This window comes from Podarcis erhardii (assembly GCF_964252035.2).
Source record: "Podarcis erhardii genome assembly, chromosome: W".
Lineage (NCBI taxonomy): Eukaryota > Metazoa > Chordata > Lepidosauria > Squamata > Lacertidae > Podarcis > Podarcis erhardii.
In genome coordinates, this window is record NC_138506.1 from 2,082,324 (window position 1) to 2,216,388 (window position 134,065).

The following is a 134,065-nucleotide window of genomic DNA, read 5'->3' on the forward strand; positions in this document are numbered from 1 at the left end:
TATATTACAATATTTATTCAAATAGTCCTTGAATTTCCTCCAGTCCTCTTGAAACTCCTCTTCTTTCTGGTCGCGGACTCTTCCAGTCAGGTCAGCTAGCTCCGAAAAGTCCATCATCTTCATCTGCCAACCTTCCACTGTTGGTAGTTCTTGTGTTTTCCAATTTTTAGCAAGTAATATTCGGGCGGCCGTTGTGGCATACAAAAATAATTTAACATCTTTCTTGGGCAATTCTAAACCTGTTATTCCAAGAAGAAAGGTCTCTGGTTTCTTAATAAATGTGTATTTCAACATTTTTTTCAGTTTGTTATAAATCTTCTCCCAGAAGTCCTTCATCTTGGGACAGGTCCACCACATATGGAAAAAAGTACCTTCTTTTTCTTTACATTTCCAACAAAGATTATCACTATTGTGATAAATCTTTGCTAGTTTTACAGGGGTCAAGTACCATCTATACATCATCTTCATAATGTTTTCCTTTAACTTCGTACATGCAGTGAACTTAACCCCTTTCCTCCATAGCCTCTCCCAGTCCTCCATCATTATATTATGTCCCACATCTCTTGCCCAATTAATCATAACCGATTTAACTTGTTCATCCTTAGTATGCCACTCCAACAACAAATTATACATTTTAGACATATTCTTATCATTAGTATCTAACAACTCCATTTCCAATTTGGTTTTTTCTGTTGCAAAACCATTTCTCTTATCCATCTTATATAATTTGTTAATTTGATAATATTGCAACCAATTCACTTTATCTTTAATTTGTTCAAATGGTTTTAATTTAGAACCTTCCTGATCCTCTAACAAATCTGAATACCTCAACCATTTGTTTTCCATATTTAACTTTTGGGGGGCCTGTGCTTCCATTGGTGAAATCCATTTTGGTGTTTTTCTTACTAAGAGATCTTTGTATCTAGTCCATACATTGTATAACGCCTTTCTAATTACATGATTCTTAAAACCACTGTGGGCCTTTATCTTGTCATACCATAAATATGCATGCCATCCAAATTGATTATCCAGTCCCTCCACATCATCATTCTCTAACTGAATCCAATCCTTGATCCAGCAGAAGGCAGCAGCTTCAAAGTATATCTTCAAATCTGGTAGGGAAAAGCCCCCTCTTTCTTTTATATCTGTAAGTAATTTATATTTAATTCTAGGTTTTTCCCCCTGCCAGATAAATTTAGACAATTCCTTCTGCCATTCTTTAAAACATTTAACATTATCAATGATTGGTAAAGCTTGAAATAGAAACAACATCTTCGGCAATACATTCATCTTAACCACCGATATTCGGCCCATCAATGAAAGTTTTAGGTTTGACCATATCTCAAGATCTCTCTTGATTTCATTCCATAATTTTTCATAGTTATCTTTATAAAGATTCAAATTCTTTACCGATAAGTTCACACCCAAATATTTAACTTTTTTCACAGAAACAAGGCCTGTCCTTTCAAAAAGGGTTTTTCTTTCCTCATTATCTAATTTTTTCCCCCAAAACTTTGGTTTTGCTCTTGTTTAATTTAAATCCTGCTACCTGCCCAAACTCTTGAATCAGCTCCAGTGCTTTTACTGCACTGGTTTCTGGATCTTGTAAACTTAAGACCAAGTCATCAGCAAAGGCTTTTAATTTATATTGCTTGGATCCTACTACAATGCCTTTAACCTCCTCCTCTTTCCTCAACATGTTTAGCAAAACCTCCAGAACAGAGATAAATAGCAGAGGGGAAAGCGGGCACCCTTGCCTGGTTCCTTTCTCAATTCTGATTTCCTCTGAGACCACATTATTAATTATGATTTTTACTTTTTGTTCAAAATAGATCACATTGATACCATTTAAAAATTCCTGGCCAACCTCGATTCTTTCTAGGTTTTTCATCATAAATAACCAAGAAACATTATCAAAGGCCTTTTCAGCATCAATAAACATTAACATTGCTTTACAATTTCTTTTCGCTTCCAACCTTTCTATTATATCAATTATATTTCTAATGTTATCTTTCATTTGTCTCCCAGGCAGAAATCCTGCCTGGTCCTTGTGTATATAATCTGATAGAACCTTTTTTATTCTATTGGCCAAAATATTCGCAAAGATTTTATAATCCGTATTAAGTAATGAGATTGGTCTATAATTTTTTACATCAGATCTATCTTGATCTGTTTTTCATGCCATTTAGTAGGAACCTTTTATCCTCGGGAATTTTCTGCATTTCATTTGCCTCAAGAAATTGCTCAATTTTATCCTTATCTTCTTTGCCTTTTTTATACAGCTGTTTAAAGTATTTCTGGAAACCTTTTCTTATATCTGCAGGGTTTTCCATAGATTTTCCATCAGATACAATATTTGTAATAGTACTTTGCTTCTGTCTCTTTTTAAATTGCCAAGCCAACAATTTCCCACATTTATTCGCAGATTCAAAATTTCTCTGTTTCATCATTTTAATTTTCCATTCTATTTCCTGTTTAATAATTTGAGAAAATTGAATCTGCAATGCTTTAATTTCTTTTGGAATCTGTTGACTCTTTGGCATTAATCTTAAACTCTTCTCTTTGTCCTTTATTTGAGACAGAATTTTCTCTTTTTTCTCATCCTGTATCTTTTTCTTTAGCGAGTTCTGTTGTATGAGGAAACCTCTCATTACTGCCCTACTTGCATCCCAAATGACTCTTCTTTCTACCTCTGTGTTCATATTTAGTTCAAAATAGTCTTTTAGAGTCTTTTGGGCCTTACTAATCATCTGTTCATTCCTCAACAACTCATCATTCATCCTCCATCTAAAGGAGCCCTGCAGGTATAATTTCATCTCCAAAACCACTGCATTATGATCTGAGCAAGTCTTAGGGCAAATTTCTGTTTTAGTAACCTTAGGAACCAAATCTCTGGATATCCATAAATAATTGATTCTCTAGAAAGATTGATTTGAATTTGAGAAAAAAGTATAGTCTCTCTCCATTGGATTTCGTAGCCTCCATACGTCCGACAAATTGTATTTATCAGTCATATCAAAGAAAATCTTTGGTAGTCTGCCGGAACTTGGATTTTTCTGTCCCTGTGTTTTATCCATTAATGTTGATGCTGCTCCATTCAGGTCTCCCATTAAAATCAATTTGTAATCCATATAATCCATAAGTTTTAAGTCCAGATTCTTAAAGAATTCCACTTTGCCATCATTTGGTGCATAAATTCCCAGCAAAAGAAATTTATCGCCTTGTGCCGTAATTTCAGCTGCAATGTACCTCCCTTCCTCATCTTTAAACAGCAATTTGGGGTTCCATTTTTCTTTAACATAAAAAACCACGCCTCTTTTTTTCACTTTGTCGGATGAAATAAATTCCTGCCCAAGTTTCTTATTTTGGAGAATTTTCCTGTGAAGTCTTATAACATGTCTTTCTTGTAAACAGATTATATCCAAATTCTGTCTTGCCAATACATGATAAACTTGATTCCTTTTAAAACGTGAATTTAGACCATTTACATTCCAGGAGTAAATTTTCAAAGACATCCTGATTTGTTAGGGGCCCACTGCCCCTGCCCCCAGTAAAGGAGAACTTTCCAGTCCAAGCTCTTTTGCGTTTTTCTCCAGAAATCTTTCTTTCTCTCCGACAGTTCTTATTCTTTGTTTCCTTCCTTGAAATTTAAAAGATAGTCCTTCCGGGAACTCCCACCTGAAGAAAATGTTCTTTCTTCTTAGGGCACTAGCCAAATCCGTATAATTATTTCTCAGGGCCAAAAAGTGTGTCGGAATGTCTTTAAACAGAATTCTTCCCTTCTCATCTATCTTTAAACTTTTTTTATAATGGTGGCCTAAAATAATATCTCTCTGCTCTTTAGTTTTAAAAAACACCATACAGTCATGTGTAATCTTAGTATCTGTTTTAGGTCCAAATCTGTAGGCCTTGTCAATCCAGGAATTTAATTCTTCTTTTGAGAGAACCCAGTACGTTGCAAATTCTTCAATTAACCAATCCTTCAAATTATCCTGCTCTTTCTGGGGTACGCCCCTCAATCTCAGATTACATTCCCTCTGTTTTAGTTGCAGAGACGCAATTGAAATTTGAGATTCTTGCTGAATTGTCTCTAAGTCAGGAATTCTCTCAGTTTCCAAATGCGCCAGTCCTGACTCATGTGCTGATACATCTGAGTTAACTTGCATCAAATCTTGTCTTAATTGAGCAAAGTCACTTTTTAATTCCTTTATAGACTTTTGATTTCCTCTTCTGTTTTAATTTCCTGAAGCAATTGCAACACAGACTCCTCAAAAGTTGGTGACTTAGAGTCCCTCCTTACTTTGGTTTTTGTTTTCTCTGTCTTTTCTCCTTTCTCTCCCCCATCCATAACTTGTAATTCTTTTGTTCAAGGTCAGTCTCAGACACAAGGGGGAGATAAGGAGGCAGACAGTTTCCCTTCTCAAGCCTCTCCACCAGTCTTAATATAAAAGTCAACAGTCTCTCTAACTTGTAATCCTTTTTTTTACTCCTTTCTTAATTCCCCAGAAGTTAATAACACAGTTACAATTTACAATTTATATCTGGAGGTAGGGGTACTGTTAAAAAAAAGAGAGAAAAGAAAAACCTTTGAGTTCGGGCAGCTGCAGTTACTCCCCCCCCCCCCAAAAAGGAAAACGAAAGTTGAAAGTGTCCTTTTTCTTTACGACGTCACAATGGAGTCTAGTCTCCCCGACTGAGTAGTCCGCTTCCACAAAGAAAATACCTTGTAAATCCAAACTGTCTGCAGGGATTATAAAAGTCAGAAAAGTATCTCCCCCCTTCCCCCTGCTAGAAGAGGGAATCCGAAAGTTAACTTGAAAGTCTTTAGAAAGTCGTATATTTTAGATCACGGCTTTGGCTAGTGTAGCTGTTTTCTCTCTTAATCAGAGGAAGGGACTGACCTCCGTTTTTAAGCCCCTATCCTTTCCAAATAGATGTCCAAATTTTTAATTTATTACTCACTCTTTTCCAATCAAAGTTGCTTGGAGAAATTGGCCGCTCACAATCGCTGGACTCAGAGCTTCATGCGATGAAGGAAGTGAGTCTATTCCCAAGTGCCTCCGTCTCCAACCCCACTCGCTCTTGGAGCCCTTATCAAGAGCTTACCGAGGAGTGGGGGAGTCGTTCCAGGCACCCGCAGGAACACCAAGTCCTCGGAATGCTCAATCCAAGGTTTTTTAAGGGGTACCGCGTGTTGGAAAAACAAGTCCCCTCCGGAGAGGCTGGCCCCTCTCCCTGCTTTCGGAGCTTGTTTACCGGTGATCTTCCTCTGGCTGACATCCCGGACAGACCAGGGAGAGCTTGATAGGCGACATTTCCCAGCGTGGAAAATGCTCACCCCCTCCCTCCTTGCATACCGGCAAGAGAAAGGAGATAGTCAGAAATCCTTTTACATCTTGTTTATTTCTGACTGATGTAACTCTACAAAAAACATGTCCGAACAGTTCAGTGTTCAGCAAGCAAGTGACTAAGACTTCCTTCACATACGCAACAGGAAGGTCTCATATTACACACTTCACAAAGCTTTGAGAAGCCTGTGAACTTCCGGGAAGATTCTTTCCCACAGCTAGTCACATCATGTGATGTTTTCACCAAGCTGCCAGTTTGCAGCTGCGTTGCTCTCATATCGTAACATACTCCCCCATATGAATCAATGTTAGCTGCGAACAAAGCTTGATCCAGAGAAGAAAACAAACAGTTGTTATACATGTAACAATCTCGTGTTGTTTCAGTACCACCCTTGGAACTACTCGCCACTGGTTTCACCAATGTAACTCTCTGGGTGTCTCTTTTCCAAGGAATGAGTGCATCTGCATTACCTTGGTTAGGGAATGTAGTGTTACGCTTAGCAACTCCCACTTGTGTCTCTGTCTCTGACTTAGACACAGCTTTTACTAGGCTTGAGTTGTCAACAATAGTAACACATGCAACAGCTGAATTAGCAAACTCTTGAGAATACCTCTTGGGTAGTATGCCCTTTGTGATTCTTTCAGACCTGCATATGAGGTGCTGATCCTCCTTGCTGACTGGTTCATCCTCAGGACCTTTTGGAGAACCAGTTCCAACAGTAAACAGTGGTTCAACCTTAACCTGTGAAGGTCTAGCCATTGTGCGTGAACCTCTCTCAATGACTGTGTCAACAGAACTTCCTGAGCTTTCTGTGTCACTCTCAGTACCAGAATAATCAGAATAATCAGAATCATCATCTGAATTGTCAGCAATGGGAAATGTTTGAAAAACCTCTGTCTCCTGTCTCGGAGTGCTCTCTAGAAACTTTGTGAGAATCACCTGACCAGATTTAGACAAAATTACTCTGTAGAGACCCTTTTCATAACCCACAAAAATGCCTCTGGCATTCTTTACCCCATCTGGAGTTTCTGTACGGATGTGAGATCCAAAAACCTTAAAATGATTTACAGAAGGTTTCCTGTGGAATAGCTTCTCAAAAGGAGAACTTTCCATACCTTTTGAAACCTTTCTCACCTAAGTGTAACAATAAGAAGATAAAGATTCAGCCCAATACTCATGTGGCAAATGTGAACTCAGCAATTGTGCATTCATGCCATTCTGCAACTCTTTGTTCACCTTTACACACACACTTTTGTTCCATGCAGCTTCTGAGACAGCAATTTTATGCTCTATCCCTTGTTTCTTGATGAAATCCTGAAAATCCGGTGAAAGAAAAATTGGCTTTTCATGTGTGAAAAGAAAATCAATATTAGCATCATGAATATTCTTAACCTTATCACAAAACTCTTTAAACCTTGCTAAGGTTTCTCTGGGTGATCCCAATATATATAGCCATACATATTGAGAATAGTGATCAACAAATACAAGGTAGTATTTTGCATTGCCTCTAGATGGTGCTAGAGGACCAATTACATCAGCATACACTTGCTGAAAAACACTGGTAATCTTAGGTGCCTTTTTATCCTTGGCTCCGTCCGATATACCTGCAAGAGAAAGCATTTTAGACTCACATGCAGTACAACTTTTGTAATCACTCTTATCAAAAGTTAACAGATACAGGTAGAGATCCAAGTTGACTTGCAACGGTTTTGTAAGTCCGATTAAGGCTGTTAATGATCATAAAGCAAAATATCTCTTCCTGAAGAGGGAAATTGTGTTGCGCCATCTGCTGGCGTAAATGTTTCACTCTGTCAAATGCACCATCACATCCCCATCAGGCGCCAGTCTCATGTTTGTGAGTTTTTCAAAATGCAACAGCGCAGTACCTGCAGCATCCCTTCGATGGATTCTTTGCAGCGTTTGCCAAATTTTGCGCGCGTGTTGCATATCTGCTATATGCACGAGCTGCTCATCTGAGACACACAGAATCATAACCGACGTGGTTTTCACATTCTGAGAATTCCAAGCTGGTGTGGGTGCAGCTGGGATTGGATTTTCAAACACTCCAAACACCCTCTGACTCTGAAGCATGGCTTTCATTTTCACAGACCATGAGGAATAATTGTCATTAGTCAGGGGAGGTGGATAAGGTAAACCTGCCCCTTTCTTGGCATCCATCTTGATTCCAAGCTTCAGCTTTCAGCTACAAGCTGGAAAATCCAAAAGTCTATGAGCTGTTTACAAGCTGGCAGCAAGCTCCGCTTGGAAAGTCCCGACTTTGGGTCCAAGATGGCCACGGCTTAGCAAGCAGGCTTCGGAGCTCCGCAGATAACAGTGTCAGCATCGCCCTTGAGCCAGTGTACCAACTGGACTCATGCACTACAGTCCCGACTGGGCTAGGCGAGCTGGGTAGCACTGCCAGAGACCTCCTTTCCCACAGGAACAGGTCACAGTGCTGTGGACTCACAGCTTGGAGCTGAGAGCACCGGATTCACTGTCTCAAAATACAGTCGTCGCGCAGCAGCGTTTTGCAGAGTCTTGCAGAGTATAAACCACTCGGAGAGCAGCTCTGTAAAATATCCTCCTTTATTCTATAACTACAGCTATGATACAAACTATATACAGAGCTAAATATTCTGAGCATAAATCAATGCTATACTCTGAGTGCCTGCAGCTGCTCCTAGCAGCAATCTTATCTATAAACACGATCCCTTGCACTCTCTCTCCGACACACTGACTGACTGACTCTCTCTCACACAGAGAGACTGACTCACTCACTTGACTAATTAAGTAGAGAGCAGTACATTGCTCCTCCTCTCTGTAGAGTCAGCAGAGACCTCAGGAGATTCTCAGGAGATTCTTGGGTATGGGAGGGGTGAAATCTCCTCAGGTAGAGATCCAAGTTGAGATCCAAGTTGACTTGCAACAGGTAGAGATCCAAGTTGACTTGCAACGGTTTTGTAAGTCCGATTAAGGCTGTTAATGATCATAAAGCAAAATATCTCTTCCTGAAGAGGGAAATTGTGTTGCGCCATCTGCTGGCGTAAATGTTTCATCTCTGTCAAATGCACCATCACATCCCCATCAGGCGCCAGTCTCATGTTTGTGAGTTTTTCAAAATGCAACAGCGCAGTACCTGCAGCATCCCTTCGATGGATTCTTTGCAGCGTTTGCCAAATTTTGCGCGCGTGTTGCATATCTGCTATATGCACGAGCTGCTCATCTGAGACACACAGAATCATAACCGACGTGGTTTTCACATTCTGAGAATTCCAAGCTGGTGTGGGTGCAGCTGGGATTGGATTTTCAAACACTCCAAACACCCTGGATCCAGCAATGGGGCAAGTTGATCCTGTACTCCTCAGAGAGGAAGGAATAACAAGTAGGGAGAGCACCCAATTAACTCTAATTGCAAGAACGGTTGAGCATATCTTCCAGCAAATTAGAGGTATTGCCTCTCAAATAACCCAATTATCCAAAGAGGTCCACAGTTTATCAGTTAATACCAAGCAGGCATCAACAGAACACCATAGTACGAAAGGAAATTGGCGACAACAAGAGCCGACCCCTAAGCTCAATATAGAACGTGCAGAGGCTCTTAAAACAAACTCTTCTTATTTAATCTTCCAACCAAAAAAGATCTGCATGACAATTTGTGGAAGGCCAGATCAAACTCCTAGCTGGAAAGGTGCCCAGCGTTCCAAACAACATTTATCAGACTTACTTGGCATTGGACTTACAGAGATCAACCTCGTTAGGACTGAACTCTTGAATACCACAAATCAAAGCCAAAAAATTATGTTAACTTTTTCCTCTACTAGACTGCCCTCACTGATTCACAAGCTGAAATTCAGATTGTCAAGCAGAGGAGTTTTTCCAACCCGGGTATTTTGCAATTCTATTGTTGCACCCTTATGTAAGATGAGGACTGGTGCTTCAGAGGGGCTCACAAAACCAAAGCCTGGATCCCCAATGGAAGTAATGACATCACAAAAAAACTTGACAGGTGGGGAGGAAACAGACATGCCTGAGTTGAATTCGCAGGGTCATGCCCAACATCAAAATAACCAGGTGAGCCAAAAGGAACAGCCGATTCCTCTAGACAATCATCTTCAGGAATCTGAGCACTCTGTAAATCCTTTGGAAGAGGATTTTCTCAAGTCCTTTAGGAATCTCCCTCAGGAAGAGCAACAAACAGTTATCAAGAGGCTTGATCTTATGAGCCAGACATTGAAAGAGATTAAAGAACCGGAGGCAGAGATTGATAATAGACCCAATGGCCACAACAGAATGGTAACTATAGAACCACCGAAGTATTGGACAAAGATGAGATATTTAGAAGAGGAGGAGTCAGGAAACACACCCAAGAAATCCCCATTGGCAAACAATTTGCAAAGAAAAGGCCCAGTGATTACAAATGTGAGCACTTTATGTACTACGACTGAAATAATCGAACATCTGGATTATTCCACTACCATTAGCAATACTCTGTTGCCTGAAAAACTGGTAAACTCTGAGAGTACATTGGCCAACAATTGACTAAGAGTAAATCACTGTAAAACAATTAAACTTCTCTCATGGAATGTAACAGGGTGGATGAACAAGATCCAAGACAGTGATTTCTGTTCTTATCTACAAACACATGATATCATCTTTCTTCAAGAAACCTGGGCAAAAGAGGGCACTATGGTTGAACTACAGGGTTTTACAAGTTACACTCAACCAGCTCTTAAAACTGTAAAGTATGGAAGGCCTAGTGGGGGGCTGGCAGTGCTGGTGTCAACCTCTCTTAATGTATCAATTCAGCAGTGTCCCTCGTTGACCACCCCTAATTTTTTAGTGTTGTCCCTTTCTGATAGTCTTCTGAGAAATACTTATTGCATCTGTGTGTACATACCTCCAGTAAAGTCTTGCGGGGAACTGAGATCATATTGGGATAAACTTGACCAACTACTCGAAAGTATAGACTCTCTGTCGCCTAACCCTCGGCTTGTCTTGGGAGGTGACTTCAATGCCCGGATCAGCCTTGTTTCCCCACAAAATACAATATTATTTGGTCTAAACTTGGAGGACGAACCTGAAATCTGTCAGAGGGCAGCAATGGACACCACCTCTAATCGCGCTGGGAAATATCTTTGTGAACTTATAATAAAGCATGACCTTTTGTTATGCAATGGGCACGGTCAAGGGGATCAAGAGGGTTATTTTACTTTTATCTCCCCCAGAGGATTTACTAGCACCATAGATTATATCCTAACATCTAATAATGTGCCAGTTAACCGAGATACCTTCAGGATAATTCCCAGAGTTCAAAGTGACCACTTTCCACTTGATAGGTGACATTTCCCAGCGTGGAAAATGCTCACCCCCTCCCTCCTTGCATACCAGCAAGAGAAAGGAGATAGTCAGAAATCCTTTTACATCTTGTTTATTTCTGACTGATGTAACTCTACAAAAAACATGTCCGAACAGTTCAGTGTTCAGCAAGCAAGTGACTAAGACTTCCTTCACATACGCAACAGGAAGGTCTCATATTACACACTTCACAAAGCTTTGAGAAGCCTGTGAACTTCCGGGAAGATTCTTTCCCACAGCTAGTCACATCATGTGATGTTTTCACCAAGCTGCCAGTTTGCAGCTGCGTCGCTCTAGCGGTTTCGCCGACCTTCAAAGCACTGGTGCTATTTCAGGCGAAAGAGCTCACCCTTCCAGCAGAACGGGCAGTCTGCTAGAGCCCTCCCCAATGTTACTCCGTCCCTCTGGATTTCACAACATGCGTCTTTGAAAAGAACATAAAACCCAGAATTCACCAAACAAGAGACAGACATCAGGTTGCTCTGCAGCGAGGGAATGCACCGTACATTGTCCAGCTGCGTGTGCAGACAGGGTACGAAGACAGATCCCTCCGATTTCACGTTGGACTTCCTCCCATCTGCCAACACAACCTGTTTTCATGGCGAAGAGGCCTTCTTGGCAAAAAACACCTTTGAAGCAATCAGGTGTCTGGAACTGCCTGAATTGATGACCCAAGTGATTTGCTGCTCATCTTCGGAACTCTCGTCCACTGCAGTCACGAGGTGCACCGTCTGCTTCCTCTTGCTTCTTTTGCTGCTGTTGACGGTGCAAATGACCTTCGGAAGCAGCCCCCTCCGGACAGGACTTCCACAGATGCTTAGTCAAACAGCACTTGTAACAAATCTGGTGGCCACCAACAAGAAACATCTGACCTTTGTAACTGCCAACAAGGGTTTTGCCACCAAGTGCTAAGTCATCTTTTGCAAAGGGATCCAATTCTTATTTCACTCATTATAATGCACATCAATCTCTGACTTTTGTCTTCTGGGTTTCTGGGGGTTTTCCTGTTGTTATTGTGTCTCTCACAGCTGCAATAAACCTACCATTAAAATGATGGGCTGGTCATTTCTTTGTCAGAGGGCAAATGGGCAAATTTAGCAGGGGATCAAATACTTCCCCCCCCCCTCACTGTATATGCTGCTATCAATTTTAGATCTTGCTGGCTATTAGACACTAGAAAACAACTAGATAGCGAGGAAAGCATATTGCAGAATTACAGCTGGATATGTGTTTCTCCTTCTGAGCTTTGAAGAACAGGGTCAGACCAAGTGACACAAAGGGTGGGTTCTTGTGGCCAAGCAGCTGCTTTGCTTCTCTCCCAAAGGTGAGGGAAGATGTGGAGCAAAGTAAGAGCAGCACCAGCTGCTTTCCAGGGGAAACCCTGCCAGGTGGGTGGGGTATACATTGTCATCATCACCGTCATATTATTCCCACTCCAACCAAGGGGAGGAAAGATTGCTGACTCAGAGCTGCTCTATTTTCAAGGTTGGGACACAACAGAACCATGACACAAATCCCAAAGTGACTCTCATCCCCAGTTGAAATGGGGCCTCTCACCCACAAAAGAAATAACCTTATGAAGTAAACTTCAAAATAGAATTGTATCCACTTTAATTCAAGTGGTGCCAGAACCCTGTTGCTACAAACCATGCAGGAACAGAAAAGATGGATCTAGGGGAGCAGTACCAGTGTGGTTGCACCGGACACGAGAGTTTCTAGCATGCTGCAGCAGGCACAACAACTATGACAGCCAATGGAAGGCAAGATGTGTGGGGCACCAGATTTTGACATCACGCAGGGTGCCACTGAAATTTGAGATGCCAAGGTCCACCACTGGGAACAGTCTTAGGGGCTCTGACTATCAACAAAGATGAGGTACCGTATTTTTCGCACCATAGGACGCACTTTCCCCCTTCTAAATAGCAAGGGAAAATGTGTGTGCGTCCTATGGAGCGAATGCAGGGGGGAGGCAGGCGGGAAAAGCCCCCAAGAGCTTCGTGCGCTCTTGCGGGCTTTTCCCCAGGAGGGAGAACGGACTGACTGGCCGCATCAGTCCCTTCTCCCTCCTTGGGGAAAAGCCCCCAAGTGCAGCCCCTTTAAAGAGCGTGCGGCTTCTGCGGGAGGTGGGGGAAGCTGCAGCAGATTCCCTCCTCCCGGGCTCCCTTTGAAGCGGCAATGTGGGAGGGGAGCAGCTTACACTCGTGTAAGCAGCTCCTCTCCCACTTTCCTGCTTCCAAGTGGAGGGAATCCACTGCAGTTGCGAGCAGAGGATCCATGGCTCCGCTTCCTTCCCTCGAAGCAGGGTGTGGGGGTGCAGGGGGGAAAGACGGCAGGAAATAGATGCCGGGCAGGAAGACACAACCACACTTTGACCACTGAAAGTCCACCCCAGCCTCCCCAGATTTCCACTGAGACGGCCAAGCTAATCTTGATGGCCATAAGTCTGGCTCAGCATTATTAACTGGACTTAGATAATCTATGGTTCCCCTTCCTACCCTCCTCTGAGGCTCGATTTAAAGCAGCAAAGCGGACAGGAGCCGCCCGCTTTGCTGCTTTAAATAGTTTAGTGCAACATTTTATTCAGAATATTTTTTTCCGTATTTTCCTCCTCTAAAAACTAGGTGCGCCCTATGGTCAGGTGCGCCCTATGGAGCGCAAAATACGGTACTACACAGTACTAAAGACTGCTCCACCATGGAACCACTACAGTATTTTCCATGCTACTGATCTGGGGCTACAGTCCCCATCATTCTCAGTCCTCAGCTTGCCAGAAGATCTCACACAGTACTTGTGAGCCTTTGTTTACATTGCTTGGCACAAAAACCACAAGAACATAAGAATCATAGAATCATAGAATCATAGAATCATACAGTTGGAAGAGACCACAAGGGCCATCGAGTCCAACCCCCTGCCAAGCAGGAAACACCATCAGAGCACTCCTAACATATGGTTGTCAAGCCTCTGCTTAAAGACCTCCAAAGAAGGAGACTCCACCACACTCCTTGGCAGCAAATTCCACTGTCGAACAGCTCTTACTGTCAGGAAGTTCTTCCTAATGTTTAGGTGGAATCTTCTTTCTTGTAGTTTGGAACCATTGCTCCGTGTCCGCTTCTCTGGAGCAGCAGAAAACAACCTTTCTCCCTCCTCTATGTGACATCCTTTTATATATTTGAACATGGCTATCATATCACCCCTTAACCTCCTCTTCTCCAGGCTAAACATGCCCAGCTCCCTTAGCCGTTCTTCATAAGGCATCGTTTCCAGGCCTTTGACCATTTTGGTTGCCCTCCTGTGGACACGTTCCAGTTTGCCTGTGTCCTTCTTGAACTGTGGTGCCCAGAACTGGACACAGTACTCCAGGTGGATTTTTCAGAAATCCATGCTGACTATTGGTGATCACAGTATTCCTTTCTAGGTGCTCATAGACTGTTTGCTTAATGATCTGCTCCAGAATCTTCCCTGGTATTGATGTCAGACTGACTGGGCGGTAATTATTTGGGTCCTCTCTTTTCCCCTTTTTGAAAATAGGGACAACATTTGCCCTCCTCCAGTCTGCCGGGACTTCGCCTGTTCTCCAGGAATTCTCAAAGGTGACTGCCAGTGGTTCTGAGATCACATCTGCCAGTTCTTTTAATACTCTTGGATGCAGTTCATCTGGCCCTGGAGACTTGAATACATCTAAACTAGCCAAGTATTCTTGTACTATCTCCTTAGTTATTCTGGGCTGTGTTTCCTCTGCTGAATCATTTGCTCCAAATTCTTCAGGTCAGACATTGTTTTCTTTATCGGAGAAGACTGAGGCAACGAAGGCATTGAGGAGTTCAGCCCTTTCTGTGTCCCCTGTTTGCATTTCACCATCTTCTCCTCTGAGTGACCCCACTGTTTCTTTGTTCTTCCTTTTGCTACGAACATACCCATAAAAGCCTTTTTTGTTGCTTTTAACCTCTCTAGCAAGCCTGAGTTCATTCTGTGCTTTAGCTTTTCTGACTTTGTGTCTACACGTGCTGGCTATTTGTTTGAATTCCTCTTTGGTGGTTTCCCCCCTTTTCCATTTTTTGTACACATCCTTTTTTAATCTTAACTCAGTTAAAAGTTAAAAGTTAAAAGTTCTTTAGATAGCCACCCCGGCTTCTTTAGGCACCTTCCATGTTTCCGTCTCATTGGTATTGCCTGAAGTTGTGCTTTTACTATCTCTCTCTTAACAAACTCCCAGCCATCATGAACTCCCTTTCCTTTTAATATTACTGTCCATGGGATCTCACCCAGCACTTCCCTAAGTTTTATGAAGTCGGCTTTCCTAAAGTCAAGAAATTGAGTCCTAGTATGCTTGGCTGCTCCTTTCCGCTGTATAGTAAACTTCAGAAGAGCATGATCACTCACGCCTAATGATCCTTCCACTTCTACCCCTTTAACCAGGTCATCAACACTGGTTAGGACCAGATCTAAAATGGCTGTTCCTCTTGTTGCTTCTCCCACTTTCTGGACAACGAAGTTGTCTGCAAGGCCAGTGAGGAATCTGTTTGACCTTATGCTCTTGGCTGAGTTTGACATCCAGCAAATATCCGGGTAATTGAAGTCCCCCATTACTACTATCTCCCTTCCTTTTGCATGCTTGGCCATCTGTTCCAGGAAGGCATCATCTATGTCCGCCGTTTGGCTTGGGGATCTATAGTAAACTCCCACAATGAGGTCCCTGTTATTCATGTCTCCCTTAATTTTGACCCAAATGCTCTCACTTTGGCTTTGAGGTTCTAAATCTTGGATCTCTTCACAGGTATACACATCCCTGACATATAACGCCACTCCTCCTCCTTTCTTGTCTGGTCTGTTTCTCTGAAATAGATTGTAACCCTCCATTATTACATTCCAGTCGTGGGACTTATCCCACCAGGTTTCAGTGATGCCTATTATGTCATATTTAGTTTGCTGTACCAAGAGCTCAAGCTCATCTTGTTTATTACCCATGCTTTGTGCATTAGTGTACCTTCAGGAGCACTGTCTTCCTCCCCCACATTAGTCAGTTTAAAGCCCTCCTGATGAGGTTTCTGAGATTTTTGGCAAAAACATTCCTCCCAACCGTTGTGAGGTGCAGCCCATCTCTTGCCAGAAGTCCATCTTCAAGAAACTGCAGTCCGTGATCTAAGAATCCAAACCGTTCCTGTTTACACCATTTGTGAAGCCAGCTGTTCACTTCCACTATTTTTCTCTCTCTCCCTGGGCCACGTCGTTCAACTGGGAGGACAGATGAGATGACAATTTGTGCATTTAATTGCTTCAATTTCCTGCCCAGAGCCTCATAGTCTCTTTTGATCTTCTGGAGGCTATTGCTTGCAGTGTCATTGGTTCCCACATGAACCAAGAGGAAGGGGTATTTGTCAGTGGGTTTTATGATTCCTTGCAGTCGTTCAGTTACATCTTGGATCTTAGCCCCGGGGAGACAGCACACTTCCCGAGACATCTTGTCAGGCCCACAGATCACTGCTTCTGTTCCCTAAGTAGGGAATCCCCTATCACCACTACACGGTTTGGTCGGGATTCTTCCATGATCTGTCCATTCCAAGGTCGCCTGCACATTCCCTGAGGACTGACTTTGCTGCTCATCTTCATATACCTGATCGACTGTAACGAGGGAGAGATCCTCAAATGGAGTCTGCTCTTTGTCTTCCATTCTAGGGGAGAGGACCTCAAAGCGATTGTGTATTTCTAAACAATCAGAGCGAACCCTGGGCCTCCTACTTCTTTGAGTCACGTTTCTCCATATATCTGGCTCCTGTGTTGGTGAACTAGCCTCCTTCTCAGGGGAGTCCCCTGTCTCCTCCTTGGTGGAGACGGTGTGCTCTGTTGCTTCCAAGAAGAGCTCCAGCTCTCTAATTCTTTGGAGCGTAGCCACACGTTCCTCCAGTTGCTGGACTTTGTCTTTTAAGAGGGCAATCAACATGCAATTGCTGCAGGTAAAGCTGCCTGCCACCTTTGGCAAGATGGCAAACATTGTGCAGGAACCGCAGGCGACTGCAGCTGTTCCCTCACTCTCCATCTTGAGAACGTGTCGTTGGGGCTGGCTACAGTGGTCCTCCATCATAAGAAGCGTGCAGACAGGACAAGTAACTCCCCCCCAAAAAACCCCTAGGTCTCCCCCAACAAACGTTTGAGACTAGCTCCCCTAAATCTAAAGATAGATCAAATTGCACGCGCCGTTAGGCGTGCGCCGCTGCCCTACAAGCTCTGATAAGCTCCTCCCACAGCTAATCACCTACCTCAACAGAAACCCTGCCCCCTCTGACCTTTGCACAGGGAGAGCAGCTAATCAGCCACAAGAAACACACACAGGAGAAAACCCTTTTTGCTCCTTCTTCAGCCGCTGCCCTACAAGCAAGAGCCTTGCTGGATCAGACCAGAGACCCATCTAGTCCAGCATCTTGTTCTCACAGTAGCCAGCTGAATGCCCCTGTGGAAAGAACACAACCAGGACCTAACAGCAAAAGCATTCTCTCCAATTTTGATTTCCAGCAACTGGTATTTGGAGGCATACTGTCTCCAAGAGTAAAGGTAGAACATAGTTCTATCCTCCACAGGGTTGTCTAATACACTTTAAAGTCATCCGGGTACTCACCTTGTCGCATAATTTTCACTCATGACTGTTTTTTAAGAGGTGTAGTACCATTGGTGACTTTTGCTCTCAGATGCTCCCCGTCAGATAAGGCACCTCCCACAAACTGCTGAATCATTTCGGAAATGCGGTTAAAAGGTCAAGAGCTACGTTGAAAAGCTCATTTGGCACAACAACATATTCTACATTGAGAACAATATTTTTGTGAGCCATTAACACCATTTTAAAACTCTGGTGAACCCTCAATCCTATTTTGGTACCTAATTGTGACTACAGAGCTAACCTGGGTCATTTTTGAAAAGCTAATTGCAGCTGCTCAACATGCTAACCCTTTCAAGATTTCTGCATGTCAGAGTTTCAGGTCTGATCGCCATGGCGTTTGGCTGTTTTCCCAGAGCACCGGACCCCAATCATGCATTTATTCAGGGATGATATGGGGGTAATTATCCCTGCCAACCCCCCCAGGGTTGTCCGATAACTGCCGCTCACTACAGAATGTGGGGGCAGAGACACTGGGTGCTGAGCATTGCACAAATTGGAAACTCTCCAGAGCCATTGCCATGAGCAGGAGGATCCCTGTTCTTTAAAAATATTTGAATTCAGACTCTGAAACAGGCATGTTCTGGAAAGAAGGAGACAAAAAGAAGACCTGCTAAATAATTCAGTCGCTGAGTGCCAAGGCTTTGATCGGAGAAGGACTTTTGTCGTTTATGTGAGGTGAGCGACTGTTTCTTTCCTATACTTGCTAATTCATGATTTGGCAAGCCTCACTTAGAAAGATCTAATTAATCAAACGGAATGCAGGAGGAACTGTGTAAAAATATGAGAATCTGATGCTTCATGGCGCAGTCCTCTGTGGAGGGCTCTAATTAGAACTGGCAAAAACAAGATTGATGTGCTTCCAGTTTGGGACAATAAAATGGCAAACTGTGACACAGTTGAAAAAGAAAGGAGCCTAAGGGGCGGAAGACCGCTGATAGATTACAATTGGGGTATATTTCACACAAAAACTGCATCTGCTTGTATGGATTTGTGTCGTATATGGATGAAGGTGAATCTATAAAGTGAAGGTGAATCTCTGGTCCTTGCGAGCTTTCCCTAGGGACAGCAAGCTTGGATTTTAGAGGAACCAAATAATTATTAACTCTGGAATATACTCGATGGCATTGCCTTCTACGGAAGATTCTTTTTTAAAAAAAAATAATATTTTATTAGGTTTAACAATAAAGAAATTATAAAACAACAAATAGAAGAAACACAAGAAAAATACAAAAACACAAAAATACAAAAGTACAAAAGTACAAAAATACAAACATTTAACATAGAAAAAAGAAGAAGAAAAAAAACAAATATCCCTCTTTATTTAATTTCTCATCTTTAGTTGACTTATTTTCCTGACTTCCTCGCGCCTCCCTTTTTTGTATTCCATTAAAAAATTGGTTCAGCAAATTCATATCCTGTTAATTTATCCTTAATTATTTTTCCTCACATGTTATAACTTCAAATTTTTATCTAATATCACTCCAATCTTACATTTTATCTTATTACTAGAACCCCTTCGTTTCATTTCAATGTCATCAACATTCAAAAATTTTACAATATTTCTGTAGGTAGATTTTAAATTTCTTCCAATCTTCTTCCACCAACTCTTCTCCCTGATCTCGGATTCTGCCCGTCATTTCCGCCATTTCCATGTAGTCCATTACTTGCATCTGCCATTCTTCCTGGGTGGGTAGGTCTTGTGTCTTCCAATGCTTTGCCATGAGTATTCTTGCTGCTGCTGTAGCGTACATAAAGAAAGTTCTGTCCTTCTTTGACACCAATTGGCCAACTATGCCCAGGAGAAAGGCCTCTGGTTTCTTCAGGAAAGTATATTTAAATACCGTTTTCATTTCATTATATATATTTTTTATTATTAAAATTTTTATTACATTTTCAATTTACAGAAAAAAGAAAAAAGAAAAAGAAAAAGCGATCCAACTTTCAAAATGCATTTTTACATTGTTAACTGGACTTCCCCACATCTCCCTCACCCTGCGTTACTTACAATAAACATGTCAGCAAATTATTACCTTATTTCGTGTCTTATTTGTATCTTTCAAAATATTTTACTTCTAGATTTAAAGTACCTTTTTTCAAATATTTATGCCTTAGAATAATACATAAAATAACTTTAAATTTCACCTTTTTCTTACTTATAACTTAATTTTCTATTTTCCCAATCTAGTTGCAGGAGCAAAAATTTCCAAATCATGCAGATTCTTAACATTCATACAACTTATAATGTTTTTGTAAATAGTCCTTAAATTTTTTCCAGTCTTCTTCCGTTGTCTCTTCTCCCAAATCTCGAATCCTGCCAGTCATTTCTGCCAATTCCATATAGTCCATCAACTGCGTCTGCCACTCTTCCAGCGTGGGGAGGTCTTGTGTCTTCCAAGCTTTTGCAATAAGTATTCTTGCTGCTGTAGTTGCATACATAAAAAATGTTCTGTCCTTCTTTAACACCTTTTGGTCCACTATGCCCAGGAGGAAGGCCTCTGGTTTCTTAGGAAAGGTGTACCTAAACACCTTTTTTAACTCATTGTAAATCATTTCCCAGAAGGCCTTCACTTTTGGACACGTCCACCAAAGGTGAAAGAATGTCCCCTCAGCCTCCTTACATTTACAACATTTATTATCAGATCGATGGTAAATTTTTGCTAGCTTGACTGGGGTCATGTACCACCTATATATCATTTTCACAATATTCTCTTTCAAGGCATTGCATGCCGTGAATCTCATTCCAGTGGTCCATAACCTTTCCCAGTCTTCAAACATAATGTTGTACCCAATATCCTGAGCCCATTTTATCATGGCTGATTTGACTATCTCATCCTGAGTGTTCCATTTAAGCAGCAAGTTATACATTCTCGAAAGTACCTTAGTCTTAGGTTCTAACAGTTCTGTCTCTAGTTTCGATTTTTCCACCTGGAATCCTGTTTTTTTGTCAGACTTAAAGACTTCTTGAATTTGAGCATAATGAAACCAATCTTGCACCCTATTCTTTAATTTTTCGAAGCTCTGCAGTCTCCAGTTGTCTCCTATTTTTTCTATCATTTCCCTTTTTCCCTTTTTCATTTCATTATAGATTGTCTCCCAGAAGGCCTTAATCCTTGGGCACGTCCACCAAAGGTGAAAGAATGTACCTTCAGTTTCTTTACATTTCCAACATTTATTATCGGGCAAATGATAGATTTTTGCAAGCTTGACTGGGGTCATGTACCACCTGTATATCATTTTCATAATATTCTCTCTTAAGGCATTACATGCCATGAATTTCATGCCAGTGGTCCACAACTGCTCCCAGTCAGCAAACATAATGTTATGTCCAATATCTTGCGCCCATTTTATCATAGCAGATTTTACTGTTTCATCCTCAGTGTTCCATTTCAACAGCAAGTTATACATTCTTGATAGTGTCTTAGCTTTGAGTTCTAAAAGTTCTATTTCTAATTTTGACTTTTCCACCTGGAAGCCAATTTTTTTATCCAAATTATAAGCCTCCCTTATTTGAAAATAATGAAGCCAGTCTCGCACCTTGTCTTTAAGTTACAGATAGGTAGCTGTGTTGTTCTGCCATAGTCAAAACAAAACAAATTCCTTCCAGTAGCACCTTAAAGACCAACTAAGTCAGTTCTTGGTATGAGCTTTTGTGTGCATGCACACTTCTTCAGATACACTGAAACAGAAGTTTCCAGACCCTTCTATATAGTGAGAAGGTGGGGAGGGGTATTACTCAGAAGGGTGGTGGGAATGGGTGATTGGCAGATAGCTGTGATGAGCTTTCACCTTTTCACCCCTTGCATTTTCCTGTAAGACCTATTGCAGTCGTTAAGAGTCGTCAACAGGCTCATCACAGCTATCTGCCAATCACCCATTCCCACCACCCTTCTGAGTAATACCCCTCCCCACCTTCTCACTATATAGAAGGGTCTGGAAACTTCTGTTTCAGTGTATCTGAAGAAGTGTGCATGCACACAAAAGCTCATACCAAGAACTGACTTAGTTGGTCTTCAAGGTGCTACTGGAAGGAATTTGTTTTGTTTTGACCTTGTCTTTAAGTTTCTCATAACTCTGCAATTTCAATTTATCACCCTCCTGTTCCAAGATTTCCCAATATTTTGGCCAATTGGCCTCCATGTTAAGTTTTTTCAAAGCCTTCGCTTCCATAGGTGATAACCACCTTGGGGTTTTATTTTCAAGTAAATCTTTGTATTTTATCCAGACATTAAACAGTGCTTTTCTGACAATATGGTTTTTGAAAGCCCTATGCACTTTAACCTTGCCGTACCACAAATATGCATGCCACCCAAAAGCATTATCATATCCTTCTAAGTCCAAGATGTCTGTGTTCTCAAGAAGCAGCCATTCTTTCAGCCAGCAAAATGCTGCTGATTCATAGTACAGTTTAAAGTCTGGCAGGGCAAATCCACCTGTATTCTTTTGTATCAGTAAGTATCTTAAATTTTATTCTGGGCTTCTTGCCCTGCCAGACGAATCTAGAAATATCTCTTTGCCACTTCTTGAAACAGTCCATCTTGTCTATAATTTGCAATGATTGAAATAAAAACAACATTCTTGGCAATACATTCATCTTAATAACAGCAATTCGGCCAAGCAAGGAAAGCTTCAGGTTTGACCATATTTCAAGATCTTTTTTCACTTCTGACCAGCATTTCTCATAGTTATCTTTAAACAAATTCACATTCTTAGCAGTCATGTTCACCCCCAGGTATTTTACTTTCTTTACTAAAGTTAAGCCTGTCTCCTTCTGAAACCTCTCTTTCTCAATTGGTGTTAAGTTTTTCTCCAAGACCTTAGTTTTTAACTTATTCAACTTAAAACCTGCCACCTGACCAAATTCCTGGATTAATTCCAAAACCCTTTTAGTACTAGGCTCTGGCTCCTGTAATGTCAAAACTAAGTCGTCTGCAAAAGCTTTAAGTTTGTACTGTTTAGCTCCGACCTGAATACCTTGAATCAGATGGTCCCTTCTTATCATATTTAACAGGACCTCCAGGACTGAAATAAACAGCAGAGGGGAGATTGGGCAGCCTTGTCGTGTCCCTTTCTCCATCCTAAATTCTTCTGTCACCACGTTATTAACTATCAATTTGGCCTTTTGTTCTGAGTAAATTGCACCTATACCATTTTCAAAACCTTGACCAACCCCCATCCCCTGAAGATTTTTCTTCATAAAGCTCCAGGAAATGTTGTCAAAGGCTTTCTCCGCGTCTACAAATATCAAAACTGCTTTTGTGTTGATATTCACTTGTAGTTTTTCTAAAATGTTAATTATATTCCTCGTGTTATCAGATAAATGTCTTCCCGGGAGAAAGCCAGCTTGGTCTTTATGTATCACTTCTGCTAATACTTTTTTCAGTCTTTTAGCCAAAATGTCTGCAAAAATTTTGTAATCCACATTAAGCAGGGATATGGGGCGGTAGTTCTTAAGTTGTCTTTTCAGACTCAGTTTTCGGTATAAGTATAATATAAGCTTCTTTCCACGACTCTGGCGCTTTTTCCCCCTCCAAAATTTCATTACAAACCTCCTTTAGTGGTTGAATTAGGTAATCTTTCAAAGATCTATAGTACTTGAAGGTTAAACCGTCCAGCCCTGGAGATTTACATAGTTGCATATTCTGAATGGCACCTTCCACCTCTTGTTCAGATATTTTATAGTTCAACAATAACTTATTTTCTTGAGAAATTTTTTGTAATCCATTAGTTTTCAAAAATTGATCTATTTCAGTTTCTTTCTGTGGCCCTTGTGTATACAATTTTTTGAAATATCTCTGGAAGCAATTTCTAATTTCCTGCGGATTCTGTATATTCTTTCCGTCCACTTCGAGGTTTGTTACGGTGTTTAACTTTTGTCTTTTCTTCAACTGCCACGCTAGCAGCTTCCCACATTTATTAGCCGAATCAAAAGTCTTTTGTCTCATCTGTTTAATTTTCCATTCTATGTCCTGATTTATCATTTTCATATATTGTACTTGATGTAACTTTATTTCTCTCAGAATCTCCTGCGACTTTGGTTTCGCTCTAAGTCTCTTCTCTCCTTCTCTTATTTTCTCCAAAATGTTTTCTTTTTTCTCGTTTTGGGTTCTCTTTTTTATTGCGTTCTGTTGAATCAGAAACCCTCTCATTACGGCTTTACTTGCGTCCCAGATTACTCTTTTTTCCACAGCAGTTTTCAAATTAATCTCAAAATAATCGTTCATTATTTTTTTGGCCCTTTTGGTAATTTCTGAATCTCTAAACAAGGTGTCATTCATCCTCCATCTGAAGGAACCAGTCGGTGTTAGTTTCATTTCCATTCTCACAGGGTTATGGTCGGAGCAGATTTTTGGGCAGATTTCCACTTTTCGAATCTTGGGAGCCATTCCGCTGGTTATCCAGATTTGGTCAATTCTTGTCCATGTCATTTTGGCTTCAGAATAGAAGGTCCCCTCTCTACCTAGGGGGTTTTTAGTTCTCCAAATATCAATTAAGTCCATATTGTCTGTCATTTCAAAAAATGTTTTTGGTAGTCTTCCATCTTTTGTGACTACTTGTCTTTCTGATTTGTCCATATTTGTCGACACCACTCCGTTCATATCTCCCATCAAAATGATATTACAGTCCATATAGTCCAACAGCGTCTCATGCAGTTTCTTGAAAAATTCCGATTTCCCTTCATTTGGTGCATATACTCCTACAATCAAAAGTTTCTCTCCTTGAAATTGAATTTCAATTGCCACAAATCTTCCTTGGTCATCTTTAAGCACAAATTTTGGTAATAAACTCTCTTTTGCATAAATCACAACTCCTCTCTTTTTAACTTTGTCTGATGAAATAAATTCTTGGCCTAATCTTTTGTTAATCAATACTTTCCTGTGTAGTCTAGTTACATGGGTTTCTTGTAGGCAGATCAAGTCCAATTGTTCCTTTTTCAACAGGTGAAAAACTTTTTTCCTCTTGTCCGGGGAATTGAGGCCATGAATGTTCCAACTTAATACCTGCAGAGACATGGTGTAGTTATTTTACTTTTCCTCCAACTGCTCCTTGTAATTGTTCTTGTTCTGTCAGTGGTGTCACTTCTGATTTATCCAATCCCAAGGGGGGCCTTGCTAGGTCTAGTATTCCTGGACCTGGTGCCTTCGGCTCTTCTTCCTCAGCTTCTTTTTGTAGATTTTCTTCGTGATCTCTCAGAAATCTCACTTTGTCCTCCTCTGATCTTATTTTAACTTTTTTCCCTTTGTAAGTAAACGAAAGGCCTTGAGGGAACTCCCACCTAAAGATAATTCTGTTTCTTCTTAACAGGGCCACTAGGTCTCTGTAGTTAGCCCTAAGGTCCAATAAATGTTTTGGGATGTCTTAAAAAATTTCTATTCTTGAGTCCTCTATTTCCAGTGATTTCTGATAATGGAGACTCAAAATTTTATCTCTCTCTTCTTTTGTTCGAAGAGTGATCAGGCAGTCTCTTGCCCTGTTCTTTCTTCCCCTTTTCCAAGTCTGAAGGCGCTCACTATTTTAAAGTCTTGTTCGTCTGGGTCAAAGCCCCAAAATTCTTCAAATTTCTGTGTAAGATAACCTCTCAGGTCACCCTTCTCAAGTTCTGGTACTGCCCTGATCCTCAGATTAGTCTGTTTATCCCGAAGTTCGATCATAGACAATTGCGATCTGTGGTCCTCTAGCTGTTTGTTTATTGGCGGTATCTTTTCCTCTACCGCCAATGCCTTCTCTTTCGCTTCTTCTGCTATTTTTTTATTTAATTTAGATTCTTGCAGCAACCTATCGATGACCTCTGTGTTAGAATTCACCTTCTGCCCCAAATTGTTAATGCTTGTAGTATTTAAATCAATTTTAGTTGATAATTTTTCCAGGGCTCCAAAAATTCTGTCTAATCCTGAAGATAATATCTCTTCAGATACTATTCCCTTTGGTCCAGTCTGTACTGGATCTTCCTTTTCTGGGGCAGAAGGGCCAGATGCTGATTGTCTACGTTGCTGCAGCCTAGTTTTGACCCTTGTTGATTTTTCCTGATGTTTTTCCTGAGGCTGAGACTGATCCATTGCCTTGTGTCTGAAAATCAAGGTCACTCTCACAGCTCAGACTTGTTTTTTATGGTGGGAAGATTCTCTGGCCAGCTGTAGTGGAAAATCCCCAATTGTAACACTTTCAAAGTTCCTCTAGGGGAGCACAGTAGCAACAGTATTTGTTTCAACAGTACTTGTTTCAACAGAGTATCTTTCACAACTTTTTAAGTCTTTCAATAATAGGCAACAGTTGCAAGTTTAAGGGAATCCTCCAAATCTTTCAATACACTAGCAGAGTATCTACATAAAGTTACAGTGTCCATAAACAGTGCGTCGTTTAGCTCAGCAGTTCTATTGTCCCTTGGCAGACCGATATCAAGGATTAAGCGGTGGTCTTTTTCTCCTCCTTTTTTTTTTCCTTGCAGGCAAAAGTATTTTTTCTTCCCTCCCTCCCCTCTCCTGCAACTCGGAGAGGGAGATCTTTTACTTGGCATTAAAATTTCACTCCTTTTAAGATGATTTTCCCAGTTCTTAGTTTAAAAAGTCTTTGCTTTTAGTCTATTTACAAAAAGCGGAAGGCGGACTTCCTGTTTACACCTTCCCGCTTCAGTGCCAAATTCAAGTTTGTTACGCCGATCAAAGGAATGATTCCTTTGAACTCCCCGATCTTTCAGATATCCTACTCACGGGTTGTTGTTTAAAAGCCGAAATTTCACAGGAAAAAGGACAGCGCTCTCCGGCATCAGCTGTGCAGCTTCGCTCCGCAGAAGTAGCGATTAACTCTTAGCACCGCGCCAGTCACCCGTCCCGCTCCCGAGCCCTTTGCAGGGTTCCCTTGCAAGTCGGGGAGGCGCAGAAGGTGCCCGCCGAGTCCCACGGTCACAGGCTTCACCCACCTGCGGTTTTTGAAGGGGTCCCCGCTTCGCTGCAGCGGCAGGACCCGATTTCTGCGGAGCTTCTCCCTCTAAGTCAGAGGGAATCCGCCATTGCCGATGGCGCCGCCTCCGGAAGCTCATCCCTTCTACAGAAGATTCTTATCTGGATCCGGGAAACATCTGCTCATTAAGAGACTTGAAAGACAACTTTGAATTTTATTAAAGGAAAGCTGGAAGACAGCCCAGAGTTTTAGAGATAAAAGCATGAAACGGTAACAAGAAGAATAAAATTCCTCTTGCAAGCCAACATATATATGGATTTGTTAAACACGATTGAAAGTCGCATACCAGTGATTGTGATGACGATAAAGGATTAAGATTGGAATTATGACCTTGGGAATAAACAACAGAGAAAAATGCAGGAACAAGAATAAAAGATTCTCTCCCTCCGGCCAGAACATGGGAAGTCCTTTTTAAATTATTTAATTTGGAATGTAGAATTGGCTTTATTATTTGTGCTATGATGTGGTATGATTTGACATGTTATTAATTGGAATGTTATTAATGGAAAATTAATAAAAATTGGGTTTTTTTAAAAAAAGAGCTGCAGGTTTTCTCCCTTCTGTCACCTGCCTTTTGGAAGTGGCACCTCTGATCCCACAGGACTGCTCCTCATTTCCAAAACCACCATCATTTGCTGAAACGCTGTGCCTCTGCTTTTCCAGTCAACATAACAGCTGCTGGAATTCCAGTGTCAATACGATATTGGCACAGAACTGGAAGCTTTTAATATTAACATGCCTGTTGTGAAAACTTTAGAAAAACCTGTGTTTTCATGAACAAATAGTGCTTAAGTGTTCAGCAGAAGTGAATGCACATTATATAAAGTTATTTCCTTCCTTAGATCTAGGAGTATAGGGCAGGTTGTGCTATCATTTTTATCAAGCAAAATGCCCCCAAAAGAGAGTCTGTTGAAGGCTTCAATTAATCTGCTTGTCTTTTCTTTTCTCTGCACAGCTACAGCTGTCGCTTATTTTACCGTCCAAAACAGTATACACTTCAACACATTATATTGTGGTAGAGAATACCACACTGTTATCACTGTGTTTATCAAGTGAGTTTTTTGTATATCTCATGTTCTTCACCAAACCCTCCACTCAACTTGATCATTTTCCATCTTGCTCATCCCCCTCTCTTGAGCAGGTTTCTGGCTATTTTGGCATTTCTCTTGGGCTCTGTTTTAGTTTTATTTATTCATTTTGTGAAATGCAGAAATATTACTTTTCACAGCCTTTACTTGCCAGTGTTTTTCAAAATCAAAAGACATGATTTCGTTCTTTCTTTCCAGATTAGTTCCTGTTCTGGTTTTGGTAACCCAAAGCTCAACTTTAACTTTGGAGCTCAGGATGAGGTTGCTTCTGTTCTGACCCAAATATGACATCAGCAAATACTTTTAATAAATCCATGCTGAATACTATTTGCTCTATCCAAATCCATAGCTGAAGGTGTGAGGAGAACCTGAGCTTACAGGGTTAAACAGCTCAGAGTGTACGCACTGCCCACTGTTGGGAGGAGGGAGACCCTGCGTCATTTCCGAGAGTCTCCAGTCTTTGTTCTTTCTCTCTACTTTCGCTTTTGAGGAGAGAGGACGTGTTTTCACGATGCTGTTCGCTGTGGACAATAATGGATAGTCTGCTGTAAATAAACTGCTTCTAGCTGCTAATATCCTGAGTGGACTTTATTTTAGCACACTGAAGAAAGCAAGGGACTTATGCAGCTTTCTCTTGCTGCTGCGTAAACTCTGCGTTTTTGCTCAGAGCCTTTGGAATGTGGCCTTTGAAGTCCAGCGTATCTGCACAGCCGAAGCGGGCTGGACGCCAGGATTTATCTGAGCAATAAATCATTTCTTAAGAGAAGGTTCCAGAGTTGGGTAGGATTGATATGTGGAAAGTAATTGTGACATAAGTTTTCCCCTCCTTGGCTTGGACATCATCAGCCTCCCTGTTGGAAAGGGACTACTGGAAACAGAAAAACTTGCAAGGTGGTGGTATTTAGGAGCTAGATAACCCTAAATATTGGTGGGGAGGAGGGGAGAACTCAACATGGGGATGCCATTTTGACATGCATAATATATAGTTCAGAACCTAAACACTATGATGAAAGGGTTCTTCTCTGATGCTCACATAGAAAATCCCCCATTTGCTTTTCAGTCTTTTAAATTATGGAGTATGTGTTTCTTACCATTGTCTTTTTTTGGTCACATTTACTTCCCTACACCCCCCTGACAGGTCACATTAGGAAAAGTGTTAAAAGTCATAGTGATAATGCGGAGCCTCTTCATTTACCGAACAATTGTCAAGGGGTATCATGAAAATGTATACACGGACGATGGCAAGGTAAGTGTCTCTTCCATATTTCCCTTTGCTATGGATGTTTATATGGAACTTGGTGCTCAGGCATTTACAGAAGAGCAAGTCTCTACAACTGATGCATCTCTGGTCCAAGAAGCTGTCCTAATGTTATTTATGTAAAGCATCCCACTTTTAATTTTAGATAACTTATCTACTGATTTACTATATCCTCAGCCCTTAGACCAGGTGTCAGGATCCTTGGCACCCCAGATGTTGCTGGATGGCAAGTATCACAATCCTTGGCCATTACCCATGCTTGCTAAAGCTGATGGGAGTTATTATTAAGCAGCTTCTGAATGGCCAAAGGTTCTCCACACTTGCCTTAGGCCCATGTTGCATCATTATTAGTATCTACTATTGCTGGGGCACATCAGTTGTCCAGGCTTTGGATCCCCCCCCCCCCGAGCCACCAGGAAATTGTACACAAATTTTCCATTCAAGAAGGAAAAACCTCTTTTTGGTGAGAAATCGGGGGCTTGTCCCAAGTTGGTTTAATCTGATGGCAGCCACAGCATTCTGAATGGCAGCTATTAAGGCAGTGCAACCTGCTTCCATGAGTGATCTGCTTCATTGGGGGGGGGGGGAATCACCTGGCTTGAACTCCTAATTTCTCTTGACTGCATGCACTCCATATGGCTTTCTGTGGCGCTTTAGAGGGTGTTAATGGGACCTGACAGCCTTCAAGTTGGTTTCTTTCTCTCTTCAGAGTGGAATGGGCTCTTGCTGTCAGAGAAGTTCCCTCACTGAAAAGGGTAGATCAAGCAGGTACAGAGGCAGAGGGAAGAGAATGCCTCAGAGAGGAGGGAGAAGCGGGGAGTAGCAGGAAATTGACCTCTGTACAGAGAGGCACAGCGAACTGGAATGCAACTGACAGGCTCCAGTGAAGACAAAACAGAAGGAGAGGGGGAGATAGGAGGGGTGGAATTGCCCAGAAGCAGGAGACCTTTGAAGCTAGCCGAGAAGGGGGGGCTGGAAGGAGGAAAAGGTGGGGGATTTCCTGCTGGGACAGGAAAGGGAGGAATCACCATGTTTCGGCAGCTGGATCATCATCAGAGGACTTACCAGAGCTCCTTGTAATGTAGTAATAAATCTGCAATAATTAACTGCCGGAGTTGTGTCGTGTGGGGGAGAGACACTTGCTGAGACACCCACCTAGGCTCACTTTTTTGCCAATAACAAGTACTAAGCACTCCTGAGGGACGCGGGTGGCACTGTGGTCTAAACCACAGAGCCTAGGGCTTGCACATCAGAAGGTTGGCGGTTCAAATCCCCGCGACGGGGTGAGCTCCCGTTGCTCGGTCCCTGCTCCTGCCAACCTAGCAGTTCGAAAGCACGTCAAAGTACAAGTAGATAAATAGATACCGCTCCGGCAGGAAGGTAAACGGCATTTCTGTGCGCTGCTCTGGTTCTCCAGAAGCAGCTTAGTCATGCTGGCCACATGACCCAGAAAAACTGTCTGCGGACAAATGCCGGCTCCCTCGGCCTATAGAGCGCGCATCCTGAAAGTCGTCCACGACTGGACCTAACGGTCAGGGGTCCCTTTACCTTTACCTTTACCTTTAGGCACTCTTGTCTCTCACATTCTTCCCCCGCCCCTCTGGATCTCTCTCTCTCCTTATTACAAAACCCATTAAAAACATAAGGTTCATAATAACCAGACAAGCACTTGCGCTTCAAGGCCCCTAAGCCCTTCCCCTGAAAATAACTTCACACTGACACGTAATTTTAGTTTAAGTCATTGGGCAAAATTTAGGCCACAACGTTATTGATTACAGCAAAGTGAGCGGTGTTGGCTTAGGCATTGGCAACAGACTATAACTGACTCCTGCCTCTCTGGCTTGAAGTCTGAAAGGGTAAACACCAAACGAGGGAACAACATCGATGAAGACCAACCAAAGCTCACTCCAGGGTTCCTGTGGTCCTGGCATGGCCCTAGCCCCTCAAGCGGACTGCAGACGAGATCCAGGACCCCCAGATTCCTTTACCGGAATACCCTTATGCATGGAGGGGCAGGTGATGGCTGCACCTCCCCTCCCACCCACTTCAATAAGCCAATGCCTAACTCCCACACGAGCCTAGCGCTCGCCGCCAACACCCTTACTTCGCAAACAGTCCTTCAAGCCATCTGGGACCTTGGCCAACCACACATTGTTACCTTTGTCAGATAAATGCACTCCATCTGCCCTAAACAGGGCTGCATTAGAGAAGGTAATACCAGGGTGGTATTACGAGTCTCAGATATGTTTAGAGACCCATGCACGCTCTATCAGCAGAGTGTGTAAATCTTCTCACAGCAGAAGAGGTGGACAGAGAAACGTGTAAGCATTATATTACAGCATTTTATTCAGCAGCAGGAACAAAGGAAAAAATATGTCTGCTTCCCTTTGTCTGCAGCAAAAAAAAGCAGTAACACAAAAGCTATATACAAAAGCTATATAGAAAGTGCTGGAAGTAAACAGGCATGTGACACACAAACATCATGCCTGTACCCTTTTAAGGTGGAATGGAACTACATCCTCCCCCTTTCCATGTAACCTGTCGTACTTGTGGTTCAACCCAATTGCAACCTCTATAATAATAATAATAATAATAATTTATTATTTGTACCCCGCCCATCTGGCTGGGTTTCCCCAGCCACTCTGGGCGGCTTCCAACAGAGATAAAAAATACACTAAAATATCACATATTAAAAACTTCCCTGAACAGGGCTGCCTTCAGATGTCTTCTGAATGTCAGGTAGTTGTCCATCGCCTTGACATCCGATGGGAGGGCATTCCACAGGGCGGGCGCCACCACCGAGAAGGCCCTCTGCCTGGTTCCCTGCAACTTGGCCTCTCGCAGTGAGGGAACCGCCAGAAGGCCCTCGGAGCTGGACCTCAGTGTCCGGGCAGAACGATGGGGGAGGAGACGCTCCTTCAGATATACTGGACCGAAGCCATTTAGGGCTTTAAAGGTCAGCACCAACACTTTGAATTGTGCTCGGAAACGTACTGGGAGCCAATGTAGGTCTTTCAAGACCGGTGTTATATGGTCTCGGCGGCCGCTCCCAGTCACCAGTCTAGCTGCCGCATTCTGTATTAGTTGTAGTTTCCGGGTCACCTTCAAAGGTAGCCCCACGTAGAGCGCATTGCAGTAGTCCAAGCGGGAGATAACCAGAGCATGTACCACTCTGGCGAGACAGTCCGCAGGCAGATAGGGTCTCAGCCTACGTACCAGATGGAGCTGGTAAACAGCTGCCCTGGATACAGATTTGACCTGTGCCTCCATGGACAGCTGTGAGTCCAAAATGACTCCCAGGCTGCGCACCTGGTCCTTCAGGGGCACAGTTACCGCATTCAGGACCAGGGAATCCTCCACACCTGCCCGCCTCCTGTCCCCCAAAAACAGTACTTCTGTCTTGTCAGGATTCAACCTCAATCTGTTAGCCGCCATCCATCCTCCAACCGCCTCCAGACACTCACACAGGACCTTTACTGCCTTCACTGGTTCTGATTTAAAAGAGAGGTAGAGCTGGGTATCATCTGCATACTGATGAACACCCAGCCCAAACCTCCTGATGATCGCTCCCAGCGGCTGCATGTAGATGTTGAAAAGCATGGGGGAGAGGACAGAACCCTGAGGCACCCCACAAGTGAGCGGCCAGGGGTCTGAACACTCATCCCCCACCACCACTTTCTGAACACGGCCCAGGAGGAAGGAGCGGAACCACTGTATGACAGTGCCCCCAGCTCCCAGCCCCTCAAGACGGTCCAGAAGGATGTCATGGTCGATGGTATCAAACGCCGCTGAGAGATCCAGCAGAACTAGGAAACAGCTCTCACCTTTGTCCCTAGCCCGCCGGAGATCATCAACCAGTGCGACCAAGGCAGTTTCAGTCCCATGATGAGGCCTGAATCCCGACTGGAAGGGATCCAAATGGTCTGCTTCTTCCAGGCGTGCCTGGAGTTGTTCAGCAACCACTCGCTCAATCACCTTGCCCAAGAATGGGAGGTTTGAGACTGGGCGATAATTGGCCATCGTGGCCGCATCTAAAGATGGTTTTTTAAGAAGCGGTTTAATAACCGCCTCTTTCAGCGGGTCTGGGAAGGCTCCCTCACGGAGGGAAGCATTCACCACCCCACGAAGCCCATCGCCCAGTCCTTCCCGGCTAGCTTTTATAAGCCAGGATGGGCAAGGATCCAGGAGACAGGTGGTTGGCTTCACTCGTCCAAGCAGCCTGTCCACATCCTCGGAGGTAACAGATTGAAATTGATCCCACACAACTTGACCAGACAGGACTCTAGCACTCTCCCGCCCCGGCCCTGCTCCCACGGTGGAGTCTACTTCTTCCCGAATCTGAGCGATTTTATCTGCAAAAAAATTTGCAAAATCATTGCAGGAGAACATGTGGCCCGTACTGGGCCCCGATGTTACAGGTGGTTCCGCTAAATTGCGAACCACCTGAAAGAGTCTCCTGCTGCTGTTTTCTGCAGATGCAATAGAGGCGGTGAAGAAAGTCTTCTTCGCCGTCGCTATCGCCACTTGGTAGGCTCGACGTTGAGCTCTAACCCGTGTCCGGTCAGATTCAGAATGAGTTATCCGCCACCGGCGCTCTAGCCGTCTCAACGATTGTTTCATTGCCCTCAGATCCGTGGAAAACCACGGGGCTCTCCGGGCTTCATGCAATCGGAGAGGGCGCTTCGGAGCCAAACAGTCAATAGCCCTGGTTAACTCCACATTCCAGCGGGCCACCAGGGAATCGGCTGAAAGGCCATCAACATGGGATAAAGCATCCCCAACCACTCTCTGGAAACCATTTGGATCCATTAAGTGGCGGGGGCGGACCATCCGAATCGGTCCCACCTCCCTGCAGAGGGGATGGGTCGCGGAGAAGTCCAGTTGCACCAGGAAGTGATCTGACCATGGCACTTCTTTCGTTTCGCTTTTGCTTAGTGTCAGATCACCAACATCCGTAGAGGTAAACACCAGGTCCAAGGCATGTCCGCGGCTATGGGTTGGGCCAGACTTATTCAGGGACAGCCCCATGGAGGCCATGCTTTCCACGAAGTCCCGAGCGGCCCCTTGTAAGGTCGTGTCGGCATGGATGTTAAAATCCCCTAGGACGACCAAACTAGGTGTCTCCAGGAGAACATCCGCCACGACCTGAAGCAGCTCGGGCAGGGAATCCTTGGTGCAGCGGGGAGGTCGGTACACCAAAAGGAATCCTGTACTGCCCCTATTGCCCAACTTCCAGAACATGCACTCAGAAAACTGGGTCTTCCCAATAGGACGCCTGGTGCAAACTAATGACTTCCTAAAAATCACTGCAACCCCCCCTCCCCGCCCACATGACCTGGGTTGCTGTGTGTAAGAGAAACCTGGTGGACAAGCAGCGGCAAGGACAGGCCCATCTGCTTCATCCAACCAAGTCTCTGTTACACATGCCAGGTCAAGTCCTCCATCCACGATCAAGTCATGGATGGCAGTGGTCTTATGAATCATTGACCTGGCATTGCACAGCAACACTTTCAGGTCATGTGGGTATCCCTTGCTGATTCTAGTATTCGTCCGGTCAGGACCAGACCCAGAGGCAGGGATAGTCCTCAGACAACGACTAAACCTGCCTCCTCTGAAATGACATGGTCTGGTCTTAGCGTAACTCCTCCTCCTACCCGTGATCACTGAGATCGGTTGTCCCAGTGCATTCCCCCCTGTGAAGCATATCCCAGCCATTTTATGGGCTGGGGCCCATTCCCCGGCAGCCCTGACCCCTCCCCTTAAGAACAAAATAACCCCTTTAAGAAACAAAACAAAACAAAAAAAAACCCCCCCACAAATAAGACAATATAAACAAAAAACAATAGAAATTACAAAAATTACAAAAACATAAAATCAAACAAATTCCCAGGCCCAATAAACATCCACCGCACCCCCCCCCCCACATACAAAAAATTCAAAATAAAAATTTTAAAACATTTTAAAAGCACTCTGCACCCCTCCGGCAGTAACAGCAACTGTTCCAGTGAGGCCAGTCAGGCCCTGCCCCAGGCCAGATGGTGAGTGGCAGGAAGGAGCAGGGCCCTCAGACACTCACATGCAGGAGAGTCCTCCCGGGCAGCAGAGTCCAGCAGTCCCTATGAGGCTTCAGGCCCCGCCCCAGGCCAGATGGTGAGTGGCAGGAAGGAGCAGGGCCCTCAGACACTCACATGCAGGAGAGTCCTCCTGGGCAGCAGAGTCCAGCAGTCCCTATGAGGCTTCAGGCCCCGCCCCAGGCCAGATGGTGAGTGGCAGGAAGGAGCAGGGCCCTCAGACACTCACATGCAGGAGAGTCCTCCTGGGCAGCAGAGTCCAGCAGTCCTTTATGAGGCTTCAGGCCCCGCCCCAGGCCAGATGGTGAGTGGCAGGAAGGAGCAGGGCCCTCAGACACTCACATGCAGGAGAGTCCTCCCGGGCAGCAGAGTCCAGCAGTCCCTATGAGGCCCCAGGCCCCGCCCCAGGCCAGATGGTGAGTGGCAGGAAGGAGCAGGGCCCTCAGACACTCACATGCAGGAGAGTCCTCCTGGGCAGCAGAGTCCAGCAGTCCCTATGAGGCTTCAGGCCCCGCCCCAGGCCAGATGGTGAGTGGCAGGAAGGAGCAGGGCCCTCAGACACTCACATGCAACCTCTGTACATAAACCTGAAGTTGTTCTCTGTTAACAACCTTAGACAACAGATCTGTAGGAATTTTGTTTCCTGGCATGTAGGACACCAGAATGAGTCCTTTCTGAATACACTCTCTTGCACGATGTAGCTTTATCTGCAAATATTTGGCTCTTTGCTTGCAACTCTCTGAGGCCAGCAAAGCCAAACAGGATCTGTTATCTTGATACACCTGTATAGGACATGTCACTTTGACTCTGATGTCCTGAAACAGTTGCATCAACCATTCACAACCCATGAGTGAAGATGACAGGGCATTGAGTTCTGCCTCACAGGAACTTAGGCTTACTGTCGTCTGCTTTTTGCACAGCCAGTCAAACAGACAGTGGTTGTACATGTAGCACACTCCAGAAGTGCTTGTACCATCCGTGGTGTCACTTCCCAAACTAGCATCTGCAAAGATTTCAAGACCTCCAGTCTTCTGACTGGTGAACCTCAGCCTGTAGTGCAAAGTCCCCTTCAAATAGCGGGCTATGCGCTTCAGAGCTTTCCAATCCTGAACAGTAGGATTATTGGCATGTCTGCTAAGCAGGTTAGTGCTTACAGCAATGTCAGGTCTTGAACATCTAGCAATAAAATTCAGCTTGCCTAGAATGCATCTGTACAGTGTGGTGTCAGAAAATGCTTCAGCAGTACTATCTACCTAGTAACCTGTTACCATCGGTGTGTCTACAGGATTTGCATCAACCAAATTCAGCCTGGTTAATACATCAGCAATTTTCTGTGTTTGGTGTACCAGAAAATTACCTTCCTGGTCTTTCTCTACAATGCAGAGAAAGATAGTTGGATACCTCACCAAGATCCGTCATGTCAAAGTGCTCCTTCAGTTGAGCTAGGGTGCTTTGGTACAAAGCCTGATTCTTCCAGAAAAGAAGAATATCATCAACAAAGCATAAACAATACAGTTTGCTTTGCCCCTCCTCTTTGACAAACACACATGGATCAGCTTTGCCTTGGTGAAAACCTAGAGAAAGCAATGTCTCAGTGAGTTTTGTGTCCCAACACCTGGCACTCTGCTTGAGACCCTATAGGGACTTCTGTAGTTTACAGACCATTTTCTTCTGTATCTGCATTCCATCAGGTGGAAGCATATATAGCTCCTCCCCCAAAACCCCGTACAAAAAAGCTGTGTTCACGTCGTGATGAGAAACGTGCAGTTTCTCTTCTTCAGCAATCTTGAGCATTAGTCTAATGCTCTCATATTTGACGGTGGGTGAGTAGGTCTCGTGGTAATCCTGTCCTGGTACCTGTGAAAAACCTCTGGCGACCAATCTGGTTTTGTGCCTGACAGCCTTGCTAGTCTGGTCTGTCTTGGCCTTGAAGACCCATTTGCTGCCAACCAGTCTCATTCCTGGGACTACTGGCACTAGCTCCCAGGTTTGGTTCCTATTAAAGGAATCAACTTCAGCCTTCATGGCATTAAGCCATGGTTCAGCATCTTTAGAGGTTAATTCTTGCACCTCTTGGAAGCTTGATGGTTCCCACACCTTCTCTGAGCTACTAAGAACAGCAGTTGCTATCTTAGCAAACTCATCAGCAAATCTCTTTGAAGGTTTGCCTTTTGTGGCCCTTTCAGATCTGCATGCTAGACACAAGTCTTCTGCACTCATCTCCTCCTTCTTAGGAGAAAAGAGGCCAATGGTGAACAGTGGTTCTTCCAGTTCAATGTCAGACGCATCAGATGGTGTGACTGAGGCCTTTGCGCTCTTGTAGTCTGCTGTGTCATCACTGTCACTGACAGCAGCACCAGCGCTGCTCACTGAGCTGGAATCCGAACTCTGATCATCATCCTCAGCTTCCTCTTCTCCCTCATCATCTTCATCCCCCTCTGAGTGACTCTGAAAAATTCCCACATTTCCCCCCCCCCCCATTTGGGATTGTACTCAACACTCTTTGTGACCCTAATGGTCTTAGAGTCAGTCATGAATACCCTGTATGCACCTTTTTCGTACCCCATGAACAAACCATGTGCCCCACGCTTCCCAAGTTTGCTGCTCTGTGGGGTGTGGACCCAAATGTCAAACGAAAGATTCTCATGTGCTTGACGTAAGGTTTCTTACCAAACATCTTCTCATAGGGAGTACAACCAATAGGTGATGACAGTCTCCTGTTATAGGAATAAAGGAAACACGATAAAGCTTCAGCCCAATATTTCTCAGGGAGATTGGCATCATGCAACAAGGTTTTTAGGCCTTGCAGCAAAGTCTGGCTTGCCCACTCGCAAAGTCCATTCTCCCATGGAGATCTGGGACTTGAGAGGTCGTGCTGGATTCCCTTCTCAGTCAGGAAAGCTTCAAACTGCTGAGAAGTGAATTCACCGCCTCAATCAGTAAATAAACAGCCAGTGCGTTTACTGTGAGCATTCTCCAACCAAGCACAGAATGCCTTGAACTTAGGAAACGCTTCTGACTTCTGCTGGAGCACAAACACATGAATGTACCTGGAAAAAGAATCAGTTAAAACCATGAAGTACATTGCTCCACCCAAAGAGGGTGCAAGTGGACCTACCAGGTCTGCATGGACTAGCTGATAGGGTTTGGAAGCCTGTCTGTCAGACACCTTGCCTTTTGGAGCAATCTTTACTTTGTTTTCAGCACAAGATATACATTTCATGTGAAACTTACAGGGTTTGATGGACATACCCTGAACCAACCCAGGCATCTTGGCCAGTGCCTGCCATGACATGTGACCAAATCTTTGGTGCGCCTCGTGAATACATCCTGCATGAAGAACTTTGTTAGTTCGTGCAACACAACAAGATTCAACATTAGACACATCAACACCATTGTCATCATAAGTTATCAAGAACAAGCCACCCTGTTATCCAATTCGATAAGACAACCAGAAAACATTGGCACCTGATACAAGACGTACCAGGCTGCCCTTTTATACCTCAGTAGAACCAGGAACTTTAAAGACATGCTTGTACACGCAGATATAACGGATAAGAACCAGCCACAAGATTGCAATATAAAATATAACATTTTTAATGCCAAGAGGCCATTGTGGAGGCAACATTTGGAGCAACTGCTGAGGAGGCAGCATATTGGGCCTCCAAGGAACCCTGGCACTGCAGCAGCAACAGAGGCAATGCATTCCTCAGAGGCTTGATTTGCCACTTCTGTGGATCCTGCTAACAGAGGCAGTTGCCTCACCTTGCTATATGAGTAGGCCAACCCTGCTCCTACCTCATGTGAGGCTGGATGCCTGAATAGGCCTTACGTTGCATGTGCACTGTGTTGGGATCGTCCTACTCTCGTGTAGGACCCTGGCAGAGACACATGCCCAACTGGCAAGTTCTCTCCCTCCTGGTCTGTCGTTTGGCAGCTTCAAAAGCTTTCTTCAGCCTGAACATCACAGTGATTGATACCAAAAGACATCAGCACACTTAGGAACCTGCAGAGTATTTGCAGTTTGCATAACGAAACTCAGTATCACAGCATTTTGGCTAATCTACTTTATTTACATATACACTTGGAGCATTCTACCTTAGCTCCTTCCTCTTTCTCATCAGACAGCAAAGAGAGAAAGAACAAAGGACAATAGTCCCACTTCACGGAACACAGTAACACAAAACATCCTGTCTCTGTCACTTCCCATACTGTGGAATGAAAACATACACCATCATGTGATAGACAACAATCCCATGACTGCAAACACGGAGCAAGAATCCTCTGTCTAGTGGAAAGGTTTAGGATTCCAGTTTAAATTTGGTTGTCAGGTATAATTCCAAGAGGAATCAGTCTAATAAAAAGGTGGAATGAATCTGTGTTTCTTAATATTTCATGTATGTTGATATTGCTTGCATCCGCCACAGGACCTTGACTCCACTGTTACAGCAGATGAATTTCAAGAGATGTCCAGAGTACTGTTATGTTGGAAGAGTTTCAGTTAGTAAGTTTCAAGGATGCAAACAAGGTGCTTGGACTGGTCAGGGTGACAGTTTGCATTCTGGACCCATGGCCCTCTTGGCTGAGAAAAACTTAACAGGGAAGGGACAGCTGGCTGGCCCAGGGAAGTATTAATTCTTCCTTGTGAGAGGGACAGGGCCCTGTCTGCTTGAAGAAGGCAGTGGCAAAACCACTCATTAAGAAACTCTCCCTGGATTCAGAAAATCTAAGAAATTACCATCCAGTTGCCAATTTCCCCTTCTTGGGCAAGGTTCTTGAGCAAGTGGTCATGGGCCAGATCCAGGCACTGTTGGAGGAAATTGATTTTCTTTAAAAAATATATATTGTCAGGGAACTGCCATCGGCTCAGGGGCAAGAGGGGAAAAGCCAGATGGATTACAGAGAGCCCCCAAAGATTGTGGGAAGCAGCACCTCCTCAGCAGAGGAGAATAGCCACGCCTCTAGTGGAGAGGAGCTTCAGGGCTCGGAGGAGGCGAGGCGGTGCCAGGACACCTTGCCTGAGCAAAGTGGGGAGGAGAGAGGTCCTCCGTTACCCACGCCTTCCTTGTGCAGTAGAGAGGGGAGGCGCAGACTGGGCATCAAGCAACTACTCTGCTGGGGAAGGTTTAAGGACCGCCCACTCTCAGATTCTGCCAGTGAATGAGCAAGACACGGAATAGAGGAGCTCTGCATGGTGAAGGGGTTTTTTTGCACCAATAACAAGGCTTTACAACAGACCAGGGAGGCATTTGCCTGATTGCTCTCGAGCAACCCCCTGATACCCGTAACAACAATCTGAGAGAGTCCCTGACATTGCTCGAGGGTAGCCATGTGAAGGCAGCATGATGAGCCAGACCGGACCAGCCACGGAGACGGAGCAGGAAGCTATGGTGCGAAGGCTAATTGAGAGGAACTGAGACCTCGAGGCGCACGTTGCTATGCTGTCAGCCCGGCTGGAGGAGAGGTGAGCACAGGATGGTCAGCTCAGAGCTACCCTGATCGGAAGGAAGGTCCCAGGGCTAGTGAATAAGTTTGGAGTAAAGCCCCAAGATTACAACACGTTTAAAACAGAGATACAATATGCGTTGGAATTGCAAGAAGGGGAGTTTACTAGCGACCGGGAGTGCGTTGCTTTTGTAATTGGACACCTTGAGGGGGTGCTCGCGAATGGATTAGGCCGCTCATAGCAGCGGGGAACGATGCTTTGAAAGACCTGAAGAAATTTTATCAGGCGATGGACGCTATGTTCTCCAGCGAGGCGGAAGGAAGTGTGACACAAAGGGAGCTGCTGAGTTTCAAATAGGGGTCTCTGACCGTCAGGAGCTACTGGTCGCGTTTTGCGATGTTAGTGCACAAGCTAGGCTGGGACCTAGATTCTGAACCCCTGCAAGCTCTGTTTGAGGCAGGCTTGAATCCCGAAGTAAAGGATGAATTATCCAGAGCCCCCTGCCCACGGTCCATGGATGAGCTAACTAAAACAGTGTTAGCGGTTGGAGTACGGCAGGAGGCGTGGGCTCAGGAAAGGCGGGAGGCCAGAGGAGAGTGTTTCCATGGCAACCGCATTCCGGAGATGCCTACAGGGACTTCCCACAGTCTGCCAGCAGCCGAGCCAATGGAAATTGATGGAGCCCGTGCGCGAGAGATTTCAAACGTCAGTGAGCTCAGGAAGAAAGAGGGGAGGGACTGGAAAACAGCCAAAAAGTGTTGCATCTGTCAGCGCCCTGGACATTTCGCAAAGGTCTGTCTCCAGAAAAAAAGTCTGGCAAGGCATGATGGGTGCAGCAGGCAAAGTGGAGGGAGAGAAGGCTCAGGTGCAGGGAAACGAATAAGCCTGGCTGCAGACCAACAGGGGCAGCAACCAGGCAGGCAACCAGTAGAAGAGCCCCAACCAAACCCTCCCAAGGCAGGCATAGCAGTTGAAGTGGTGCTAGAACCTCCTAATGGGCACCCAGTAGAAGTCCACGCTCTTCTTGATTCGGGTTCTTCTTGCAACTTTTTCAGCAGACACTTCGCTCTGGAGCACCAACTACACCTGTTGCCACTAGATTTCCCCTTGCAAGTGACCACCATTGATGGCAGGGAGCTACTGGGGGGGGGGGAGTGACACACCAGACACCCCCAATGAGGATGAGGGTTTCTAGGCACACGGAAACCATTGCCTTTCATGTGGCCACACTGGCGGGACCCCCCATTATACTGGGAATGAGTTGGTTGGCACTCCACAAGAGACCACAAGGGCCATCAAGTCCAACCCCCTGCCAAGCAGGAAACACCATCAGAGCACTCCTGACATATGGTTGTCAAGCCTCTGCTTAAAGACCTCCAAAGAAGGAGACACCACCACACTCCTTGGCAGCAAATTCCACTGTCGAACAGCTCTTACTGTCAGGAAGTTCTTCCTAATGTTTAGCTGGAATCTTCTTTCTTGTAGTTTGGAACCATTGCTCCGTGTCCGCTTCTCTGGAGCAGCAGAAAACAACCTTTCTCCCTCCTCTATGTGACATCCTTTTATATATTTGAACATGGCTATCATATCACCCCTTAACCTCCTCTTCTCCAGGCTAAACATGCCCAGCTCCCTTAGCCGTTCCTCATAAGGCATCGTTTCCAGGCCTTTGACCATTTTGGTTGCCCTCCTCTGGACACGTTCCAGTTTGTCAGTGTCCTTCTTGAACTGTGGTGCCCAGAACTGGACACAGTACTCCAGGTGAGGTCTGACCAGAGCAGAATACAGTGGCACTATTACTTCCCTTGATCTAGATGCTATACTCCTATTGATGCAGCCCAGAATTGCATTGGCTTTTTTAGCTGCCGCGTCACACTGTTGGCTCATGTCAAGTTTGCGGTCAACCAAGACTCCTAGATCCTTTTCACATGTACTGCTCTCAAGCCAGGTGTCACCCATCTTGTATTTGTGACTCTCATTTTTTTTGCCCAAGTGCAATACTTGACATTTCTCCCTGTTAAAATTCATCTTGTTTGTTTTGGCCCAGTTCTCTAATCTGTCAAGGTCATTTTGAAGTGTGATCCTTTCCTCTGGGGTGTTAGCCACCCCTCCCAGTTTGGTGTCATCTGCAAATTTGATCAGGATGCCCTTGAGTCCATCATCCAAGTCGTTGATAAAGATGTTGAATAAGACCGGGCCCAAGACAGAACCCTGTGGCACCCCATTAGTCACTCTTCTCCAGGATGAAGAGGAACCACTGACCTTTGGGTTCGGTCAGTCAGCCAGTTACAAATCCACTGAGTGGTAGCATAGTCAAGTCCGCATTTTACCAGCTTCTTTACAAGAATATCATGGGGCACCTTGTCAAATGCCTTGCTTAAATCAAGGTAGGCTACATCCACTGCGTTCCCTTCATCTACCAGGCTTGTAATTCTGTCAAAAAACGAGATCAGGTTAGTCTGACATGACTTATTTTTCAGAAATCCATGCTGACTATTGGTGATCACAGTATTCCTTTCTAGGTGCTCACAGACTGTTTGCTTAATGATCTGCTCCAGAATCTTCCCTGGTATTGATGTCAGACTGACTGGGCGGTAATTATTTGGGTCCTCTCTTTTCCCCCTTTTGAAAATAGGGACATTTGCCCTCCTCCAGTCTGCCGGGACTTCGCCTGTTCTCCAGGAATTCTCAAAGATGACTGCCAGTGGTTCTGAGATCACATCTGCCAGTTCTTTTAATACTCTTGGATGCAGTTCATCTGGCCCTGGAGACTTGAATACATCTAAACTAGCCAAGTATTCTTGTACTATCTCCTTAGTTATTCTGGGCTGTGTTTCCTCTGCTGAATCATTTGCTCCAAATTCTTCAGGTCGGGCATTGTTTTCTTTATCGGAGAAGACTGAGGCAAAGAAGGCATTGAGGAGTTCAGCCCTTTCTGTGTCCCCTGTTTGCATTTCACCATCTTCTCCTCTGAGTGACCCCACTGTTTCTTTGTTCTTCCTTTTGCTACGAACATACCCATAAAAGCCTTTTTTGTTGCTTTTAACCTCTCTAGCAAGCCTGAGTTCATTCTGTGCTTTAGCTTTTCTGACTTTGTGTCTACACGTGCTGGCTATTTGTTTGAATTTCTCTTTGGTGGTTTCCCCCCTTTTCCATTTTTTGTACACATCCTTTTTTAATCTTAACTCAGTTAAAAGTTCTTTAGATAGCCACCCTGGCTTCTTTAGGCACCTTCCATGTTTCCGTCTCATTGGTATTGCCTGAAGTTGTGCTTTTACTATCTCCCTCTTAACAAACTCCCAGCCATCATTAACTCCCTTTCCTTTTAGTATTACTGTCCATGGGATCTCACCCAGCACTTCCCTAAGTTTTATGAAGTTGGCTTTCTTAAAGTCAAGAAATTGAGTCCTAGTATGCTTGGCTGCTCCTTTCCGCTGTATAGTAAACTTCAGAAGAGCATGATCACTCGCGCCTAATGATCCTTCCACTTCTACCCCTTTAACCAGGTCATCAACATTGGTTAGGACCAGATCTAAAATGGCTGTTCCTCTTGTTGCTTCTCCCACTTTCTGGACAACGAAGTTGTCTGCAAGGCCAGTGAGGAATCTGTTTGACCTTATGCTCTTGGCTGAGTTTGACATCCAGCAAATATCCGGGTAATTGAAGTCCCCCATTACTACTATCTCCCTTCCTTTTGCATGCTTGGCCATCTGTTCCAGGAAGGCATCATCTATGTCCTCCGTTTGGCTTGGGGATCTATAGTAAACTCCCACAATGAGGTCCCTGTTATTCATGTCTCCCTTAATTTTGACCCAAATGCTCTCACTTTGGCTTTGAGGTTCTAAATCTTGGATCTCTTCACAGGTATACACATCCCTGACATATAACGCCACTTCTCCTCCTTTCTTGTCTGGTCTGTTTCTCTGAAATAGATTGTATCCCTCCATTATTACATTCCAGTCGTGGGACTTATCCCACCAGGTTTCAGTGATGCCTATTATGTCATATTTAGTTTGCTGTACCAAGAACTCAAGCTCATCTTGTTTATTACCCATGCTTTGCGCATTAGTGTACAGACATTGAAGTCCATTAATCATTCCCCCGTGTCTCTTATTTAAGGATTTTTTCCTCCCACCACTAGGTCTGCGTGCTGTTTGCTCCATTTGGTCTATGACATTTGGATGATCATCTTCATCAATTGATAGACTCCTACCTTCAGGAGCACTGTCTCCCTCCCCCACATTAGTCAGTTTAAAGCCCTCCTGATGAGGTTTCTGAGATTTTTGGCAAAAACATTCCTCCCAACTGTGGTGAGGTGCAGCCCATCGCTTGCCAGAAGTCCATCTTCAAGAAACTGCAGTCCGTGATCTAAGAATCCAAACCGTTCCTGTTTACACCATTTGCGAAGCCAGCTGTTCACTTCCACTATTTTCCCCTCTCTCCCTGGGCCACGTCGTTCAACTGGGAGGACAGATGAGATGACAATTTGTGCATTTAATTGCTTCAATTTCCTGCCCAGAGCCTCATAGTCTCTTTTGATCTTCTGGAGGCTATTGCTTGCAGTGTCATTGGTTCCCACATGAACCAAGAGGAAGGGGTATTTGCCAGTGGGTTTTATGATTCCTTGCAGTCGTTCAGTTACATCTTGGATCTTAGCCCCGGGGAGACAGCACACTTCCCGAGACATCTTGTCAGGCCCACAGATCACTGCTTCTGTTCCCCTCAGTAGGGAATCCCCTATCACCACTACACGCCTCCTCTTAGGTTTGGTCGGGGTTCTTCCGCGAGCTGTCCGTTCCAAGGTCACCTGCACATTCCCGGAGGACTGACTTTGCTGCTCGTCTTCATATACCTGATCGACTGTAATGAGGGAGAGATCCTCAAATGGAGTCTGCTCTTCGTCTTCCATGCTAGGGGAGAGGACCTCAAAGCGATTGTGTATTTCTAAACAATCAGAGCGAGCCCTGGGCTTCCTACTTCTTTGAGTCACGTTTCTCCATATATCTGGCTCCTGTGTTGGTGAACTAGCCTCCTTCTCAGGGGAGTCCCCTGTCTCCTCCTTGGTGGAGACGGTGTGCTCTGTTGCTTCCAAGAAGAGCTCCAGCTCTCTAATTCTTTGGAGCGTAGCTACACGTTCCTCCAGTTGCTGGACTTTGTCTTTTAAGAGGGCAATCAACATGCAATTGCTGCAGGTAAAGCTGCCTGCAACCTTTGGCAAGATGGCAAACATTGTGCAGGAACCGCAGGCGACTGCAGCTATTCCCTCACTCTCCATCTTGAGAACGTGTCATTGGGGGTGGCTACAGTGGTCCTCCATCATAAGAAGCATGCAGACAGGACAAATAACTCCCTCCCAAAAAAACCCTAGGTCTCCCCCAACAAACGTTTGAGACTAGCTCCCCTAAATCTAAAAGATTTAGATTTAGGACTGGAGACCTTGTGCGTTTTTCTCCAGGAAACTGAGCAAGTCAGAGCAAAATTACACTATTTATGACAAAGAATTTCTGGTCTTTAGGCAGTGGAGACACTTTTTGATTGGGGCGCAACACCAGATCCAGGTCCGAACAGACCACAAGAACCTGGAATACTGGCGGACAGCGCACGTACTCAACCAGAGACAGGTCCGGTGGTCGCAGATGTTCTCACAGTATCACTTTGAGATACAATACGTTCCTGGGTGGGGGGGGGATGTGAGGGCGGACGCACTTTCCAAGAAACCTGAGTACATGGAAGGGGAAGGACCTCCTGTGGCCCGGCACGTGTTCCCAGAGGACCGCTGGTCATGTGGGGGAGCACTGGTAGGGGAGCAAGAACTGGTTGGGCTCACCAGACACGATGAGTTTGCTCAAACTAAAATCAGGGAGCTCAGAGATGGAAAAGGAGAAAATGGGGGGTTTTGAGGAAAAAGGAGGGCTCTTGTGCTACAAAGGGGCACTGTATGCGCTGGGAGAGGCATTGAGAGCCAAAATACTTAGGCAGCTCCATGACAACCCCACAGCCGGGCATTTTGGGCAGCATAAGACCATGCTACTAGTCACCAGACAGTTCTGGTGGCCCAAGGTAAGGGAGGATGTACAACTCAGGCTAAATTTGGAAAGGGCTAAAGAAGTCTACAAAAGGCAGGCAGACAGGCACCGCAGGCCAGGGGAGGTCATACGGGTGAGGGACAGGGTGTGGTTGTCGTCCCAGGGTTTGCCCCTAAAGGGAGGTTGCAAAAAATTGCAGCCTAGATGGCTGAAGCCCTTTGAGGTTAACCCAGCAGGTTAACCCAGTGACCTTCAGGCTGAAATTGCCAGACAGCATGAAGATACATCCGGTGTTTCATAGGTCCCTGCTTTCGCATTACAGGGAGGGGTGGGGCTTCCCAGGGAAGGAGGAAGGGGTGCCTACCCATCCATGGGAAAAGGAGAGGGAACACTGTAATGAAGCAATGGAAAAACTTGATTCCGGGTGGAGAGGACACCAGGTAGAGTACTTGGTGGCCTGGGACGGAGAACCCAGCTCCGAAAACACATGGGTTCCCGCAGGATCCGTCACAGAGGATTATCTGGTGGAATAATTCCATGGTTTGTTCCTGCATAAGCCTAAACCCCCAGCGAGGTTCTTGGAGGAGGAGTTCAGACCCACGGACGACGAAGGGGACTTCGTAGGTTTCCCTGCCTCAGAGGAGGAGGAAGGCCGCAGGGACGAGGTCGGGGAAGTGTCCGAGGGAGAAGAACCAGACTGGGAAGTCCAACCAGCGGGAAGGGACCCGAGAGGATGGCAAGCAGCTTTTGAATCCACAGAGGAGGATGACGGGTATTCCGGGGTTTTCCTCCATCGCCGGCCGATGCTCAAGAGGAGGAGATGGTTAAAGACCTCACCAACGGGGAGGGGGGTCTTGAGGAGGGGGTGGATGTCAGGGAACTGCCATCGGCTCAGGGGCGAGAGGGGAAAAGCCAGATGGATTACAGAGAGCCCCCAAAGATTGTGGGAAGCAGCACCTCCTCAGCAGAGGAGAATAGCCACGCCTCTAGTGGAGAGGAGCTTCAGGGCTCGGAGGAGGCGAGGCGGTGCCAGGACACCTTGCCTGAGCAAAGTGGGGAGGAGAGAGGTCCTCCGTTACCCACGCCTTCCTTGCGCAGTAGGCTTCCGCGCAGAGAGGGGAGGCGCAGACTGGGCATCAAGCAACTACTCTGCTGGGGAAGGTTTAAGGACCGCCCACTCTCAGATTCTGCCAGTGAATGAGCAAGACACGGAATAGAGGAGCTCTGCATGGTGAAGGGGTTTTTTTGCACCAATAACAAGGCTTTACAACAGACCAGGGAGGCATTTGCCTGATTGCTCTCGAGCAACCCCCTGATACCTGTAACATATATACCGTATTTTTCGCTCTATAGGATGCACTTTTTCCCCTTCAAAAATTAAGGGGAAATGTGTGCGCCTCCTATGGAACGAATGCAGGCTCCTTGGCTTCAGCGATAGCAACGTGAAGCCTCCGAAGCGCAGAGGGAGCGCTCCCTCCGCGCCTCGGAGGCTTCGCGTTGCTTTCGCTGAAGCGTGGAGAGCGAGAGGGGTCGGTGCGCACCGACCCCTCTCGCTCTCCAGGCTTCAGGGATAGCCGCCTGAAGCCTTCGGAGCGCAGCGCGCGTTCCCGCTGTGCTCCGCAGGCTTCAGGTTCCTTTTGCTGAAGCCAGGAGAGCAAGACTCTCTCAGCTTCAACAGAGAGGGAGAGCTGTGCAGCGCCCCTTCAGCCAAGCGGGAGGAGAAATGGAAGGGGCTCCGTTTCTCCTGCCACTTCGCTGAAGGGGCGCTGAGCAGAGAGGGGGAGAATTTTTTTTCGTGTTCTCCCCCTCTAAAACAAGGTGCGTCTTATAGAGCGAAAAATACCGTATATTGGTTTTTCCATGTATACATCCTCTATCAATATTTCTCTAACAATTTTTCATATTTCCCCCCCCTCCTCCCCTGGACTTCCCTCGTGTTCCCATTTTGTTTTATTTCCATATTACTCACCCTGCGTGTTGTTTCCCAAAATTTTCCCCATACATCTTACTTTTTGTTATATACAATTGTGTTTGTTTATTCAAACCCTGCCAGTGAGTCCAATTCTTTATGTTGCCTCTTCATATATGTTGTAAATGGTTCCCATTCTCTTTTAAAATCTTTGTTATCCTTTTCATGTCATTTCTGTGTTAATTTTGCCAGTTCTGCATATTCCATAAGTTTCCCTTGCCATTGTTCTTTCGTTGATATTTCTTCTGTCTTCCAAACTTGTGCTAATATAATTCTTGCTGCTGTTGTTGCATACATAAATAATTTCCAATTTTCTTTTTTTAAATCTTGAGCTAAAATTCCTAGGAGGAATGCTTCTGGTTTCTTAACAAAAGTCTTTTTAAGCATTTTTTTTCAATTCATTATATATCATTTCCCAATAATTTCTAGCCCTTTTGCACTCCCACCACATATGATAAAATGTACCATCTTTTTCTTTACGTTTCCAACAGGTTTTAAATCCCTTTTTATACATTTTTGCCACTTTCATTGGTGTAATATACCATCATATTCAAATAATACTCTTTCAATAAGATACAATCTGTAAATTTTAAATTCACCTCCCACAACTTTTCCCAATCTGCCAGTTGTATATTATGACCTAAATCCTGAGCCCACTTTATTTGTGCTGACTTTACCATTTTGTCCAGCGTTTCCCCATATAACAGGAGATTATACATTTTTTTAAAGTAATTTCGTATCACTCTCAATTATCTCTTTTTGAAAGTTTGACACAGTAACTCAAACCTTTCTTATTGTCTTCCTTAAACTGTTTGTTCAGTTGCCTATGATGTAACCAACTTTGCAATGTAGTCTTTAGTTCCTCATATTCTTTCAGCTTTAACCCTTTTTCAGCCCCTTTTAATAATTCTCTGTACGTCAGCCAACTGGAGGAAATTGATTTTCTAGATCCATATCAGTCAGGATTTAGGCCCAGTTTTTGCACAGAAACCGCTTTGGCAAGGGAAATGTGTCCCTGTTAATTCTCCCCAACCTCTCAGTGTATTTTGATACCATCAACCATAGTATCCTTCTACTTGGATGGTCCAGAGGGTGATGCTTGGTGAGTGCTCTTCGTCTCCATTTGGAACCCCAAATTTTATCCCCTGTGTTGTTGAACATGTATCTACATGAAACCTCTGAGTGAGGTCAACTGGAGTTTTGGAGTGCGTTGTCAGCAATATGCTGATGACACACATCTCTATTCCTCCTTTGCATCTGCAGGTGTGGCAGTGGATGTGTTGGACCATTGTCTTGCCTCTGTAATGGACTGGACGAGAGACAGTAAAGTGAAGCTTAATCTGGATAAGGCTCGGGCACTGTTAGTGGGTCATTCTCTGGACTGGATAGATTGGAGGTTGCCCATTCTTGATGGGTTTGCACTCCCCCTGAGGGAATGGGTACACAGCTTGGGAGTACTCCTGGGTCCATTGCTGTCACTTGAGGCTCAAGTGACCTTGGTGGGGCAGAGTGCCTTCCATAAGCTTTGGCTGATGGTCCAGCTGCACCCCTATCTGGACAGGGCTAACCTAACTTCTATCATCTGTGCTTTGGCAAGATCTAGGTTAGATTTCTGCAATGTGTTATACATAGGACTGCCTCTGAAGAAATCTGCTGCAAAATTTGGTAGTCAGATTGCTCACCAGGGCAATACAGTTTGAGCATAAAATGCCAACCCTAGCCCAACTGCACTGCGTGCAAGTTAGTTTATGGGCCCAATTCAGAGTACTGGTTTTGACCTATAAAGCCTTAACCAGCTCAGGAATGCAATAACTCAAGGACCACCTCTCCCTATATGCGCCGTCTCTGATGCTCTTGCTTGTGTGCCTCCACCATGAGAGGTCTGGAGGGCAGCAAAATGAGAATGGGCCTCTTCTGTGGTGGCTTCCCACTTGTGGAAGGCTTTCCCCAGAGAGGCTTGCCTGACGCCATCGTTGCATATCTTTAGGCACCAGACAAAAACATTCCTCTTCTTCCAGGCCTAATTAAACAACCTATGGCCTTTTAAACTGGGGGGGGGGTACTGTTTTTGCTTATTACTATGTTACATATTTTTGTGTTTTTATATTGTAAACTTCCCTGTAATCCTCAGATGAAGATGAAGATATACATTTAATGATGATGATATGGGACTTGTTTCTTTTCCTGCAGCTTGACATATGGTCCAAGTCCAACTATCAAGTGTTTCAAAAGGAAAGTTTCTTTGTTTCTAAATGGTGTCTGCTTTATGTTATGTTATTTTATTTCATATTTGAATATGACCTTGTATATACACCGTTTTCAAAATGTGCACATACAGTGGAACCTCGTTTTGTGGCTGGGATCCGTTCCGGAGCCCCGGTCCCTAACCAAAAATGACGCAGGCCAACGTGCATGCACGAGCGGCAAACCTGGAAGTAACCCGTTCCTGTACTTCTGGGTTTGCTGCGGACGTTCACCGGAATGGACGCAAGTGGAGGCAGACGCAGGACGAGGTTTGACTGTACTGTCTCTTAGGTTGCATATGCATTCTGAAGTAAGTGAATGCTTGTTTAGTTAAATGTTCTGGCAACTGTTCTGGATTCCACCTTCCTCAACACACTTGGAGCTTCACAGATGTGCTAGAAGGCAAAGGTGGCCATTTTAAGAACAGGTTGAAGTAATTCTCTGCATATGCAGAGAGCTCACAATTTGGTTTAAAAGAAAACACTCAATTTCATTCTGTCTTCTGTATTACGTCTGTGAAGTATTAGGATGTTGAGTCTATAGATCCAGTAGTCAACTCTTCTAAATTCCCAAGCAAAATATAAAGCATATGTACGTGTGCATGTACTATATATGATTGGTAAAAAGTATTTATCCACCCACATGTCAGAAAAATAAATTAGATGTTTGCTGCATGTGGTGGGAATGTCTGGAAGCAATAAGGTTTTGGAAAACAATAGTCGACTAAAGGTTTGAGAATATGAGACTCCTTATGACTCGGTTTTTGTTTATTTTGGTTGAATCGTATGAAATGTTTTTCAATGGTAACAGCACCTAGAATTTTATATGCAGAAAATAGGGATTGTCAAAAGCACCATTTATTAAGGAAGGGTGTGATAAAATATAGGAACTTGTCTCAATGGGTAATTAACACATTTAAATTATATTTAAAAAATAATCATGGATTTACAGTATTTTTAAATATTACATTTATGTCAAGATTAATTTTGATTATTCTGTTCCTAGCAGGTAGCCTATATTATCATTTTTGCCTTGAACTTTGTTTGTAAACATTGTAGAGTTGGAAGGGATTCCAAGGGTCATCTAGTCCAACCCCCTGCGATGCAGGAATGTAACATGTAACAACCAGGATTGGTTGGATGGTTCAGTTTTCATGTGAATTTTCATTTTAAGCTTCTGTAAATTTGGGGCATGAATTGTTGTTGCTGTTCTTAAACTTCATATGTAAGCTGAGCTATTGATACATACTCTCTAATACACACACACACACACACACACACAAATTACAAGACATTTGGTCCATTATAAGAGCTATTGAAACTGTAGTAATTGTATTGTAAATGGCCACTTGCTTGGCAGGGTCACAGTTGGTGAGTAAAGATTACCACGTTAGACTTTAGCAGGTGTTGTTTACCACGTCCAAGAAACAGGTTGTCAACCCAAGGAAGGGCAGAGATCTCATCGGTGTTGGCTATTTGCAGTATGGTAGCGCTGCAGAGAGCTTGCTGGGGAGACCATGCATTAAAAAGAAAGGGACTCAAAAATAACTTAAACAAGGTTTTAATTACAAAAACAAAAACTCCTTATACACTAAATACATTAACAACAAACCAGACCCAACCCCCAACCCAACCCCCAGGGTAATGGGAGAGCTAGGTGCTGCTCCTTATATACTACATGCAAATGCTGACACACCTTTAATCAATGCAACTCAGCAGCACCTGCTATGTTTCACAGCTGTAAAGCTGGGTCTCGTTATCTTGCTCTGGCCCTTGCTCTGGCCCCTTAAAGACATACACATTAGGTGGAACAATGATGAACCTTTACATTTAAAGAAACCATTCAACATTTCCCCTGCGGTTCATCATTGTGGAACAAAAACATAAAGCATACTTTGTACATGTTTTTCATGTGTAACCTTTGGAAGTGCTTTTGTAAAAATGTCCGCAATTTGATTATCACCTGGGACATATTCAAATACAATCATTTTATCAGCAATTAGTTTCTTTACAAACTGCAAACGTAATCTCAAGACTCTAGTGCGCTGCGTATTGGTTTCTGAACACAGGATAGCGAGTCCGCTCTGGGAATCAAGGTAAACTTTTACTGGTAGTGTTACTTGCATTTGTAGGTCTGCAAATACTTGCAGATACCATTCTACATCACGAGTGGCCTGAACGCATGCACATAATTCACTCTCGGTTGTGGAGAGACAAACAATGGTTTGTGTCTGGGACTTCCATTCAAATGGACAACCGTTATAACAAAACACCATACCAGACACACCCCTGCAATTATTTTGTTCCACTGCATGAGATGCATCGCAGAAAATTTCAAAACCTTTGTCAATACTTGACGTAAACTGCAACCTATAATGTTTGGTATGTTTAAGGTACATTACCACTCTCTTAAGAGCAGAGAAACATTGTGTAGTGGGCTTTTCCACAAATTTTGCCAGAAAGTGAAAAGCACAAGTTATATCTGGTCTTGAGATTCTTTGAATGAAATTTAGCTTGCCTATAGCAGAACGATACAGAGTTTTGTTAGGAAATGGCTTATCTTCACCTGTAAAGGTGAAACCACACACCATAGGCGTTTCCTTCCCATTTGCATTTTCTAAACGTAGCATTTCAACAAGGTCATCAATTTTTGCAGTTTGATGAACCAGAAAAGATCCATTTTTGCCTTTCTCAATTTGCATGGATAAGTAATTTTTAGCTATGCCTAATTCCACCACATCAAATTTCTTCTGTAACTGTGAAACTACCTCTTCATATTCCTGTTTAGTTTTTGTAGAAATTAACACGTCATCTACATACACACATATTTTTGTTACAGAGTTTGCCCTTTCCTTTATAAACACACAATTGTCTGTCTTTCCTTGTGAAAAACCAATATCCAGCAATTCTTTTGCTAAAGTTTGGTGCCAATTCCTTCCACTTTGGTGCAGACCATAAAGGGATTTATTTAATTTGCATACCAAACCTTCAGCAGCGTCTATGCCTTCAGGAACACGCATAAAAATTTGTTCTTTTAAATCTGCAAACAAATATGCAGTTTTTATATCTAGGTGATAAAAGATGCATCACAACGTGGACATTCTGTTTAACAAAAGCTTAACTGTTTCATATTTTACACTTGGCGAATAACACAAATCATAATCTTCGCCTGGGATTTGTTGAAAACCCTTAGCAACTAATCTTGCCTTGTACCTTACAACTTCATTTTTGTCATTCATTTTAACTCTATAAACCCATTTTGAATCAATAAGTCTCATATCTGGGGTTTGTGGTACAAGAGACCAAGTGTTATGCTCTTTTAAAGAAGCTATCTCAGAGTTCATAGCTTTATACCAATTTGCAGCTTGGTGCTTAGGTAAATTCTGAACGTCACTGTAGCTTTTTGGCTCAAAAACCACCTTATTGGCATACACAGTATTAAAATGTTCATCTGCAAATCGTTGTGGCTTCTGCCTCTTTCTATCTGAACGTCTTAGTCTAGAAGGAGAGTCAGACTCCTCAGACTTAATGGGACTAAGTAAATTACTAGTTTCAGGTTGTAAATCATCACTGTCAGATTGAAGAGGTGCCTGTAGGCTAAGCTCACGATCAGAAAACTCAAGAGAATCTAACCTCCCCTCGGGTGCCTGTGACTTTAAATCATCAAACAAATTATCAGATTCAACAGGCTTTTTGTCTTTTTCCATTAATTCAGAAGCACCATTTCCTGCTGCTGCTGCTTCTTCTTCTTCCTCAGTATTATCTATACCATCAGTATCTTGGAAAACAGCAACTCCATTCCAATTTACAGTTTGTATCATGCTTCTGGTAATATGAAATTTGCCAGTTGCTGGTATGTAAATTCTGTATGCCCCCTGCTGGTATCCCATTAATTTACCCTGGACACTACGCTCACCCAATTTCTGCTTAGCGGGATAATGCATAATTACATCTGAACCCCAAATGCGTAGGTATTTCAGATTAGGGCGTTTTTTAAACAGCTTCTCATAGGGGGTGACATCTAAACCAGAATGATAACTGCGATTTTTGACATAACAAAACGCATTAAGCGCTTCAGCCCAAAAGTCTTTGGGCAGATTAGCATCGTGCAGATACGTTTTAACCCCTGCCTGCAGGTCACGCTGCACAACTTCAACAAGCCCATTTTGCCAGGGACTTCGGGGGCAAGATAACTCATGAGTAGTCCCCTGCGCTTCCAGGAATTTCTCAAAATCCTCAGAAACAAATTCCCCGCCCCGGTCAGAAAACAGGTTCTTAATTGGTTTGTTAAAGTGCGTTTTTACCCAGTTGCAAAAAACTTTGTACTTCTCAAATGCTTGGGACTTGTCAGCTATTGCATAAGTCCAACAATATCTACTATACTGGTCTATGAGGGTAAGCCAGTACTTAGAACCTCCTAATGATGGTGGGAGTGGCCCAACTAAATCACAATGTACACGCTCAAATGGCTCAGTTACTTTCCTATCTGAGCACCTACCCTTGCGTGCAACCTTAATCTTATTCTTGCAACAGGATAAACATTGCATAAAGAATTTACATGGCTTTAAGTTGAGGCCATTAACAATATTCTTCGTCCTAATTACATCAGCAAAATTCAAGTGTCCCAGAATTCTGTGCGCCTCGTGGAGACACCCGGAATGAGGCCTTGCATTCCTCAACCCCTGGCTTGACTGTGCTGCTCTGCAATTTATAGGCAATTGGGAGTAGGTGCGAAAATACAGTCTATATAAACCATCAGAGTCCCGGGCATACAATAGACGTTTGTTCCCCTCAAAAAACTCACACATTGAATTTAAGAAACGCACACTTATGCCTTGATGAGCAAAACACCTTACTGATAATAAGTTGTCCACTGATGGGCAGTAAATGCAGTTCGCTATTGTAATGTTTAAAGAGTCAAGTTTAACAGTACCTCTGCCAAGTGACTGCAAGACTTGTGAATTGGCTAAATGTACATTACCAATTTCCTCTTCGAAAGAAATAAACAAGCTTCGATTGTTGCAAGCGTGGTGAGAAGCTCCTGAGTCCACAATAAAAGAATTCCACTTGGCACCTTTAATTCTTTTATGATCTGCAGTCCGAGCGTGAAAAGCTCGCGGCTCGTTTCTGTCTTTACGGTGCGATGTTGGCTGCTGAGATGGCACCCGTGACTGACGAGCAGAAACAGGCTTGGGAGTACTTTGCTTTCTTTTGGCTCTGCAGTCCTTTGCAAAATGTCCTTGCTTATTGCAGAACCAACAACGCTTTGCAGCTTTAAATGCAGTCGCATCACCACAAGTTTGCATATGGCGTTCCTCATTACTTCTGGAAATAGGAGTGCTTATGGCACAAGCCTCCCTTCTATCCAACTCGCCCATTAATCTTGCCGTTACCCCTTCCACAGTTAATTGTGCTGGTGGAACGGCAGATATCTGGCTAGCTATACCATCAAAGTCCTCATTAAGGGAACAAAGAATGATAAAAACATACTGAATATCAGGTATGTCCATGTCCCTTCAAATTAATTCGCCGCGTATTGCCTCCAGACGTCTCAAGTGTGCTGCCAAATCACCACCAGGCTGCAACTTGGTCTGGTACAACTGCTTGAAAAACGTCAATGCAGACGCTGACTCTTTTCTAACATGCACCGCTGCAAGACTGTCCCACATTTCTTTGGCAGTTTTCTTATTCCTTATATAGACTACTTGCTGGTCGCTGACTGCCAAATTAATTATTGCCCTGGCTTTTGCATCTCCTTTCGACCAAGCATTAGTTACAGGGTCAGGAGGGTCTTCAGTTACATAGGTCCATACTTCCCTAGAGGTCAAAAGCGCCTCCACCTGAAAAGACCATAAACTATAGTTCTCATCTGTTAGCTGTGGGAAGACCAGAGCCTTCTCAGCTTCAGGAACCCGGTCAACCATTCTGGAAATCTTCCAGACCCACAAAAACTACACTAACAGGAGAAGGAGTTTTCAAACCTTTCTCAGAGTCCAAAAATATGCAGTCATCCACTCAGCAGCTGGGCCCATAACCAAAGATGTTGGCTATTTGCAGTATGGTAGCGCTGCAGAGAGCTTGCTGGGGAGACCATGCATTAAAAAGAAAGGGACTCAAAAATAACTTAAACAAGGTTTTAATTACAAAAACAAAAACTCCTTATACACTAAATACATTAACAACAAACCAGACCCAACCCCCAACCCAACCCCCAGGGTAATGGGAGAGCTAGGTGCTGCTCCTTATATACTACATGCAAATGCTGACACACCTTTAATCAATGCAACTCAGCAGCACCTGCTATGTTTCACAGCTGTAAAGCTGGGTCTCGTTATCTTGCTCTGGCCCTTGCTCTGGCCCCTTAAAGACATACACATTAGGTGGAACAATGATGAACCTTTACATTTAAAGAAACCATTCAACAATCGGCACTGGGACAACAGTAAAGAAGACAGTGCTCAGGACAAAGCAAAATACTCAGACTCTTGACAAGTTGCTTAGGCCCTAGAAGCTGGTTTTGAGCCTGGGGCTTTATAGGTCCTTGTTGATCCTGTTTGACCTGTGCAGCTAATAATATTCACTCTGTCTGGTTCTACATTCCATTGAGCTTTGTTTGACAGGCTTACCTGGCAAGTTAGAGTGCTGGTGACGAAGGTCCTAGTTACAGGTGTGGGCAGACACACACATGCATCTACATGTATATGTTTAAACTTACTATTTTTCTTTCAAAATAAGAAAGATTATTATTTTAAGTGTCCATCTTAAATGTGATTTGACACATCAGGGAGAGAAATGCTTAAATCATTCCCCTATGAACCTATACAATGTTGGTTTCTATGCCTATTTCAAGTTCTAGGGGTTGATGAATGACCTAAGAATTACAAGACTTTTGGTGCATTAAAAGACCTATTGATGATGTGGTGTAAGTAACCACTTGCCTAATGGTGTCTGTGGTGTTGAGTAAAAATCACTTCCATAAGGAGACCAGGTCAAAGATGGTAGACACTAGCAGATTTGCCTCGAGTGCTTTAATCCCAACCCCAAGGGGATGACTTGACATTCCAAGTTTAAGCTAAACCCATTCTCATTTTATGGGATCCAAACCTGAAGTTGAAGGAACTTAAAAAGTCCAATATACTTTGCATAATTTCCTGTCCCATTTCCCCCCTCTGGTACAGTGGCTTACAAACTGTTCTGAAGAACCTTGTGATACGTCAGAGTGTATTGATGGTTTCTCAGTAGGAAGTGTTGGCATGCGACCAAGGAAACGGGGGCAGTTGGCAGGTCCCCATCTGGCTCCAGTCCACAGGCCGGTGTGCCGGGCAATCTCCAGTCCTTGGATCAGCATGAATCTGTGACCCGAGTCCAGGCTTTTGAAGACTGAGCATGCTACTCAGCAGCGTAAATGCCCAAACAGAAGTGGCAGGAGAGGTTGTGTGAGCATATTTACAAGCAGTTTATTCAGCATACATCAGGACAAAAGGAAACATGTCTGATCTCCTTTGTGTCCAAAGCAAGACAGCTAAAGCAAAAGCAATGCACAAACGGAAGTTTCCAACAAGCTGTGCTGGACTGTAAACAGACATGTGACATGCAACAATCCACACGTCTGTTCTTAAGGTGGTACGGAATATCCAAACAGGAAGATCAGGAAGATTACCGATCTTTCCCTCCAATATATGGCTGACAGTGTTATACACTTGCTAAGGAACCTGGTTCACATGGAATGACATTGAGGGGCCTAATAGGACCTGTCCAGCATCCTATGTGACATCCTAGAATGCCACATATGGAGAAGTTCTTCAACAGATGTGGAAAATAGTTCACTAAAAGTTGAAAGTTTTGAAAAGCCATTGCTCAAGTTTGTCAAACAAATACCAGCAGGAGACTCTTGAGCTTGGGCCTAGCCTGGAGGCATTCCACTACAATTCCTGTATAGATATCTCTTGAAACTTTTGGTGCCAGGATTCTGTGTTCACCCAGAAGTAAATAATTTTGACCTGTGATGCCAGCTTCCTCCAGATCATAGAATAGCTTCAGGGAGGTAGGTATCAGCCCATTCCCTGACTAGCATTAAGAGGCAGAATAACACAGTAAGTTAGTCTGTTACCCGAGAGACAAGTGAGAATTAACAGATGATTGAGAAAAAATTGGTCAAGCCATAAGACTGAGAGAGGGTGAGAGCTTAGCATAAGTTTACCAGACGTCCCCGTTTCCCAGGGACAGTCCCTGGATTTACAAATCAGTCCCCTGACAAAATCCATCTATTTAGTAGGAAGTTGAAATTGTTAGGATATTTCCGTTCCACCTTAAAAGGGAGCAGGCTTTTGTGCGTCACAGAGCCTGCGTATTTCCTGTTCACAGGATATTTCTGTTGTGTCTTTGTTTCGTCTCTCTCTCTGCGCTGAACACGCTAGCAGGCAGACATGTTTTTCTTTGTTCTGACCAACGCTGAATAAACTTGTAAATAATGCTCTCCTGAGTGCAACTTTCGCTGTGCATTATCTGCTGAAAGAGCGTGCATCAGTTCCGGAATGTGAAAGCTATTTTCTGGAGCTCATGTCGCTAATTGCTGATACTGTATCTACGGGAGGTCGATGGACGTCCGGAGTCCGGAGTCGGCTGGAGGCAGTGATGGCCTATGTCTCCCTGGCAGTATCCCAACAACAGGTTTTGGGCCCAGATTCACGGCACATACAGGAGAGTAAGGCTGTGACAGACTGCTGAGGTATGTGTTGGAAAAGCGAAAGCAGAGGCTTTTCTGAAAGCCGCGGAAGAGTCTTTGAACTCCGGCTGCCTAATTGGTCTGGGAGCCGAGCCAAGCAGGCATCGTGATTAATGAGCTGCCGAGATAAGGAGTCTTTGAGGTGAAAAAGGCTCACGGCTCAAGCAAAGAGGTGGAATGGAGTTTTTCCAAGCCTCTGAAGCTGCTGAGTGCCCAAAGTTAAATCGGCACAATTATGACACCTGGGTTGTGTACTGTGAGAGCTTGCTGCGACAATTTGGAGTGTGCCATACTGTGTGTGAGGCCCCTCCAGTTCCTCTGACAGAGAAATGGAAGGCTCAGAATTTGAGGGCCGTGGACGTAATAGTCTTGTCCGTCTCTCTAGAGGAAATTGCTGCGCTAGCTGGCAACACCACTGCACGTCAGATGTGGAATGCTTTGAAAAAAGCTCATCTGCCTGTTATCCCAGCTCAGAGTTTGACTGCATCGGAGGTCCTGGCTGTTTCCCAGAATGCGAGTGAATGCAGGGATGCTGAGGGCACCGGTTGCAAGCTACAGGGGGAGCTGACTGTGATGTCATCCCAGGCAGCATTCCAGTCTCCAGGGGGAGCCAAGGAGTCGGCAGCTGACAGCTCTGTTTCTCATGGGAGCCAAGGTCATCCTAACAGATACCGGAAGGCCAGAGGTAAACAGAGACAGTTGTCTGCAGATGGCCAGAAGCAGAAGGGGGGTGAAAAGCCCAAACGAGGGAAAAACAAGGCTTTGTTTGCTGGCACTGCTTCACCAAAGGCTAAAGGCAAGTCTGATGGCCAGGAGCAGGGGGGCAAGCAGCAAAAGCCCACGCCGGTGGAAAACAAGGTTTTGCTTGCCAGAAAACCTGCTCCAAAGGCCAAGGCCAGGTTTATCGTGGACTCTGGTGCCAGCTGCCATCTTACGAAGGACTGGCACCTATTTATCTCCTTCACACCTCAAGATGGAGAGATCCACCTGGCTGATGGAAGGACTTTGCAAATTGCAGGAAAAGGGACTGTGAAACTTGCAAGTCTGCACACTACCATCAGTGATGTACTTTTTGTTCCAGGTGCTGCGGACAATTTGCTAGCAAGGTTGTCAGGCATAAAACCAGATTGGTCGCCAGAGGTTTTTCACAGGTACCAGGACAGGATTACCACGAGACTTACTCACCCACCGTCAAGTATGAGAGCATTAGACTAATGCTCAAGATTGCTGAAGAAGAGAAACTGCACGTTTCTCATCACGACGTGAACACAGCTTTTTTGTACGGGGTTTTGGGGGAGGAGCTATATATGCTTCCACCTGATGGAATGCAGATACAGAAGAAAATGGTCTGTAAACTACAGAAGTCCCTATAGGGTCTCAAGCAGAGTGCCAGGTGTTGGGACACAAAACTCACTGAGACATTGCTTTCTCTAGGTTTTCACCAAGGCAAAGCTGATCCATGTGTGTTTGTCAAAGAGGAGGGGCAAAGCAAACTGTATTGTTTATGCTTTGTTGATGATATTCTTCTTTTCTGGAAGAATCAGGCTTTGTACCAAAGCACCCTAGCTCAACTGAAGGAGCACTTTGACATGACGGATCTTGGTGAGGTATCCAACTATCTTTCTCTGCATTGTAGAGAAAGACCAGGAAGGTAATTTTCTGGTACACCAAACACAGAAAATTGCTGATGTATTAACCAGGTTGAATTTGGTTGATGCAAACCCAGCAGACACACCGATGGTGACAGGTTATCAGGTAGATGGTACTGCTGAAGCGTTTTCTGACACTACGCTGTACAGATGCATTCTAGGCAAGTTGAATTTCATTGCTAGATGCTCAAGACCTGACATTGCTGTAAGCACTAACCTGCTTAGCAGACATGCTAACAATCCTACTGTTCAGGATTGGAAAGCTCTGAAGCGTATAGCCCGCTATTTGAAAGGGACTATGCACTACAGGCTGAAGTTCACCAGTCAGAAGACTGGAGGTCTTGAAATCTTTGCAGATGCTAGTTTTGGAAGTGACACCACGGATGGTACAAGCACTTCTGGAGTATGCTACATGTACAACCACTGTCTGTTTGACTGGCTGTGCAAGAAGCAGACGACAGTGAGCCTAAGTTCCTGTGAAGCAGAACTCAATGTTCTGTCATTTTCACTCATGGATTGTGAATGGTTGATGCAACTGTTTAAGGACATCGGGGTTTCTGTGAAATGTCCTATACAAGTGTATCAAGACAATAGATCCTGTTTGGCTTTGCTGAACTCAGAGAGTTGCAAGCAAAGAACCAAGTACTTGCAGATTAAGCTACATCGTGCAAGGGAGTGTATTCAGAAAGGACTCATTCAGGTGTCCTACATGCCAGGAAATGAAATTCCTGCTGATCTGTTGTCTAAGGTTGTTAACAGAGAACAACTTAAGGTTTACGTACAGAGGTTGTAATTGGGTTGAACTACGGGTACTATAGGTTACACAGAAAGGGGGAGGATGTTAGGATACTTCCGTTCCACCTTAAAAGGGAGCAGGCTTTTGTGCGTCACAGAGCCTGCGTATTTCCTGTTCACAGGATGTTTCTGTTGTGTCTTTGTTTCGTCTCTCTCTCTGCGCTGAACACGCTAGCAGACAGACATGTTTTTCTTTGTTCTGACCAACGCTGAATAAACTTGTAAATAATGCTCTCCTGAGTGCAACTTTCGCTGTGCATTATCTGCTGAAAGAGCGTGCATCAGTTCCGGAATGTGAAAGCTATTTTCTGGAGCTCGTGTCGCTAATTGCTGATACTGTATCTATGGGAGGTCGATGGACGTCCGGAGTCCAGAGTCGGCTGGAGGCAGTGATGGCCTATGTCTCCCTGGCAGTATCCCAACAGAAATGTGTCCCCGGATTCGTTGAAAAAAGTCTGGTAACCTTAGCTTAGCAGATAAGATGGGAACTCTGGAGTGGAAATAAATGGTGTGCTGGTTAGAGTGTTGGACTAAGACCTGGGAGACCAAGCTTCAAATCCCCACTCAGACATGTAGCTTTATGGGTGATCTTGGGCCAGTCACCATCTCCCAGCCTACCTATTGCACAAGGCTGGTTGTCAGGATGCTATGGGTTTGGGAAGAGAGAGAGCGAAAGAGAGATGCCACCCTGAGCTTCTTGGAAAATAAGGCTAATGTTTCATTTATTTGTTTGCTTTTCTCTGTTTTTACGCCACCCTTCAGCAAATCTACCAGGGCAGTATACAAAGAAATAGTAAAACCTTTTCTTTTCTTTTTTACAATGGAATACAAAAACACAGACAAAACAGACCAGGAGCATAGAAACTCCGCAGAACAAGTAAAACCTAACCAGCCACTTTGCACATTCCATTGTGGAAGGCAAATCATCAGCATCAGCATCTTTGCTTAAAACGCAGCATAGTTGTCACTAGGCAAACCTTCTTGGAAAAGGGAAATAGTTTTAAGGGTGCTTCAGTGCATAGTCAGAGGCTACAGGCGACCACCTCCCTTCAGGGTTACACACAGCAGCTGCTGGGTGCTATATGAATCACCCCTAGAAACACAACATGGGAGGCAGCCCCCATTCTGCATGGTGGGACCAACACAAGTCCGGACATGGGGACTTCCGGTGGAGCGCGATCCCGTCGGAAGCGAGGGATTTTTCGGTGAGAGGAATCCCGGCTATTTCAGAAGGAAAAGGGGGTGCTACAGGGCACAGTAGCCCCCTATGAAGCCTCTGGAGGGTGTCCAGGGTCTCAGGTTCCCGGCAGTGCCCCAAAAGCTGCCCGTCCGGCCGTCAGGTAGCCTCCAAAAAGGGGTGAAGAGTACGGCGGAACGGGATAGCGGGCTATCGGGAAGCCATTGCTGCATCCGAATAGCGAAGCCCCGAGCTTGCAAGGAACAGCGCTCCGCTCTCAAAACTAAGAAATTTGGACCCAATTAAACTACAAATTAGAAGATGTGGATTTAAGGAGGGCTCCAAAATAACAAGGATTTATTTGAGTTCAGCTGCTATCTGGAATCAGCTTAGACGCAGCAATACATGCAGAGCTCGAAAGTGAAAGTAAGTTGCCGCTAGCGGCTATTATCTCCGTTTCCCTCGTAACTTTTAGGAACAAAGTAAAGAAGTTAAAAGTAACTTTTGCAGAAGATATAAAGAAGTACAAGGCTACTACAAAAAAAGGGGGAACAGAAAGTTATTATTGTGGCGTATAGAGGTCTTGGATGTAAAGGAGGATATATAAAGAACAAGATTCTTTGTCTCTCCACTTTCGCTTTTAAAGACAAAGAATGGAGAAACGGAAGGATAGTTTCCGACTCCATTGTTAATAGTAAAAGCTTCGGAAAGGCTGCAGTTGCAGTGAAGAGGAATTAATACATTTTTCTTTCACTCTCCCTATTAACTAAATTTATAAATTCGGCATACTAAAATTGAAAGCTGGAAATAGTTGGAGTTTGTATATTTGGACTTATTAATTTATGTCGCTCACATTTGGACATTGATCTTCCAGTGGATGGAATGGGACAGTACAACTTGTTTTTCATGGTTCATTTCAAGGTTAGTGGATTATTTATGAAGTGACTTTGGCTTTTCTCCCCTTCTGTGCTGTATTCTTGCGGAACACTTCCCTTTGGAATAATATTGGTTAATTTTTGCAGATACTTTAATTCTCTCCTGGTTCTTTTTTTTTATCATCACTATTACTATTTTGGAGGGGTCATTTCATTTCATCTGGATTACAACATAATTTGAACTTGGATTTTAATGTTGTTTTTACTTCAATAAGCACACTCCTAAATCCATTTTATTTTCAAACTATAAGTTGGACGTGTTCTGATTACAATACAAGACCATCAGGTCTACAATTTGATTTATTTGGTTTACAATTCTGTTTGGATTACAAATTTGTTCGGATTATAACCCCATTTGGATTACAATTGATGCAAGCATAAATCCAGAAAGATAACCCAACTAAGGATTAGCCCAATTGGGGGCAAGAAGATTGGAACTTTGGATTTGATTCTGATTTGACTTTTATTTCTCCCAAATTATTGAGGGAGATTAATTAAATTCTATTTTGGGGTTTAAGTTGTGAGATATCTCTATTCGTAAAAAGACTCTGTTTTTACTATTTCTGACACTCTTCCCTTCATCCCCCTTTTCTTTTTTACTTTTTCTTTTTTCTGTCTTTTCTAAAAGTGATACATTACAATTTAAAATTGGAAAATTGGTTAAATTTTATATTTATCTGTGCTGTGATTTGACTAAGTGGGGAACGTGTTACGAGATCAGTGTTAAGTGATATTTTGTCGAAAATGACGCATCAACAGAAGAAAGGGATGGATGGGGGGACGCCAACAGACAGGAGAGCATCTAAACAAGAAACAGATTTTAAAGCAGAAATATTGAAAATGTTTGCAGAAACTAGACAAAGTGAAAACAATTTAGAAACAAAATTAGAACAAGTGGATAGTAAAATTGGGAAAATGGATAAAAAAATTGATGAGACAGTTAATGAACTGAAAGGGCAAATTAAAGAGGTATCTAAGAGAACACAATCACTAGAATTGGGGTTGAAAAAGACAAAATTGGAGATGAGGGAAGTGAAACGAGAGGAAGAAAGGATGAAGGCAGAAATGATAGAATTAAATAAATCTCAGGAGGAAATCAAAGATGCAATTGCTATGAATGTACTGAGACAGGGAAGTGAACCTGAGGCTGAGATCTGTGCCAGAAATACAGAATGAAAATATCAAAGAGAGATTGATAACGGAAATTGCGCAGTGGTTGGAGCTACCAGTGGAAGAAGTTGCAAAAACAGTACAAAATGCATTTAGAATGAGAGTAAGAACAACTAAGGCAAGAAAATTTCCGGGAGACTGTTTAATTACATTTAAGGACAGAGAGATGAGAAATCTGATACTACAGAAGAATAGAGAGAAAAGACTATATATAGATGGAAACTACATAATCATTTTTAAAGACATCCCAATAAGGCTGTTGAAACGAAGAGACCCATATAAGCCACTGGTGCAGATTCTTAAGAAAAACAAGATCGACTTCAAATGGGAATTTCCAGAGGGAATTTCATTTTTCTACAAAACTAAGAAGCGCAGATTGACAAGCCCAGAAGAAATAGGGAAATTTACGAGAAGGTACAAGGTGTTACAAGTGGAAGAACAAGAGGTCAAAGGTGCAGAAGGAGGAGTAGGATCTTCAGAATCGGGGGAAGAAGAAGAAGAGAAAGGAAAAAAGTCTGAAGAAGAAGAAGGAGAAGAGGTAGATAGGTCATAAAGAAACTAAACTAAATTTATTTAATTGGAATTTAACATGGCGTTAAAATTATGGAATTGGAATATTAATGGGATGAATGATAAGAAGAAACGAAATAAAATTGAACAATTCTTTAAAAAGAAAAATCTGGACATTATATGCCTACAAGAAACCCATGTGGCAAGGAAACATAGGAAAATTTTGATCAACAAAAGACTTGGGAATGAATTTATATCTTCGGATAAAGAGAAAAAAAGGGGGGTTGTTTTATACATCAAAAACAAAATTGAATCCCAACAAATATTTAAAGATGAAGAAGGAAGAATCATAGCAATCCAGGTCAAATGGCAAGGCGAAAATTTAATTATTGTCGGGATCAATGCACCTAATGGAAATAAGACTGATTTTTACAAAGTTTTGGAAGAAAAACTATTTGAACATATGGATCAGAAAATCATAATAATGGGAGATATGAACGGAGTGGTTTCATTGGAAATGGATAGATTAAGAGAAGGAACAAACAAAGAAGGGAAATTACCTAAGACTTTTTTCACAATGACCAAGAATTACAATTTGATTGACATTTGGAGACTTAGACACCCATTGGAGAAGCAATTTACGTATCATTCAGAACCGAATCAGTCAATGTCAAGAATTGATCAAATATGGGTTTCGAATGAATTGACTCCAAGAATCCAACTAATTGAAATACAACCTAAAGTAATCTCAGACCACAACCCAATAAAATTGGAACTAAAAGGTTTTGAAGAAAGAACTTTCAGATGGAGAATCAACGATTATCTGTTGGATGACCAGAAGATCATAGAAAAAGCGCAAAAGAAATTAACCGAATATTTTATGGATAACATCAATAAAGGTACAAAGATGAACATTGTTTGGGACGCAAGCAAAGCAGTCATGAGAGGATTTTTTATTCAGCAGAATTCATTGAAGAATAAAAACAGGGGAAAAGGGGAAAAAGAAATTTTAAAGCAGATTATGGACAATGAACAAAAACTAATCAAAAAACCCAATAATTTAAAAATTAAGCAAGAAATTAAGATTCTACAAACTCAATTTGCAATGATAATAAACAAAGAAGTAGAATGGCACATCAAAAGGTTAAGACAGAAAAACTTTGAATTCGCTAACAAATCAGGGAAACGGCTTGCGTGGCAAATTAAAAAGAGAAAGGAGCAGAATACAATCAATAATATTATTGTAAATGGTGAAGAGACATCCAATCCGAAAGAAATTAGAAAGGGATTCTTGGATTTTTATAGGCAACTATAGAGAAATAAGGAAAGGAACAATATGAAGAAAATAGAAAGATTTCTAAAAGATAAAAAGGTGCAGAAGATCCCGACAGAACAAAAAGACCAGCTGAACGCCCCAATAGAAACTGATGAGATTAAAGAGGTTATAAAAGAATTGAAGAGGGGAAAGGCCCCATCAGGCTACTATAAAGAAATGAGAAACGTTTTGATGACACCATTGAAAGAAGTTATGAATAATATTTTAAAAGTAAGAGAGATTCCAGAAACGTGGAAAGAAGCATTTATTACTCTGATTCCAAAACAAGATTCTGATTTAACACAAGTTAAAAACTACAGGCCTATCTCACTGTTGAATACGGATTATAAAATATTTGCGGGAATTTTAGCGAAGAGAATGAAAAAGATATTGATAAGAATCATCCACAAAGACCAAACAGGTTTCCTGCCAGGCAGACAAATGAAAGATAACATAAGAAATATAATAAATATTTTGGAATACCTGACTGCCAGGAATGAGAAGCAAGCGATACTAATGTTTGTGGATGCAGAAAAGGCCTTTGATAATATAGTTTGGGATTTTATGCTGAAAAATTTGGAATACATGGATGTGGGGAAAGAGTTTTTCAATGGAATCAAGGCAATATATACAGAACAGAGAGCTAAACTGATAGTCAATAATGTAATTACGGAAGATATAAAAATATCTAAAGGAATGAGACAGGGGTGTCCACTCTCACCATTGTTATTTATAACGGTCCTAGAGGTCTTTTTAAGTGCGATCAGATGAAACAGATTAATAAAAGGGGTGACAGTAGGTCAGAATGAATATAAAGTTAAAGCCTTTGCCGATGATCTGGTAATAACGATTGAATAACCAATGGAAAGTGTAAAAGTAGTATTGGAGGAAATCGAACAATTTGGAAATGTGGCCGGGTTTAGATTGAATAAGAAAAAAACAAAAATAATGGCTAAAAACATGGAGCAAAATATGATAGAAATAATGCAACAATTGACAGAGATAGAGGTGGTGAAAAAGGTAAAATACTTGGGAATTTGGTTAACTCCTAAAAATATTGATCTGTTCCAGAATAATTATGTACAGGTTTGGAAGGGAATAAGGAATGATCTGGAGGTGTGGAGTAGAATGAAATTGTCCTTTTGGAGCAGAATTTCTACGATAAAGATGAGCGTGCTTCCAAAGATGTTATTTTTATTTCAGACTATCCCCATTATAAAGGGGGTAGGGATTTTCAAAGAATGGCAAAGAGTGATTTCAAGGTATATCTGGCAGGGGGAAAAGCCAAGAATAAAATATAAGTTACTAACAGATGCAAAAGAAAGAGGAGGCTTTGCCCTGCCAGATATGAAATTATCTTATGAAGCAGCATGCCTATGTTGGTTAAAGGAATGGATAAAACTAGAAAACAAGGAATTACTAGATCTTGTTTTTTTTTATATATAAAATATTTATTAGGGTTTTTTATAGAAGAAATACAAAGATAATAAACAGCATTGCTTTGTTTTAACAAAATTTCATAACTTCTTTGGACTTCCTCACGTCTCCCGCTCCCACTTACATCGTTAATAAATTTTTTCAAGCAAATTATCATCTTATTTGCAAATTTATAACCACTCAATTCAATATAGTGTAACAATTCTCCAACAAATTTTTGTTTCTCTTAATCTCATTTATCGTCAATTTCCGATCCAATTTAGTGATGGCCAATTATTTATAGCCAAGCATCCTTATTAACATTCCTCTAAATCACAATATTTTTGTAGATAAATCTTAAATTTCTTCCAATCTTCTACAATCCTTTCTTCTCCCAGGTCTCGAATTCTGCCAGTCATCTCCGCCAGTTGCATATAGTCCATCAGCTGCATCTGCCATTCTTCCAGTGTGGGTAGATCTTGAGTTTTCCAGTTCTTAGCGATGAGTATCCTTGCTGCCGTTGTTGCATACATAAAGAATGTTCTATCCTTCTTTAATAGGAATTACTAGATCTTGAAGGTTTTGATAACAGATTTGGATGGCAAATTTGGATGGCACGCATATCTATGGTGTGACAAAAAGAAAGTCCATAAAGGTTTTGGGAACCACATCTTCAGGAATTCGTTAATAGAAGTATGGGACAGATACAAAAATTTATTGGAACCAAGAGTACCACATTGGCTATCTCCGTTGGAGGTTATGAGTGTAAAGAAAATTAACATGAGAAGTAAATGGATTACATATGGTGAAATGGTAATTAAAGAAGGAGGAAAATGGAAATTGAAACCATATGAACAAGTTAAAGAGCATGTATATGATTGGTTACATTATTTCCAAGTAAATAATGAATGCAAAATTCTGTCAAAAATGTATAAGATATTATTGGAATGGTATACGAAAGATGAAGAGGTCAAATCGGTAATGATACAATGGGCCAAAGACTTTGGGTATAATATTCAATTTGATGACTGGGAAAAGTTGTGGAAAGAAAATTTAAAATTCACTGCATGCATGCATGACATTGAAGGAAAATGTTATGAAAATGTTTTATAGATGGTACATCACACCGGTAAAATTAGCAAAAATGTATAAGACATGTAATAAGTGTTGGAAATGTAAAGAAAAAGAAGGAACGTTTTATCATATGTGGTGGGCATGTAAGAAAGTGAAGAGTTTCTGGGAAGCGATATATAATGAACTGAAAAAGATGTTAAAATATACCTTTGTAAAGAAACCAGAAGCTTTTCTTTTAGGGATTACAGGAAAAGAAATAAGAAGAAAGGATTGTAAACTATTTCAGTATGCAGTTACAGCAGCAAGAACTTTATTGGCCCAGAAATGGAAACAAGAGGAAATACCGACGATACAAGAATGGAGAATGAAATTGACAGACTATGCGGAACTGGACAAACTAACTGGGAAAATTAGATATCTGCGAGAACAAAAGTTCATCGAAGACTGGGGAAAGTTTGTAGAGTATCTGAAAAATGTGTGTGATGTGCAAACAACGCTAGTGGGGTTTCAAGAAGCACTGTAAAAGTTAAGATGTATTGTCAAAAAGAAATAGAAGGGGGAGGGGTGCCAAATAGAAATACAATGAAGGGAATGCGTACTGAAGAATAACTATGGATGATTACCAGAGAAGCTGAAGGAAGTCCAAAAAAGATTTAATTTGTTAAAATTTGGATAAAATTGTATAATTGTATAATTTTGTTGGAAAATTAATAAAAATTTATTAAAAAAAAAACACAAGTCCAGACATGCTTTACACGAATGAGAATAAGCTTCTTACATCTTTCTCAACAACAGAGGGCTAAGCATCGGATTACAGTGGTACCTCGGGTTACATACGCTTCAGGTTACATACGCTTCAGGTTACACACTCTGCTAACCCAGAAATAGTGCTTCAGGTTAAGAACTTTGCTTCAGGATAAGAACAGAAATTGGGCTCCGGTGGCGTAGTGACAGCAGGAGGCCCCATTAGGTAAAGTGGTGCTTCAGGTTAAGAACAGTTTCAGGTTAAGAACGGACCTCCAGAATGAATTAAGTACTTAACCCGAGGTATCACTGTATATAGAAAAAATGATGCATTTAAATATAACCATTATTGTGGGTGGGTGTTTTGTTTGAGGAGGAGACCCAACAGTGCATCATAGAATATTTGTGAACGCCTTTATTTTTCATTTTTTTGTAATAACATAATTTATTAATTATTGTTTCCCTTCCCATCCCAAGAGCTTGGGAGCAGACTGTGAATATAGCTGTAAAAATAAAGAAAAAGAATCAGGTAACATCGTCATCAATAATTGTTTCCCAACCCAATAACTTGGGATTGGTAACAATTGTTTGTTTGTTATTTCTATTTCAGTGTATGTATATTCGTTAAAACCCACTGACTCTAATCCTGTCCACCAAAACCCAGTTTAAATGAAGAATTTTCACACTGCTTCCAGAATACACTTCGCCTTGAGATTGGGCCAGGTCTCAATGTGACAGAAATTTCAAAGTAGAGGGGCTGCCACCACAAGCCACCCTGGACCCCTTACGATCCTGGCCTGGTTTTGCATCCAGGTTGTCTCTCTGTAAGCTTAGCAGTCCTAAAGTATCGTTTTCCTCCAGTACAAGGGCACATAAGTATTGTAATGTAATGTATGAAGATGTATTCCTGTCATTAACCTCTGTGAATAGGTGTGTGGAATGAATGCATGTATGAGTCAACTATATATTGACAGTAAAACACATACAGTAAGCCCACAACTTGCGCTCGATTTATTTACACGTTCACAACTTTACACTGGGAGTGTGTGGGGAATATATACCGTGGTACCTCGGGTTACAAACACCTCGGGTTACAAACACAAGCTTCCCAGACCCCAGTTAGTAGCACTCCAATACCACACAGGGGGGCAGTTCTGGGGGGTTCCTGACTTTGCATGATCTTGCGTTTGCCCATGAATCCCCAGAACTGAACCCCCTCATAAGGGGCAGGCCCACTGTATGTGTAAAACATAGGTGTCAGGGAACTGCCATCGGAGAGACAGGTGGTGGACAGGCTCCAGGAGAATAGGAGAGAATCTGCAGCAGAAGAGGGAACCAGCAGGGGGAGTGCAAGAGTCACAGCGGAGGGGAGGCTCTGGGATGCTTCTAGTGAGAGTAGTGGAGAAGTAACGGGACCCCCGTTGGGAACTCCCACCCTTCGCCGGAAACTGTCACGCAGAGAGTCACGAAGGCGCATGTCCGTCAAACAGCTTTTATGTTGGCGTAAATTCCGTAGACGCCCACTGTCAGATTCTACCAGCGACTGACGGAGTCATGCTTTGGGGGCTCCATTAGTGCATCGGTTTGGATGACCAGCCAAACCCCAGAGGGATCAAGCTTTTACGCACAAGCAGCTCATTATCCCATCACAGCAATCTGACAGTCTTTGAAAGCAGCTTGTGCAAGCAGAAGGCATCATGAGCGAACCAGCCGGAACCGGAGGAGCAGGAGCTGGAGCTGGAGCTGGTCCAAGCCTGGAAGAAAGGTACAGGGCGTTGGAGCTCCAGCTGGCGCTGCAAACGGTGAGGCTCGAGGAGAGGAGGGCTCAAGATGCAGATAAGGGGAAGACCACCCCACTTGCCAGACGGGTGCCTGGACTGGTGCAGAAATTTGGGGGGGATCCCCGGAACTATCAAGCCTTTAGGACAGAGATGCAATATGCTCTCAATCTACTGTTTGATGACTTCCCCGACGAGAACTCTAGAGTGGCGTACGTGATTGGCCATCTAGAGGGAGGGGCGAGGGACTGGATTCGGCCCCTGATGGCAGCCAATAATGAAATCTTAAAGGACACAATGAAGTTTTTCCGCGCCATGGACTTGATGTTTTCCAGCGAGATCGAGCAGGGAGTGGTGCGCAGGCAGTTAATGGCGTGTAAACAGGGGAGCCGATCTGTACGTGAGTACTGGACTGAGTTCACCATGCTGATTCATAGACTTGGGTGGGACCTTGCTAGTGAACCTATTCAAATGCTGTTTGAAGAAGGTCTCTCTCCGGCAGTGAAAGATGAACTTTCCCGGGCGCCTAGGGCGGAGTCTATGGATCAGCTGACTAAATCAGCGCTGTCCATAGGGGCACGCCAGGAAGCTAGAGCTATGGAAAAGCGGGAAGGAAAGGGGGAACGTTGGAAGGACTTCCGCATTCCAGAGATTCCGGAGCAGCCTTTCCCGCCAGCAGAGCCGATGGAACTTGGAACAGCGCGCGCGCGCGCAGTTTCAAACACCAGTGAAGGGCGGAAGAAGGAGGGAAAGAGCGGCAAGAGATGCTATCTCTGCCAACAGCCAGGTCACTTTGCCAGAGCCTCCTGGGTATGGTAAGCCATGTGGTGTTAAAAAAGGACAGAACGTTGTTTTTGTATGCTACAACAGCAGCAAGAATCCTTATCGCAAAGTATTGGAAGACGCCAGATCTACCCACTCTGGAAGAATGGCAGATGAAGATGACGGACTACATGGGACTCGCAGAGATGACGGGCAGAATCCGAGACCAGGAGAAGGAGACAGTGGAAGAAGATTGGAAGAAATTCAAGGACTATTTAAATAAATATTATAAGATTGAAGAATGTTAGTTTGACAAGGATTTAAAAAATATATTGGTTTTCAGAGACATTAGCGTAAGAAAAGAAATGGAACTAGTAAAATTATATGGTGAAATAAGGGAAGGGACTTGCTGATGGAATAATGAAACTAGAATACAAAATGGTGAGGTATGAGGAAGTCGGGGAAATAAGGTTAAGAAATAAGGTTTTGAAATTATTCTTGTTGTTTTTTGTTGTTGTTTGTGTTTGTCTTTATTGTAGTTGTTTTGTATTTGTATGTTTTATTGGAAAATTTAATAAATATTATTATAAAAAAAAAAAAAGGAAGAAGGAGGGAAAGAGCGGCAAGAGATGCTATCTCTGCCAACAGCCAGGTCACTTTGCCAGAGTCTGTCCGCAAAGGAAGGAATGGCAAGGGATGGCGGGAACTGTTGGGGGGAAGGAGGAAGAAGAAATCACGGAGCAAGTAAAAGCCAACGCCTGGTTGCCAACATCAGGGCACAGCAGCCAGGCCAGGGAGTAATGAATGTGCCCACGCCGGAACCTCCAAGACCAGCGCTTGTGATAGAGGTGTTGCTGGAACTGGCAAACGGACACCCACTGAAGATAAAAGCGCTATTGGATTCAGGTAGCTCATGTAATTTCATGAGCAAAGAGTTTGCAGCTGAACACCAGATACAGACTATCCCATTGAGTAAGCCTTTGCAGGTTACCACGATTGATGGGAGGGAGCTGTTGGGAGGAGAAGTGAGCCAACAGACTGTACCAATGATAATGAGGGTGGCACGACACACCGAACTGATAGCGTTTAACGTAGCCACCTTGGGAGGAGCTTTTATTATCTTGGGTATGAGCTGGCTGGCGCTACACGATCTGCTAGTAGGCTGGCATCAGAGAGTGGTTTCCTTTGGATCAGCACATTGCCTAGAACACTGCAAGGAGGGAGAGGCTCAGGCAGGCGCCAGGGCCACTCTAGCAGGGATGGAAGTGATGGACAAGGGGAGGGTGCCACCACAATACGCTGACTTGATTGACGTATTCAGCGAAAAAGAAGCAGATAAACTGCCCCCGCACAGACCCTTTGATTGTCAAATTACCTTACTCCCAGGAGCACAATTGCCAGTGGGCAAGCTGTATGCAATGTCAGACAGTGAGATGCAGGAGTTAAGGGAGTTCATTGACAAGAATCTCAAGCGAGGTTTCATCAGAGAGTCACGAGCGGTGGGGGGCAGCCCAGTGTTCTTTGTGGACAAAAAAAACATGAGCAAGCCCAGGCTTGTATGTGATTTCAGGGCCCTAAATGCAGTGTCAGAACCAGTGACTTTCCCTATGCCTAGAATTGATGACATTCTAACACAGGTGAGAAAAGGGAAAATTTTTACCAAGCTGGACCTTAGGGGGGCATATAACTTGATACGTGTGAGAAAGGGGGATGAGTGGAAGACCACTATGTTCACCCCCTTGGGGGCCTTTGAGTACCTCGTTATGCCTTTCGGATTACAAGCGGGCTCCGCCTGCTTTCAATCATTCATGAATCACGTCCTGGGGCCACTGCTCTACAAGAACTGCGTAGCGTTCTTAGATGACGTCCTGGTGTACTCAGACAATGAGGAGCAGCATGTGCGAGATGTAGGAGAGGTACTGAGCAAGCTGTGAGAAAACCGGCTGTGGGTGAAACTGGAGAAGTGTCAGTTTCATACCAAGGAGGTGGAATTCCTGGGGTACCGGTTGTCTGACAAGGGATTGGCCATGGATCCCAGCAAGGTTCAAGTGGTACTGGAATGGAAAACACCAAAGACCAAGAAGGACGTGCAAAGGTTCCTGGGCTTCGGAAACTTCTATAGGAAGTTCATCAAAAACTTTGCCCATTTAACAGCGCCCATCACGGATTGTCTTAGTAGCAAAAAGAAATTTGTTTGGACGGGAGAAGCGCAGAGGGCGTTCGAACGCTTAAAGCAGGCGTTTGCGTCGGAAGAGCAACTTTTGCACGTGGATCTACAACAACCAATGAGAGTGGAGACTGACGCGTCAGACCGAGCGGTGGGGGCCGTTCTTCTCCAGCCGGGAAAAGATACGTCTGAATGGAGACCGTGTGCATTCTTCTCGCGGAAGTTGAACAAATCCGAGAGGAACTACACAGTGTACGACCGAGAACTGCTCGCCATTCATGAAGCATTCCGGAAATGGCGGCACTTGCTGATTGGGGCGCAGCACAAGGTTCAAGTCCGAACTGACCACAAAAATCTGGAATACTGGAGAACAGCCCGAGTGCTGAACCAGAGACAAGTGAGATGGACCCAGGAGTTCTCCAAATTCCACTTTGAGATTCGTTACGTGCCCGGCTCCGAGAACGTGAGGGCGGACGCTCTTTCCAGGAAACCTGAGTACTTAGAGGGGGAGGGAGCGCCTGAGGCAAGGCATGTAATCCCTGAAGACCGCTGGGTGTGTGGGGCGGCATTGGTGGGGCAGAGGGAACTGATAGAGGGTACGGAGAACGATGAATACGCCCAAGAGAAACTCAGAGAGCTCCGGAGGACAGAGGAGAACACAGGGGGGTTTGAAGAAAAGAACGGGGCGTTGTATTACAAAGGGGCACTGTACATACCCGACGGGGAACTGAGGGGCAGAGTACTCAAGCAGTTGCATGACAGCCCCACAGCGGGACATTTTGGACAGCACAAAACCATGTGGTTGGTTACCAGGGAGTTTTGGTGGCCCAAGGTGAGGGAGGACGTACGGGAATATGTCAGGGGTTGCGACAGGTGCCAGCGAGCGAAAGGAGAGAGGGTGGCGCCAGCGGGGCTATTACAACCCTTACCCACGCCCGAAAGGCCATGGGAGGCAGTATCCATAGATTTTATGACGGACCTGCCAAAATCCAAAGGCAAAACAGCTGTCATGGTGGTGGTAGATCAATTAACCAAGATGTGTCATTTTATAGCTTGTTCACATGCAGTCACAGCGGAGGAAACCGCCAAGTTGTTTGTAGAACATATTTTTAAGTTGCATGGCGCCCCCTTGAGGGTTTTGAGCGACAGAGGGAAACAATTTACTTCCAGGTTCTGGAGGAAACTTATGAGCTTACTGCACGTAGAACTCAATTTCTCAACTGCCCGGCACCCAGAAACCAATGGGCAAGCGGAAAGGGCAAATGGGATTTTACAACAATACCTGAGGTGTTATGTAAAAGACAGAGAAAATGATTGGGTGGATAAGTTACCTCTAGCAGAATTTGCCTACAACAACGCGGAGAACGTGTCCACAGGGATGAGTCCCTTCCTGGCAAATTATGGGTGTCACCCCCGGGCATTCCCAGGAGAGGGAGGGGAGAGGTGGAGCGTGCCGGCGGCGGAATATTTTTTTGAAGAGATGGAGGCGATCCACCGTCAGCTTCAACTTAACTTAGAGAAAGCCAAGGAAGAATATAAGAAGCAAGCAGACAGAAATAGGAGGGAAGGTGAAACTATAAGGGTGGGGGACCGGGTGTGGTTGTCCACCCAAGGGCTACCGTTCAAGGGCGGGAGTAAGAAATTGAGGCCCAAAAGATTGGGACCCTTTGAGGTCATACAGCAGGTCAACCCAGTGGCATTCAAACTCAGGCTGCCCAGTCACATGAAATTACACCCAGTATTTCACAGGTCATTACTGTCGCCGTACCGAGAGGGACGTGAGTGGGGGGAGCGTGAGAGAGAGGCCACCCAAACGCCCGTGATAGAAGAGAGAGAGCGCGACATGAACGTGGCAGGAATCATTGATTCCAGGTGGAAGGGGAATCAGGTGGAATATCTGGTAGAATGGGAGGGGGAAGTAGAGTCGGAAAACACTTGGGTACCAGCAGAGGTAGTCAATGACGAGGTTTTAATAGAAACATTTCATCAGCGTTTCCCAAGAAAACCGCAACCCGTGGCACGATTTAGAAGGGAACACTTTGGGACCACCGATGAGGAAGGAGAGTTTGAAGGGTTCCCAGAGTCAGGGGTGGGTGAAGAAGCCGACTCCGACGAAGAAGAGGAAGACGGGGAGAGAGACGGTACGCCGTGGCTAGAAGTGTTAGAATCCTCGGACGACGAGGAGAGTTCCTTCAGGGGCTTTCTGCCCTCACCGCCAGTGGGAGAGGAGGCGGGAGGGGGTGAAGGGGGCCCTGGGGGGGAGGTGGATGTCAGGGAACTGCCATCGGAGAGACAGGTGGTGGACAGGCTCCAGGAGAATAGGAGAGAATCTGCAGCAGAAGAGGGAACCAGCAGGGGGAGTGCAGGAGTCACAGCGGAGGGGAGGCTCTGGGATGCTTCCAGTGAGAGTAGTGGAGAGGTAACGGGACCCCCGTTGGGAACTCCCACCCTTCTCCGGAAACTGTCACGCAGAGAGTCACGAAGGCGCATGTCCGTCAAACAGCTTTTATGTTGGCGTAAATTCCGTAGACGCCCACTGTCAGATTCTACCAGCGACTGACGGAGTCATGCTTTGGGGGCTCCGTTAGTGCATCGGTTTGGATGACCAGCCAAACCCCAGAGGGATCAAGCTTTTACGCACAAGTAGCTCATTATCCCATCACAATAGGGTAGCAGTCATTGGCCCAGTAAGACAGGGATAAACGCTGAGAATACAAATAGACAGGTTTCAAAACATTTAGTTTAGTCTGGTGGTTCTCAATTTAACTCAGAGCAGGGAATTGGATAAGCATCAAATAAATAAAATATATATGTTTTAAATTTTATGTCAGGTTGTTTTTAATGATTAATTTTATCTGCATTTTTAAAATGAAAATTTTATGATGTTTGATGTAAACAGCTTAGAGTACTGGTTGCTGGTACTGTTTTTATTTGCTGGTACTGTTTTTATTTAAGCAGTATCTAAATGTTATTAAATAGGCATTGGCTTGATCCACGTATGTGGTAGCAGTAGTCTCCACAATCAGGTCTTTCCTATGCTATCATGATTTTGGAATTTTATGAAACATGTGTGCTTCTGAATTCTATTTCCAGCACAGAAATAGAGACAAACATGTTCAAAGGAAACACCATTTAAAAATTTACATTCCAGAGACATTCCAGGCTGTTGGAAGTCTCACGGAAGACAGGAGACGGATGTGACGTTACTGGTTTCCTGTTCCTTTGTTTTCCAGTTGCTCTCTGCTTTCATAGAGAGAGAATGTATATTTCTTTGCTGTCTGCGTAGTAAGAAATAAAGCATAGCGATGTAGCCATAAATCTCATCACTTCCGCGTGCTGCTTTGATTCTCTGCTGAATGGGAATGTGCCTGAGGCCTCATCAAAGGCTCAGGTCGTTAATCACGTCAGAGGGCGATTCCGGAAGATGAGCTTTATCAGCTCGGTCGAACGCAGATTCCGACATTTATTACTTCCAAGAATTTTCTATTTATCTTATATCACATTATTTAGCTAAATATTCTTTAAATTTCTTCCAATCCTCTTGTTTCTCCTCTTCTTTCTGGTCGCGGATTCTTCCACTCAGGTCGGCCAGCTCCAAAAAGTCCAACATCTTCATCTGCCATTCTTCTACAGTTGGTATTTCTTGCGATTTCCAGTTTTTGGCTAATAAAAGTCTTGCCACTGTAGTGGCATACAAAAACAGTCTAGCATCTTTTTTGGGCAATCCCAATCCTAGTATTCCAAGTAGAAAGGCTTCTGGTTTCTTAATAAATGTATTTTTCAACATTTTTTCCAACTCATTATAAATCTTTTCCCAGAAGTCTTTCACTTTAGGACACGTCCACTGTAGCCTTATTGGAGTTCACCGATTGGGTCTGCGTTGCTCCGGGACAGGAGGAAGGAAGTCAAATGACACCGAGTTGGTTCAAAGAAAGAGTTTATTCTGCTCTCCGGATAGCAGAAGGCACTTGCGTGATCAAGTCCACAGCAAGTCCAAAGAAATGACAGGTTTCATGCAGTTTATATATCCTCCAGGCACCCTCTCACTCCTCCCCTAGGAGCCCAACCACGTCGGCCTGCGTACGCAGGTTAACATCACATATGTTCCTGCTCTGGTACTCTCAACCATAAAAGGATCTTCCTTCCTGTACTTCTGACCATAAAAGGATCTTCCTCTTCCTACTCTTATCTGGGACGCAGGGGTCACCATTTCCGAGAACACACTCTGGCGTTATTCCCAGACGTGGGTCTGTGCGTCTTTGTGGTCAGCACACAAGATAAGGCACACACGCACCATCCCTGCTGTACTGGAACTTGGCAAGGTGACTCATTGCCGCCACGGACTGATAAGGGAGAGAGCTTTGTTCTTGTTATGGATTTGCTCAACGGCTCAACTTTATGCATTTTAGCTAAGGAAAAATAGGGATTTTGGTGCAGTCAGTTTTGGGGTTTTGGGAAACCCATTCCTTCACCACCACATATGATAAAAAGTACCTTCTTTTTCTTTGCATTTCCAACATTGATTATCATTTGTATGATAGATCTTTGCTAATTTCATTGGGGTTAAGTACCATCTATACATCATTTTCATAATATTTTCTTTTAATACAGTACATGCAGTGAACTTAAACCCTTTCTTCCACAGCCTTTCCCAATCTTCCAACATTATATTGTGTCCAACATCTCTTGCGCAATCAATCATCACAGATTTAACTTGTTCATTCTTTGTATGCCATTCCAACAATAAATTGTATATTTTAGAGAGATTTTTAACATTGGTATCTAACAGTTCCATTTCCAATTTGGATTTTTCAAACGCAAAACCATTTTTCTTATCAAGCTTACACAATTCATTAATGTGATAATATTGTAACCATCCATCCAATTTATATTTAATTTGATCAAATCGTCTCAATTTAAATCCTTCATTATCTTCCAACAATAAATCAGCGTATTTCAACCATTTAGTCTCCATATTCAGCTTTTCTGTGTCTTTGCTTCCATTGGTGAAAGCCACCTGGGTGTTCTCCTTTCTAAGAGATCTTTATATCTTATTCATACATTATATATAGATTTTCTAATTACATTGTTTTTTAAACCTTTGTGTTACCATAAATATGCATGCCATATTTGTCATTATCAAATCCTTCCAAATCTAACACATCAGCATTATCTAGTTGAATCCATTCCTTGATCCAGCAGAAAGCCGCAACTTCAAAATATATCTTCAAATCTGGCAGGGAAAATCCCCCCCCCTTTTGAATCTGTTAATATTTTATATTTAATTCTGGGGTTTTTTTCCCTGCCAGATAAATTTAGACAATGCTTTCTGCCATTCTTTAAAGCATCTTACATTATCGATAATTGGTATAGCTTGGAACAAAAACAACATATTTGGCAATACATTCATCTTAACCACCAATATTCGGCCCATTAATGACAATTTTAAATTTGACCTGACGTCAAGATCTCTCTTAATTTCATTCCATAATTTTTCATAATTATCTTTATATAAATTCAATTTTTTCACGATAAATTTACACCCAAATATTTCACTTTTTTCACAAAAACAAGGCCTGTCTTTTCCTGGAGGATTTTTTTTCTCCTCGTTATCTAAATTTTTTCCCAACACTTTGGTTTTGCTCTTATTTAATTTAAATCCTGCTACTTGCCCAAACTCCTGAATCAGCTCCAGTGCTTTCACTGCACTGGTATTTGGATCTTGTAAAGTTATCACCAAATCATCAGCAAAGGCTTTTAGCTTATATTGTTTAGATCCTACTGTTATACCTTTAACCTCTTCCTCTTTCCTTAGCATGTTTAGCAAAACCTCCAGAACTGAAATAAAAAGCAGGGGGGAAAGTGGTCACCCTTGCCTGGTTCCTTTCTCAATTCTAATTGCTTCTGAAACCACATTATTAACTATAATTTTTGCTTTTTGCTCAAAATAGATCGCATTAATACCATTTAGAAATTCTTGGCCAACCTCAATACATGTTAAATTCCTTTTCATAAAACTCCATGAGACATTATCAAAGGCCTTCTTAGCATCGATGAACATTAACACCGCTTTACAAATTTTTTAAACTTCCAACCTTTCTAACACAATGATTATATTCCTAATATTATCTTTCATATGTCTCCCAGGCAGAAATTCTGCCTGGTCCTTATGAATATAATCTGTTAGCACCTTCTTCAATTTATTGGCCAAAATGTTAGCAAAAGAATTATAATCCACATTGAGTAATGAGATCGGTCTATAATTTTTCATATTGGATCTGTCTTGATCTGGTTTTGGTATCAGGGTTATAAATGCTTCCTTCCAGGTTTCAGGTGCTTTGTCCCCTCTTAATATCTTATTGCATACATCCACCAACGGCTGAATAAGCCAATCTTTCAAAGTCTTATACAGTGGTGCCTCGCAAGACGAAATTAATTCGTTCCACAAGTTTTTTCTTCTTGCGAGTTTTTCGTCTTGCGAAGCACGGTTTCCCATAGGAATGCATTGAAAATCAATCAATGCGTTCCTATGGAAACCGTTGGGGGACAGAGGGGAAGGCGCGCGCGCCTTCCCCTCTGTCCCCGGACCTGTTTTAAAGCAAGGGAAGGAGCAGCGGGGAGAATCGCTTCTCCCCGTTGTCGCCCCTTGGTTCAAAAGGGGTCCGGGGACAGAGGGAAAGGCGTGCGCGCCTTCCCCTCTGTCCCCGGAGATTGCGGGGCTGGCAACGGGGAGAAGTGATCTTCTCCCCGCCACCCCTTGCTTCAAAAGAGGTCTGGGGACAGCGGGGAAGACGCGCTACGCTTCCCCGCTATCCCCGGAGCTTGCGGGGCAAGCTTCGTTTTGCGAAGCAAGCCCATAGGGAAATGCGTCTTGCGAAGCGGCTAAGAAAACGAAAAACTCCTTCGTCTAGCGAGTTTTTCGTCTTCCGAGGCGTTCGTCTTGCGGGGTACCACTGTAATACTTTGCTGACAAACCATCTGGCCCTGGGGCTTTGCCAAGCTGCATCTGATTTATTGCCTTCTCAACCTCTTGTCTTGTAATCAATCCATTAAGCAGGATCTTTTTATTTTCGGGAATTTTTTGCAGTCCATTTACTTTTATAAATTGCTCAATTTTTCTTTATCTTCTTTCCCACTTTTATACAGCTGTTTATAATATTTCTGAAAACATCTTCTTATCTCTGCGGAGTTCTCCACAGACTTTCCCTCTGATACAATATTAATAATAGTACTTTGTTTCTGTCTCTTTTTTCATTGCCAAGCGAGCAATTTTCCACATTTGTTTGCAGATTAAAAATTCCTTTGTCTCATCATCCTTAATTTCCATTCTATTTCCTGATTTATAATCTGAGAATACTGAGTCTGTAAAGCTTTGATTTCCTTTTGGATCTGCTGATTCTTTAGGTTGCGTCTCAACTTCTTCTCTTTATCTTTTAATTGAGACAAAATATTATCTTTTTTCTCATTCTGTATCTTTTTCTTAATCAAATTTTGTTGTATGCGGAATCCTCTCATCACTGCTTTACTTGCATCCCAAACGACTCTTGTTTCCACCTCAGAAATCATATTTGTCTCAAAGTAATCCTTTAGAGCCTTTTGGGCCTTTCCGATCGTCTGTTCATTCCTCAAGAAATCATCATTCATTCTCCATCTGTAGAATCCCTGCAGAAATACTTTCATTTCCAACAACACTGCATTATGGTCGAAGCAAGTCTTTGGGCAAATTTCAACTTTAGTTACTCTGGGAACAAAGTCTCTGGATATCCATAAATAGTCAATTCTCAAAAATGCTTGATTTGTATCTGAATAAAATGTGAAGTCTTTTTCAGTTGGATTTCTCACTCTCAATATGTCTGACAGATCAAATTTATCCACCATTTCAAAAAAAGCCTTTGGTAATCTGCCAGCATTCATTACTTTCTGTCTCTGTGTTCTATCCATAAATGTTGATGCCACTCCATTCAAGTCCCCCATCAGTATCAATTTGTAATCCAAATAGTCCAGAGGTCTTGTTTCCAGGTTCTTAAAAAATTCTGCTTTGCCATCATTTGGTGCATAAATTCCCAACAGCAAGTATTTTTCGCCTTGTGCATTAATTTCTACTGCAATGTATCTTCACTCCTAATCTTTAAACAACATTTTGGGATTCCTTTTTTCTGTTACATAGAAAACCACTCCTCTTTTCTTCACTTTGTCAGATGAAATAAATTCCTGACCAAGTCTCTTATTCTGGAGGACTTTTCTATGTAATCTAATAACATGGGTTTCTTGCAAACAAATTATGTCCAAATTCTGTTTTGCTAACACATGATATACTTGGTTTCTTTTTGGTCATGCGTTCAAACCATTAACATTCCAAGAGTAGATTCTCAATGCCATCTTGTACTATTAGAGAGCTCCTGCCCCTGCCCCTGGTGTCTGCACTTTCCAATCCAAAATTCTTAACGTTTTCCCCCCAAAAACCTTGTTTTTTCTTTGACGGTCCTAATTCTTTGTTTCTTTCCTTGAATTTGAAGGAGAGGCCCTCTGGAAACTCCCACCTGAAAAAGATGTTCTTCCTTCTCAGAGCTCCAGCCAAATCTGCGTAATTATTCCTTAAATTCAGGAAATGTTTTGGGATCTCCTTAAACAAAACAATTGGTTTATCTTTAATCTTCAAACTTTTTTTATAATGTAGACCCAGAATATTGTCCCTCTGTTCCTTCGTCTTGAAGACCACTGTATAGTCATGTACTTTTTTTGAGTCTTTCTTAAGCCCAAACCTATAGGCCCTCTCAATCCAAGAATTTAGCTCTTCTTTTCCCAGATCCCAACACGCTGCAAACTCCTCAACTACCCAGTCCTTAAGATTATCTTGTTCCAATTGGGGTGCGCCTCTCACTCTCAGTTGGTTCTCCCGTTCCTTCATCTGTAAAAAAGCAATTGCATTGAGCGCATCCTGTTGAATCTTCTCCACGTCAGGCACTCTCACTGTTTCCAATTCCGTCAATCTTGTTTCATGACCAGCATCTTCTTCCCTGACCTCTTGAACACCTTTTTTCAAATCCACAAATTCTTGTTTAAGCTCCTGTACACTCTGCTGCATTCCTCTGACATCTGTTCTTATGTCCGTTAACATTTGCATCACCTCCTCTTCAAAATTTGGTGTTTTGGAGCCTCTTCTGTCTTTAATTTTACTTTTCTCAGGCTTATCTACACCATTAGCCATAACTATTCCAAAGTATCAAGGTCAACTCACCCAGTCACAGTCAACAAGATTTTTAGTGCGCAGGCAGCAGCAGACAACTCAGCAGCTCCCCCCTTTCAAAGTGTTATTCTCTTTACTCTTCTTATATTTTTTAGGAACCATCCAAAATTAATTCAAGCACTTGTATCCAATTCAGGGAGGGTAAAAGAAACACTGTGTACTGTTTTAAGAAGCTCAGACGGCAGCAGTTACCTTGTAATCCCCAAAGAGGAAAACGAAAGTTAAATGTATCCCCTCCCTTTGTGACACAATAATGGAGTCTAGCCTTTCCCCTCCAGGAAGTCCGCCTCCAAAAAGCAAGAGTCTATTCCACTGTCAAATCTATCTCATGCAGGGTCTCTCAATTCAATCAAATTCTCCCCCTTCCCCCTGCAGAAAGAGGGGTTTAAATTATTTCCTTGGAAGTTTTAACAAGTCTTTTAAAGTTACAGCTTCGGTCAGCAGTGACTGCTTTCACTTCTACTTCATTGGAAAGGGATCGACCTCCGTAATTTAAATCCCTTCCAATCCAATTAACAGTCCAAATCTGAAACCTTTTTTACTCACAATTATCCAATCTTTTGTAATTTGGTCGGAGAAATTGGTCGCTCACGATCGCTGGACTTTGGAGCTTCGCACAATGAAGAAAGCGAATAGATTCCACAGTACCCATGTCTCCAACCCTGCTCGCTCTTGGGGCTCTTATTAGAGCTTACCGGGGAGCAGGGGAGTCGCAAAGGGTACCCGCTGGAACACCAGATCCTCAGAATGCTCGATCTGAGGTTTTTTTGGGGGGTTCCGTGATGCTTTCGGTCACCCCAATCTTTAAAGCGCAGGGGCTCTTTCATCCGAAAGAGCTCCCGTCCACCATTAATCGCACGGCCAACCAGTACAATGTAACTAAAGCATTTTTTACATTGCCATATCTTATCACAATATGTTTACTTTTACTCTTAAAGTTTTGTTGGTTGGCAAGCTGTTGTGCTGCCATGTTGTCACTGAGCACAGTGATTGGCATTTCAGAAGGTATTCCTAGTTCTTTTGTTAGGCAAGCAAACCACTCTAGTTGTGATGCACATTTGCTTATGGCCGAGTACTCTGCTTCACAAGTACTTGTGGCAACAAAAGTTTGTTTCTGGGAATTCCACTGAACCAGGGCATTTCCAATATATATAGCATAGCCAGTGGTAGACTTTCCATTTTCTCTGTCTCCCCAGCTGGCATCAGCGTATGCATACACTTGCTGATCATATCCTGTATTCAGCACCAGTTTGTAATCTTTTGTGCCTTTCAGATACCTTAGGATTCTTTTAAGTGCTGCCCGATCTCTCTGAGCACTGCCAATGTTATGTCGGGTCTCATCCACCAACTTAAATATAACAGAGAACCTAACAAAGAATGAAAAGCTGTTGCATTCTCACATTTTTGTCCTTCTGGTTCATTTTTGTACTGTTTAGTTATGGGAGTGTCAACCTCATTTGCCCTCTCCATTCCATATGTCTTCAGTAACTTTTTGATCTTTTCCTTCTGGCTTAGAGTGTAGACGCCCTCTTCATTTCTCTGAATCTCTAATCCTAAGTAATTCTGAATCTCACCCAAATACTTCAGTTTGTATTTGTTACCTAGGCTGTTTATAAACCAAGACACTTGCTTTTGTGCAGTTGTTATTAGACAGATATTGGCAACATACAAAAGTAAATAACAAACGCTTCCTTGCACCATTGCTGAATATAAACAGGCTTTGTTTGAATCCCATCTTTTTCAGAGTTGTGTCTATGCATTCATGCCATAGACGTGCACTTTGGTGTAAACCATATAGCAGCTTTAACACAATGTTGTCTTTTTTCCAGCTCATAACCTGGTATTTGCTGTAAATACACCTCAGCATCAAGAGGAGCATTTAAATATGCTGAGGCAACATCAGAATGATTAGCTTTCAATCCCCTCAGACTTGCCATTGCTAAAACTGATTTTACTATTTCAGCCTTTGCTGTTGGGGCAAAGACTTCATCACAATGCATCGTTTTCCTTTGTGTAAAGCCCCTTGTGACCAACCTGGCTTTCCTTTGACAACTACCATCAGCCAGCTTTTTCACTTAAAAAAACCCCTTACAGCTTATGGGCTTTTTACCTTCAGGCAATTCTGTAGGTACAAACATGTTGTTTAGCAGAGAGTTATACTCTGCCTGCATTGCCTTTAACCACGCCTCTTTCTCTAGAGTAGGTAACTCTTGCACTTCTTCAAAGTTTTCTGGCTCAGTTACATAAACCTGGTTTATGGGGGCTGGGAACCCATAACGGACTGGAGGTTGACCTTTATTACTTCTTTCAGACCTCCTTGGTTCATTAATCTCACCCCCTGGGCTATCTTCAGGACTGCTTTTGGGGTGGATTGACTCTGGAGATTTACCTCCTCCTGTCCCAGTTGCACTTTCTTTTCCCCCCTGCTCCACATGAGCAGCTGGAGAAAAATGCTCAGTCATTACCCCCTCCCTTTCAATTTTCCTGGGAGTGCTGCCAATTCTTAGCTTTGTTTCAACTGCCTTATCAGGTACGCTCGGTAGTAAAACCTTTTCTGGCAGTTGGTTTTCAAGTATCTTGGGCCAATTTCTTTGCTCATTAAAGCTGGCTGACCGACTATAACTCAAATGATTTTGATTGTCTTCAAACCTATAGGCTTTCATTCCACTTTCATACCCAAGAAATAACAACTACTGTGCCCTTTTCCCACCTTTTCTTCGGGTTTTTTACAGATATGTCAACCCATGCCTTTGTCTCAAAAATTCTCAAATGTTGCAAACTGGGACTTTTGTTATAGAGAACAGCCTGTTAGGAACTTTAGGTGGTTTAAAGAGGAAGGGGGAGAGGCATCACATGAAACTTCCCCGCCTTTTCTGTTGGAGAAAGGGCTGGCATAAGTCACTCCCAGAATCTGAGCCGGAGGATTCGGATGCATGATTGTAATGCGCTGCTTGTACATACGTAAAATAAAGACTGTATATATGTATCTCAGAGTGAGCAGGGGCATTTCTTGTGAAGAGCATTCACAAGCCATCACATAGGGTTTCCCAATTCTCCCTTCCAGCTGCAACCCCACATGCTACAGCATCCTAAGTCTTTCTAGAAAATCCAATGAACCTCAATAATGACTTTGGGGGGGGGGTGGATGGGACTACTGGCTGTAGCAGAACAGTGGGGCACAGGAAAGCCCAATACTGTGAACATTCATTATTCATTAATATTTTGTAATAATATCCCCTGTCCTACCACTTAGCTATTTGACACCAAAATACTTTGGATACCTGAAGTCATGCTCAACTAGTCTACTTCATTGCGACCGCTTCTGTTAGACAAGTCAAGAGAAGGGCCAAGTGGAATATACATGGAAGGAGTTGTATGTTGTCAAAACATCACTGACAAGTCTTCCTCTCTCCCTCCCTCTCCCCTTTCTTGTCACCTCCAGGTAACTGATCATGCTACTACTGCCTTACTGCATTACCAGTTGCCTCAAATGCCAGATGTGGTGGTCAGGTCATTTATGGTAAGTTTGATACAAACTCTCTCAACTGGCATAACTTTGCATGTTGGGTTTTTATGAATGTCTTGAAAGCCTGTTTTGGTCAAGACAAGAGTCTGTATCACGAAAGGGAAGCAGTGTTGTCTGTTGTTCATCCCCACCCCAGGATGCTGTGGGAAGATGTTGGAAGTCTGGACAGGGAGCATATTGGAAACTACAGCCATTGGTGTTTACCAGAGTATGTCTGAAAGTGTATCGGTGGAGCTGTTCAACAATATAATGGGGAGAGAAAGCAAGGAGCACAAGCTAATCCTGGCTAGAGCAATTACAGAATGATGCCTTTTGCCCTTCAAAAAGGGCTAGTGTGTCTGCTGAAGAATCCTACCCTGGATCCTATGTTTTACAACAGCTATCATCTCATTGTATTAATTTACAAGACCCTTAACAACTTGGGTCCATGATACCTCAGATACCACCTGAACCTTTATATCCCATGTAATCACTGAGGTATTTGGAGGAGCCACTGTTAGTGGTCCCTCATGCCTCGAATGCACCTTTCATATACACCAGGAGCCAGGCATTCAGTATTGTGAGCCCAAGTCTGTGGAACTCCCTGTTGGGAGAGCGCTCCGGGCTATCTGCAGCCCCCCCCCAATCTCCGAGCGTCCTCCGGTGAGCATAGCTCTGGAAAAGGCATCCTCTTCTTTTCCAGGGCGCGCCAGCGACATAAACCAGCTTGGTTTATGCACACTAGCCTTCTGGCTTAACACAGCAAAAGGAAAGAGGCAACGTAGTTCTAAACTACTATTTATTTACAGAATATTTACAGACAACAGCATTATGGCATCTGTCCTTGCCAGCTCAAAGAACAAACAGAACAGCGTAAAAGTGAAAGTTTCACAGACTCACACCGGAAGAGAGATAAGACAGACTTCCTTTCTCACACTCCTCTCAGACAGGCGTGTGAAATATACCAATCACAAAATCAACATCGGGGAGCATGAAATCCTAACATCCTCCCCCATTTCAGGTAACCGATGCCGCATAAGCTAAGGCAGCAGTAAGTGAAGTAAACTTACAGTTGTCAAACACATAGTATACCCCTGTAGTACCCGTTCTACCTTTGGAACTTCATGCAACTGGACTGGCCTTGTGCCTGACCATTTTGCACTTCTGGTTACCTTCCTTCCATGGGACTAGAGCCTTAGCTCTTTTCCTGTCTGAGAAAACAGTGTTGGCCCTTGCAGCCTTTGAGCGTGGTTCCGCATCCTTTGAAGACAAACCTTGTACCCCTTGCAAGACCTCAGGTTCTGAAACCTGTTTCGTGCTACTACCCACAGCTATATTTGCAACAGCTGTGTTAGCAAACTCATGAGCATATTTGATGGGTCTTCTACCCTTTGGTGCTCTCTCTGACCTGCACATTAAGCTCATGTCTTCCTTACTGCGCTTCTCCTGTGGAGAATGGTGACCTATTGTGAACAGTGGTTCCTCCAGTTCATGATCAGACTGTTCAGATGGTCTAATCATCGTGACTGCACTCTTATAGTCTGCTGTATCAGTTGAATCGCTACCTGTGCCCCCACTGTCACTGTCAGTGTCAGATCCCTCACCTGAGCCATCATTGACAGGATAACTTTGGAAAATAGTTACATTTGTTGGCATGCACCCAAGGAAATGAGGGCCATTGGCAGGCCCCCAGCTGGCTCCAGCCCACTGGCCGGTGTGCTGGGCGAACTCCGGTCCTTGGTGCAGCATAAATCTGCGGCCAAGGCTTTTGAAGACTGAGCACACAATTCAGCAGAGAAAATGCTGTGCAAACAGAAGTGACACGAGAGGCTGTGTGAGCATATTTACAAGCAGGTTTATTCACTGTAGATCAGGACAAAAGGAAACATGTCTGATCTCCTTCGTGTCCAAAGCAAAACAGAAAGTTCCCATCATGCAATGCTGGTATGTGTTACAGACATGTGACACGCAACAGTCCCACGTCTGTTCCTTACGGTGGAATGGAACATCCCAACAACATTCCCCCCCCCCCCCGTTTTGCAGTGTACTCCACATCTCTATCAAGTAGAACTGTGTTGGTGTTAGACATCAGTACTCTGTACTAGCCTTTTTTGTACCCCAGAAATATACCATGTGCACCACTTTTGCTGAGCTTCTCACTCTGTGGTGTCTCCACCCACACGTCAGACCCAAAAACCCTAAGGTGTTTGACAAAACAGTTTCTCATAGGGTGTGCATTTGACAGCTTTGGAGTATCTCCTGTTATAAGAATACACATAACAATTCAGAGATTCAACCCAAAACTCATTTGGCAAGCCTGCACTAAGCAGTAACGCTCTCATGGCTTTTTGTAACTCCATGTTTACCCTTACACATAAATTGGTGTTCCATGAAGACTCCTGGGTAGCAACTTTGTGCTTCATCCCTTGTGCAGCCAGGAAACTTCCAAATTCCTGTGAAACAAAATCCTGTTTCTGACCTGTGAAAAGACAATCAATTTGCACATCATGGACAGATTTTACCCATGCACAAAATTCACTGAACGTTGTCAACGCTTGATTTCTCTTCTCTAGCATATAGACCCATGCATATTTAGAATGAGAATCAACCAAAATCAGGTAATACTTGGCATTGCCTCTAGAGGGTGATAGAGGACCCACCTGCTGAAAAGCCGTTTTGCCTTTCAGAGCCACATTGACTCTTACCTCTTGTGTCACATTATCATTACATTAATCATTATCAAATGAAAGTAAATACAAGCCGTCTTCATTGTAAGCATACAGAAGATCATGTCCATTCTTGGCAATGACGCATTTCTGCCTGTCAAAAGAAACACAATAATCTTGCACCGTTAGCTGAGACACACTGAGCAAATTATAAGTCATTGTCCACTGTGATCTGGATGCCCTGAAGGAATATTTTCCCAATCCCTTCACTTCTCAGACAAAGACCATCTGCTTGCTTGATGGTGTCATGTTGCTCCTTAAAGGTAACAAACAAACCTTTCTGTCCAGTTAGATGGACTGTCACCTCAGTATCTATGACAAAGGCATTCTGGGTAGTTGGGGAGGTGCTTGGTGTGATTAAAGCAAGTGCCTGGGTAGAGCTAGACTTGGCACGATTCTTGCCACTGGCTCCTCCTGCCCCGGAGCTCTTGGGCTTCTTGCCGTTCCTGCAGTTCTTCTGCAGGTGGCCCTCTTTCCCACACTTCCGCCACCGTAGGGCTTTCAAAGCAACAGCCTCCCCTGTACCTTCCACTGCTGAGAGGGGTGCTTTTGTGGCTTTGGCATTCCCCTCATCAGCTGCAAGCGCCATCTGGCAGTCAGACTCATTCAAGAGCGTTGAGCAGACTCTCTGAACAGTCAAATCAGCAGCTGGCAGAGCTCCAAGCTGTGATGCCACAACCGCATACGATGCATACGATGCATCCATGCTGTTGATAATCATAAAACAAAAGAGTGACTCCGGAAGTTCAAACTCCCTCTGCACCAGCTGGCCATGCAGAAACTTCATCTGGGTGAGGTGTTTCTGCAAGTCTCCCCCCACTTTCAGCTTCAAATTGGAAAGCCTCTGGAAGTGCAAGAGGGTGGATCTTGCTGCGACATGAAGATGTGCTTCTCGTAAAGCAAGCCACGCCTCCTGTGCTGTATTCAATCCTTGAATATGGATAAGCTGGTTGTCCAACACAGACAAGGTGATCGCAGCTCTCGCTTGTTTATCAGCTTCGCGCCACCCTCTGTTTGGTACCTGTGGCATGGGGTCACCTATAACATGCCATGCGTGTTGTCTTATTAAGACAGCTTGCGGAGAGTGTGTGCATGCTCTAGCTCGAGCCTGTCATCTGCCCTGGAACTCCCCTGCCAAGCTAAACAATTTATGGCCTAAAGGAATGTAAGATAAACTGAAAAAAGAAAATAAAGACTAAAGAGAGAGTGTGAAGTTGTAGAGAAACCGGGGTTGCCGAATTCAAGCCTGCAAACTTGGTAAGAAAGTCGCTAAATTAACTTCAAGCCTAACGGAGACGCCCAGCAGTTCCCTCTTATTTATGACTCTATTTAACAACCTAAGGATGGCAAAAACGTTGAAAGATTTATCAGTTCAGCTAGCAGCTTTTCAGGACTTAATGCTTGCCTCCCAAAACAACATTAGAGAAGATATCAAGTCGGTGAAGGAGGATGTCTTACGGATAGGAGTCAAATTAAGGGGGTGAAGCAATTAGCAATTCAAGCTAAAGAGCTAGCCCAGAAAAAATGAAAAAAAGGTACGGTAACTACTCTATCTAAACAGGTGGCAGAATTGTCGGACCGCCAGAGAAGAGCTAATATGATTTTGGGAGGAATTCCAGAAGAAATACAGGCTAAAGAGTTGGAAGAAACTTTGAGACCCTGGCTATGTACTCAAGGAGTTAGTTTGAAGGCAGAAGATGTGGAACGAGCCCATCGCTGCCGAGGGCCCAGGGGGAGAAAATCCCCCAAGAATGTAATAGTTAAATTTTCTAGAGAGAAGCTGCAACAGCAGGTATACCAGACTTTGAAGAAAATTAAAGAACTGAGTTTCCAAGGGAAAAGAGTGTGGGTGAGTCGAGACATATGCCAGGCTAGGTAAAGGTAAAGGTACCCCTGCCCATCAGGGCCAGTCGTGTCCGACTCTAGGGTTGCACGCTCATCTCGCTCAAGAAGCCGGGAGCCAGCGCTGTCCGAAGACACTTCCGGGTCACGTGGCCAGCGTGACTAAGCTGCATCTGGCGAGCCAGCACCAGCGCAGCACACGGAAATGCCGTTTACCTTCCCGCTAGAAAGCGGTCCCTATTTATCTACTTGCACTTAGGGGTGCTTTCAAACTGCTAGGTAGGCAGGAGCTGGGACCGAACGACGGGAGCTCACCCCACCGCGGGGATTTGAACCGCCGACCTTTCGATCGGCAGGTCCTAGGCTCTGTGGTTTAACCCACAGTGCCACCCGCGTCCCATATGCCAGGCTACTCTAAGGCAAAAAAGCCAAATGAAACTTTATGCACAAAAACTGCATAATAACGACATAAGGTTTACCTGGGCATACCCTGCCTCTATACTGATTTTTAAAGATGGTAAAAGGTTTATAGCCGAGAACCCAACAGAGGCTGGGATTTTATTGACGCAGCTGGGAATCGAACTTGATGAGTTACTACTACAGGTAATTGAGGAGGAGGCAGCGGAAGAGGTGGATGCAGGAGAAGGACACTCAGGTGAAGCTTCAACACGACCAGAGAAAAGACCAAGAACACACTCGCATGATGTTACGTCTTAAAAATGTTTTGGTTAAGGGGAGGGAGGGGATGCGTGCTTTTTTGGAATGTGGAGAGAGGGGATGAAAATTCTTCCTTGATATATTTTCTCTTCCATGGGGGGGAGGGGGGTAAAGAATTGTATGGGGGGAGAAATCCTCAGCTTAACGTACACAAAATTCAAAGCAACAAATAATATGGTTAATTCAGTCAAAATTATTTCACTGAATGTCAATGGTCTTACATCCAACCGTAAACGATATAGGTTATCCAGGCTAGCCAGAGAACAAGGAGCCGATATAATATGTCTTCAAGAAACCCATACACAGGCAGGGGTCTTTCCAAGCCTTACCTGGAGATGCCATTGAGCATTGAATCTGGGACCTTCTCGGGACTTCCGCGTAGTCTTTGCTCATGGTCAGATGCGTCTCTCCCACTCTGCCAAGGTCGGGAGGTACGCGTTCGTTAGTGGAGCTAGAAGGGGGAGCTAAAGCTAAGCTGACCCCGAAGCCTTGGAAGGAGATTCCAGGTGATATGGCGTTGCTGCAGCATGAAGAAGAGGACCCCCAGACCTTTTTCAAGCTCCTAAAAGCTGAGCAAGAAGGGGGAGAAAGGGGAGAACTTATTCGGTGCTAGTTCCTGCAACCCTCCGCTGACGAGAAGCTCGAGCCCGTGGGTATGTCTGTGGCTACACTTCTAACAAACTGAAGCAAACCTAAACGATTAGCCTATTTTACCTACTGAACTTGCTAATTTACGACTAAAAACAAAGTGTTTGATCTTAAAACAAAGTGTTTGAACCTAAATGGCTTTTCGCAACTGACCAAGATTTACCTACAAGCTATATCAGACTGGTTTTTTTCAAAAAAGACGTCTATTCCATTAATACCTAAGACGTTTTAGCCATTTTTTTCTGCTGGAGTTATGAACATAAAGATTACCTGTGGCTTCATTAGTGTTGCGACAGAAATAAACCAAGAAGTCATGAAGAAGAAATAATAAAAAAGACCTTTCCCAAGTGGTGAAATATATAAAGGGGTCTCCAGACTCTTCAGTATAAAATTAACTGTTGTTCACAAGTTAGTTTTCAACTGTCTGTTCACGCTGGCAAAAGGAATATAAGAGGCCAGAGACTCCCAGAGAACGGTGGGGAGTGTGTGAGAGAGTGATTGATTACAAAGTTATAAAACTGTCACAAGACTGATAAACATCGCCTCTCCTCTCCCAAGAAGTGTGGCTATTCTCCTTTTCTGGGGATTTCTGTTTGTCCTCGGTTGTGGACTGCTACGGAGTATAAATCAACTTAATAACAGCTAAGAGTACTTCTGCTGACTCATGCGCTCCGACATTTTCTTAGACCGACATTTTCCTGGTTTGAGGAACGGAAACGAACTGTATTAGACTGACATATTAGACTGACATATTAGACTGACATAGAAAGAGAAGGGGGTCGAAAATCGCAGAGAGGGAGTGACTCAAACAGCGACATCAGCTGGTGAAAGAAAACTTTGCCCTCTTTTGAAAAAGACGTTCCTCTAATAAGACTTATAAGAGCAATTACAGGGATTTTTGCAAGATCTGCAACTATTGAAGATCCCAAAACGCTGCATCATAATCTGCTGAAAGAGACAAGGTTTCATAAATTCTTATAGACCCTATAACCCATTACTGGAATAGCATTCCTGTTACCTCTGGAAAAGTAACATCTAGAGAGAACTTAATAGCACATAACATTATTGCATTGTACATTATTAATTCAAAATACTCCCCAGCTCTTTTCTTATTATTTAAATATACTTTTCGTATTTTCTTCCCCCTCTTTATTTCTTTACAAATTATAAATTGCATTATTATTATTACTTCTTTTGCTTTATCTTTCTCTTACCCTTCTATCCTTTCTTTGTTTCTTTCCTTTGCATTTCTTTTGTGTTTTTGTTTTGTTTTGTTTCTCTGTTTGTTTCATTTTTGTTGTTTTTCTGGTCGTTTTTGTGTGGTTCTCAACTTGTGTCGTTTTGTCTTGTGTGTTTTTTTTGTTTTGTTTTGTTTCTGTTTTTTCTGTTCTTGTTTGCTTAGCCTTTCGCTATCTATTGGTAGCTAATGCAGCTGATATTAGCATCAGATGTCATTAGCTTTGTTGCAAGGTGCAGACTAACTGAACCGTTAACCTGTTTAAAGAATTATACATTTGATCTATTACCCTGAATGATTAAGTAAATGCAAGGATTGCAATCACTTATTATATTTATTTGATCTGATGAATTTGTGATATTGCTGTATTGATACTTGGCTGTAACTAATTAGATAATTGTTCATAATCAATTTAAAATATATTTAGTGAAACTGGGAATATAAAAAAATAGTGGATACATAGGCCAGAGATCACGATCGGACTGGTAAAATTGTCGTAATTGTATTAAGAAAGATTGAACTTAATTGACATTCATTAATTATCACATTGGAAATATTGACACGATTGTATTAAGAAAGATTGAACTTAATTGATATCCAATCTGTAAGACAGAAGGGAAGAGAACAAATTACCTAGTGAGCTAATTGAATTTCTTAGTGATGTATGGTAAAAAAACAATTGTGTCAGGTTCTGCGGCAGTATCAGCCTCACAAATCAGGAGAACTTCTGTAATTGACATGGATCAACCATTAGATATGAGAGAATTAATTTTAAGTTTGAAGAAAGATATCCAAGATTTAAAAAATAATGTAAATGAAAAGGCAAAAGCAACAGAAGAAAAACTTATTTCAATGGGAGCCAAAATAGATGAAAATGTGAAAATAGCAGCTGAGTTATCAACTCAGGTCAACAATTTAGTACAAAAAAATTCAGAACTGACGAAAATAGTGCTAGACCTTAAAGGTAAAACACAGAACCTAGAGGAAGCTCAGAAAAAATTACAAAATGAAAATAGAGAGTTGAAAAAGGAATAAGGAATAAGATAAGGAAAGAAAGAAACAGCAGATCTGAAAGCACAGCAGGATTCAACTTTGGACTCTATTGCGATGTTGCAAATGCAGAGAAGGGAGAATACCCTAAGATTCAGAGGACTAACGGAGGACGCAGAGGAAACAATTGAGAAAAAAATCTCAAAAGAGTTAGCAGCTTGGTTAGACCTAGAAGAAGCAGAAGTAGCACAAAAAATAGAAAAAGCATTCAGAGTCAAATCTAATGTAGCAAAAGTAAACAACTGGCCGGCTGATTGTTTAGTCTCTTTTAACTCTATGGATTTCAGAAACAGAATTTTACAAGCTAGTAACAAGAAGAAATTTCAATCAGAAGGAAATGATATTATCGTCCACAAGATTATTCCAAATCGGTTGATAAAAAAGAGAGAAGCTTATAGACCTCTGGCCGAGGCATTAAAGGCAAAGGCAGTGGACTATAGGTGGGAGTACCCGGAAGGCATCTCTTTTTTCTTCAAAGGGAAACGTAGAAAGTGCTTGTCGGCATTAGATGCGGACAAGTTCTGGAGAAAGTACCGGAAAGACCTCAGAGGAAAAAGGCAATTGTTGGGAGAGTCAGAGGATATTGAACAAACGGTTGAGAGTTAGGAGACAGATCTAAGAAGGGAATTTATTAAATTATACTGAGGCCTTGAATGTGTAATTTTTTTTTTTTTTAACCTGTTGACGTAGCATAAGAAATAAAGTATGGATTATAAATTTATTACTTGGAATGTAAATGGTTTAAATGAAAAATCAAAAAGGAACAAGGTGGAACATATTCTGGTTAAGCAAAAATATGATCTAATCTGTCTGCAAGAAACTCATGTAGCGGAAAAACATAAGAGAGTATTAATAAATAAGAGATTGGGGCTTGAGTTTATTGCATCAAGTAAAGAAAAAAAGAGAGGGGTGGTAATTTATGTAAAACCTCAGCTGGAGCCAAAACTGCTTTATAATGATGAAAAAGGCCGAACAGTGATTATAGAGGTTAAGATCAATAATGAAAAAGTGATAGTTATTGGAATCTATGCACCAAATGAAAGAAAATCCGAATTCTATCAATTCCTGGAAGAAAAAGTCATAGAATATATAGGGGAAAAAATTATACTGTTAGGAGATTTTAATGGAGTAGTCAATCCAAACATGGACAGGACAATAAAACAGAAAGAAAAGAGGCAGAACAAACTCCCAACTACATTTTTCCAATTAATAGAACTCCTGAATTTGTTCGACGCTTGGAGGTTTAAGAATCCAACAGAGAAAGAATTTACACATTACTCAGAGCCACATAAATCGGCGGGACGAATCGACGCGATCTGGACAACAAAGGATTTATTAAATAATATTACAAAAGCAGAAATCCACCCAAGGACAATTTCTGACCACAGCGCGGTCTGGGTTAACTTTAAAGGAAAAGAAGAAAAGGTTAAAAGGTGGCAACTTAATGAGAGTATGCTAAACGATGAAAAAATTGTACAGAAGGCCAAGCAAATCTTAGAAGAATATTTTAAGTTTAATTTAAATCAAGGAGTAGATCTAGAGACGGTTTGGGACGCGGGTAAAGCCATCATAAGAGGCTTCTTTATACAACAAAACGCATTCCAAAGGAAAATAAAGGAGAAGAAGAAAATGGAGATCTGGGAGGAAATTAGAAAAAAGGAAAGGATCCTTTTCTAAAAACCAGATGATGAACCAATTAAGCAAAGTATAAAAATTTTACAGATGCAATTCTCCATGATAATAAATGAAGAGATAGAATGGAAGATAAAATGGTTGAGACATAGAAATTTTGAGTTTGCAAATAAACCTGGTAAACTTCTGGCCTGGCAATTAAAGAAGAAAAAAGAAGATAGAATTATCAATAAAATTAAAATTGAAGACAAATGGATTCAAGAACCTAAGGAAATTAGTAAAAACTTTGCTAGTTTTTTCGGAAAACTATATAATGAAGGTCCAGAGACTCTGGAAAAAATAATTGATTATCTGGGCAAAAATAAACTACCAATAATACCTAAGGAAAAAGCTGAAATCTTGAACTCACCAATAACAGCTATGGAGGTGCAACAAGCTATACAGAGATCAAAATTAGGAAAGACACCGGGCCCAGATGGTCTTCCAGCTAATTACTATAAAAAGTTAGAACAAGCATTATTTCTTCCCATGAAAGACCTAATGAATAATATTCTGGCAAATGGAAAACTTCCGAAAACCTGGAAGGACAGCTCTATTACTCTTATCCATAAACAAGGAACAGAAGCCTCAAACATGGCCAATTACAGACCCATTGCACTGCTAAATAACGATTACAAGATATTTGCAGACATTCTTGCAAATAGATTAAAAATGGTGCTGAAAGAGATAATTCATAAAGATCAAACCGGATTTCTTCCCGGACGATTTATGCAATCCAATATTAGATGTGTGATCAATGTATTAGAATATTTGGATATTAAAATTGATAAACCAGCAGCTATTATGTTGGTAGACGCTGAAAAAGCTTTTGATAACGTGTCCTGGAAGTTTATGAAAAAATTAATGGAAGAAATCGGACTGGGAGAAAATATTTGTAAAGGAATAAATGCCATCTACTCAGAACAATATGCAAAATTGATCATCAACGGAAGAATTACTGAGGAGTGCAAAATAAACAAGGGAACCAGACAGGGCTGCCCACTGTCTCCACTGATATTTATCTTGGTGATGGAAGTATTGAACAATCAGATAAGAAGGGATCAGCTTGTTAAAGGCATCACTCTGGGAAACAAAACATATAAAATTAAAGCTTTCGTGGACGATCTACTCGTTATGACTGAAAACCCTAAAGAAAGTCTGAAAAGAGTGCTGGAACTGATTAAAGAATTTGGAGAAGTGGCAGGCTTTAAGCTGAATATTACAAAAACAAAAATGCTTGTTAAAAATGTAACCACTTAGAAAAAATATTGGGCTTGAAAATCTCTTCAAAAGCGAAATACTTGGGTATTTGGATCACCCCCAAGAACATAAACTTATTTCAGGATAATTACACCAAAACTTGGCTAGAGATTAGAAAAAACTTGGTAACCTGGAGTAAACTAAAATTAACATTTCTCGGTAGGATTTCCATTATAAAGATGAATGTGCTTCCAAAATTAATCTTTTTATTTCAAATGATTCCGATACTCGGTTGTCAGGGAACTGCCATCGGAGAGACAGGTGGTGGACAGGCTCCAGGAGAATAGGAGAGAATCTGCAGCAGAAGAGGGAACCAGCAGGGGGAGTGCAGGAGTCACAGCGGAGGGGAGGCTCTGGGATGCTTCCAGTGAGAGTAGTGGAGAGGTAACGGGACCCCCGTTGGGAACGCCCACCCTTCGCCGGAAACTGTCACGCAGAGAGTCACGAAAGCGCATGTCTGTCAAACAGCTTTTATGTTGGCGTAGATTCCGTAGACGCCCACTGTCAGATTCTACCAGCGACTGACGGAGTCATGCTTTGGGGGCTCCGTTAGTGCATCGGTTTGGATGACCAGCCAAACCCCAGAGGGATCAAGCTTTTACGCACAAGCAGCTCATTATCCCATCACAGCAATCTGACAGTCTTTGAAAGCAGCTTGTGCAAGCAGAAGGCATCATGAGCGAACCAGCCGGAACCGGGGGAGCAGGAGCCGGGGCAGATCCAAGCCTGGAACAAAGGTACAGGGCGTTGGAGGTCCAGCTGGCACTGCAAACGGCGAGGCTCGAGGAGAGGAGGGCTCAAGATGCAGATAAGGGGAAGACCACCCCACTTGCCAGACGGGTGCCTGGACTGGTGCAGAAATTTGGGGGGGATCCCCGGAACTATCAAGCCTTTAGGACAGAGATGCAATATGCTCTCAATCTGCTGTTTGATGATTTCCCCGACGAGAACTCTAGAGTGGCGTACGTGATTGGCCATCTAGAGGGAGGGGCGAGGGACTGGGTTCGGCCCCTGATGGCAGCCAATAATGAAATCTTAAAGGACACAATGAAGTTTTTCCGCGCCATGGACTTGATGTTTTCCAGCGAGATCGAGCAGGGAGTGGTGCGCAGGCAGTTAATGGCATGTAAACAGGGGAGCCGATCTGTACGTGAGTACTGGACTGAGTTCACCATGCTGATTCATAGACTTGGGTGGGACCTTGCTAGTGAACCTATTCAAATGCTGTTTGAAGAAGGTCTCTCTCCGGCAGTGAAAGATGAACTTTCCCGGGCGCCTAGGGCGGAGTCTATGGATCAGCTGACTAAATCAGCGCTGTCCATTGGGGCACGCCAGGAAGCTAGAGCTATGGAAAAGCAGGAAGGAAAGGGGGAACGTTGGAAGGACTTCCGCATTCCAGAGATTCCGGAGCAGCCTTTCCCGCCAGCAGAGCCGATGGAACTTGGAACAGCGCGCGCGCGCGCAGTTTCAAACACCAGTGAAGGGCGGAAGAAGGAGGGAAAGAGCGGCAAGAGATGCTATCTCTGCCAACAGCCAGGTCACTTTGCCAGAGTCTGTCCGCAAAGGAAGGAATGGCAAGGGATGGCGGGAACTGTTGGGGGGAAGGAGGAAGAAGAAATCACGGAGCAAGTAAAAGCCAACGCCTGGTTGCCGACATCAGGGCACAGCAGCCAGGCCAGGGAGTAATGAATGTGCCCACGCCGGAACCTCCAAGACCAGCGCTTGTGATAGAGGTGTTGCTGGAACTGGCAAACGGACACCCACTGAAGATAAAGGCGCTATTGGATTCAGGTAGCTCATGTAATTTCATGAGCAAAGAGTTTGCAGCTGCACACCAGATACAGACTATCCCATTGAGTAAGCCTTTGCAGGTTACCACGATTGATGGGAGGGAGCTGTTGGGAGGAGAAGTGAGCCAACAGACTGTACCAATGATAATGAGGGTGGCACGACACACCGAACTGATAGCGTTTAACGTAGCCACCTTGGGAGGAGCTCCTATTATCTTGGGTATGAGCTGGCTGGCGCTACACGATCCGCTAGTAGGCTGGCATCAGAGAGTGGTTTCCTTTGGATCAGCACATTGCCTAGAACACTGCAAGGAGGGAGAGGCTCAGGCAGGCGCCAGGGCCACTCTAGCAGGGATGGAAATGATGGACAAGGGGAGGGTGCCACCACAATACGCTGACTTGATTGACGTATTCAGCGAAAAAGAAGCAGATAAGCTGCCCCCGCACAGACCCTTTGATTGTCAAATTACCTTACTCCCAGGAGCACAATTGCCAGTGGGCAAGCTGTATGCAATGTCAGACAGTGAGATGCAGGAGTTAAGGGAGTTCATTGACAAGAATCTCAAGCGAGGTTTCATCAGAGAGTCACGAGCGGTGGGGGGCAGCCCAGTGTTCTTTGTGGACAAAAAAAACACGGGCAAGCCCAGGCTTGTATGTGATTTCAGGGCCCTAAATGCAGTGTCAGAACCAGTGACTTTCCCTATGCCCAGAATTGATGACATTCTAACACGGGTGAGAAAACGGAAAATTTTTACCAAGCTGGACCTTAGGGGGGCATATAACTTGATACGTGTGAGAAAGGGGGATGAGTGGAAGACCACTATGTTCACCCCCTTGGGGGCCTTTGAGTACTTGGTTATGCCTTTTGGATTACAAGCGGGCTCCGCCTGTTTTCAATCATTCATGAATCACGTCCTGGGGCCACTGCTCTACAAGAACTGCGTAGCGTTCTTAGATGACGTCCTGGTGTACTCAGACAACGAGGAGCAGCATGTGCGAGATGTAAGAGAGGTACTGAGCAAGCTGAGAGAAAACCGGCTGTGGGTGAAACTGGAGAAGTGTCAGTTTCATACCAAGGAGGTGGAATTCCTGGGGTACCGGTTGTCTGACAAGGGATTGGCCATGGATCCCAGCAAGGTTCAAGCGGTACTGGAATGGAAAACACCAAAGACCAAGAAGGACGTGCAAAGGTTCCTGGGCTTCGGAAACTTCTATAGGAAATTCATCAAAAACTTTGCCCATTTAACAGCGCCCATCACGGATTGTCTTAGTAGCAAAAAGAAATTTGTTTGGACGGGAGAAGCGCAGAGGGCGTTCGAACGCTTAAAGCAAGCGTTTGCGTCGGAAGAGCAACTTTTGCACGTGGATCTACAACAACCAATGAGAGTGGAGACTGACGCGTCAGACCGAGCGGTGGGGGCCGTTCTTCTCCAGCCGGGAAAAGATACGTCTGAATGGAGACCGTGTGCATTCTTCTCGCGGAAGTTGAACAAATCCGAGAGGAACTACACAGTGTACGACCGAGAACTGCTCGCCATTCATGAAGCATTCCGGAAATGGCGGCACTTACTGATTGGGGCGCAGCACAAGGTTCAAGTCCGAACTGACCACAAAAATCTGGAATACTGGAGAACAGCCCGAGTGCTGAACCAGAGACAAGTGAGATGGGCCCAGGAGTTCTCCAAATTCCACTTTGAGATTCGTTACGTACCCGGCTCCGAGAACGTGAGGGCGGACGCTCTTTCCAGGAAACCTGAGTACTTAGAGGGGGAGGGAGCGCCTGAGGCAAGGCATGTAATCCCTGAAGACCGCTGGGTGTGTGGGGCGGCATTGGTGGGGCAGAGGGAACTGATAGAGGGTACGGAGAACGATGAATACGCCCAAGAGAAACTCAGAGAGCTCCGGAGGACAGAGGAGAACACAGGGGGGTTCGAAGAAAAGAACGGGGCGTTGTATTACAAAGGGGCACTGTACATACCCGACGGGGAACTGAGGGGCAGAGTACTCAAGCAGTTGCATGACAGCCCCACAGCGGGACATTTTGGACAGCACAAAACCATGTGGTTGGTTACCAGGGAGTTTTGGTGGCCCAAGGTGAGGGAGGACGTACGGGAATATGTCAGGGGTTGCGACAGGTGCCAGCGAGCGAAAGGAGAGAGGGTGGCGCCAGCGGGGCTATTACAACCCTTACCCACGCCCAAAAAGCCATGGGAGGCAGTATCCATAGATTTTATGACGGACCTTCCAAAATCCAAAGGCAAAACAGCTGTCATGGTGGTGGTAGATCAATTAACCAAGATGTGTCATTTTATAGCCTGTTCACATGCAGTCACAGCGGAGGAAACCGCCAAGTTGTTTGTAGAACATATTTTTAAGTTGCATGGCGCCCCCTTGAGGGTTTTGAGCGACAGAGGGAAACAATTTACTTCCAGGTTCTGGAGGAAACTTATGAGCTTACTGCACGTAGAACTCAATTTCTCAACTGCCCGGCACCCAGAAACCAATGGGCAAGCGGAAAGGGCAAATGGGGTTTTACAACAATACCTGAGGTGTTATGTAAAAGACAGAGAAAATGATTGGGTGGATAAGTTACCTCTAGCAGAATTTGCCTACAACAACGCGGAGAACGTGTCCACAGGGATGAGTCCCTTCCTGGCAAATTATGGGTGTCACCCCCGGGCATTCCCAGGAGAGGGAGGGGAGAGGTGGAGCGTGCCGGCGGCGGAATATTTTTTTGAAGAGATGGAGGCGATCCACCGTCAGCTTCAACTTAACTTAGAGAAAGCCAAGGAAGAATATAAGAAGCAGAGTCGGAAAACACTTGGGTACCAGCAGAGGTAGTCAATGACGAGGTTTTAATAGAAACATTTCATCAGCGTTTCCCAAGAAAACCGCAACCCGTGGCTCGATTTAGAAGGGAACACTTTGGGACCACCGATGAGGAAGGGGAGTTTGAAGGGTTCCCAGAGTCAGGGGTGGGTGAAGAAGCCGACTCCGACGAAGAAGAGGAAGACGGGGAGAGAGACGGTACGCCGTGGCTGGAAGTGTTAGAATCCTCGGACGACGAGGAGAGTTCCTTCAGGGGCTTTCCGCCCTCACCGCCAGTGGGAGAGGAGGCGGGAGGGGGTGAAGGGGGCCCTGGGGGGGAGGTGGATGTCAGGGAACTGCCATCGGAGAGACAGGTGGTGGACAGGCTCCAGGAGAATAGGAGAGAATCTGCAGCAGAAGAGGGAACCAGCAGGGGGAGTGCAGGAGTCACAGCGGAGGGGAGGCTCTGGGATGCTTCCAGTGAGAGTAGTGGAGAGGTAACGGGACCCCCGTTGGGAACGCCCACCCTTCGCCGGAAACTGTCACGCAGAGAGTCACGAAAGCGCATGTCTGTCAAACAGCTTTTATGTTGGCGTAGATTCCGTAGACGCCCACTGTCAGATTCTACCAGCGACTGACGGAGTCATGCTTTGGGGGCTCCGTTAGTGCATCGGTTTGGATGACCAGCCAAACCCCAGAGGGATCAAGCTTTTACGCACAAGCAGCTCATTATCCCATCACATCGGTGAAGCAGGTTGTCTCAAGATATGGCAAAGAGAAATTTCCAAATTTTTGTGGGAAGGGAAGAAACCCAGGATTAAACACCTGATCTTAATAGACATAAAAGAGAGAGGAGGCTTTTCCCTACCCGACCTAAAACTTTATTATGAGGCAGCCTGTTTCACCTGGTTAAAAGATTGGTGCACGTTGCAGGATCCGGACCTCCTGGACCTGGAAGGTTTTGACAACCGTTGGGGATGGCACGCCTACCTAATATATGGAAAAGCGAAAATTCATAAAAATTTTACCAACCATATAATAAGAAAGTCACTCTTTGCTGTATGGGAAAAATATAAAAACCTGATGGAGCCTAAAGTCCCGTGGTGGACTTCTCCAGTAGAAGCCATAGCAGTAAAACGGAAAAATACTCAGGAAAGCTGGCCAACATATAAAATACTTCTAAAAAATGAAGATAACCAAATAAAATTAAAAAAATTTGAGGAAATAAGAGAACACATTTCAGACTGGTTCCAATACCATCAGTTATTTGAAAAATTTAAATCTGACAAACAAAAGGGGTTCTCAGTAGAAACTTCCCGATTCGAATCTGATCTTGTAAATTCTAAAAGAAAAACTCTTTCCAAAACTTACCGACTCCCCCTTGACTGGACAGTCAAGGAGGAGGAGGTAACAGTGGCAATGGTGAGGTGGTCTCAGGATTTTGGCCATTCAATAACCATGGCCCAATGGGAAAATTTATGGAAGATCAATTGGAAATTCACAAATTGTTACACGATTAGAGAGAACTTTCAAAAAATGCAACATCGATGGTATCTAACACCATGGAAACTCTCAAAAATGTATAAAAATGTGTCAAGTAATTGTTGGAGATGCGGAGACTCAGGAACATTCTACCATATGTGGTGGACATGTAGGAAAATACAGGTATTCTGGGAGAGTATACATGTAGAACTGCAAAAAATGCTAAAGATCTCATTCAATAAAAAACCAGAGACCTACCTCCTGGGAATAACAGATTTGGATATTCCACAAAAGAGGAAGGGTATCTTTTTATATGCGACGGCGACAGCAAAAGTTTTGATCGCAGCAAAATGGAAGAGTAATGAAATCCCCTCTATACAAGATTGGATCCAAAAGCTGACAGAATATGCTGAATTAGATGGTTTATCAGAAAAAATAAAGAATAAATCCAAACAGGAATTTGTTTCTAAATGGGAGGTTTTCAAAGAATATCTGAAAAATAAATATAGTAGTTTAAAGTCTGTTGCAGCATTCGAGGAACTTCAGTAATAGTTGCTAGGTAGAGAGAAGAAATTAGATTTATTGAGAATAAGTTTAATTATGAAAAAAATGTGTATTGGCAATAAGTAATTTGAACTTGAAATATGGAATAGACAGGAAGTTGGGTCTTTAGTGTTAAGACCAATAGATGTTTTATTGTTTGCCAAGAAAATTATGTGTCTATGGTTATTTTTGTAATTTGTGTGTAATTTGGTACTTGTGTTTTTTTTGTGTGTGTGTTTTCTTGTTTTTTCTTGTTGTATAAATAAATATTTTTTTTAAATAAAAAAAAAAAAGAAAAAAGAAAATCGAATCTGGGACCTTCTCCATGCAAAGCAGATGATCAATATCAAGCTATGGGCCTTTCCCTATATACTCTGCTGTCCCACTACTTTCCATAAGTAGATGCAACTAAAATTCAGTCTGCACACCTGCAAGTAGGTATTTGGGGTCAATATAGTAAAAAAGTATCTCTGTAGAGATAAGGCTATGAACCAGATGCTTTGTATACTGAAAGTGCAGAAAATACTCCTGCCTGAAACATGGGGGGGTGGGGGTGGGCAGCTGCCAGTTTTTGTCGGCCAATCTTCCTACCCTGGTGCTGTTGGACTCCAATTCCCATCAGCCCTGGCCAGTATCACTAATGCTCAGAGATGATGGGAGTTGTAGTCAAACAACATCTGGAGGGCTGCAGGTTCCCTATGACAATAGCAAAACATACAGACCAATAATGTGTTTCTCTTTTCCAATTTTTAAAATTAATTTTCCACATTTATAACAGACATAACATATAAAACACACAAAAAAACACACATTACAATACTAAAGAAAAAAAAAGAAACAGAAATATAAACACTTATTACTTCTAAAACCCCATTTAACTTTCATTGTTAACTGACTTCCTCAAATCCTCCCTAACTGAATTCCATTATATCACCATGTAATAGTTCTCCAAAATCATATTTCTAATAAAATTAACTCCTTCAATTTACTATCTTCTTCTCTTTTCTTAATGATCTAAATCCATAATGCTTTACAATTCATTCTTATTCTAATCCTAAACCTGTTTGATACTTTTAAGTGACTTCTAATTATTTTATGTTACAATATTTGGCTAAGTAATCTTTAAATTTCTTCCAATCCTCTTGTGTCTCCTCTTCTTTCTGGTCGCGGATTCTTCCAGTCAGGTCGGCCAGCTCCAAAAAGTCCAACATCTTCATCTGCCATTCTTCTACTGTTGGTATTTCTTGCGATTTCCAGTTTTTGGCTAATAGCAGTCTTGCCGTTGTAGTGGCATACAAAAACAACCCAATATCTTCTTTGGGCAATTCCAATCCTATTATTCCAAGTAGAAAGGCTTCTGGTTTCTTAACAAATGTATTTTTCAACATTTTTTTCAACTCATTCTAAATCTTTTCCCAGAAGTCCTTCACCTTGGGACATGTCCACCACATATGATAAAAGGTGCCTTCTTTTTCTTTGCACTTCCAACATAAATTATCATTTGTGTGGTAAATCTTTGCTAATTTTACCAGGGTTAAGTACCATCTATACATCATTTTCGTAATGTTTTCTTTTAATGCAGTACATGCAGTAAACTTAACCCCTTTCTTCCACAACCTTTCCCAGTCTTCTAACCCCCGGAGGGCTGCAGGTTCCCTATGACAATAGCAAAACATACAGACCAATAATGTGATTCAGCATTAGGCAGCTTTGTGTGTTTTTGTTCCCTTCTGTGCCCAAGAGTCACAGAAACTGGTATGTTTTTTATCACTGCAGCCAAAATGGACCTGATCATATTTATTTATTAAATTTATTATATCCTGCTTTTCCTCCTTAAGGAGCCCAGGGTGGCAGATACATGAGTGATTAACAGTTTAATCATCTAAAAACATCCCCAATACAGAAACAGACTGGGAAATACCTCTATTTAAAATGGTTGTTGAAAGAGGATGGTTTTCATTAGGTGCCAAAGACAACAGAGATGGTAAATATCAGATTATATATTTCCCCAACAGAGGCAGCACTGCCAAACAGACCTGCCCTAAAATTGGCAACTCTTCATGCCTAGTCATGGCCCTCCTTTCTGATCAAGATTTAAATCCATGTTGGCCATGAACAAAAGATATCTGCATATATTCTTGCTGAGACTTAAGGCACGTGTTTGAAAGGATAGCTGTGAAACTGGTTTTAGAAATGTTTCTGTATGATTTCACATTTCTGAAGCATGTGGCTCTTGGATAGATATCGTTTGGATGCAAGAGGCAGACTCCAGCATGTCATAATGAAAAGGTCACTTTTTATGAGCTGAATTTGATTTTGGTCTAGCTGCAAGGAAGTCCTGGCTGTCCATGGTGACCCTTCAGTTACAAATACCTGCTTGTCACTGCAGGAATTTCTGTTTATGTTGTTGCTTATTGAGAGAGGACAGGCATTCCAATAAAGTATACTATCAGCTATACTGTGACCTTGTGGGTTTTTGGTATACTTCCTTCTAAAGTCTGCCTCTCTCTGGACTCAAGCCAAGATACATTTCCCATCCTCTGCATCATTGGTCTTGACATAAGTGATGACCTTGGGAGTGTCCATATTAAGTTTCCTCCCTTCTTTCTTTTTCTTTCCGACTTTTAAAGACCTGGTTAAGAAGTTACATGAAGCTGTTCCAGGCTCCATGCCAGCGCTGCGGAAGGTATCTGCAAGATGGTCTACCACCCACATGGCGGGACTTTTGGACACTGGAGGAGTTCCATGACACCTGTAGGCAGTAGTACAACCTGGAGGCTGACGGAAGTCTGTGGAGGAAACAGACTCAGAAGTTGGGTCCCAAGAAACACCTCTTTACTGTTTCTCCAAATATCTGTATGGACAACTCACAACTTAATTTGTACAAAATCAGCTTTATGCACTTGGCTGGGGGGGGGGGGAGTAAAAATAAACACGGGGTGGGTGTTGGGGGCTGGAGGAGTTGGCAGTCCCTCCCATCATTGCACTCATCTTAGAGGGAGCATTTGGAGGTGCAGGGAGACAGTGTAGTGGCCTTTGTAGTGGCCTAAATTATTGGCAAATAATTTAAATTTTGATTCCTTTTCCCATATTTATTTTTGTTTCAGATACAGCAGGCTTTTTGTTATTTGTAGAATTTCTATAGTTTCCAATTTCTGACATGTAACTTTGATTTGCTTCCTAATTTTTGTAGAACCAATTGGTTTATGGTGCTGTTCTAATTGTTTCAATTCAATATGTAAGGATGTTGCTGTTTGTTCATGTTGTTTGCATATCTTATTCTTTCCTGCCATACTGCTGCTTTCATAGTACCACACATCATTTTTTCTGGTAAATCTATATCTGCAATAGGTTCAAAATGTTGAGATGGTTGTGGAGATGGCTTCCACAACTAATTGGCTGGTTAGTAATTTAGCGTCAAAATGCCATGATTGTGTGGTTCCATGCATGTTTAAAATAGGATTAGTAGACCAGACTGGAGAAGGATCAGGTACCAGGCAGTGGTGGAGAAAGGGGGGTAGGGTGGGGGCAAGCCGCCCTGGGTGCCATCATGAGGGGGGAGACAAAATGTTCAACGTGCCCGCTCCCGGCCCCGAAAGAAAGCAGTGGCTTCGAGTGAACAATGCTGCCACGTTCTTTCCGCTGCCGCCGGTTGCCCTGGTGGGAAAGGAGAAGTGGGGGGTGGAGGGTGGGGGTGGGGGTGGAGGGTGAGGGTGAGGGTGAGGGTGAGGGTGAGGGTGAGGGTGAGGGTGAGGGTGAGGGTGAGGGTGAGGGTGAGGGTGAGGGTGAGGAGAGGTCAGCACGAGCCCAAAACTCCAGGACACTGACCCTCGAGCCCGGCCGTGGCTCTGCCTCCTCCTCTTCTCAGGGAGGACACCTGACCGGCCAGCTACACACGTGTTGCCTTGGACCGTGAACGTGCCTCCAGTTTGGGCTCAGGCAGAGGCTGGAGCGAGGAGGGACCTCACGGCTGGCTTCAAGGGGTGGGCGCACGTGCATTTGGAGCGCCCGTGTGTAGCTGTTTGCTCTCGCCACGTCCCGCCTGCCTCCAAGGCTGCTTGTGATGGCCTGGGATTCGGACTCGGAGGCTGAACCTGAGGAATCCCAGCCTGCACAGGACTCCCTGCCTCCAGAACCAGCTGAGCCTGAAGGGTCCTCACCTGTGCCGGATCCTCAGGTGCAGGCACCAGCTGAGTCTGCTCTGGCTCCTGAGGTGATGGAGGACCCATTGCCTGCAGGTGTTCCACTCTCAGCCCTGTCAGGGGAAGCTGAGGTTGCCTCTGGGTCTGGTAACCCTCCAGCCTCTCCTGGGCTGCAGAGGCTCAGGGCAGAGAGGCGGAGGGAACTAAGTTCTTGCAGGAGGAGTGCTTGCCTCCAGGCTAGGAGAGGCAAGTCACCTGTGGACCGGGGCCGCCCTATGCCTTGGGGCAGATAAAAGCCAGCCAGCCCCAGTCCCAAGTCGCGGGAGCAATGTTGTTGGTAGCCTGTTCCTGCCTGCACCCTGTCCTGCTCTTCTGCCAGAGTTCCTGACCTCACCTGACTCCCTGCCTTGGACCCAGCTTCAGCTTTGACGGACTGCCTCCATACTGCACCCTCGACCTTGGACTGGACTTGGACCTAGCCGCACGGATAACCCTCGGGACCAGCACACTGCTGCTTGCTTCTTTCCCCGCTGGTTGACAGGGAAGGAGGCGCTTCCCTGCCAGCGGCTGCAGACGGCGGGGGGCGGGGGGCGGGCGCCTGTGTGGCTCCTTGCTTTTCTCTCTCTTTATTTCTCCATTTCCTCCAAGGGAATGATAAAATGGAGGGAGTAGGACTCTGAGCCAAAAAGAAAAGGGAAAGGGGTAGGGAGAGAGAAGGCAGCGTTGGCATGAAGCTAAGCCGGGTCTAAAGATGTCTGTTAAGAAGCAGTGGGTCTCTTCCCAGCTCACTTTTATTAGCCAGGATCAAGGAGACAGGTGGTTGGTTTCACTTGTCCAAGCAGCCTGTCCACATCCTAGGAGGTAACAGATTTGAATTGATTTGATGCAGCTTGACTAGACAGGACTCTAGCACTCTCTCACCCTGGCCCTGATCCCATAGTGGAGTCCACCTCTCTCTGAATCTGAGCAATTTCATCTGCAAAAAACTGCAGGAGATATTGGAGTCTTTGCCAGGCTCCGATGTCAAAGGTGGTTCTGTTAAATTGTGAACCACCTGTGTAGTAATAGCGGGGACTATTTCCCCCCCCCCCCGACCAGTCCTCTAGACCAGTGTTTCCCAACCTTGTGCCTCCAGCTGTTTTTGGACTACAATTCCCATCATCCCTTGCCACTGGTCTTACTAGTCAGGGATGATGGGAGTTGTAGTTCAAAAACAGCTGGAGGCACAAGGTTGGGAAACACTGCTCTAGACACCAGCAGGACCTGGCAGGAAGAAGGAGAGTTCGCTAGGTGTTGCAAGTCACAAGCCCAAACAGTAAAGCTACCACCACCTCCTTTCCTGGGCCACCCTCAAATGGGGTTCAAGGAGGAGAACCCCCTTTGATATTTACCAGGTTGCACAGGCCTGAGTCACTTTACCGTGACGCAGAAAGAAATTCAACAGGTAGGTGTCCAAACGGTAAGGCACCAGTTCAGCTTCTCCTAGCAAAGGCACAAAATACAAAAGGCAAAAGTCCTTTTCCAGGTTTATTGAAAAAGCCACTCAAAAAGTTTGCACAGTTCTTGAAAGGGTTACAAACAGAAAATAAAAAGCTAACTAAAATCATACTCACACAGTAACAGTTCAAAGCACAGCGAGTAGTCAAAGTCCTTTCACTGGTCAAACGCCCTCAGGTGAAACAGCAGGGCAAGATGTTCTGCAATTTGCATCTGAATTCCCCAAACCTTTATCCTTGAAAACCCCACGTGGAGGACAGGTTTAGGGACCAATCATTTCTTTAGGTTAATTACCAATTTACCAATGGTTGTATGATGAGACAATATCTCTTGATTGACAGGAGACCAGCACAGCTGAACTTTGTTTAGACTCAGAGGCCTTGAAATCAAAAGGCTCCCACTCTGTTCCCAGCTCTCTCTGACAGGTACCAGGCTCTTGACTTGTAAATTACTTGATAGCCTTTTGTACCTTTTCACACCCAATCCACATTCAAGCCCCCAGCTGCCAGGATCTGCAAATCAGATAACATCCCATCCTGCCTAAAGTCAGGATGTAATTGATTCACACTTCTAAAGACAGGGAGTTTTACAAAACAAATTCCTTCCAGTAGCACCTTAAAGACCAACTAAGTCAGTTCTTGGTATGAGCTTTCGTGTGCATGCACACTTCTTCAGATACACTGAAACAGAAGTTTCCAGACCCTTCTATATAGTGAGAAGGTGGGGAGGGGTATTACTCAGAAGGGTGGTGGGAATGGGTGATTGGCAGATAGCTGTGATGAGCCTGTTGACGACTCTTAACGACTGCAATAGGTCTTACAGGAAAATGCAAGGGGTGAAAAGGTGAAAAATGGCTTTGTCATGTATAATGAGATAAGAATCCAAGGTCTTTGTTCAGACCAGGTTTCTCCATGGTTTTAAGTTTGGTGATAAGTTGTAATTCAGCAGCTTCTCTTTCCAGTCTATTTCTGAAATTCCTTTGTAGTAAAACAGCTACTTTGAGATCTTGTATAGAATGTCCTGGGAGATTGAAGTGTTCTCCTACTGGTTTCTCTGTCTTGTGATTCCTGATGTCCGATTTATGTCCGTTTATTCTTTGGCGTAAGGTCTGGCCTGTTTGTCCAATATAGAGAGCTGAGGGACACTGTTGGCATTTTATGGCATACACAATGTTAGACGATGAGCAATTAAATAGTCCCGAGATGGTATGTGTGATGTTGTTGGGGCCAGTAATGGTGTTGTCCGGGTGTATGTGGCAGCAAAGTTGGCATCTGGGTTTATTGCAGGCTCTGGTGCCAGTGTCCGTGTTAGGTCTGGTTGTAGTATTATTGTGGGTTAGGAGTTGTTTAAGACTGGGTGGCTGTCTGTAGGCAATGAAAGGTCTTCCTCCCAGAGCTTGAGAAAGAGAACTGTCATTGTCCAGGAGAGGTTGCAGATCTCTGATGATGCGTTGTACTGTTTTAACTTGGGAGCTGTATGTGATGACTAGAGGTGTTCTGTTATTTTCTTTTTTGGGTCTGTCTTGCAGCAAGTTCTCTCTGGGTATCAGTCTGGCTCTGTTGATCTGTTGTCTAACTTCATCTGTTGGGTATTTTAGTTCTAAAAAGGTTTGCTGTAGATCTCTTAGGTGAGAGTCTCTGTCTGTAGAATTGGAACAGATGCGGCTGTAACGTAGTGCCTGGCTATATACAATGGACTGTTTGGTATGTTTGGGATGGTAGCTAGAGGCATGTAGATATGTTTGTCGGTCAGTTGGTTTACGGTATAAGGTGGTGTCTATGTGCCCATCCTGTATTTTTATAGTAGTGTCCAAAAAATGTATTTCTTGCATAGATTGATTCATTGTTAGGTTGATTGTGGGGTGAAAATCATTGAATTTCTGGTGGAAGGTGTTCAGGGTCTGTTGACCATGTGTCCAGATGATAAAAATATCGTCAATGTATCGCAGGTACAAGAGAGGTTTGAGTGGGTAGGAGTTTAGGAAACGTTGTTCTAAATCTGCCATGAAGATGTTGGCATACTGTGGGGCCATGCGGGTGCCCATTGCTGTGCCGCTGATCTGAAGGAACAGGTCATCACCGAATTTGAAGTTGTTGTGGGTAAGGACAAATTGGCAGAGTTTGGTGGCAAAGTCCGCTGTGGTTTTATCTGAAATGGTGTTCCTTATAGCTTGTAAACCATCGTTGTGTGGGATGTTGGTATACAGAGATTCCACATCCATAGTAGCTAGTATAGTATTGTTGGGAAGATTATTTAAAGATTGTATTTTCCTCAGAAAATCTGTGGTGTCACGTACATAGCTGGGAGCACTGATGGCATATGGTTTCAGAACAGAGTCCATATAACTGGAGACACCCACTGTAATAGTGCCAATACCTGAAATGATGGGGCGTCCTGGATTGCCTGGTTTGTGTATTTTAGGTAGAAGATAGAAAGTTCCTGGTCGCGGTTCTGTTGGTGTGTTAGTGAGGATCTGTTCTTGGATGTGTGGGGGTAGCTCCTTAACAATCTTGTTCAGTTCTTTTTTGTATTCTTGTGTGGGGTCTGAGTCCAATTTTATGTAAAAGGCGGTATTGGAAAGTTGTCTGTGAGCCTCCTGAATGTAGTCAGTTTTGTTCATGATGACGACAGCTCCACCTTTGTCCGCTTCTTTAATTATAATGTCTGGGTTGTTTCTGAGATTATCTATGGCTCTCCTTTCAGCATGGTTTAGATTTTGTTGTAAGCGATGGTGTTTTCTGGTCACATCTGTTTGGATTCTGTGGCGGAAGCAGTCAATGTACAAGTCCAGTGTGGTATTGCGTCCATCAGGAGGGGTCCATGTGGAGTCCCTTTTAGTGTAACATTTTTTCGGTGGTAGTTGGTGGAAACTTCTGTTTCAGTGTATCTGAAGAAGTGTGCATGCACACGAAAGCTCATACCAAGAACTGACTTAGTTGGTCTTTAAGGTGCTACTGGAAGGAATTTGTTTTGTTTTGACTATGGCAGACCAACACGGCTACCTATCTGTAACAGGGAGTTTTACAGTTAAAGAGACCAGACACCCCTTCCCCAGAAGGCCACAGTTTTAACTCTCCCACAATGCCTCACACCTGCGTGAACCAACGTTTTGACATACCAAAATTTCCCAACTTCACTACAACCTGAAAGAGTCTCCTGCTCCTATTTTCTGCAGATGCAATAGAGGCAGTGAAGAAAGCCCTCTTCGCCGTCGCTATTGCCACTTGGTAGGCTCGTCGCTGAGCTCTAACCCGTGTCCAGTCTGATTCAAAATGAGTTTTCCGCCACCAGTGCTCTAGCCTTCTCAGCTATTGTTTCATTGCCCTCAGCTCCGGGGAAAACCACGGGGCTGTCCAGGCTTCATGCAATTGGAGAGGGTGCTTTGGAGCCAGACAGTCAATAGCCCTGGTTAACTTCGCATTCCAGCGGGCCACCAGGGAATCAGCTGAAAGGCCATCAACATGGGATAAAACATCCACTACCACTCTCTGGAAACCATTTGGGGGCGGACCATCCAAATCGCTCCCACCTCCCTGCAGAGGGGAAGGGTCGCAGAGAAGTCCAGTTGCACCAGGAAGTGATCTGACCATGGCACTTCTTTGGTTTCACTTTTACTTGGTGTCAGTTCACCCACGTCACTAGAGGTGAACACCAGGTCTAAGGCATGTCTGCGGCTATGAGTTGGGCCAAACTTTTTCAGGGACAGCCCCACGGAGCCCATGCTTTCCACAATGTCCCGAGCGGCCTCTTGTAAGGTTGTGTTGACATGGATGCTAAAATCCCCCAGGACAACCAAGCTAGGTGTCTCCAGGAGCATATCCGCCACGACCTGAAGCAGCTCGTGCAGCAGGGAGGTCGGTACACCATAAGGAATCCTGTACTGCCCCTATTGCCCAGCTTCCGGAACATGCACTCAGAAAACTGGGTCTTCCCAATAGGATGCCTTTTGCAGACTAATGACTTCCTAAAAATCACTTTACCCCCCCCCTCGCCCACATGACCTGGGTTGCTGTGCGTACAAGAAACCTAGTGGACGAGCAGCGGCAAGGACAAGCACATCTGCTTCATTCAACCAAGTCTCTGTCAAACATGCCAGGTCAAGTCCTCCATCCACAATCAAGCCGTGGATGGCAGTGGTCTTATGAATCATTGACCTGCCATTGCACAGCAACACCTTCAGGTCATGTGGGTCTCCCTTGTTGATTCCAATATGCATCCGGTCAAGACCAGACCTGGAGGCAGAGATAGTCTTCGGAGAACAACTAAACCTGCCTCCTTGGTAATGATGTGGTCTGGTCTTAGCATAGCTCCTCCTCCTACCTGTGATCACAGAGATCTGGTGTCTCAGGACATCTTCACCTGTGGAAATTGCCCCAGCCATTCTATTAGCTGGGGCCCACTCCCCAGCAGCCCTGACCCTCTCCCCTTAGGAACCAGATACAAACTATAGAAAACAATAGGAAAAAAACCCCCAGCAAACCAAAGAACCAAAAAGAAAAACAATTCACAATTATATTAAAAATGAACGAACCCCCAGCCCCATCTAGACATTAATCCCACCCCAACACAGTAAAAACCAAATCGTAAACCAAAATTTAAAACACCCCCACCACTTAAAATGACACAGATAAAATATAACTTAGAACCAATTAAAAAAAGGAGTCCTCTCTGCTGAGTAGCCGCTGCAGCCTTTGTGAAGCCTGTCAGACCCCTCCCCAAACCAGGTGGAAAGAGGCAAGGCGGGGCCCTTCCAGCCCTTCTCAGGCAAATCATAATATATCCAGCTGCCTCAGCAGAAAAGAACAGAACCTTCTGGAAGGAATTTTCTGGTTTCTGCCCTCAAGACTTTAGCCATGACATTTTGTCCCACTGCCAAAAAAGCATCTTTAGCTCCCTAGTTTCTATGTGTAGGAAAAAAATGTGATATGACCATAAAAGCAGGGCTAACAGAAAGCCAATAGCCAAAGCTGACAAATAATAAATCATATAGCCATTAAGCCTATGAATAATCTAACAACGTGGATCAATGAAAAATAAGAATGAGCCAGCTATCTGTTTATCTGCTCATCTGCTTCTGTAACTGCAAGCTTCACTTAGTACAAAGTAGGCCGTTGGCTAAAAGCGGGTGGGGTGCTTAAAGTCAACAGAAGTTTAAACTGTACCCATGTTTATAGTGTGCTTAGAATGCTTGATAGTGTAATAGATAGTACAGGCAAGTGTGATAAAGTAAGCGGTATCTCAAAAACACCCATGGGTGAAAAACAGAAATTAGAACATCTAGTGGTTTTTGTGGGTTTGCATACACACACAACTAGATTCCTAGACTCATCTGGAAAGATGCCATATGAAGTTCCTTTCCCCATTTGCCAGGAGCCTGAGCTCCATTTGGGGTTCCTCATTCCGTACCCCAAGGTTCCTTCAAGGCATTGCAGCCCCCAGGAAGCCTTTTCAGAAAGGCAGGAGACACTCAGCAGAGAACAGCCAACTCCAGTTCTTCTCTGCAATGGCTGCTTCTTCTGAGAGCTCCCTCTCTTTCTTGTCTGGGCTGTACTGGGAGGACTCCAGTTAAGCCAGTTCCCCAGAGTCCCCCCACTGGGCTCCAGTGGCCCCCTGAGACCTGCAGGAATTTGGAGGGGGAGCGACTTCTCCTGTGGAAATACCGCCTGAGGGAGAGGAACAGACGTCTTGGCCCATTTTGGAGGCAAGTGAGGGCCGTCCAGAAAGGGCTCCTGGGACCCCGAGGGGCCAGAAGGGGAGCCTTCAGCCTTGTCTGGGGAAGAGCCCCCTTTCCCCTAGGCCTGCAGGTGGAGCCCTTCTCCTAGCGCTGACTCTTGGGGTGACGAAGGAAGTTGGTCCGGGGGGTCAAACTCCCCTGAGGGAACCATCCACCTCTGAGGAGATAAAGCCCTTATTATATTATTATTATTCTCCTTCTTAGGCCTCAGAGACAGAGAGGGGCTTTCCCTCCTCGCCCCCTTCACCTGTCCTAGTGGAGAACCTGGCGTATCCCCCAAGGCCGCTTGCCTGGCATATCCCAATGGAGAGGCCTCCTCCACTGGGCCAACATGGCGAGAAGAGAGGCTGCCCTGTGGAGGCCAAGCCATCATGGCAGGAAGGACGCCTCATGAGCACTGGCACCTGAAGGTACCGCCCTACTTCAGCTGGGCGGAGAGACCCCCAAGAGTGTGGCATCACAAGCTCCTCTGCTTCCACATACAGCAACACCTCCAATAAGCCCTCAGTACAAGGCAGACCATCTTGCTTTAGTTGAGATAGACGCTGCAGGTGACAATCCTGACTAGCCAGCTGACCTGGACCCCAAGAACCCCCATAACTCAGACACCCCTGGGTCTTTGCACTTGTGGAATCTGGGGAATGACCTTCTTGACAGAACTGAAAATAATTTATTACACGCCTTCTGTGCTCTGCCACAAGACGCCCAGAATGAAATACTTTCCAGATTTGACCTCTTACGTCCTGCCTGACAAGTTGGAAGAAGGAACAGAAGGGCTCATGCAAGCAAAACTTGACCCTTTGTGCTCCAGATCCAGCCCACCAAATATTCCGTGAGTTGAATTTATGGGCTGAGAAGCCCCCCTCCCCTCACCACCAGCAGGTTACTGAACCCTCTTTCCTACCAATTGGAGATGAAAAGCTTCCCCAAGATTTAGTCCCCAAGCACCTAGCATGGGGGCACCTATATGTAATAGCTACTCTGCTATTTTCTGCCCATGCTCTGGGGTTGCAGTTTTCAGGCTTGGGGACAGGACGGTGACTGGTTTTGGCACCAAGTTCTGTCCATAAGCCCCACTGAGTTCAATGGGATCTACTTTCAGGTCACTACTGTGCAGACCATGCCAGCCTTATGAAGTGGGGTCAGGAGCAAACAGATGAAATTGGAACCACTGGAGATGTTTAGAAATGGGGCTTCTGTTGGGAAGGGGCTGTCCCATTTGTGCTTCTCCAGGGGCAGGGGAATATCAAGAGTAGGAGAATCCCTGCAGGGCCTCTGAGGCTCCCTTTGCTTCTTCCTCTCTCCCAGGACCCTGCAGCTTGTATTGGCTCCTTGACTCCTCAGGAAGGATGAAAGAGACGGATCCTGCAAAGCTAGTGAGGATGGAATAATAATAATAATAATAATAATAATAATAATAATAATAATAATAATAATAATTTATTTACATCCTGCCCTCCCCAGCCAAAGCCGGGCTCAGAGCGGCTAACAACAGTAAAATGATACAACATTCTAAAATCATTTCATTATAAAATCAATTCAAATCAGATTAATGGCAACCATTGGGCTAGAGTTCTGTGAGGATTGCCAAAGGAGGGAGTCAGGCTGCGCCCTGACCAAAGGCCTGGTGGAACAGCTCTGCCTTGCAGGCCCTGCAGAAAGATGTCAAGTCCTGCAGGGCCCTAGTCTCTTGTGACAAAGCGTTCCACCAGATCAGAGCCACAGCCGAAAAAGCCCTGGCTTTGGTTGAGGCCAGCCTAACCTCTCTGTGGCCTGGGACCTCCAAGATGTTTTCGTTTGAAGACCGTAAGGGTCCTCCGTGGGACATACCAGGAGAGGCACTCCCATAGGTACGAAGGTCCTAGGCCGTATAGGGCTTTGAAGGTTAAAACTAGCACCTTAAACCTGATCCTGTACTCCACCGGGAGCCAGTGCAGCTGGTATAGTACTGGGTGAATGTGATCTTGCAGCGAGGACCCCTTAAGGAGTCTCACCTCAGCATTCTGCACCCACTGGAGTTTCTGGGTCAGTCTCAAGGGCAGCCCCACGCAGAGCAAGTTACAATAATCCAGTCCGGAGGTGACCGTCATGTGGATCACAGTGGCTAGGTCAGGGCGAGAGAGGTAAGGAGCCAACTGCTTAGCTTGGCAGAGATGAAAAAATGCCGCCTTTGTTATAGCTGTAATCTGCGCCTCCATGGAAAGGGAGGTGTCGAAGATTACACCCAATGTTCCAACACCTGATGGCTGTCAGCATTTATGGCATCGACATATGGCACATGTGAATTGGGGTTACGTTAAGAACGTCCCGGGGTGCACAATGAAGACATGTGATAAGTTTTTAAATGGCAGAGCTTGTAAGCAATCCAAGGTAAAAATGTGCTCTTACCCCACATCTAACAGAGTGACAACCAGGCCTTTTGAGCTGATGCATGCAGACTTGTGTGGCCCTATGCCAGTAGCCAGTCTGGGTGGGGCAAAACACATTGTTTTGCTTTTGGATTATTTTTCAAGGAATTCTTGGGTCTTCCCGCTTAAAAAAAAGGGGGAAGCTGCAACATTGGTGAAAGACTGGATCTCTGCTGTAGAATTGCAATTCTCTTCAAAGGTCCGGAGCTTTCAGTCTGATCGCGATGCAGAGTTCACTGGGTCTGCGCTGCAGAATTTCTTCCGCCAAAAGGGAATACGCCACAGGTTGACAGTCCCACACAGTCCTCAAGAGACTAGCGTTGCTGAACGCAAGAACAGAATGCTACAAGAGGCTGTTGCAGCTATGCTCTTTGATTCTGGGCTCCCACAACGCTTTTGGGCCGAAGCCTGGCAGTGTGCTTCATTTTCTCAGAATCGCTCCTATTGTTCTGTTGTAGGGGACACACCCTATTTTCTGCTGCACGGCAAGAAGCCCAAGGTGCATTTCTTCCATGTTTTTGGTTGTGAGGCTTGGGTCCTTATACCAAAGGCCAAACGCAGAAAGGGTGGCCCTAGGTCTCAAAAGATGATTTTCTTTGGGTATGAGCCAGGGACCAAGGGGTGGAGATTTGCCTATCCAACAGGCGACCAGTCCAGGATTCTGCTCAGCAACAGTGCTGAATTCTGTGAGCAGAGTGGGTGGACACGCATACATGGGAACCCTGATGTTCTTTCAGAGAGTCTGCTTGACTCTGCTGATAAAGAAGAGGAAGAGGTTGAACCTGCTGCTGAGGCACAGAGTCCTGACCCAGAATAGGTAGAGGGGAGAACTTCTCCTAAAGCGGTGAAGCTTGAACAGAGGAGTGCTCCTTCCTCTCCCACAGGTTCAGCTGAGAAGTCTAGATGGTGCCGTAAGTCAGAGGGGGAGCTCTCTGATGCCAAGGACGTTCTAGCTGGCCCTAGTGAGTCAGAGGGGGTACCTGAAGTTGAGTTGAGACTTTCAACTCAGACAACAAAAGGTAAGCCTCCTGACAGGTTTACAGTCACAATTGTGTGGGTTGGTATGGCACAGTGTGAACCTGAGTGTTTTGAGGATGTTCAGAAACTGCCTCAGGAAGAATCCAGCAAATGGCATGAGACAATGCAGAAGGAAATGAGCCCAATGGAGTCTCTAGGTCTGTTCTCCCTCACAACGTTGCCGGCTGGCAAACAGGCTGTGAGTAGCCGCTGGGTTTACTGTCTTAAACCCACAGCAACTGGAGAACCGCAGTACAAGGCTAGGCTAGTAGCCAGAGGGTTCACGCAGCGGAAGGGACTGCATTATACTGAAGTATATGCTCCTACTTCCAGAAGTGAAACTCTGCACATGTTCTTAGCCATTGCTGCACAAAGAGGTTTGCAGGTGCATCACTTTGATGTGGATGTAGCCTATTTGAACTCAGACCTCCAAGAGCAGTTGTACATGCTCCCTCCTACAGGGTTTGAGGGCAAGGGGCAAGGCATTGTGTGGAGATTGCACAAATCGATTTATGGGCTAAGACAATCAGCCAGGAATTGGAACTTGTGTCTGAATGAAGTCTTAGAGAAGCTAGGTTTCAGGAAGAGTCTTGCTGACAGCTGCCTGTACCTTAAAGGGTCAGGAGAGTCACAGGAAATGGTTTTGGTCTTTGTTGATGACATCATTCACTTCTCAGGGGCAAACAAACGGGTGCAGAAATTTGCCAAAGAGCTTGGTAAACGTTTTCAGCTCAAGAACCTAGGTGCAGTAAAGATCTACCTAGGTGTGCAGATAGTTAGAACTGAAAATGGTAGCTTCTTGCTCAGTCAGAAAGGCAAGATTGAGCAGTTGCTTGAGAAGTTCAGAATGTCTCATTGTGCAGGACTCAGGACACCCATGGAGACAAGCTATGTGAAAGACAGTCAGCTAGCAGAACACGCTGAGTTCGAGAACGCTAAACTCTTTCAGTCAGCTCTGGGTAGTCTGTTGTATCTGTCCCAATGGAGCAGACCAGACATTGCGTTTGCTACCAATCTGCTCAGTAGGGAAGCTACGAAGCCCAGTGTAAGTCCCTGGAATGGTATCAAGTGGGTACTGTGGTACCTGCAGGATACCAACGACTTCAGTCTCAAACTGTCAGCTGCTGGTGAGACGAAGCTCACGTGCTGTACAGACAGCGACTGGGAGAATCTGGATGACGGGAAGTCTGTATCTGGGATGGTAATAAAGGTTGGGGAATCTCTTATTGGGTGTAAATCCTGGAAGCAAAGTCTCATTGCGCTGTCCTCTACTGAGGACAGCACACTGTCAGATTTGTGCCGGGAACTGGAGTTCTATAGATGCCTGGTACAAGAGATCTGTGGGGATTGTAACTCTTCAAATGCTGAAATCTGTTTCTTCAACTGCAGCAAAGAGGTAAGCGTTATGATGAGACTGACCAAACGTACATTATCCTTTCAGGGTTGCCTGAAAGCTGGTTGCCCGTGATTAACAGCATGGAGAGTATGCGTCCCTGAGATCTGACCCTTGAATATGTGGTTGGAAGATTGACCAAAGAAGCAGAAAGGAGGCCAGATAGACAGGCTGAACTCCAAGAGCGAAGGAGTTACAGCCAAGGGGGCCAGCAGCAGAATCTGCCAATGGAGCAACGCCAAGGTTTGGACTTGGCCATGGCATTGAGGAGGTGCTATAGATGCAACCAACCTGGGCATCTCCAGCGTCAATGCAGGGCAAGACTTCCAGGAGACGACACGGAGCAGAGACAGCAATCGATACAGAAATGTAAGCAGAAGGGGTTCTCTTCAGGGAAGAAGAACACGCATTCTGCTCAGCTTGGGTCTGCATTTTCTCGAGAGGAGAGGATACCTCGAGGAATGTGGTTGCTGCACTCTGGCAGCAGCAGGGTTATCTGCAACAATAAGGAGGACTTTAGGACCCTCGAGAAGCCAGTCGACAGAAAAGACTCGATCTATCTTGCTGATGGTCGTAGGAGCAAGATTGATGGCCAGGGAATATGTTTCCTGCAGTGCTTGAACACTACTCTACCAGAGATTCTGTTTGTCAGCAGTTTGGACGATTGTTTACTGTCTGTAAGCTGTTTGATTAATGCAGGGTATATATGCAGGACAGATCCTGAAGCTGAGACTCCAATACTTTGGCCACCTCATGAGAAGAGAAGACTCCCTGGAAAAGACCCTGATGTTGGCAAAGATGGAGGGCACAAGGAGAAGGGGACGACAGAGGACGAGATGGTTGGACAGTGTTCTCGAAGCTACTAGCATGCGTTTGACCAAACTGCGGGAGGCAGTGGAAGACAGGCGTGCCTGGCGTGCTCTGGTCCATGGGGTCACGAAGAGTTGGACACGACTAAACGACTAAACAACAACAACAAATAGTGTTAAGTTCACGCAGGATGGTTGTCTGATAAAGAATGGAACAAAGGTATGTGGCCATGCAAAGATGGAAAATGGGTTATATGTAATGCAGGACAAGCCTGTTAAAGCAGCCTAGGTGGTTCAGGATAATTTGCCAGTTCATAAGGGTCTGTACGTGAATTACATAGGAAAGTAGGTCATGCAAATTTTCGTGTGCTTTCAAAGATCCAAAAGCTGTGCAAGAACCTAAAAGTAAATAGCTGTAACTGTTTCCTAGATTGCAATGTATGTAAAATGGCCAAATCTAAGAGGAAGCCTGTGGCTTCTAAAAGTGACAGAGTATCTAAAGAAGTTTTAGAACTTGTCCATTGTGACATGATAGGTCCTTTCCCACAGAAGACTGAAGGGGGCACCAGATATGCTTTTCTGGTAATAGATGATAAATCACGTTTTAGTTGGTTGTTGTTGTTAAAGCAGAAATCAGAGTGTTTCCCCACATTCAGAGAATGGGTTGCCCAAGCCGAAAAGCTCTTCGCTCACCCTGTTGTGCAGTTGCAAACAGATAGGGGTGGAGAATTTCTGAACAAACAATTTGGGGCATGGTTGCGATGTAAGGGTATCACTCATCATTTGACTACCCTTATAGCCCTGCTGAAAATGGTCTGTGTGAAAGACGTGGGGCTGTAATAGTCAGTAGAGGATTGCCTGCTAGTGGATGCAGGATCAGGTCACAACCATAGGCTGTGGGGTGAGGCTTTCCTCACAGCAAACTTTCTGACTAATAGAACCTGGTCAAGCTCTATAAGGGATTTTCCTTATCGTGTTGTTCTTTGGGAAAGAACCAGAGTGGTTGATGATCATAACTGGGGTTCTTGGGCACATGTAAATATCCCCAAAGCTCAGCACCAAAAAGGGGGTGCTAGATTGCAGAGACTGCGGTTTGTGGGGTATCAGTCCTATGGCAAAGGGTGGTGTTTCAATTTACTCCCAGGATGCTTGGTTTTGTCACGAAGTGCAGACTTTGCTGACCAGGACAGATGGACTACGATCCATGCCAACCCAGATTACCTACTGCTCCTGCAAATAAGAGAAGAGGTTTCTTCTCAGCCATTGGCAACACAGGAGCAGAAGGCAGATTTTCCCAAAAGATGTGGCAATAGATAATATTTCTCTAGAGGTAAGGGAAGAAGAGCCAGAGATAAGGGAGCAGGAAGTAGTTGTGGCTAGACGCTCTCAGTGTTCAAACAAGGGTGTACCTCCTCAACATTTGACCCTAGGAGGAGTGAAAGTATGCAATGTGAGTTGTGTGGAACCACAAAGTTATAATGAAGTCTTAGACTTACCCCCTGGGGAACGTGCTTTGTGGGAACAAGCTATGAAAGAAGAAATGGACTCTCTTAAATGTAAGCGTTTGAGGTCATAATGCCGCCACCTGGTGGCAGAGTGGTGTCATGCAAGTGGGTTTATAAAAGGAAAACCCTTGCATCTGGGGAACCATGTTTTCAAGCCAGATTAGTAGCCAAAGGGTTCACTCAAATTAAAGGGGAGAGTTATGATGAAGTGTTTTATCCCACTGTAAAGAGTGAAACCTTTCATTTAATGCTTTCCATTGCTGCTGTAAGACAACTAGCAGTGCACCATTTTGATGTTGATGCTGCATACCTGCATGCAGATTTAGACCATGAAGTGTTAATGAGACAACCCCCTGGGTTTGAAGAGGGGAATGGTGCAGTTTGGCATTTGAAAAAGGCTGTCTATGGTCTCAAACAAAGTGGAAGGTGTTGGAACCAGCGTTTAAATGAAGCCCTTGTAAAACTTGGTTTTAAAAGGAGTGTGGCTGATCCATGCCTCTACACCAAGGGGACAGGCAACAAATATCTAATGCTCTTAGTCTTCGTTGATTATTTGCTTGTAGCAGGGAGTTCCACAGATGAGATCCAGAAGCTAACAAGTCAGCTGGAAAAAGAGGTTTAAGCTTAAAGCCTTAGAGCCTGTAAGCAATTACTTGGGAGTAGAAGGTGGGAAGCCGAAGGAAGCTTCCTATTGAGCCAGAAGGAGAAAATTCTTCATTTGATATAGCAGTTTGGCATGGAAAACTGCAAACCAGTTCAGACTCCCATGACACCAGATTTCCCAAAGACAGTGTGTGATGATGAATTTGATCAGCCTGAGTTGTATCACTCAAAAATAGGATCACTGTTATATTTGAGCCAGTGGTCAAGGCCAGACATTGCGTGTGCTACAAATGTTCTGAGCCAACGTGTATCTAAACCCAGTACTGCCGGTTGGTGTGCTTTGAAAAGGCTTATCAGATATCTAAAGGTAAAAGGTAAAGGTACCCCTGCCCGTATGGGCCAGTCTTGACAGACTCTAGGGTTGTGCGCTCATCTCACTCTAGAGGCCGGGAGCCAGCGCTGTCTGCAGACACTTCCGGGTCACGTGGCTAGCGTGACGAAGCTGCTCCGGCGAACCGGCACCAGAGCAGCACACAGAACGCTGTTTACCTTCCCGCTAGAAAGCGGTACCTATTTATCTACTTGCACTTAATTGTGCTTTCGAACTGCTAGGTGGGCAGGAGCTGGGACCAAACGACAAGCGCTCACCCCGCCGCGGGGATTCGAACCGCCGACCATGCGATTGGCAAGTCCTAGGCGCTGAGGTTTTACCCACAGCGCCATCCGCGTCCTATCAGATATCTAAAGGGGACATTAAATGTATGTTTGAAGATATCTAGTACACAAGATGAAAAACTAGAAGTATTTGTTGATGCGAACTGGGAAAGCTGTGTAGCTACCAGAAAACCTACAAGTGGAATGGTTATGATGTTTGCCAATTCCATAATTGGATGGAGGTCAAAGAAACAAGGATTTGTTGCAACCTCATCCTGTGAGGCAGAATATGGGAGCCTGTCGCAAGCATGCAATGAAATCATGTGGTTTATACAGATACTAAAAGAGCTAGATTGTAAAGTAGATTTGCCTATCCAAGCGTATGAAGATAGTCAATTGTGCATTGAATTAGTGGGCTCAGAAATAACGAAGTCTGCATCAAAGCATATTGCTATCTGTCATGCAAATGTTAGAGATTGCGTATAGAATGGGGTAATCAAACTGGAGTATTGTCAATCACAAGATAATATTGCTGATTTGTTTACCAAGCCTTTGCCAGCAACGTGTCATAATGAATTGATGACAAAACTGGGTTTATGTATATAGTGTATGTATGTTTTGTTTTCTGTTGGGGTTTTTTGCATTTAAGAAACAGAAGGGTTGTCACGGCTAAAAATTGGCCGCTGTTTCTTTAATGCTAAAAGAACTAAGTCAGCATGAGTCAACGGCCTACAATGACTCATGCAACCTTTCACCTAATTCTACCTGTATATATAGAGTGTGTTTTGGGGGTTTTTTTTGCAAAAATTTTATTAGTTTTTACAATATCAATGACAAACAAAAACATAAAACAAACAAAACATAACAGACATAAATCATAACCTTATTGAAAATAACAGTTATTTACTTTGTAAAACGACTTCCTCGTTTCCCCTTAGTTGAATTTCATTGCATATCCTTATAACGGTTTTCCAAATCCCAATTTTAATACCCTTTAAATTAAACATTAACATCTTTAAATCTTCTCCTTCTTGTATTAAACATATTATTTTATCAGTTAACATAGATACAATCCTAAGCCCTTTAAGTATCTGGACGCTATTTCCAGTTATTTTAGCTTAACAAATTTAACTAATCATTAAATTTCTTCCATTCTTTGTGATGTTCCTCCTCCTTCTGGTCGCGGACTCTTCCGGTTAGATCGGCTAGCTCCATACAATCCATCATCTTCATCTGCCATTCTTCTACTGTTGGTAATTCTTGAGTTTTCCACTTTTTAGCTAACAAAATACGAGCCGCAGTTGTGGCATACAAAAATAATCTAACATCTTTCTTGGGCAATTCCAAACCTGTTATTCCAAGAAGAAAGGCCTCTGGTTTCTTTATAAATGTATATTTCAACATTTTTTTCAATTCATTATAAATCTTTTCCCAGAAGTCTTTCACCTTGGAGCAGGTCCACCACATATGAAAGAATGTTCCTTCCTTTTCTTTACATTTCCAACATGTATTATCACAATTATGATACATCTTTGCTAATTTTACAGGTGTCAAATACCATCTATACATCATTTTCATAATATTTTCCTTTAACAGAGTACATGCGGTGAACTTCACCCCTTTCTTCCACAATCTTTCCCAGTCCTCAAACTTTATGTTATGTCCTAAATCTCTTGCCCAGTCTATCATCACCGATTTAACTTGTTCATCTTTCGTATGCCAGTCCAGCAAAAGCTTGTACATTTTAGATAAGTTTTTACCTTCAGTATCTAACAACTCCATCTCCAACTTAGATTTTTCCAAGGCAAAACCATTTTTCTTATCCAGTTTATACAATTCGTTAATCTGGTGGTAATGTAGCCAATTTAGCTTATCTTTAATTTGCTCAAATGGTCTCAATTTATAGCCTTCCTCTTCCTCTATTAATAAGTCATAATACCTCAACCATTTGGTATCCATATTTAATTTTTTATGGGCCTTTGCCTCCATTGGTGAAAGCCATCTGGGCGTCTTTCTTTCTAAAAGGTCTTTGTATTTTATCCAAACATTATACAACGATTTCCTAATTATATGATTTTTAAATGCTTTATGGGCTTTTACTTTATCATACCACAAATATGCATGCCAACCAAACACATTATCAAATCCCTTCAAATCTAGTAAATCTGTATCTTCTAATTTCATCCATTCTTTAATCCAACAAAGTGCGGCAGCTTCAAAATAGATTTTTAAGTCTGGCAAAGAGAATCCCCCTCTTTCTTTGGAATCCGTAAGTAATTTGTATTTAATTCTGGGTTTCCTCCCCTGCCAGATAAATCTAGAAAGAGCTTTTTGCCATTCTTTAAAACATTTCACATTGTCTATAATTGGGAGGGCTTGAAACAGAAAAAGCATCTTTGGCAGCACATTCATCTTAATCTGGCCCATTAATGACAATTTTAAGTTAGACCACACCTCTAAATCTCTTTTAATTTCATTCCATATTTTCTCATAGTTATCCTTATACAAATTCAAATTTTTCCCAGACAGGTTCACCCCCAGATATTTAACTTTTTTCACAAAATCTAGGCCCGTTTTTTCTTGTAGTATTTTCCTTTCTTCATTATCCAGATTTTTCTCTATTACTTTGGTCTTGCTCTTGTTTAATTTAAATCCTGCTACCTGACCAAACTCATGTATTCGCTCCAGTGCTTTAACTGCACTGGAGTCTGGATCTTGTAATGTCAGAACCAAATCATCAGCAAAGGCTTTTAATTTGTATTGTTTCGAACCTACTGTAATACCTTTAACTTGTTCATCTTTTCTAATCATACTTAGCAAGACCTCCAGAACTGAGATAAACAGCAGAGGGGACAGTGGACACCCTTGCCTGGTTCCCTTCTCAATTCTAATTTCCTCTGAAACCACATTATTTACAATAATTTTAGCTTTTTGTTCTCGATAGATCGCTTTAATACCATTTATAAAATCACGACCTATCCCCATACTCTCTACGTTATGTAACATAAAACTCCAAGAAACACTGTCAAAGGCTTTCTCAGCATCGATAAACATTAGCATAGCTTTACAACTCTTTCTTGCTTCTAACTTTTCCAAAATATCCACAACATTTCTAATATTGTCTTTCATATGTCTTCCAGGCAGAAATCCTGCCTGGTCTTTATGAATATACTCAGATAAAACCTTTTTTAGCCTATTAGCCAGTATATTTGCAAAAATTTTATAATCCACATTAAGTAGGGAGATTGGTCTGTAGTTTTTAACGTTGGATCTATCCTGACCCTGTTTAGGAATCAGAGTAATGTAAGCTTGTTTCCAGGTTTCAGGTGCTTCCCCCCCCCCTAAAATTGAATTAGATATTTCTACGAGAGGTTGTATAAGCCAATCTTTCAATGTCTTATAATATTTCGCTGATAGACCATCAGGTCCTGGTGTCTTGCCAAGTTGCATTGAATTTATTGCATGTTCCACTTCCTGACTTGTAATTGCGCCATTTAGCAGATTCTTTTTATCTTTCGGAATCCGTTGCAGTCCGTTGTTCTTTATAAATTGCTCGATTTTCCCTAGATCTTATTTTTCTTATTTATACAGTTGCTTATAATATTTATAAAAACAGTTTCTAATGTCTGCAGGTTTCTCTACCGATTTTCCTTCTGTAACAATGTTTGTAATAGTACTTTGTTTTTGTCTCTTTTAATTGCCAGGCTAGTAGTTTCCCACATTTATTTGCAGATTCAAAATTTCTTTGTCTCATCCTTCTTATCTTCCATTCAATTTCTTGATTTACCAGCTGTGAATATTGAACCTGTAAGGCTTTAATTTCTTTTTGGATCTGCAAATTCTTTGGGTTTCCTCTAAGCTTCTTCTCTTTGTCTTTCAGTTGTTCCATAATTTTGTCTTTTGCCTCATTCTGTGACTTTCTCCTAATTGCATTTTATTGTATCAGAAGCCCTCTCATTACCACTTTGCTGCCCCCCCAATTCACCCTTATCTCCATTCCTTGAGTCATATTAAGTTCAAAATAATCCTTTAGGGGTTTTTCAAAATAATCCTTTAGGGGTTTTTCAAAATAATCCTTTAGGGGTTTTGGGGCCTTATTTACAATTGATGAATTTCTCAACAAATCGTCATTCATTCGCCATCTGAAGGAACCCTGAACAAACATTTTCAAGTCCATAGAAACTGCATTATGATCCGAGCAGGTTTTAGGGCAAATTTCCATTTTTGCCACTTTAGGAACCAAGTCTCTGGATATCCATATAGAGTCTGAAGAAGTCTCTGGATATCCATATAGAGTCTGAAGAAGTGTCTGGATATCCATATAGAGTCTGATATCTCTGGATATCCATATAGAGTCTGATATCCATATAGAGTCTGAAGAAGTATCTGAAGAAGTGTGCATGCACACGAAAGCTCATACCAAGAACTGACTTAGTTGGTCTTTAAGGTGCTACTGGAAGGAATTTGTTTTGTTTTGCATATAGAGTCTATTTGCGAAAATACTTGGTTTGCACCTGAAAAAAAAGTGAAGTCTCTTTCCATTGGGTTTCTAATTCTCCATATATCTGACAGATCAAATTTTTCAGTTAGATCAAAGAAAGTCTTCAGTAGTCTGCCAGAGTTTGTAACCTTTGATCTCTGAGTTCTGTCCATCAAGGTAGATGCAACTCCATTCAAATCCCCCATCAAGATAATTTTATAATCCAAGTATTCCAGCAGACTTGCTTCCAGGTTCTTAAAAAATTCTGCTTTGCCATCATTGGGTGCATAGATTCCTAATACCAAAAATTTCTCGCCTTGTGCTGAAATTTCAACTGTGATATATCTTCCTTCCTCATCTCTGAAAGCAAATTTTGGATTCCATTTATCTTTGATGTAGAAAACCACTCCTCTTTTTTTGGCTTTATCAGAAGAAATAAATTATTGACCCAATCTTTTATTTATTAATTTTTTTTGTGTAATCTTGTAATATGGGTTTCCTGTAGACAAATTATGTCCAAATTTTGTTTCTCCAAAATATGATAAATTTGTCTCCTTTTTTGTGGCAAGTTCATGCCATGAACATTCCATGAATAAATTCTCAACGCCATATTGTCTATTTACGAGGAGGCTGCCTCCGCCCCCCGCAGCTGTGAAGTGTGCAATCCAAGTTCCACCGAGTGCTTCTGCATAAATCTATCCTTCTCCTGAAGATTCTTAATCTTTTGCTTTCTTCCTTCAAATTTGAAGGATAGGCCCTCTGGAAATTCCCACCTGAAAAAAATGTTCTTTCTCCTCAGAATGTCTGTCAGATCCTTGTACTGGGATCTCAAATTCCAAAAAACCCTAGGAATTTCCTTGAAGAGAACCACCACTTTATCAGACACTTTGAAGCCTTTTTTATAGTGATGTCCCAAAATGATATCTCTTTGTAACTTAGTCTTAAAGACCACAATACAGTCGTAAGTTATTTTAGTCTCTTTTTTAGGTCCAAATCTATAGGCTTTCTCCACCCAGTCTTCCACTTCCTCTTTTTTCAGATCCCAGAATTCAACAAAATGTTTTATCACACATTCTCTGAGTTTGTCTTGATCCTGTTCCAGATTAGGAAATCCTCTCAATCTCAGATGGGACTGTTTCTGTGCCAGCTGTAAATAAGCTGAAGATTCTTAAACTTTTGCTTTCTTCCTTCAAATTTGAAGGATAGGCCCTCTGGAAATTCCCACCTGAATAGCTGTTGCATTTTCCTGTTGCAAGCGTTCCAGGTCCTGGACCCAAATATTCTCCAATTGTGTCAATCTTTCATCATGTGTATTAATTTGCTCTTTAACAACTCGCAGGTCGGTGCTCAACTGGTCAAACCTTTCTTCCAATTTATTTACCGCGCCTGTATTGCGGTCCAGTCCTTCTTTAATATCATTTAATGCTGACAAAACCGACTCCTCAAATTGTGTCGGTGCTTTAGAGCCACGTCTAGGCTTTTCTTTTTCTGAAGTCATATCTGAGGAATGTCAAGGTCAATCACACAGTCTGCCAGAACAATGGAGAAAAACAGTTTCTCCTTTCCACCAGCCAATCAAAAGCAGCTTCCTTAGTCTTTAAAACTACTCCAATCACAACAAAAAATATGGCAGAGAGAAGTTTATCCAAAGCACTCTTTCTTGAGAGGAAGTAAGACAGTTTTTATCACTTTAGAACGTTACTAGTCAGTGCAGGACAATCCACAATTTACAGGCTATTTAGTCGAGGTGGAGATTAAGTTTATTCACTTTCCTTATAAAATCACCATGGAGACTAGCCTTTCCTCTCGGCTGGTCCGCTGCCGAGAGAGGATATCTCAGTCTAATTAGGCAAGTTTCCAATTGTAATAAATCATTCACATACCCCTATGTTCCCAAAGAAGGGAAAGGGGAAAAACATTGCTTCCAGTTTTAAAAGTTTTCTTTACTTTTAGGCTTCAGTCTTTGCACGCCGCTTCATATTTTTGTTCAACAGAAGGGGAGCCACCTCCTTTTCCAACGTCTCCCTAATCTTCCCAGATAGCTCTAAGAATGATTTAGGAGTACTTACAGTTCCAAATTGCTTATTCTTTTTTTAAGGAGGGATTGATCACTGCTGGTTGGCAGTTCTCAGAGCTTCGCAACTTTGAAGATAGAAGTCGTCTCCACCCCACTCACTCTCAGGGCTCTTACGAGCTTACTGGGGACTGGGGGAGTCGCAGATAAGGCTTGCCGGATAAACCAAGTCCTCAGAACGCCCGATCTGAGGTTTTAATGGGGGACTGTGTCGCTCTCACAGCCTCTCCCTTCTTCAAAGTGCTGGAATTCTTTCAGCCGAAAGACTCCATGACTGCCTTGCCACGTGACCAACCAGGAAGTCTGAAAGCTGGTAGTGTTGATGTGTGTACAAGCTCATCTCTAACTTGGTTTTGCGGAATTTGCGAGAGGAGCTCAGCAGCTACAGGGGAGTTGCGGTTAAGGAGATGTTGGTAATGTTCTTTCCAGCGCAGTGCAATAGCTTCTTTTATCTTTTAGAAGTGTGGTACCGTCTGTTGAGCATAGGGGGCATATGCCATGATTTATTGGTTCATAGATGGTCTTTGTGGCTTAAAGAAACTCTGTGCATCATGAGTGTCGGCTAAGTGTTGGATCTCTTGAGCTTTTTTTTAATCCAACAGGTGTTCTTTAGTTCTCTGGTTCTTCTTTGAACCTCGGCCTTAGTGTTGGCATGTTTTTACTTAGTGGCATATTTTCTATCTCTTTGCCAGATCTGAAAGGCCTTCCTTTTCTTGTTCATAAGGCGTTCAATCTCACTGTTATTCTCATCAAACCAGTCCTGGTGTTTCTTGCTTTGGTATCCAATAATTTGTTCACAGGCTGCACTAATGGATGTTTTTAGCTTGGCCCAGTGTTCCTTGATGTTATCAGGGAATTCTGAAAACAGATGGTCCTTAAGAGTTGTTTGGAAGCAATCCTGCTTAATAGGATCTTGAAGGGCTTGAGTGTTCATTTTACGCCTTGGTTTCCTTCCTTGAAGCCTGCATTGAGGTATAATCTTGATAGCCATCATGGAGTGTATTAACACTGGGAAACAGTTTTGTTTTTTTGCATTGACACCTGCAGTTGTTCTAACCTAATTTTGACGTGCTGTTTTCATATCTGAAGTTGGTTTTGTTCTGTAAGCTCTAGTTTAATTCATGTTTTTCACTTTTCACCATAAGCTTTGTTTTTCACAATGCAAGAATTCAATATTTTATTAAACACATAGCCAAAGTAGTACAATATGAGTATAAATGTAAGTGACTTATATAGCATTGAACATGGGAGACTTCCGGGGTCGGCGCCATCGGTAATGGCGGATTCCCTCTGACTCTGAGGGATTAGCTCTGCGGGAATCGGGTCTTGCCGCTACGGCGAAGCAGGGACCCTTCTAAAAATCACAGGCGGGTGAAGCCTGTGACCGTGGGACTCGGCGGGCACCTTCAGCACCCCCCCAATTCGCAAGGGAACCCGACTACGGGCTCCGGAGTGAGCGGGGTGAGCGGCGCGGTGCTGAGAGTTAACTGCTTTTTCCGTGGAGCGAAGCCGCACAGCCGTTACCGGAGAGCGCTGACTTTTTTCCTGTGACAATTTGGACACTAAAACAACTACCCGTGAGTAGGTTAAATCTGGAAATAAGGGGAACAAAGGCTTAATTTGGCACCGAATGCGGGAAGGCATAAACAGGAAGTCCGCCTTCCGTTTCTTGTAAACAGACTAAAGCAAAGAATTTCTAAGCTAAGACCTGGAAAATCGACTGAAAAGGACTAGAATCCTAACATCATTACAAGAGATCTCCCTCCCTGAGTTGCAGGAGAGGGGAGGGAAAAGGGAGAAGTATTTTTTCCTGCAAAAAGAGAGGATAGGAAACAAAAGTCTACCGCTTAATGCCTGGGAACGGGCTGTCAAAGCACATTAAGATTATCGCTTTGTGAAACGCGCTGTTTATGGATAATGTAACTCTTTGAGAGTTAACTCTGCAAGAGAGACACTTTGTTTCTGACTGGTTTCTCCTGACTTTAAGGTAATTGAAAACTAACTGAAATTGGAACTGTTGCTTATTTTGTTAAAGGGGGGACCAGAAAGAGCTCTTTGAACGCAACAAGTATTGACTGTTATTGTGTCCCTCTAGAGGAAGTTTGAAACTGCTACAACTGGTCAGGGGAATTTTCCACTGCAAACTGGCCAGGGGAATTTTCCACTTCAAAACAAACTCCGGCCGTGGGATCGACCTTGAGTTCCAGATAAAGTGGTATGGCAAATGAAAAAGATAAAATAGACTTGCTTCAAGAAAAAACAACGAGGTCTGGTAAATCGTGGCAGCAGCGAAGAGCATCAGCATCTGGCCCTTCTGCACCACCAGGGGCACTATCTGCTCAACCCAAGTCAAAAGTAATGACTTCTGAAGATGCTTTAGCTTTGGCATTAGGAAAAATTAATGAATCTTTGGAAAAATTAAGTAAACAAGTAGCTGAAGCATCAATTAAAATTGACCAAAATACTACAAGCACTAATAATTTGGGACAGAAGGTGAATACTAATACAGAAACTATTGAGAAATTGCTACAGGAATCTACTTTGACCCGAAAGACAGCTGAAGAAGCAAAGGAAAATGCAGTTGCCGTAGAGGAAAA

At 43.6% G+C, this 134,065-nt stretch overlaps 1 protein-coding gene across 1 annotated transcript; it reads left to right on the top strand.

The window, feature by feature from the left end:
- The first annotated feature begins 28,540 nt into the window (after window positions 1-28,540).
- On the top strand, window positions 28,541-108,567 carry LOC309333252 (mediator of RNA polymerase II transcription subunit 27-like). Its single transcript, XM_081846674.1, has 3 exons — window positions 28,541-28,642; window positions 87,316-87,393; window positions 107,783-108,567. The coding sequence occupies exons 1-3, from the start codon at window positions 28,571-28,573 to the stop codon at window positions 107,915-107,917; spliced, it is 285 nt and encodes a 94-aa protein (XP_081702800.1). The 5' UTR covers window positions 28,541-28,570; the 3' UTR covers window positions 107,918-108,567.
- The last annotated feature ends 25,498 nt before the right edge of the window (window positions 108,568-134,065 follow it).

Bases quoted from the DNA above. Each gene is read 5' to 3' on its own strand.
- LOC309333252 (XM_081846674.1), top strand. From the start codon at position 28,571: ATGCGGAGCCTCTTCATTTACCGAACAATTGTCAAGGGGTATCATGAA. The intron at 28,643-87,315 runs GTAAGTGTCTCT...TGTCACCTCCAG, and splicing joins TATACACGGACGATGGCAAG to GTAACTGATCATGCTACTAC. The intron at 87,394-107,782 runs GTAAGTTTGATA...CGACTTTTAAAG, and splicing joins TGGTGGTCAGGTCATTTATG to ACCTGGTTAAGAAGTTACAT.